Source organism: Lampetra fluviatilis, chromosome 14 (genome assembly GCF_964198595.1).
Source record: "Lampetra fluviatilis chromosome 14, kcLamFluv1.1, whole genome shotgun sequence".
In the NCBI taxonomy this organism is placed as follows: domain Eukaryota; kingdom Metazoa; phylum Chordata; class Hyperoartia; order Petromyzontiformes; family Petromyzontidae; genus Lampetra; species Lampetra fluviatilis.
In genome coordinates, this window is record NC_136288.1 from 8,575,294 (window position 1) to 8,719,472 (window position 144,179).

At 43.0% G+C, this 144,179-nt stretch overlaps 1 protein-coding gene across 7 annotated transcripts; it reads right to left on the minus strand.

Moving 5' to 3' along the window:
• Nucleotides 1-43,359: 43,359 nt before the first annotated feature.
• LOC144935851 (KH domain-containing, RNA-binding, signal transduction-associated protein 2-like) lies at nucleotides 43,360-98,758 on the minus strand. 7 transcript variants are annotated; one of them, XM_078862665.1, is made up of 12 exons: nucleotides 98,217-98,756; nucleotides 79,808-79,935; nucleotides 79,497-79,613; nucleotides 75,456-75,602; nucleotides 69,335-69,513; nucleotides 65,138-65,354; nucleotides 56,476-56,546; nucleotides 54,063-54,121; nucleotides 50,853-50,939; nucleotides 49,672-49,705; nucleotides 49,308-49,351; nucleotides 47,829-47,994 (listed from the first exon to the last, which is right to left on the minus strand). In XM_078862665.1, exons 1-10 carry the CDS (start codon nucleotides 98,317-98,319, stop codon nucleotides 49,674-49,676), a joined length of 1,140 nt encoding a protein of 379 aa, XP_078718791.1. In that variant the 5' UTR covers nucleotides 98,320-98,756; the 3' UTR covers nucleotides 47,829-47,994; nucleotides 49,308-49,351; nucleotides 49,672-49,673. The 7 variants fall into 7 exon arrangements, 5 of the variants coding, with proteins under 5 accessions (XP_078718790.1, XP_078718789.1, XP_078718791.1 ...); XM_078862664.1 differs by lacking the exons at nucleotides 47,829-47,994; nucleotides 49,308-49,351; nucleotides 49,672-49,705 and adding exons at nucleotides 43,360-43,403; nucleotides 44,560-44,619 and having other exon boundaries at nucleotides 65,138-65,351; nucleotides 98,217-98,758; XM_078862663.1 differs by lacking the exons at nucleotides 47,829-47,994; nucleotides 49,308-49,351; nucleotides 49,672-49,705 and adding exons at nucleotides 43,360-43,403; nucleotides 44,560-44,619 and having other exon boundaries at nucleotides 98,217-98,757.
• Between the last annotated feature and the right edge of the window lie 45,421 nt (nucleotides 98,759-144,179).

Below are 144,179 nucleotides of genomic sequence, written 5' to 3' on the forward strand. Positions count from 1 at the left end.
AATGCTATCAAGATGGCTAGATGATTGTTCAAACATCTAGTTTAAAGTAGGTAGTAATTATATTAACCGGTAGTTGTAGATGTTAAATTCACCACCTTTATGTCATGTATTGTTGCATGCATTGGACAACAAAAACAATTAACCTGATAACATTTAATATTGCTTTGGGCGATGGCAAATAAATGTAACAGCAAGGTTATATGTGCAAAAATTACCTCCTCTCAAGTTCATGTTAAGTTCAGCAATGCTGCCCTCAATAGACCCATGAAGGGGAAGGGGGGAATACATTAAAATAAATGGTCTTCTCCCTCACACAGGGGACAGAGAAAATCAGTGGCCGGTCGGGTGCCAAATTCAGAACACCAACTGCCACACAATCGTCCTGTACAAAAAATAATACTGATGCATAAATTCCATTTCATATAAACTATTGTAGGGGTGTTATGTAAGAAACACACATCTGTTACAGCCGTTAGGATGCCACGGGACAAACGCGTCGGTTAGAGCTAGCACCCTGGAGGGCTGTGGGTGTTGGATCCCTCGCGCCCCTCCCAACGGGTGGGGGCTGCAGGGTGAGTTTGGATCCCTCAGAACCCCCCCTCTCAGTGGCCAATTCGTATAAAAGGCGGAGAGCCAGAGAGCTCGACGCAGTGTTGGGGAGCCGAAGAGCCAGTGAAGACTGAAGACTGGCCAGATAGACCCTGGAACTCCTCTGACCCGCTGTCCTTCTCAGGGCCGGGCAGAGGAAGCCAGTGGTGCGGCCCCAGAGCCTCCGAGCCGATGGTCCTTCTAAGGGCTGGGTCTATTTGGCTGGGTGTCGTGACCTGTGCCTTGGCTGGGCCAGGTCAGGTAGCCTCCCCTAGCTCCTTTAGCGGAGGACCTGGGAGCATAATAGTTAGGCAGATAGCCTCGGGGTGTATCCCAGTCCAGTACGGGTGAAGGGGCCATTACCCCTTCTCAGTGTTGTATATATTCCGTTGAGTTATAATAAATAGTGCTTGCCTCGACTACGCCGTCTCTGTCGCTTGTGAAGCCACTATAACTGGGGTCAGAAGTGGTTCTAACTGCACGCTATGGACACGAGGAGGACAGTTCGTGCGCACGAACCTGGCCAACTTGACGACTCTGTGCGGACAGGTCCGCTGGACTCGGAGACGAAGTCTGAGGCGATGTTGGCGCCTCAACAACCACCGCAGTCGGCAGACGCACCTCGCTGAATTACTTCTTGCCGCCGCCTCCATCCTGGAGGAGATAACGCGGGCGGGAGGGGCGGTTGCTGGAGGGCGCAGAAAAAACCGGCAGCAAACAAATGTTCCGCCACCGGGACCGCGCCGCAATTTGAAGTTGCCGCCATTTCTGGAGCGAGCTCCGGGGATGGCGGGGGCCAAGCGCCCCACGTGGGGGGTGGGGTCCTACCACCGCCCGCCACGTCATCTCCGTCACTTGCGAAGCCACTACACTTATCATTAACAGTAATTACTGTATGGTAAAATTTGCAAAGCATGGCCATGGAAAAAAACTCAATCATATCCATGGATTCACTGAATAACCACTTTGCCAATGTACGGATACACAATAAAAGGGCTTTATATGTACTTGTAGTTGCGCTTAAGTAGCAAGGGGCAGATTAGCGTAGATTACATTGTTTCCAACCTATTTGCTTGCACACGTATTCATTTTCCAAAGCAGTTTAAAAAGGTAATTGTTAATAATAAAGTGATATACTGCATTGTGTTGTCAAGCATAACACATTACACAAATAACAATACAACACGTGGTAAATTAAGCTCAAATAAACAATTGTGTGCATTGTTTTTTTTTTATGTTTGTTATGAAACATCGATTAGCATGGTTGGCTGCGTACGGTGGAAAAGAAGCTCAACATACATACATGCCTGTAATACAATGGCTCAGAGGGCAAGGGTTATTGGATCATGGAGTGATGGAGCCATGGTGCATCTAATACGCCCAACTGTAAGGCGTAGTACAGAAAGTTAGTTCACGACTGACTTTCTGGACTTGAATGTTCTTCCGTGAAGTGTTCTTTTCTCGAGTATGCCCTCATGCAATGCACGCAACATAGCAGATTATTTTTAGAATTAATCAATCACAAGCAACGAAACTCCTCTAAGAGTCTTGATTAATAACTCAATTGGTTATTTTTTTGCAGCATTCCTTTTTTGTATATCATATAAATGAAAAGAAACCCAGGGGAGCACTTTTAATGTGCACATACCTAATTTCCAGATGCCAATTATGTCTCCTAAAATGCACCAAATTAATCTGTATTCTGAACAAATTATGAGTAAACAAGTAGACACCCAAGAGAGAAATATCGTAAAGGAGTGCAGCTTGTGGCTTGCGTTCGTCTGCCTATAGAGAGGAAGGCGGCACGTGGTAAGAACGTGTGCATCACAGCATGGCCTCATTTGAGTAACCCTGGCTGGACCGAGCGCTGTTGGAGAACAAAGAACATTGTTTGAAATCGAAAACAAGAGCAAAACTGCAGCGCCTCTAACAAATTCTAAAGCCCTAGGGCAGGGGTCGGCAACCTACGGCTCCGGAGCCGCATGCGGCTCTTTACGGGCTCCTTCTTGACAATATGTACGTATGTACAGTATGTACTCAGATGCATTGCGGCTCTTGAAATACTGAATTTTGTACCGAATTGGAAAGAAATGGCTCTTCTTGTTATTTTGGTTGCCGACCCCTGCCCTAGGGGAAAATTATGGCAGCTTTCCTTAGACCCTACAAATCATCCTGCTTACTTCCTTATCGGTGCCGACTGCAATACGTGCTGTGCCTTTTATGCGTTTTCTTTCATTGCATTTATTAATATGCCCCAAAAACATTGCTTGAATAAATGTAATTGACTAATATTTTGGGAATTTATATTTGCATGTGCGCATTGTGTGCTTTTGGTGTGTGTCGTGTTTAATAAGCAGTGGTGTAATTTGGCACTGCTATGATTATAGTGACCTACATTTAATAACTGACAGTGTAAATCATTGGCAATTGTATTCTGAAGCAGTCCTGGATCACCTTAATATTTATGCAACTTACAATGAGCACATGGTTTGATCCAATGATGTCAAGTGTCCCGTGAAGTTTATTTCCAGACTCACCTCTACGCACACTTTCTCTCACCCATCGAACCGTAAACATTTTTCATAATTTTGTATATATTTAAAAATTTCTATGACGTTATTTTCAGGCTCAAAAGAAAGCCGTCCCTTGGTGTGGACCAATCAGTTTTAAGGACAATGCATATATTATCATCTTGTGTTTTTTGTTTGCATTTGACTGCAGGTATCGTGGTTAATACAGATATGAATCCTCTTAAAAAGGTTTAAGTTTTGTTGCCAGAAAAAAGGGGGAAAACCCTAGTATTATATTTTGGTACCGGCAAAGGAGATTCAATGATGTAGATGCTCACCCCGAGCCCTCATTACTTTGATATTGCATGGTCTTTGAGCTGTACGCCTTTTGGCGTCCTCTGATCGAGCACCAATTGGGTCGAGGCTCAAAAGAAAGCCGTCCCTTGGTGTGGACCAATCAGTTTCAAGGACAATGCATATATTATCATCGTATGTTTTTTTTTGCATTTGACTGCAGGTATTGTGGTTAATGCAGTAACATGAATCCTTGTAAAAAAAAATTCAGTTTTGTTGCCAGAAAAAAAGGGGAAAACCCCTATTATTCTATTTTGGTAATGGCAAAGGAGGTCCAATGATGTAAACATCAGTGATGTCATTGTCTAATTGAGCTGCAAATGAATCGACCGTCGATACAGCATTTAGACACGCCAATGATGACCAGATCTTCTGACGGAAAGCATCGTGGTCCAGTTGCTTTCAGCCTCTACACGATATCGTTGTGATGGGTGGGCAAATAATTAATCAAGTAATTCGAGCTGCTGCTCCTGAAAATAACCAATGGTTATCCAAGAACTTACGATGACTGTCATCTATCGACTGCCATCTTCACCGCTGTCGGAATTTTTTCTTGAGCTATCTGGTCTGCTAGACGGTGAGTCACTTGGCTCTCACTCCATAATCTGTGGTGACCTGTCCCAGACCGACTCGTTTTTGTGGTGAAATCAACAGTAATCTCACCGAGATTATCGACAGTCATAATTTAACCCAGCATGTAAGCAGCGCAACATGTCTCAAGAATTATATAATGGATCTCATCTTCACATCTGGCAATGCTGAAGCTGCGACTGACGTTATCGAAGACACAGGTGTTTCAAGTCAATATATCATAACTTGCAAAGTGGAATTACTGATAATTGTTAATCGGTCACTCAGGACTCCATGGTGAAAATAATGTTTTTTTTATTATTTTTGTATTTTGAATAGTAATAAAGGTGGATATTTTTTAGTTTGCAGTAGAGTTGGAATGACTGTCCAAAACACATCCGTAATTTTTGTATTACATTGGAAAAGCCATTAAGAATGAATCTCTTCCATAAATCGAGGGATACAAGTAGAGTATCATGAGTTGAGCATGGGGCCAGAACATTTTAAGCTAGGGCACAGTCCTAGTTTTGACTAATGTTTCGAGAAACTAGGACAGGCTTTATGAAAGTGGGTCATTTCGAGCAAAACTAGAACATTCCATAGCTTTAGGTATGTAGAGTACCTTGTTTGATACATGTGTGACCCACGGTGCAGCAATACTCTTGGCAGTGTCAGAGACATATGTTTAAGGAATAGGAAAGGGTTGTAGTGAGTAAAATGAGGTGACACGATTGCTACATTTGTACAGTAAGGCGTTGTCTAAGGATGATTGTCCTCAGCTCACATGGTATATATTACAGCCAGCTCCCGTGTATATATGGGCAGACACAGGTGTTCAGTGCAATGAACCTTCTCTAAGATGAGGTTTTTGACTATGGTAATGATTGTGACATTCTCCTGTTGTTTCCAGTGCTGGCTTTATTATTTTTGTCTGGACCAAAGCTCAAAGAAGCTCAAGTGTACCATGCAGAGATCATGATACAATACCCTTGTTTTTTTGATTGGAAGCACGAAGATGCCTAATGCAATGGACCTCTCTTTAATTTAGAATAGCAGAATGTCCTATGTTAACTGCACATCTGTACAAGTACATGGCTCTTCTATTAATATGAAAATTTAAGTCTAGATGATGCCTTTTTCTATGTCCCTATTAATTGAATGTAAATATCTCTTATGAATACAATATATTGAATTGAAACTTGGTTCATCGGTAGCCAGATACTGTCCATACTCTTGCATGAATACCTATGCCTCGGATTGGCCGACTACATCTGGCTTCAAACAATGCAATATACATTGCATCTCTATGTAGAGAAACAATAATACATTTTAAATACATTTTGAGAATACAGAAGTAGCTTTTGCATTTCTGGATCACAGAATGTCACGAGATGGAAAATGTACTACAAGGCAGAATGAATTCATGAATATCACACAGTACACATAAAACAGCAAAGCACACACCTGATTGACAGCATGAGTATAATGGATGTTTTAATTGCGAAATTACCTCATTATATATTCCTGACTGCAGTAAATGTCGACTGCTGCAGACCAAGAATTGTCTTTTAATTGGAACCAAGGTCCACTTGCCATCTTCATTTTGTTTGGTGTCAGATTAAATGTTTTATCTTACCAAAATATGTTTTTGTTCTTAATGTGGTGATAGTGAAGCACTTTCCAGTCACTGAGGAGTGCGTATGAGGCTGCCTACAATGCCATTAAGGGGAAAGATGTGACCAAACTTGAAAACGTCATTCCGCGCGAGTTGGTGAAGACACCTGACATGGGGAGAGCCCCCATTCACGCTTAGGTGACCTCTGACCTCTTCCAACCGCTGGATGTGTAGCCAATGAAACGCTCATGCAAATGAAACGATGATGCCTGGCCAGGCTGTGTTTTCCCAAAGTCAGCCTGAACAAGATAACAGTATATATTTAATATGATTAAATATTATAATTCCATAATCATATTTTATTCTCTTACTGTTATGTTACTGTTTTACTACTAATAGAATCATATAATCGTATATTAGAAATCTTAATAATGTTATGCTATTTATTACGTGATTGTAAGATGTAATTCCACTCATACAATCACTGCTACTGATTAAGGAACAATTACCTATAATGTCCTAGATTACGTTAAATATATATGAAAAGTAATTTCCCGATTATAACCCAATCTTTACACATCACTCTGCTTTATTTTGCTTCTATATAAGTACATTCATTGTATTCTTTCCAAATTAACTTTTTTCTATTAGTTATAATATTGATCTATGTTAATTGAACATTGAGATTTTTTATAAAGCAGTGTGAGAGTGATCGTCTTAGCTAGATGCCGCCTGCATTCCATCACAATCATTAACCATATCCAAATGCCTCATCTTAACATCGCTGACTTATGGTGAACTAATTTATTACCGATAGTGATTTCTGCTCAAATGAACATTGAGGCATTGCTCATTTTTTGTTTACAGCCGTGAGCCAGTGGTGTACAATTCTACATTCCGATAACAGGTACAAGTCTATCTCTAGAAAACACACTCTCCATAGTTACAAAAGTCACTGAACAATTGAAGATACCTGTCAGGGGAATACAAGTGGAACGCAAGTCAGGGTATAATGGTGTAGCCGGCCCGCCCTGTCCCTCTCCTCTTGTGAATCATAACCAGGGGACAGGTCGGCTAAATAGACAACGGAAATAATAAAGTTCGGAGATGATGAGTACATACTATGTTTTGTGTTCTGTCCTCCTAAGAAGTGGGCGACTCCACAACAGATGAGCACCAGAGGTTTGTGAAATGGCAACGCTTTATTTCAAAGTTTAATTCTGAGGAGCATTTGCATACCTGCAATAATGACCAGACACACCCTCATGACCCTATACATCATACAATGCCTCAGCTCAGTCCTTCAGCAGGCCACCCCAAAACTTAATTATGATAACAGCGGCTTTTCATATTGAAAACATTTTACATACATATTATTTAACATTTAACAAGAACATTTTAATTTGAAACATCTGCAGTGCCTACTAAATTCCCTAGTTCCTCATAAAACTTCAACGAAACAATATGTACTTAATCAGCGAATTATTAAAAACGCAATTTTTTTACATCAAAATATATTTATAAAATGTAAATAAGGTAAATCATGTTTTATTGACTATAAACATATAAGACAATTATTCTTCCTTATATGCAATCTGTGCCAAGACACCTATTCTGCTCACCCAATTAGCTCAACGTTAGGGTCAAGCTACAATATACATACTATCTACAGAACAACAAGCAAGAAGAGGATAGGGAGAGATAAAACAAATGCAGTAACCCATTTCACACCCACACCATGTACCAATACCTACAAGCACAACTAGGGCTAGGTTCAGCCAATAGCCAATGCGGCCCGCCGAGTGCGACAACCAAATTACAGTGTGGGAGTGTTTGTGTATGGGGATTATGAAAACCGCAGAGTTTTTGATCGAGTCCTCATGGCCGGGCCCCCAGGGGAGGTGGGCTCACTCTCCCTGGAGGTCCCGGGGGGAATATGGAAGTGTCCTGACGAACCCGGCTTCTCTCAGGCAGACGGGTTCTCGTCATCTGGAGCCAGTGGAGACGGAGCAGATGGCGACTTGGAGAGCGTCAGTTGCGCGGCACCTGAAGATGGGATCACACGACTCCGCTGAGAATCAACCTCAGTGGGCACAGACCTCAGCTCATCCAACACAGGAAAGGGCGGTCCTGCACAGATGCCTTATTTCCTGTCTGTCTGCTACAGCAGAAGTGTAGGGAATTCCAGCAAGACTTACATCTCTGCATTATTGACCTGGTCAAGGCCTATGCTACCATCAGTAGGCCTGGGCTCTGGGTAATTCTTCGTGCTTTCGGAGTCCCTGACCCTCTGCTCACGATCATTAAGGACCTTCATGATGGTGAGCGGGCCCGGGTAAAACTACGTGGCCGGGAGTCAGAACCATTCCCTGTGCACCTTGGGGTGCGACAGGGATGTCCTCTGGCTCCCACATTATTTAACATCTATTTCGACTACGTAGTTCGTGAAGCCTTCAAGAGCTGTACCGGAGGAATTTCCATCTGGTACAGATGTAGGGCTTGAGAAACACGCATCACACGCTGGGTTGAGATCTGTGCACGTGGTGGACAGTGAGGGCAAACGGGGACAAAGGGCACTGAGCGACTTACTGTTGTTGTTGTACCAATTAAGGTGGCATGGTAGTTAAGGGGGGGCCGCAGGTGGCCGGGGGTAATTCAGGATGCAGGCCGGTGATTGGACGAGAGGTATGGGTGTCTGAAATTGGCGCCGCTGTGTCTACAACAACAACGCCACGTGGCACTGGGGGCTGGGGGCGAGTAGCGAAGCGGGGGATGATCCAATTAATTAAGGGGAATTGGTTCAGGGATAAAGGCGGAGAGTGTGGAGAGAAACGGTAGTTGGTGCCTGGGACGAGTGACGAACGGATGGAGAGACGGAGCAGTGGACAAAGAAAATATAGTATAAGGTAGCAGTGGACAAAGAGAATATAGTATAAGGTAGCAGTGGACAAGGAGAATATAGTATGAGGTAGCAGTGGACAAAGAGAATACAGTGTACGGTAGCAGTGGATAGAGAGAATACAGATAGAGTAGCAGTGGACGGAGCGAGTACAGCGTAGGATAGCAGCGGAGTAACGGACCTTGGTGGAGAGAGCTACAACGGAGTGGGACGGCAGAGAGAACAAAGAGCGACCGAGCTGGAGAGAGAGAGAGCAGAGAGGAGGGTCGCTGGAGGAGAGGAGCAGAAGGAGAGCGAGTGAAGCCAGCGGAGCGAGCGAGTGAAGGGACATTGAGTGATGTTGATGGGGAGTTGTGAGTGGAAGAGTACAGAGGGACATTGAGTGATGCCGACGGAGGAGATGTGAACAATATAAGTTAATAAAGAACCGAGAAAGACAAAGAAGCTGTCGCGTCAATACGAGTCGTACACAGATACAATGGGAGGCTGATCGATGCCCGGATGTGGTCAAGGGATTGCTCCCTATTGCTCAACTATGTTATGTATGCCGATGACCTGGTAGTGCTGCTCACTCAGAAAAGAAGTTGGAGGCGCTGCTGCTAAACCTGGAACTTGCCACTAAGAGGTAGGGCCTTACCATCAGCCCCACCAAAACTAAGCACCTGCCTGGGTATTTTGTACCATCGGACACTCCACCCCCACAGCTCCCAATTGGTGGAGAGAGTGGAGAGTTTCCCATACCTGGGCAGTGTGCTCATGACCGGCTCCGGTTTAACAGCAGAGGTCTCACTCTGAATCAGTCGAGCGGCATTATCTTTTCATTGGTAGCGTAAAGCTGTGTGGAAGCTACCTGGTCTGTCGCTCCGCACAAAGCTTCAGGTCTTCTCGGCCACAGTCATTCCCTCCCTTCTCTACGCTTGCGAAACGCGGACCCCCCTAATGGAACATCTTTGCCGGTTAGAAACATTTAAACTCGGTTGAAAAATTGCTGTGTGTGACACACGTGCTGTTGCATCTTACAGATTAACAACAATAAATGTGTTTGCCCTCGATTTGGAGCACTGGCCCACGTCCTTCATTTCGAGTGTGCAACAGAAAGAACGGCAATGCGCTCAACATGCACACAATTATTACCGATAACTTTGCAATTTTCTCAAAATAACATTTTGCATGCCGAGTTTGACAACTCATGTGCATGGAAAGCAGGTCACAAACAGGACCTGCATGGCAAAACGGCCATCAATAGCACGGTAGATGCCAATTTAAAAGGTGACTTTTCAAGAAAGGACTTAAATAACTCCAACGACTCTGATTGTCTTATTTCCAAAGGCAAAGCGTTCCATAGTCTGGGAGCTGCACTCGCAAAAATCCCGACCACCCCAGGAAATGAGTCTTGACCTCGGCCTGCTTTAGAAGAAGGCGATCCGAACAACTCAAGGGACCTCGTTGAAATTTTAACGTGGATCACTTCCTGCACGTATGTGTATAGGTATGTTGCATTTATTTCTTACCGCACGTAGCCATACGTAGCCAACCATACTAATCGAGGGATGTACATATTGTGGGGCGAACCCACAGAGGGCCTGGTAGGGCAGCAGATGATGCTCACTTGATTATGGAGACACTTTACCTTTACTCAGAGATAGTGAAACAGTTGATCTGTCGCACTTATATTCCACACAAAAAAATTAATGGCCAGAAGTAAAATATGTGTATGTTTAATATATATCATAATATCATGAGTGAACCATCTATTCGTCTATAATCGTGTGCGTAAAATGTAAAAATGTGTCAGCCTCACGAAGAAAATCCCCGAATTCAAATGCTTAAACGTCCCACACATTTTGCGAATATATAAAACGTATAAAGTAACTAGCGTTGTATAATTTTAGATTGGTATCGAAAAAAAGACATCAGAATTATAAACGAAAAATAATCGTTAAACTGCGTGATATATGATAGATTGTGGGTTAGGCCACGTAATGATTGTTCAACCTTTGTGTCATTAAGAAAATCCACCACCAAACACAGCTCAACAAATTAATTGCCATGCGTAAAAGGCTTTTACAACATGCTAATTATTTTTGTTTTAGCTCACCAGGTAAGTTGAAGAATACTCTTCAAAACTTGATTTAGCTATTAGACACGTTGAATAATTGCTAACTTTGGTGTTAAACACTTGTACACGTGACAAATAATACGTCTGGCTATGCCGGGTGGTGGAGGCTCTGAACGAGACACACATGGCCTCAAATTATTTCGTGACCGAATCCAAAAATGTATAGTTAATAACTATGATACGAAAACCTACGTGCCATATTACACTGAGATTTCCAGCATTATACTGCCAAGGGTGTGGGTGTAAGTTCGTATTCCTAATGTGTTACGTCGAAATGTTCATTTTGTGCTTCTGTGTGTAAATTTATTCGTCTAAAGTGGAGGCTCCCTTCATAGACTTGTTTGGCAGCTCGTTAAAAACACGCGTGTCATCGTGTGATGAACATAGTCACGCGTTGACGCAGGGTCGCTTCCACGAGGAGAGCTCGGATATCAGCTTCACCGCAGGGGAGGGAAGCGACTGCAATGTGAAATGTTATCAGAATAGTCGAATAAATGCACTGTATTAAAAAGACACAGGTAGAAAACCATCTTGACATATTAATTTTGTGGAATAAATTAAAATACACGGTTAATCATGATTGTGCGATGGATTCATTAATTCAACAATATCTACCTTGACGAGTGTAAATATCTTGGAATTTAATTGCCTCATAAATACCCCCTAATAGTGCAGTGGTGGGCCCACGTTGTCAGAATGAAGATGCTTGTTTGTGACTCTGGCTGTCACATGCAGCAGCTTGCTACAAAAAAGCTGGAATGCTCAACAGGGGAGCACCTATCCCTTTAACAGATAAAGCAGAGAGGATTACACTGCCCCAGGCTGCCTTGTTTTAATTAGTGTCATAATAAAATGCATTTGACGCTCCTGCTTCATCAGATAATTTATTCGTTATAAAAGAAGAATGGATCTCGCCTGCAGGCACATGCTCTGTAAGTGTCGTGTTTCTTAAGAATGGATCGTTTCATGTTGGACCCCAGAGTGGTGCTACTGTACATTTTTGCCAACAAGATGAAGCACCGCTTCTTGTTTTAGTCAAAGCAGAGTGTTATTTAATGCTCTGATACTGTTGTGAGAACATCTGAGATTACATAGAGAGGCTCAGTGAAAGAATTCTTATCAGTTGTTATTCTACAATGCTTTTTTTCCTCCCAATATTTTTTTATCAACTGTCAAAGAAAACCATATTCACTGTAAAAGCATATTATTATCTCTTGTCTCTTGAATGAAGGTAATAGGTTTGTAATTTATTTATTTATTCTCTTCCCCTTATCTCTAAACGCAAAAATGTAGAATTAATGTCTCATTTGGAAAAAAAATTCGAGATGAATTATTAATGCTTTTTATGACCTTTACATGGCACTATAATGAATATACACACACATACACTTTGTAAATTGCATCTCTACAATCACAACTTAAATTGTTATGGATTTCATATTTTCGTGGTGGATGCACACAGCATGGCTGGTGATGACGTATGTACAGGCGGATTTTCTTTTAACCAATTTGACACCCCTGCAGCTGCCAGTAACATCACTTGTGACACCTACATAGGATTATGGTGACACAGTCTGAAAGGCGGTGTGAAATGTGCAACCATTTGTCATTTCAATTACAGGGACAATTTTATGAGAAGCCTAAAGAGGGTATGTATTCACATAGGGCATGTATCCAACTACCCTTTAGAGCTGCCTTGCGAAACAAAGCAAAAATCATATGACCTCCAAAATAATAATTATCTGGTTATTTCTATATTACGTATTTGGGATGAGTTTCAGAGTTACAAATTTCAGATTTAGTATTTTAGGAACAAATTTTGTTCTGTTTTTTCAATTGTTTGGTCATTTAAATTAAGGAATAATATGACGCATCTTCATCCACCTCACGTAATTTTTTGGTGAGAAAAGCGCAGAGACGTTACTTCATAAAACGATCATCGATATTGACGATGTCAATCTTTCAGATTAACCCAAAACTTTTTTGGAATCATCCAACATTTCATGTCTGAGTCTGATTCTATGATTTTGTAGAGTCATCAAAATATCTTAAGTACAAGAATACAACCTTAGTGATCTAGGTATACCACACTTGTTACCAGGCAGCGGTGGCTATGCACATGGCCTGTGACCCAGAACTCTGGAGGCGGCGAGGGTTGGTGACTCGTACAAATTTTGTGAAACTTCCTTCCCGTGGGTGTCAAGGTGTCATACCCTGGCTCGTCAGAAGAAAGGCGTTAGACCACGTGGACTAATCACAATCTGTTTCCATCTGTACGGGGATATGGATGTTGCCCCATCGTGCCTGTAGGTTTTCTCCAGGTGCTCCGGTTTTCTATCACGTGTATAAACACTGAATAATTTGGCTGAAAACATCTTCAAAATAAAACCACCTGATGACGATTGCTTGTGCTGTGATCAAAACGTCGTGATATTGTTATTTTTTTTAATCTACGTGGCTTTACCGAAAGATCCAAAGAACATGAATTCCTGCAGTCACGAAAGCTTTAAGTCAAGATTTACCCTCAATGTCTTGTTCAAGTACCTGTTAAGATTATTAGTTAAGGCCAGGTACAACAGGCAAAAATTATGATTTTTGTTAAGTTTATAAATATTGTTATATATTTTGCTTCTATAAATTGTAAACTTTCATAACATGCACACAATTATTACCGATAACTTTGCGATTTTCTCAAAATAACATTTTGCATGCCGATGTTTGACAACTCATGTAACTTTTTTATTGGTAATTATTAATTATTAAAATCATAACAAACTAACTATTTATATTTTATAAATAGTTCGTGTTTGCGATTTTATACAAACTTCGGCAAGTAAACAAAGCCTTCAATTAGCGTTCTTTTGCATCTTTCATCGCAATTTGTCTCCGCATTTTAAGAAATAACCTAGTTGAATTGTATATCATTGAAAAGCGTAGTCTCTGCACCAGATGTCTAGATTAGTCATATATGGCTATTTACTTTGCTGGCATGGCAATAAGAGGGGGAACACATTAATAACTCTCAAATCTCAATGCGACTACCATCACAATGCCAGAACTGGCATTGCGATTTTCTCAAAATAACATTTTGCATGCCGAGTTTGACAACTCATGTTTCATAATAGGTAAAGCCACCTAATTCGAAATACTGCTTCCTACTTGGAATAGCTAGAAATGTTCAGAGAGATTTTGTATATCTTTTGTAATTTTCATTTTATGTGGTATTATATCTAAAAAATAGGGGGAAAAATCTTGTTTTTTAACATGTGTCAAGTGTCTTTTAACATAATTAACTGAAAGAATAACATTTTGACAATAGCCTCTGTAGATTACCAACAAATTAGTTATTGATCACATTATAATAAACCAAATAGTTCTGACTTCATCTCCTAAGTCAATATTGTTTTTTTACATAATATGCAAATTAGTGCATATTTAATGAGATAACTCATAATATGCATACATGAATGGGGGGGAAGTCACAATACAAAAAATCACATTTTTGCGTATATTCATCTAGTATTTTTTCATTCTGATGAAAGGACATGCTTTTTTTTGCCTATTCACCTCTAGTACCTCCCCTTAATTTAGTTAAGATTAGTTAAGATTAATTTTACCCTTCATCAATGTTAGTTTTGCTTTTGGGTTGTAACTCTCTGCTGCCGTCAGTATGTAACCAAAGTACTGACAGATTAATTCAGGTTCTGCATCAAAGTAATGATGATTTCTGATTGTACTGTATGGTGCAGGTTAAAACTGACAGAATATGGCCACCAGTGAACAAGCAGGTAACAACCCACTACCAAAGTGACCATGGTTGGAGTGCATTATCTACTGTTCTGATGATACAGATAAGTTGGTGTCACCACAAAGTGTTGACTCCTGGAGAACTCTGCTCAGGACAGCTCAGATACGAAATAATGCACCAGTTTTGGAACTGGCAAAAGACATTCATAAGGAACAGATTTCAGAAATCTAATACCACAGAAAGTGGCGCAGTATCTTCACTATGAAGAAAGTTCTTTATGGCATCCTTGAAAAAGAAAAGCAAAGTGTAAGTGGCTCTGCTGAATTGAAATAATCTAAGAGAACAGCTCGACATGCCCCAAGTACGTCTAGGACTTATGCCGCAGAGTGCATATTTTGTCAGAAAACCAACAAATATGCAAAGGGAAAGATTACGAGAGAAGTATTCGAACAGTGTCGAGAACTGCGAGCTGATGCAAAGATCAGGAGTGCAGCCACAAATAACACGGACAGCAGAATCCTTGCCATTATGAGTAGAAACCTTGTAGCAGCTGAAGGGCACTACCAGAGGTTTTCAAAGAAGAGGTTATCAGCAATGAAGATAATGATGCTGCAGCCCAGTACAAAGCTGCTCTGAATCAGGCATACAATGAGCTGTTCCTCTTCATCAGGATGGAGCTTTTTGGCAATCCTCAAGTGATGATAATCACTGATCTCACTTCTAGACTGGTTGCTTCAATGAACTCCCTAGGCATTGTCCAAGTTAAGGAATCAACGAAGAACCACATAAGTCTAAAGCTGGAGAGTGCGTTTGCTGGAGCCTTGCACATCTTCCCGGATGGAAAAGAAAAACGCCTCCTCTATCCAGATAACCTGTCCATGAGGGAACTTGCCAAAAAAAATCAGTCTCTCAAAAGGAAGCTGCACATCCTGAAAAATGTCGGTGCTCAAGATGTTATACCCAAAGAAGCCATCAAATTGAAGGAGGACATCAAGAGTCAAGATGTTCCTCAAGCCTGGCCGCCTGAAGTCAAACCAGAAGCAGAATGTCTTACCATTCCACAGTCGCTCATTGTCTTCCTGTACTATCTACTCAAGGCGCTAATGATCCTGATCATGCATCCCATAGAGTTCAGCGGCTTCTGCAATCATTTGGCCATGACATACTTTATGCGGTGACATGTGGAAAGACCAAGCGTTACAAGCATATTCTTCTACCATTCAGTGTCAAGTAATTGTCAGGGAATGTAGAGCTGATAAACATCCTCAACCGACTTGGTCGCAGTGTGTCCTATTCACAGATGGAAGAGATCGACACTGCCCTGTGTCTTCAGAAACTCTCCTCATCAGGGAGTGACATTGCCCTACCAGCTAACATCCATCCTGGTATATTCACAACTTTAGCCTGGGACACTATCAATCGTCTTGAAGAAGCCGTCAGTGGTGAGGGAACATCTCACAGAGTCAAAAAAATTGCCGTGCAAACAAAGCCAGTCAACCCAGTTTCTGTCCAAACCATGCCCACTGTTGCCAAAACAAAGCAGAGAAGCATAATGCACCCCCGCCAATGTTACCAACTTACAACGCTGGACAATGGGTGGGGCCATCACAAAGCAAAAGTGCAGATGCCGAACTGCAATCAATACTCAGCTTGCCAAAGAGAAGAACCTTGTTTGGGTCCTAGCACGCATGTCACAACAAGAAGACCAGTCAATCAGCAGCTGGACAGGCTTCAACATCCTGACTCGAGGTGAGATGATGGTCATCCCCGACAATGTAGGCTCTCTGCCTACCATCAATGCTCCAGCGACACAAATGTCTACTGTCAACGAGGTGCTTAACCAGTCACTGAGCGTCATACAGTACTTAAACCTGACAAAGATTGTCTGTGTCTTTGACAAAGCCCTGTATACAAAGGCTGTCGAGATCACGTGGAAACACTGTGACAAGTTCCATGATATCATTATCAGGCTTGGGGTATTCCACACCATCTGCACACTGCTGACAGTCATAGGAAAGCGTTTCCAAGATGCTGGAGATCTCTGCATTGAGTATGGCATTATTGCAGAAGGCCCCATTGCTGGTGTTATGGATGGCCGCAAGGACAACAGGGCAGTGCGACTACACAAACTCCTGAATGAGGCTCTCATGCAACTGACATGGAATGGTTTCCTGTCCTGGTTGGAAGCAACTCACATGAACGACATGGTTTACCTGGAGGAGACACTGAGGACCATTGGCAACCTTAGGAAATAGTCTCACAAGCCACTTTGAAGGAGTTCCTCGAGAACAGCTCATGTACACACATCATGGAACTGTTTGAAGTCTACCGCGAGTTCCTCAGAGGGGGAAATGGCAGCCTTTCGACCTTCTGGATGTCCTATTTGGACATGGTTGAAATCTTGTTGGGGCTCATCCGAGCATCCTAAGAGGGAGACTGGATGCTTCACTTGGCAAGCATTTGAGCAATGATCCATTGGTGCTTCGCTTATGATAGGATGGATTATGCACGCTACTTCCCCTACTGCTACACCCAGATGTCTCAGCTGCCCATCACATGCCCAGATATGTACACAGAATTCATGGAAGGAGGCTTTTCAGTTCCACTGGACTCCACCAATACCTTTGGCCGAATCCCTGTTGACCAAGCTATAGAAGAAACGGTGGACAAAGACAACCTGACAGCTGGAGGGACAAAGGGATTCAGCTTGATTCCAGGAACCTTGACCAAATATTACCTAACAGCTGAGTACAGAAGCATGTACCTCAGATAGCTGAGAGGCCTGATTGGTCAAGGCAGGTCGAAACTGTCCCATACAGATCTACAGGGTCCAAGGATCAAGAGAGATGAAGCAGATGTCCAGTCTCTCATTGACCTTATGGAGAATAACTGGATCAATCATATGTCCCCTGATGAGACAGATCTGGCTAGCCTCTCCAATGGCACCATTGCTACACCTGATGTGACCAGGGATCTCTTGAGAGCTCTTGAGATAGGAGAAGAGGCCTACCAGGTATTCAAGCAAAGTTAGCTGAGGGCCCACCATCTGTGAAATTCCACGACAAGATGACCAAGCAAAGTCTGAAGACATTCTCCAATATAAGCACAAAAACAGCACATTGAAAGAAAGCACAAAATGTGGTTATGAAGGCAGGTATAAACCTGTTCAGCCACATGATCCTGGTGCCTGAAAGCCTTGCCCACCCACTGGGTCCACTGCCGTGGGCTCTGGCAAATGATGTTGGGTCCCTACGAAAAACAAACAAGGCTGCACTTGCCAGAGAGCTTGAAAAGAATGTGTCTCCTGCAGAAGACATCCCAACCCCATCTACTTCCATCATTGATGGGATGAGCCTGGTCCAAAAATTTAATGGCAACAACAAAACCTTTTCACAGGTGGCAGAATCAGCCTTGACCCAGGTCCTCCACGAGGGGCATAGAGTGAGAGGATTTATGTTTTTTTATGTCTACCGACAGACTTCGATCAAAAATGCTGAACGACTAAACCGGGAAGCAGATGTAGTGGTGATACGCGCTGGCAGTAGGGATCGTGTGGCAGCGCGTGGTGATTGGCTGTGTATTGGTGACGCGCGCTGACAGTGAGGGATCGTGTGGCAGCGCGGGGTGATTGGTTATGTGGTGGTAACACGCGCTGGCAAAACGGATCGTGTGGCAGCGCGTGGTGATTGGTCAACTAGAGTTGGTGCTCACATCGCGGTTCCCTCGGGAGCGGAGGACTATAAAAGGCGATGCGCGCGGGCGCTCGGGGAGTGGGTAACCAGTGAAGACGGAAGACAGAGGAGGAAGAGATAGGGCCCTGAGACCCCTAGTCCCGCTGTCCTTGTAGGGGCCGGGACCCTGTGTGGCTCAGAGGCGGGACCTTGGGACCCGCGGCCGGACGTCCGTGTGAGGGCCGGGCTGCGGCACCCAGTGGTCGTGATCCATACCCAAGCTGGGGTGGGTCTGTAAGTTCCCCAGGAAGCTACGGGGCTGGAGAGCCCGTGTGTGTAGCCGGGTGGAACGTGTAGCGTGAGCTGTAGTGACCACACGTGTTATTGTGGCTAAGGAAAGTGTTAATAAAGTGTGCTACCCGTCAAGTGGTCTCCCGCCGTAATTTACAATATTACACAGACACCACTCTCCAGTACAAAAACCTTGCAGGGAGACACCACGTCCAGCAGTAAATAAAATTCCTGTGCAATGCAATCCCTCCAACAAGACCAGTCTCTCTTTGGATCTTTCGGTAAAGTCACGTAGAAATAAATAAAATAAAATTATAATAGAATACGACGTTTCGATTGCAACACAAGCAACCATCATCAGGTACAAATGAATGAGAAAACAAACATAGTAAACTTGGAAATATAATGCAATACAACACAGAGAGTCGACCAACAACATAGTCAACACCCCACCTGGTTGATTACGTTTTTCCAAAGATTGCTAAATTAGAAGTTAAGTGTGAAACAAACAAGCACGGCAAAGCTTTTGTGACTGCAGCTTCGAATTTAGTTTAAGACCAGTCTCATCAAGTTTCTGGTGGAAGAGTGAAAACTCCCACGATACACAGAGATGCTGCATGGCAAGGTGTTGTACATGACCTGTGAGGAAACCTTCTACAAGTTGACAGAACATGAGTGTGAGGAAGTAGCAGAGCTGCACTCCATGCATGAAGAAGCTGACACCCGTCTGCTCCTGCATGCATTGCATGCAGCAAATGTCGGCTCAAAGACAGTTATCATCACAGCTGAGGACACTGATGTCATGGTGCTTTGTCTTGGCTTCCAGAAGGACATCACCTGTCCTATCTACCAGAAGTGTGGGACACAGCACCGCACACGGTTTGTCGATATCAGCAAACTGGCAAGTTCACTTGGAGACAGCATCTGTGATAGCCTAATTGGCTTACACGCCTTCACAGGCTGCGACACTGTCAGTGCATTCGCCGGTCGAGGGAATTCTCTGAAGATGGTGAGAAAGGACACTACCTACCAATAGACTTTTAGTCGACTGCGTCAGTCATGGAATGTGAGTGATGAGCTGTTCCAGAAAATTGAGCAGTTCACCTGTCGCATGTATGTTGCTAATAACAGCACCGATGAGGTGAACGAACTGAGCTACCAGCTCTTCTGCACCAAGAAGATGGGCTATCGCCGAATTTTTGATGGCTATGTATTTTTTTCTTTCAATGCAGTATTCTTGATGAGTGTGTTGAGTTTTTTTTATGTTTTTCAATTTAATGATACAATCACAAATCTTAACATTTTTACGTAAAGGCACATTAAATATTTTCAGAGTGCACAATCTCAGGGGTATCACTGGTCTACAATTGTATAGACCAGTCTGATTCAGAGATAACATGTGCTGTTTATTATGGATTTCGATGTGCTGAATTGAAATAATGACAATTAAAATATCTGATTGGCTACTGTTCCCAAGATATGTAAAATTGTTACATTATACGTCTATGTATGTTGTGAAGATAGTAGAGTTTTATTCATAAATATAAACTTAGGTCTTTTCATGTGTTCATGGTTGCTTTACATGATAACATGTCACCTCTCCTATTCAAAGTAACACTTTAAAAAAATCTGCAAAAGGGTTATATATATAAAATGAATTTTGAAACAAAAGGCAAAAAACTATTATGTATATATAAGTACATAGTTTAGTCCGTATTCAGTGTATACTCGGTGCTTCTTGGCTTGTCTCTTGTATTCATTAAATGGAGCATCTCTTGTCACTGTGCAGCAAAAGTATGCAAGCATTGATGGGCTCAATTTACCCTGATAGCGTTTCTCCATTGTTGCAATGTCCTGGTGAAATGGCTCGCCATGCTCATCGCTCACTGCTCTGCAAGTTCGGTGGGAAAACATCTGGATGAGAGTGCAAAAAAAAATTCTTTAGTGACGTGTTGCAACCAAGGCTTTTGTATGCTTTTAGGAGGGTTTACACCAACTCCCTGTAGTTGTCTACCTTGTTGTTTCTGAGAAAATATGTTTCCACTAACTGGAAGGCTTTCCATGGCGTCTTTATTTTTGCTGTGCGGTGCACTGTCAAATGCATAATCTCGAAGAAATGACCAAGAAAGACACCTTCCTTTATCTTAGCTTCACTTAACCTTGGACATTTACCACGGAGGTACTTGAAAACTGCTTGTGTTTTATCCATGCCTTTGACAAAGTTCTTCATCAGACCCAGCTTAACGTGTAAGGGTGGTAACAAAATCTTCCTTGATTCAACAAGTGGTGGATGCTGAACACTTTTCCTTCCAGGCTCCAATGACTGTTGGTATGGCCAATCTATCTTGATGTAGTGGGAATCTCTCGCACGGCTATCCCATTCGCGGAGAAAACAGCAGTACTTTATGTATCCAGTCTGCAGACAAATCAAGATAGCAACAACCTTTAAATCGCCACAAAGCTGCCACTGATGTTGGTCATAGTTTATGTACCTTAAAAGTTGTTTCATGTTGTCATAGGTTTCCTTCATATGGACTGCATAACCAACTGGAATTGATGGCAAAACATTTCTATTATGCAGAAAATGTGCTTTAAGACTCATCTTCGATAAATCAATGAACAGGCTCCACTAATCTGGATCATGAACGATGTTGAGGGCTGCCATCACACCATCGATGTTGTTGCAGGCTACAAGAAGAAGAATTGGACAAGATCCTTTTGACAGTCACAGAACATGGAAACCCTATAATCGCCTGCCAGAAGATTCCACTGCTGCAGTCTGGAGCCCACCAGCTTTGCCTTACTCTTGGGTAGTTCCAAAACCTTGACAATGTCTTTCAGTTCACCTTGTGTTATGAGGTGTGGTTAAGAGGAGGAGGATGGGAGCAAATCTGGATCATGTGACCTTGATGGTCCAGGACCAGAAGTTTCGTCCTCTTCCTCGTCTGACTCAAGTGAGAATGGTTCTGGTGCATCAGGAACTGGCAGTCCTTCTCCGTGGGGTACTGGGCGTATAGCTGATGGAATGTTTGGATAATGCACAGTCCACTTTTTCTTTGTTGACACACTTTTCCAACTGGAGGCGCCATGTAGAAGTAAAAATTGCTGATATTATCTGTTGGTTCTCTCCAAATCAATGACACTGCAAGAGGCATATATTTCCTTTTCCTGTTCAACTACTGGCGAAGATCTGTTGCACAGGTGTTGCAGCATATGTGTGGGGCCCACATCTGATCCTGATCTTCAATTTGGCAGCCAAAATAAAGGTTATAGGCTTTCTTACCCATAGTGGTTATACTGTGCTTTTGTGATGCAAAAGTCACTTCACTACGAACATAGCAGAAGTTATATGCTTTGTTCACACAAGTACGAGGCATCTTTGCTCACTTTGGTTAAACAGAGATGTATCCCTTTGCAAAATCAAACACTGACAAATAAAAGAGCATGGCACTGTATGGTTTCTAGAGCTGATATAGGGAAATGTGTTTAGCAGAAGGATGTCAGCCTAGTAATGATTGCATCATCCATGACTTCTAGGAATACCATAATGTAAATCATATCATGAATGACGCAATACCAGGTTCAGATTGCATAATTCATTGTTTTGCTGAAAAAGCAAGTGTTGCACACTCAAAATGAAGGACGTGGGCAGGTGCTACAAATCGAGGGCAAACACATTTATTGTGGTTAATCTGTAAAATGCAACAGCACGTGTGTCACACACAGCAATCTTCAACCGAGTTGCCATTAACCATGCGACTGGTGTACAAGTGCGGTTAATCAATCACAGTTTCTCGAAAACCAAATTCTACTACTGATAAACCATCTTGTCTTTGACAGTAACCTTTGCACTTCACTATTCGCATATTACTTTAATCCTAAGCTGTATTTCTATCTATAAAATCGACTTATATCGGCATCTTACACCCATTATCTGTACTGTATGTGTACAATAAACGAACTGTACTTGTCACCATTGTACAACTTACTGATATAAATGTGTTCTATTCTCAATAGCATTGCAAGTAGTCACACTCTGGGTGCATGGGCATGGTTATAGAATAAAAAGTTTTAGGGTTAGAGAATTACAATTACAGTACGTAATTACAGTACGTCATCCTTTACAGTGCACAGTGCTAAAATCCCTCCTTTTGGATATATCACAAACTAACCATTCAAAGCCAAGCTTGAAGTCTAGAACAAGTCTAGAACATTTCTATAAAGATAAAAAACAACCTTTGGGACCTTTACCTGTAAAATGCAACAGCACGTGTGTCACACACAGCAATCTTCAACCGAGTCGCCATTAACCATGTGACTGGTGTACAAGTGCGGTTAATCAATAACCCTGCCAGCCCCCTACAGGCCCAACTCCGTTATCACATGCTGGTGTAGACACATGCATCAATGTACTTGCACAGCACATACGGACTTTCACAATACCACACTTTACTCCCTTGCTCCACGAGGAAATTATTAAAAGAGTGATACATTCCTAATGTGCCACACAAGTATTGTCCAAACCCAGTCATAAATGTATTCATAGATCCAGTCAAAGATGTATTTGAGTCATTTCTGGTTTAAATTGAGATGTATAACTCACTTATCCTCCGCCATTCCCAAGTCAAGGATCGTATATACTGACCCAGTATCATATCTTGAAAAATAGAGCCAATCAACAATTTTAAGCATCATTTTCATTTTCAATGACCATAATTATTAAAGTTTGACGACATTTATTTCGGAAGCATTTTGGCTGTAGACCAGTGTATGTTGCTGCCATTTTTATTATAATCTTGTGTCCATCTGTGTAATTGCTCTGATAAGACCTTGAATGCCACGTGTTAAATATTGCTTTAATCCTTGCATCTGTACATGTGATTTTGGCACAGTAGACACACGCCATTCATTATGCTCTGGTGGGCTGCCTTACATGCTTAATCGTTGACACATTAAGTATGAATGCATTTCCTGATCGTATCAGGTAATACAACTCAATTTCTCCAGCACCTGCCTCGACTTACATCTGTGACTGCCGCCAGTGTAAAACAACCGCCAACATTGTGAACATAACAGGACATAATAATTAGGGTCGTTGTGGAGAATATAACAAACTAAACAAGCAAGCAATATGTCTCCTTCATATATTTGTCTCTCCACAAAAATAAAAGTACATAAATGTTTTTTACGCAACGTCGTGAAAGATAAAATCATCGGTGATATATATGGCCTGAGCACACACCATTCACATATGCAGTTGAGTGCATACTGTTGTATATGTTTATACATGTCCGTGCATGTTTTTGTTACAGCCTACGCTGCTAAAATCAATTTCCATAGAGGCTTTATTGTATAAGCGATATACTGGCAAGCCTAGGAGTAATATGTCGCTGCCAGTTTTTGACACCGTGTGTCATACCAGGGCCTGTTGGCTTGTAAAATACCATGGGGTTGGGAACATTATCTGTTCCCCACACTCAGCACATTAATCATATGCCCACTGCCCGCCACCACTGCATGGCAGAAAGGAAATTAACTGTATCGTCTTTGCTGCCAAAGAAGTGATATCGCAGCAGTTACTGAACGGAGCCAATGCCTCTCACCAAAACCAACTTGCCTGTTACGAGCAGAAGCTGTACAGCCGGACAGTCTTTCAAAAGTAATGATTTCATATGTATTTTAAGTTGGGGAATTGTTTTGACGTTCGTATATTTACAGAACTACAGAGCACAACGGGAACCTGAAGAATTATTTGAATCAAATGTTCTAATCGTGACCTGCTAAAGAAGTGGCTTGGTTGCTTAGACACCAATGGTCTAATCAGAATCAAAAGCATAATATGTATTTGGATTATAGGATTCCGGTGAGCTCTGAAGCTCTTTGAACCCTGAGCCAGCACTGCTAATACTTGGGGATGGAACTAAGGCAGCTGCCAATGATCGAACCAGCTTTGAAAGTGTAGAGAGGGGATTGTCTTTGTCTCTTCACGATTGAATGTTACCTAAAAGTGTGTGTGTGTTTTATTCACATTTGCAAATATTCGAAATGAATGAGGTGAGGATCTTCCCACCCTGTGTAGGTTATGGCGTTTTTTCGACCATGCTTCACCAGGCTGCTCAGTGCAGGTTTGGGGAGGTGGAAAGCAGAGACGAAGGAGCACAGTAAAGTACAATCGTGTATCTTGCTCGACTTTTCCCTCTAAATTCCAGGCAAGACTACTGCAATGCTCCATTATTTGGCCTTCCTTCGTCTCTCATTCAACGTGTGCAGCATGTTCGCGATGCAGCTGCAAGAGTACTCACTCATACCTATTCCCATCTTAGGATCCCTCCAAATGCTACTTATTCAGTCCAGAATCACCTTCAAGATTGCACTGCTTTCAAACATCTTCACGGGCTAGTCCCTGCCTATTTCCCCCCACAGATTTTCAGTTTATTCCCTTCCCCGGTTTCTCCATTCATGTTCTCATGGTCTGCTCTTCACCACGAGCTTTCTCTTAATAATGTAGTGCTGAACTTTACGCAGACAACTTCTTCCTTTTCTGTCATCAATTAATTTTGTCCAACACAGCACATTTCGATAACCATCCTCTAGCGCGTTCTCTGCTCGCTCGCCGCGCTCCACCGGTCTCGCTCACTCTGTTCCTCCCTCTCTCTCTCTGTCTCTCCCGACTCCCCTCTATGCTTCTCCGTCCCACTCCAGCCGTCGCTCTCTCTCTTGGCTTCTCCGTCTCACCATGACTGTCGCTCTTGTTCGGCTTCTCCGTCTCACTCCGACTATCTCTCTCGTTCAGCTTCTCCGTCTCCACTGCTACCCTATACTTCTTCTTCCACTCCACTGCTACTCTACACTTCTGCTACTCCACTGCTGCTCTACGCTTATTCTTCTACTCCACTGCTGCTCTATGCATCTTCTTCTTCTGCTCTGATCGACTCTGTCCAACTCCCAGCACAACTCCTCCTCTCACTCTCACTCCCCCGTATTTATGCCCGTCCCTATTAATTTCCAATTAATTAGTTGGCGTCTCCCCTAACGCCCCCTGCCCCCGGCGCCACCTGTCCCCATTCCCAGACTTAGAGGCACCACCCTGTCCCTGACAACAACCGGCTAATCACTGCCCTGCATCCCTAACGGGTTCCCACAGCCGGTCCATCACCCCTGCCTGGATGGACAGGGGACAAGGGTGGGGAACGTTCCCTTGTTGGCAAGGGAACGTTAAACCACTACAATAGTAATGCAATTTGTAACGGACAGAATGGCTGCAACTCAGAGGCATGGAGCCAAGCTCAGAGTCACTCGAAAGTCAAGTTGTAGAGGTGAGTTTTTAAGTGTCTCTTGAAGGAAACAATGGACGTTATGCTGCGAATGTGCAGAGGGATGGCGTTCCAGACTGTGGGGGCAGCCAGCGAAAAGTGGCGCATAGCCGTGACTATCCTGAATCTTGGTATTGAGAGGAGATTGTGAGTTGCATTGCCGTGTGCTGTGCTGTAAGTAGTCAATAGTGAAGAGAGGTAAGGGGGGGGGGGTAGCCAGATATGAAGGCACGGTGGCAGAGGCAGGCGATGTTGGCAATGGGGAGCCAGTGGAGGGCGCAGAGAGAGGCACGAGGACGGAGTTGCAATAGTCGAGGCGAGACCGAATTATGCAACATGCCAATGTGTTGGCAGTTTCAGTGGAGATGAGAGGACGTAGGAGTCTGAGAGCCTTCAGGTGAAAGTTGCAGGAATTGATGATTTGATTGGTTTGGCAGTCGAAGGATAAAGTTTAATCAAAGATGACACCGAGGTAGCTCAAGTGATTGGTGAACCTGATGCTATAACTAGAGATGAATATATGGGCTGACTCTGAAGGATTGAGGGCAAGGTTGCGTGTGGAGAACCACTGTTGCACGGCAGTAGTGCACTCTGAGAGCCTCTCAAATCCAGACGCATTGGGAGAATTGATCAAGGTGAAAAGAATAGTGTCATCATGTATATGAGTGGTATGTGACACTGGCACTTGCGATGAGGTGGCCAATTGGGGAAGTGTAGGCCATGAACAGTAAGGGACCGAGGACGGAGCCCTGAGGGACACCACATAACGCTTTTGTTTCAGCAAATGTGGATTAGCCACCCTGACTGAGGATTTCCGATCCGAAAGATACGACAGTATCCACTTGAGTGCTGAGCCACATATACCAAAGTCGGATTTCAGGAGGGAAGTTAGAAACGAGTGGTTGACGGTGTCAAAGGCCGATGAAATGTCCAGACTTACAAGAGCAACGATTGAGCGAGAGTCAATAATAATTAAAATGTCATTGAGGACTCTGGTGAGTGCTGTTTCTGTGGAGTAGTTTTGACCATAAGCTGACTGGAAGGAGCAGTAGTTTGGGGAGAAGGTGATATGGAGTTTGAGCTGGACGAGGGTGAGTCGTTCGAGGAGTTTAGAGAGATTGGAGAGATTAGTTATGGGACGATAGCTAGAGGGTTCATCAGGGTCGAGACTTGGTTTCTTTAACAGGTGGGAAACCCCTCCGGATTTGAGGTTGGATGGAAAACACCCCGTACAGAATGAGGCATTGCGGTGTTCCTGATAGTGATGGCGAGTTCTGGAGCACATTGCTTGAACAGGGAGCCTCTGCTGTCTGGAGTACCTTCGCCACTCCACACCCAACAAATCAATTGTATCATATTATTGAAATCTGAACTAAAGGCCGTTTTATTCATCTCGGCATATGCAGAAAAATAGGTTATCTCCTTTTTGGAAATTTGACCGATTTATATAAATGAGTCGTAACGTTTTGCCGACTCTACCACCGCCATTCCTGTCAAGGTTTCCTAGCTTGGTTGAGAAGTTGGGATTATGGTCTGGGATGTGACCTCACTGACTAATTTTTTTGTTATGATGTTTTCTTGTTTGTGCTTTTTGTTTTGGTGCCATTTCTTAATTTCTTTATTACTTTTAAATTTTCCTTGGGTGTAGGATTTCCACTTGCTTGGTAGTGGCTGCATATGGGATTTGGTCCTATTATATATATAGTTAATGTACAGCGTTAGGTGATGACGTTATCATGAATGACAGGATATAAAATGAAAGTATTAACAACATAGCGCTGCTGCAGTAGCCTATAACACCAGGTTAATGCATGGTGGTCACCCATCCACGCACTTATGGAGGTTCATACGTGCTTAGCTTCTTATTTCTAATGAGTTAGGGAATGTTACAAAGGATTTCGTCATAGACAGGCATCATCATCATTGTCGTCTTGTAATATTGAGGCATATTTCCCATGACTCCGAAACTGCTGCCGTATCAAATTCCTGGGCACTTTTCTGACACCATATCGCTTTTTTACCATAGCAATTACAAAAAAGAGGTTATCCTTCATGACATCACACCAACAAATAAATTGGTGAATAATTGGCGGACGGCACACTCAAGTCAATGGTGACGAATGCCGCCGATGGACGTTGTACTAGAGGGAAAGAGTAGCAGCACGACGGGAGTTTGCTATGCCCATCGTTTATCTCTAAGTGTCAATAAAAAAAGTGAGTTCCACCGTGAGATACAACAGTGGTTGTCCAAGGACAGACTGCCTCCCCCTCCCACCACCACCTTAGATATTGGGAATTTATGGCAGTGGTTCAATGCTCTTAATGAAGGTGAAGATCGCTGAGTGGGCTTTATAACAAAAACAATCCTGCTGAAAATACCATTTTCTACTCCCTTGGTAACATGATAAATATAAGGGGGAACAGCCACATTGGTCACATTATTTGCATTTACAAAATGAGACACACATACACACGGGAATTACATGTGGAGGGAGCATCATAATAATTTATTTTCATCAGTCCCGTCGCTGTATGAATGATTGCCTGAATTAAGAGTCAGTCTTCATACAATCAATTTCCTTTAAGGTTCCTTTAAGATAGACACTTTGGCATCCGGTTGCATTCACATCAGCATTTTTTATTTTGTAAATAAGTTTTCCCGACTCCCACACTGCAGTGGCAACAATTGCCTGCAAAATTTTAATGAAACAGTTTATGGGCATGAGCTGTTAACTTTCCCTATCTTCATGGCAATGATGTGAATTCAGTAGTCATATACAGCATTGGAATTTGGTTTAAAAACGAAATATTGAATACACAAACTGTATGCTTTAAAGTACATTAAGCTCTCATATCCAATCAATTAAAAACAAAATTAATCACGATTGTAGATATGTATTTAAAACAATCTCAACACTTGCTACAGAAAACGAAGGACCATCATCTCACTTACAATCAGCTTCCCTATAACTTCATTGTGGGTTCCATCAAGCACGATTCACAGGTGAACTGTCAGCTTGGGTAACTCAGCGTTGCTTTGAAGCCTTGAAATTTTAGAAGATTTTATGATCATGGCCCTTGAATTGCTAAAAAATATGATCTTGTCTGACATTACGCCACTAATTGCTGTACTATCATTTCTCATCCACTGCAAGGTTAGCTCTCTAGCTTTATTACATCATGAGCATTAACTCTCGTGTTCGGAAAGGATCTGTTTATCTCCAACATAAATTTTTTGTCAATGAATGAATTATGCATACATTCCACTGTTCCTCTCACAATATGTAACAATGAGGTTCATATCCATTGTAAAAAAAAAAATCTATTTGGCACAACAATCTCATTTGACCTATTCTTTGGTTCTTTCGGTAAAGTCACGTATAAAGATAAAATAATAAATTAAATAATAGCATACTACGACGTTTCGATTGCAACACAAGCAATCATCATCAGGTATTAAAAAATAGCAACAAAAATCTAACCAGAAAACTATAGACAGACATATAAGCAGACAGACATCATAAAGATACACAGAGAGAGAACACGTATCGGCACAAAGAGAGAGGTCGTCTCTGTGACGGGGCCTTAAATATAGAGAGGGGGCGGGGGTGGAGAGAGGGAGGGGGCAGAGAAAAAATGTGCATGTCAATGAGTGGACAACGACGTGGTACGGTACGCAAGTTTGAAAATTAGGAGAAAGACACACTAAAATTAAATAACCTAGTAAAATATCGAAATGTAATGTAATGCAACACAGAGAGTCGGTCAACACACAATTAATGCATAGCCCGGTTGATTACGTATTTCAAAGATTGCTAAGTTAGAATTTAAGTGTGAAAATTTTTGTGTCTCTTTCTCCTGATTTTCAAGCTTGCGTACCGTACCACGTCGTTGTCCACTCATTGACATGCTAATTTTTTCTCTGCCCCCTCCCTCTCTCCGCCCCCGCCCTCTCTCTATATTTAAGGCCCCGTCACAGAGACGACCTCTCTCTTTATGCCGATACGTGTTCTCTCTCTGTGTATCTTTATGATGTCTATCTGCTTATATGTCTGTCTATAGTTTTCTGGTTAGATTTTTGATGCTATTTCTTTTATACCTGATGATGATTGCTTGTGTTGCAATCGAAACGTCGTAGTATGCTATTATTTAATTTATTATTTTATCTTTATACGTGACTTTACCGAAAGAACCAAAGAATAATTCCTGCAGTCACGAAAGCTCCAAAATTAAGATCTCATCTGACCTGTCATGGAAAGTCTCTCTTACTAATCAGGCTAAAGCAGGCATTATAATAACTTGTTTTTATTTTTCGTGATAAAGCCTTCCTTCACCCTGAACAATTGTAATGACGACTTGATACACTTCTATTGAGATGGCACTTTATGGAAGACATGTTCACTTGACATCGGCGGAGATCCCACTGCAACAGCCCCGAGTCTCCCGCGCATCTCCCTTATATACCAACCGAGGCCACGCCCCCTTCCCGAACCGTCTCGCTGAATCTCGACGCTCGTTCCACCAGCAGACTCTACCCTCCTCTTCCGTCACCTGACCACGCTCCCTTCTCGATCATTCCCGTAGCCACCAGTCCATTCGTGCTCACAACTGATGCCCCTGTAATTACCTCCCATGGCCACCAGTGCATTCGCACTGTAGGCTGACTCCCCTGTCATTACCTCCCGTGGCCACTCGTACACTCACACCGCATGTAGGCTCTACTATTTTTACACAATTATGAACACGATAAAAGCACAAATTCGGCGCAGGATAGAATCCTGTTATCATATCTCGGGTGGAGCACTGAGTTCCTACCTCGCTGCACGGGCAGGATTCATTCAGAATTGCTCACTGAAGATCCAGCACTTACTGATTCACTCGAGTCACTTGCTCACCAGCGGTCAGTCACCTCCTTCTTGCTCTTCCATCGCTATTATCATAATTATCGTTCCTCTAACTTAATTTATTCATTTATCCACCCATTTTGAGTACTCGGTCTATCAGAAATTGTTTCATTTCATCCACATGGTGTTGAACCACCACACTGCAGGTCATAACAACACCACGCTCACACACTGACTTACACACTCCCCTATAAACATACCCACCCACTCATCCACTCACCCACTCACCCACTCACGTACAAACACACTCATTCACTTACTCACCAGCTCACTCATACTTACCTATTCACTCACTCACCAACTCATTCACATACTCATTCATTCATTCACTAACCACACTACAAGTCACAACACTTCTCTTGCTGCTTCTTTCCTCCCACTGCTCCACTTTGGAATTCCCTCCTATGGTCTCTTCTCCAATTAAGGACACTTGTTAATTCGTATATATTCCCACAATGATAGTGCTGTTTGTTTGCTGGCCGCTTGACGTTTTGTGATTTTGTGCCTCTTCAGCCACTGTGTAAAATAAAATCTGTTCTGTGCTTCCATATTCCAGGGAAGATTGCTAACGTGATGCAACGCTCTGCTGACAGTGAGTTCCAATATTATGTTTGTTTGGTGATGAGAGTGGTGCAATTATGTGTGTTCGTGCACGTACACAATTGTCAATATAGTCCCTAAATTTTATTTTGAATAGCAGTCAATTAGGGTTACATTAAAATTCTGAGTAGGTTAGCGGTATCGGAGCGTGTCGTAACAGGTAGCAGATGGTGGTGTGATGTGGAAGCATATTGCACTGTTTGTGTTTCATAATCTAAGCACTACCCGAGCCTGTGAGTTGCTGCTTTGTTTTATATCTTTCGTCAACAATAAATCACAATTGTACGTGTTTCCGAGTTAGGGAATAATTTGATGCATCATTGTCTGCCTGCAATGTAGATCAACCCGAAGTAAGTTAATAGTCGTGCAATGTTTACATTTCGTTTGTTACGACAGTTTTTAGATAGTGTGTTAGATCAAAGGCTAAAAAAACAAAACAATGGAGAAAATAGCTTGCCAATTATTTAAAGTGCCAGGTGAATGCAACGTTGGGCTTTTAATTCCGCGACTGTCCAGGTGGCACGTTAATTGTGACCTTAAATAATGTGGCATAGAATTTCCAGCGTGCACCACAGTGCTAAGTGGGATTTAGATGAGGATGATTAGATGATTCTGATTATCATTAAGTGCTGCCATTAGCATATGGGTCAAATGAATGTTAATCAACAGTAATTGCTTTGCCCTGCTGATCCCCACAATTTGTTAGATATACGTATTACAGTCACAGATTATATTTAGCATTCTTGTTGAGAAAAGCACGTAATGCCGTTTTCTGTTGTGACACGTGACTTTTATTTTTCATCGTTGATAAAATGTTTAACAATTACAGAATCGTGTTGCAGTATATTCTTGCGGCACGTAGCACGTCAATTACATTTAAAAATAAGCCATGCATCGCTTAATTAATCATACGTGATGCGATCAAAACTCTGCAGCGCAACAGTTCCTATGAGACCACTAGCTTCACTTTCCTTTAGGCTCACAATTTCTATTCCACGATATTTAATCTTCATTGATTGTCGCGGCGAATAAACGTAACAAAAAATAGTAAATAGTAAGACCTAAAAACAAGTAGCATCAGAGTTCAAGTCTAGAGTCAATGTGCATTCGAGCAGATACATGAATCAACTACATCTGGTGCAGTATATGCCTTTTACAGGTCTTCTTAATCAACACTCGTGATGAAATCAGAACATAATGGCTGACCCAGATGTTTTTAAATATTTTCAAACTGCATCAGTTGGTTATCTAAACCTTTATTACAATCCACGTAGATTTATATTTTTATGTTACCAAACTACATTAAGATAATATGGATTGGTAGTAACAACCATGGGAAGAGAGAATACAAGGTAATTATTTACCAAACAACTTTGGTAAGTTACTGTTAGGGGTATGAAAAGAAAGCTCAAAAGTGTGGAATTTACGGGTCCCAGTTTGTAACCCATTTTATTTGTTTAGCGAATGCAAAGTCCCTAAGCCAAGCGGTTGCTTCTGGTCCTGCTGTGTTGAGGGTGAGTAGTTTTCCGCTGAGTTTGTAGATTGGGCAGACTTCTAGAATGTTGGTAGATGGTTTGCTCCATTCCACAGGAACATGAGGGGATTGATATTATGCCCCATCGGTGGAGGTTGGCGAGGCATGGGTCGTGACCAGTCCTGAACCTGTTGAGTCTTTGTTTACAAAAGTTCATGTGCCTGACACCGTTGCAATCATTGAAGATTTGGTCCAACAAGGACTGAGTGCTGATGTACCAGCCCAGGTGAGACACTGCCTCACCAATACTTACTTAACCTGGAATGGGACATTCTACAAACAAGTTGAATGTATCCCAATGGGTTTTCCCTTAACTCCAGTTGTAGCCAAAGTTTTCATGGAAAAATTTGAGACAGATGCCATCCAGGCATCCACTCTACGCCCGTCCATGTGGAAGAGGTACGCAGATGACACGTTCGTGATCTGGCCACATGCCCGACCAGCTCTGAACCAATTCCTCAACCACATAAATTCCATACACCCAGCCATCAAATTCGCCATGGAGGTGGAGAAGGATGGCAAGCTACCATTCTTGGATGTTTTAATCGAAAAGAGACCAGATGGCTCAATGGGACACTCTGTCTACAGGAAAGCCACCCATATGGATGCCTATCTAAAACCTGACTCCCACCACCATCCATCCCAGAAGAATTCCCTCATCAAAACTCTACACCATAGAGCTTGATGTATTTCCGACCATCATCACCTAGCTAGTAAACTGGAACACGTACAAAAAGCTCTCAAATGAATGGATATTCAGACTATAAAATCCGTAAAGCTATCACCCCAACAGTTGGAAAAGAACCATCTGAGGACCAAATCAAAACCATTACCTTGCCATGCATAGCAGGAGTCACCAAAAATATTTCCAAAATCATATGCAAACACAAAATCCAGGTTAGATTTAACACAGGAAATAAAATTTGTGATCTGATCCCATCTGTGAAGGATGTAATCCCTGACATGCAATACCCCGGCATCTACAAACTAAGCTGTGTCTGCGGCAGTAGTTACATTGGGGAAACTAAGCGACATGTCTCGGACCGTGTTCGTGAACATAAGGCAGAACTGTAACATGGTAGAACCAATACCTCAGCCGTGGCTGATCATTGTTTTAATGCGGTGGGCTCACGCGAAATATATTTCTCTAAGACGAATGTACTTTGCAAACCCACTGGCTATCAACAAAGATTCGTTCATTAAGCCATCCATATATACAGACACAGACACAATTTCAACCGAGAAGATGGGTACAAATTGAGCAATCATTGGAAGGACGTTATCAACCAGTTTTAGTCATAACTGGCTGTGATGTTCCCATCCTTCCACCTTCAGATGTTAGTTGTTATTTTCGGCACTCCGATTGTACATTAACAGGTTAAATTTCTCATACTTGCACAGCCACCTTCTGCGATTTTCCATTAACATGCTAATCTCTCACATTAACATAGCCAGCTCAGCGTGCTCGCTGTGGAGGCCGCTCACTGATCTTACATTAACATGCAAATTTTTACCTGGCAGCCCTTTAATTAGTGGAAAACCCACCACCGTCGCGGTCGCCACCCACCACTTACATTAACATTAGCTGCCCGACCCATGCTGCTGACAATTGGACTACGCCCATTTCAAACCTTTATAAACAGTTTGCCTTTAGAATCTGACCCCCTTTTCCTGATGACGACTGCTTGTGTTGCGATCGAAACATTATAGTTTTTTGTTATTTTCCTTGAACCTATCTCTGTGACTTTACCGAAAGACCAAAAGATTATCTGGACCACTCCTTCCTGGGGAGGTTGAAACCAGGAGGCTTTTGTGTGGGGGTCGTAATGAGGTACTTATTTGCCAAGTCCAGTGACTCCTATTCATGTGTTCAGGTGAAATTTGTGTTGAAGTCGTGAGTGGGTGGCTGGGTCTTTCCAAATCGGCTTTCTTGAGGGGAGGTGTAATCTTTTGTGGGTTGAAGAGGTCCTCTTGGAGCAACAGGCGTGGGATGTTGCGGAATTTTTCAATCATTTTGTGGGTTATTGCGAGTCTCCAGATCTGTGTGGGGGGAGGGGGTGATGTTTGCCAGGACATGGAGCCAGGGAAGCGGCGTGGGTCGAAGTGTACTAGTGGTGATTCACAATAGTGGTGTTTAACTGTTGACTCTATGTGTGTGACGACCATGATAAGACAGGTGTACAGTTTTATGCTGCTGAGAATGAGAGTGCTATTGCCGAGGTGGTGGTAGTGGCACCGCATGTTGAGCCAGCTAGTTTGGAGATGAGGTTGTTCCTGGTTTGACCTTGGCTGCTGTTATCCTCAGATGCTCCTCGAAGGTGAGTGACCTGTCCAGGGTCACCCTGAGGTATCTGGGGTTTGTGTGGTGCTGTAGCTTGTAGTTGTTCATCTGGATATTGAGCTATTTATTGGCCTTTGCGTTTTAGAGGTGTAATACACTGGACACAGTTTTTGCAGGGCTTGGTTTGAGTTGCCTTCTTCGAGTTTTGCTATTTCCTCGTTGAGGGTCTGATCCAGGGTGTCGAAATTGGGAGCTTGCGTTGCCAGGCAGATGTCGTAAACGTGTATGCATTTTCAGGAAGTGGTTCCTGGGAGGTCATTTGTGTAGAGGTTGAACAGTGGGGGCCAGCACTGAGCCTTGAGGGTGACCTTTGGTCTGTTTCTTCAATGTGCCTCTCCCAGGTGAACTCTAAAATGTCTATTGCTCAGTAGTGTGGTGATGATTTTGTTGCCCGTTGGGGGAGGGATTGTGGCAACTTCATGAGGAGGCTACAACCTTCTCTGCTGTGATGTGGCCCTTGTGGAAACCAGCCTGTTCCATGCTGAGGACTTCTTCAGTGGCAGGGGATATGTGATGGAGAATGCAATGTTCTAGGATTGTATATCAGACTGATAGGAGAGAGATTGGGTGGTAGATGAATGGATGTGTGGGGTCTTTTCCTGGTTTGGGTATGGCGATGACTTTTACTGTCTGCTATTTCTTTGATATGGAGTTGGAATTTACAACCATGTTGTAAAACCGCGTCAACCATGTGAGAGTTCGGGCCAAAGGTGTTTAATTAATTCTGGTAGGATGTTGTCGTATCCTGCTGCCTTGATATTCTTTAGACCCTGTATCAACTCCTGGAGTTCTGTAACCTCAAAGGGGTCTGGGCTGCTTCGTCCTCTGTGCATCTGGAGTTGTTTTCTAAGGTCCCTCTGCACCTCTATTTTGGTGGTTTTATCCAGGGGTGCCTTGGCTATGGCAAACAGGTGGCTGGAGATCTGGTTTGGGGTGATGGGGGGGCATTTTTGGGTAGGGGGCTTTTGAGCAGCTCCCATGCAGCGTATTAAGCTGCCAGCACTTCCTGCTGGAGAGTTTGTAATCGAGCTCTGCTATGGTCTCATCCCATTTAGAATGGCGTGCAGCATTTAGGGACTCGATGATATGGTATGCTATTTCAGGGTCCCCTGATGCTTCATATTCTTTTAGAAGGGTAGCATTTTCTTTGTACAAGCATGGTATGTAGGTGGGTTGGTAGCTGTGGGAGACTGCCAAGCAGGCAGCTTTGTTGATGGCTCTGCAGGGGCGGTTGTATGCTTTGTCTACTGTGATATTTTGTAGTGAGATTGTTGGGATGCTGCACTCCAGGGTATGACTGTATTTTGTCCAATTGGCTTTCTGGAAGTCCAATCTCAGATTTTTAAGCTGTTGACTGTTGGGACAAATAGGCATGCATGAATGAGTAGGGGCGGTGGTGACTGTGCAGGAAATCATCAAGGAAGGGGGTTCCTTTGAGAGAACTGACCCAGCACAGGCCAAGTGAGTAGTCCCTGTGCCATCTTGCAGAATGTAATATCTATCGTTGGTTTGGGTCGTGTATGGGAGCCAGGTCATTTCTTGATGCCCAGTTTGTAAGTGCTTCCCCATCACTGTCTGGCACTGGGTAGCCCCAGGTTGGATGGTGGCTGTTAAAGTCCCCTACATATATGGCTGGGTGGAGGAGGGTGGCCAGAACTTGCTGTTCCCAGCTCGCGCTGGGGGCTGGTATACTTTGGCTATGTGGAACCCGCCAAGAAGGTGGGTGTTGCCAGGTGATTTTCTTGGGCGGTATCGGTTTAGACATAGGTGCCGTGGCTATGCTTGGCGTGTAGGTGGTAGCACAGGGAGGTCGTAGCCTTTGATGGAGTAGTAGCCAGCCTCTTCTGTTCCAATGTGGGTTTCTTGTAAGGCAGATGATATCTGCCTGCCAGTGTTGGACAGCAGGCACTTCAACGAGGCTGCGCTTGGTTGCCGACAGGCCTTCGACATTGAGTTGGAGTATTCGAAGGGCTGGTCTGACTGCAATGTGATCTTGAAGCGGTGTCTTCTTGGCTTTGTGACTTTAAGGCTAGTCTCATGAAGCTTCTCTTAGAATTTAGTCTGCTTATAGGATCATTCGTTTCCCCAGGCGGACCTGGGTACTGGTGGGGGGCGCGACATGAATGTTGATAAATTACCCCTCCTGGGACCCATAACTCAGCCCCACACCCATAGTAATCTCTCATTAGATCACAAATTACAATTGGTTTCCTATCACGTTATCATAAACATCATTATGTGGAAATGATATCGTTGCAATTACAAATCATTAAGGTAAAGATATCCTCCATCCGATGATTCCAAAAGTCTGGCCCATAAGAAATATCACTCGACAATGATTCCTTCCAAATATCTGGAAAGAAAATGACAGGCTGTGATATACGCGAGGTAGAATGTCAAAGTAAGGAGCTGAGAATGTTGAAGACTGAGGAAGCGCTCCTTCTTTACTGAGGATAAACTCATGATTTCCACACACATTTTCCACGCGAAAGGGTTATTTCCATCCCATGTTCTTCATGAACGAAAACAAATACTGCACTGCACTAGTCACTGTGTGCAGAGTACATCCAGCTGCGTGGCTCTGTGGGAAAGCACCTGACTTACAATGGTTGACTCAACACATCATCCCTACAGAGGTGCTAAGCAAAGTCCCACTTTGGTGGCAGCAAAGAGCGGTCGAAGATAATCATCCTCACCACATGTGTGAGGAATATTTCACCACTTACTCAGCCCTGCCAGTGGAGATGAGCACCACCCAGTGCTTGTGTAGTGTGGTGTTTATTCACGTGGACAACTTCATCTTTTCTCCTGTGTCACTTTATTCACAGCATCCCACACGGATGCTCCTCTTGTTCAACACCACGTACTCCTGTCGCGAACTCTTCCTCTGCTAGCCTGCTAGTTCAAGCTTACTCCATCTCGCTCCTCTAGCCTGTTACTCCACGCTCTCCTAGCCTATCATGGACTCTCTCTCTGTATACTCTGCTAGCTTCTCAGCCTGCTAGCTGATCACACTCAGACTAAAGATTCCGCTAGCCTCTCCACTGCTAGCCTATCGACACCCACACCTCCAACTTCGCCCGTTCCCCCAGTGGGGGTTCATCCAACACTGCTGGGGAGGATAAGGTGTGGAGAGCGAGGTCCCGGACTTCTCTTGAATCTCTTCACTGCTTCATCTCCAACCAACTCAACTCAACTGCCTCACATGTTTCCCTTATGTCCCCCTCCTCATTAAGTGCTCTCAGATGGCCCTCATCAAGCTGATGTCCTTCCGCCGTCCCTTGCACGTGTTCTCTCCCCTATCGCCTCTATCTCTCGCCTCCTTGGCGCCTACCCCACGTTTCCATTTGCAGCCAGCAAATCACTGCCTCTTTCCCTCAATTCTGGCATCTCTCCGTCTGCTGTCACCCAGGCCACCCGCCTGCACCTGCTTATCCTAAGCTGACCTCACTGTTTGCAACCCCGTGCTTGAATGCCACTGCTGTTTAAAAACCCTGCGCGCATTACACCACTACACTTGTTTAGCCATGTGGCATCTAACTTTGTCTTTCATGTTTTTTTTACGAAGAAGCTTTCCCAGGTTGAAAGTGGTTATACATGAGCTCTGTCCACCCATTATCCACCCATTTCCCTATAACAGGGGGGGGGGGGAGCGGGGGCACATGCACACCCTTGTTTTGTTAATCCCTAATTGAGGCGCATTCGTCTAGGCAGAGCTGATTACCTGACCCGCATTGTCTCATCAAGCCCTACAGACCCACTACTTCCTGTGCACCTGGTGCAAGCGCGACCGTTATGATCACTAACATATCCTTGGTAATCACCCAGAAGACACATTCATTGTAAAGTCTTACATATTCCATGCCTATGCATCATTTTTCTAACTTGTTATTTTGGGTGCTAGAACTGGGCTGTAAGGGTGGGTTGGAAGGAGTTATTTTATCATGGTGAACTGTACTTTTTGAGCTGTGTAAATCGAGTTTGATACACATGTGCTCAGTGGTACAAAACCTCTTCTGAAACCAAACCGTTGTTTGGCCTCTAACTTGACCATTCAGTTCGCTATAAACTTCACGAAGTGTTTACATCACAGCCATGATCTATCTCCTTTTGGATGAAGGCCTCTCTCTCCAAGCTTTTGCTATCCCTTATGATCGTACAATCCATCTAGTTCCTACGCACGAGCTGATCTCATCACTCCATCTGGTCGACGAGGTACTTCCTGGCCTGTCGCCTTCTTTGGCTGCCACTTCTTCATCGGTCTCGACCACCACTGGACATCGTTCCTTCTCGCGACGCGACCTGCCCAAGCCCACTCATTTTCCCAACAGTCAATACAGTGGGTGTCTCTTGCATATGCTCTCCGATCCCCGTAACAAAAGCACTTTTTTACAAAAGCGAAAAAGTCGGCAATCACGAAGCATGGTGAATTATTTTCTGCTATTACACCGAGCCCAAAAGGAGAACAGGTTGTATATGTGTCTTGCCTCACGGCAGATGTGGAGCGCACGTTCACAGGAAGTTCCTGTTTTTTTATGCTAATTTTGGTCACGTGACCAGGAAGTCACGGTGTTAGATTTTTAGTGAACCACGCGGGCTTCGGCCATCTTACTCATAATTCAAGATGGCGGCACGCATCGCATCTCAGTGAAACCACAGCCGCACTTGTCCATTGTGGGAGCTTAAGAAGCATTGTCTGTAAGTTGTTTATATTCCTATAATATTGGCAATGGTGTTGTAATGTTGGAATGACCGTTATAGTGATGTAAATGCCTTTATGGTGCCGTTAAGTTGTTGTAGTAAATACGAGGCCTAGTTAGTAACGAAGCCTGCGACTTTCCTTATTGTGGATGTTACTTGTGATTTAGTAGGTCGAGTCAGACTTGTGCCTATGTTGCGATCCTGAGAGTAAAGATGACGAAGTATCTCATCCACAGTTTAGTGTTATGTGTAATGCTGTACTTTTGGGGTGCAGTGGGATGAATACACGATGTGGCTGTATGCAACGCACCGGCTTGTGCTTTTGTCTAGTTGTTCAGTGGTAATGTAGGGGCCTGGTCCGTCCAGGATCTATTGTTATCTAAGACAATGTTCTGATGCTGTGGTGTTCATTGTGTTGGTGTTTCCGGATTATAACAGATGCTGTATCTGTGTTTTCTCACCAGTTTTACCTTGTTACAATCAAGAAATGACGATTGGAGTTGGACGTTCATCCTGGCTCCGAGGGTTTATTGAACGCAAGGTTATCTACTCGACTAGCGGTGTAACGCAGCGCACAGTGAGGCCGAGATAATATGGATGCATTATATATGTACAGTATCGTGAATATATGGCAACATGACCGACGTACACAAACATTAGATGCAACCTTTAATACTGACACTTTGTTAGGTCTTGGACACTGGCTCAGGACTTGCAAAGCAGGAGTTGAGCACCTTCCCCATGCTCATTTGAGCATTAAAACACACACACTTTTACATAAAGTATCTTGTGCCGTCTGTGCAAGTGTATGCCTTGTCTTTGTATTCCAGTAATATCACATCTAATGTGTAAGCGCGTGCATACGCACACATTCAAATTCAGTTTCATACGATTGGACAAAGGCACTCCGTTGAAGAGAGATCCAACTTTGTGTAATTTGAGCATGTGGAGGGTTCGCGTGCCACAGTCAGGATACCAAGTACTGCTGGATTCTTCCTGTTGTGTAAAAGTATCTCATTGGGCTTCATGATTTATTTTTAATACATGACATGAGCTGCAGTGTTATCAGTGTTATTGCAATCATGATGCCCAGACCACCACGCAGTAGGACCTGCATTCACCCAGACACGTATCTTTTTAGTGGGCACCGTGGGATTTATTGATTTTTTTTTCTCACTTGGACTATGCCTGCTGGGCATGCGAATTGCTACTGGTGCAATTGTTTAAGCACATAAAGCAGCCTCCATGCTATGGGAAGAGTGTTGCCGTGCGCAGGCCAACATCCTCCTAGAGGAGACACTGCAATTTATGAATCATCCTCATTGAACATTAAAAATTCCTCTAACCTTAAAGACACATAAAATACACTGCTTTAAATAACGATGCCTTAAAATAGCATTTAAAATAGAATAATGAGCAAGATGTGATGAGTAAGTGCTATGTCATGGGAAGATAACAGTGGTTGATCTATAGACTGGATCCTTGCCTACGAATGTGAAATTTCGCCCTCTGCACCTCGTGAATTCCACTGGAGATGGGCACCGCCCAGTCACGTTGTAAGAGCGCCTGGACATTTTGATTTCGACATTGACTATTATTCCTGAAAATATCTGACCAAATTGATAAGTCAATTACTTTTATAATGCAAATTTTGACCTGTAAGACTGGGCCAATACTTTGATGGGCATATGAGATGCCTCTGTCACCACGGTGCTGCTTGAGAGATGATCTTGACTTTCCATCTCGAGGCCAGGGGTCGGAAACCTGCGGCTCCGGAGCCGCGTTAATCTCTTTAAGGACTGCTTTGTGAAGTAAATTAAGAAGGACCACCGTCTGGTAAACACCACACAGTGCATTGTGGCTCTTGAAATATTGAGGAGCCTTTTTACCGAAATTTAAAAAAATATCTATTCCTGTTATTTTGCTTGCTGACCCCTGCTCTAGGAAATGATAATCATGACATATTTTAAGAACCGATTCGAACATATGTTATAATTTTATTTTGCATGGATATAGACACCACAGGTTACATGTTTACATGTTCTGCATACTGTATACATATCTAACCAGGTGGCACCGTGGTGAACGTACTGTAACCCCGTGACCTCGGTCCTTTCCCACATCGCTCTCTCCCCCATCGCTCTCTCACCCTCTGCAACCACAGGGAAATTAACCTAATTGTTTTATAAACAAGGTTTAAAATATGCTTGAATTAGATTAGGCTATATACAGAGCTAACCCAAATACCGTTTGATATTTTCTATTTACTTGTGTCCATTTGTCCCAGTGTCTCTCTCTCTCCCTGCGTTGCTCTCTGTGTCTGTCCCCCATCTGTCCTCATGGTTCCCATTGTATATCTTCCTTTAACTCTCTCCGCGTGTCTCTATTGTCTCTCACCCCATGTATCTCTCTTCTTGTCTCTCTCCTTGTCCCTGTCTTCCTATTCCTGGCTTCGCTGTGCGTGTGCCGTATGAATATATGTTGCGCATTTGGGGAGCGGTGGCGCAGCGGTTAGTGCGCTGTGCTACGAACCAGGCGACATGAGTTCAATTCTCGCTCACAGCCACCACCTGAACCGGTGTTGGACCTCACCTAGGTCGACTTAGTCTCAATTGAGTACCTGGTGCGGTGTGTAAACATCGCGATTGGGGCGTTAAAGGTGGTCAGGCGTGGTGCTGGCCACCCACCTCCTCGTGTGCCGTACCGCGGCCTTCATAGGCGCTCGTCAAAAGCACTTGTCTCAACATGATCGTGCTTAGCATGTGTATGTGTATCTGATATACGCCATGTGTGTGCATTTAAAAATATATACGAATGTGGCTGTATACATGCTTTCGTTCCAAACAGGAGTCGCCAACCTGAAATGCTTGCTGAATTCTTTCAACTTATCGAGTAAAGCCACACACGGGTGTGTTTGACGAGCAAAGCTCAATATATGGAGCAAATGTGAGGACACGCAAGATATGTATAATGTGTATGTTGTAGCAATGTAAGTTTACGCTCCATAGAAGCCACTGAATGACGTGACCTCATTGGGTTTGTAGACCCTTTTAGAAATTAAAATCCATGGAATTAACGAACTTCAAAAATTAGAACAGATCTATCTGGGTTTTATCATATCTGGCTTTTCATCTGGATACATAACTTTACTTTAGAGTGACACACTGAGCCATGCGCTGCTAAGGGAGCTCCTGTCCTATTTGCTGCTCTACACGCTGCTGTCCCTGTCGGATTTATGGGTCAGCACTTCAGTCATTTGCCACCTCTTGCGTGGGTTGATGCGATTCAAACTATCGTGGCTAGCACTGGCGGAGCCAGTGGAGAGGGGGTAGGGTGGCACGTGCCCCCCCAATAATCCGATCGAAATCCTTAATTTCGATCGGGTCATTGGGGTTTATTAGTAATAAATCATAATTTTGCGCCCCACACTGCCATATTATTATGTGCCAGGGACTCTATGAGATGATAGGACAATAGTCTGCGTCCATAATTGGCAATAAGTAACGGCAAAGCAGTTATAAGTGACTCCGAATTGTGCGCAGTTGCGTATACAGTACACGACTTCCCTGAAGGCATACCTTCAGCGAGCGCGATGCCGATCACACACGGTTCGAATTCAATCCTCGATCGATGGCTGCGCCATCGCTGCACACACATCGAATAAAAAGCAAAGGACAATTCCTTACTAACAACTCCAATCATTTTTATTTGCTGGAGGGGTTGCCCCCCCCTACCTGAAAATCCTGGCTCCGCCATTGGTGGCAAGCATTGTCCAATTGAACCCAACTTGAGTGTTAATATTTATATTCACTCGCATTTCTCCGTAATGTGTCACCTCTATTTCCCCGGTTTTCCATTGATACATTTTTTTTTATAATTGCCTGGACCGAATAAATTATGCAAAATACGTGGTTGTGCCCCAGCAAGCGCAGTAGGAAAGTGTCCCTAATTACATACAATTAGCTCTCAAATCACCGGGGCAGCATACATAGAGCATGCGGCTAATAATACCCACGTGCAAGTGTTTGACAGCATACAGACATAGCAAAACAATGAATGGTAACTGCTGTTCACTTTACGATGGGATTGCAGACAAGTTAGGATTAATAGTTAATGTTAGATTACAGGAGTAGGGTAGAAGTGCTTTTTAGGACTCTTTTTGTCCGATGAAAAGTATAGCCTTCAACGTCACATTAAGGTGTGAAACTGCCATTATTCATATATGGCGTTCCATCTCGCTCAGAAAAATACATTCGAGCATTTCTGGTGAATTTTAATTTGGTTGAGTTGTAGGTATTTATGGAAATAAAGAGAAAAAAAAGTTTTTCTTTAAAAACTAGAATACTGTATCTTATCTTACACATAAGTAAGTCAACCTAAGTAAAATACAGTATAAATAGGGGGCACGTCTTGAATGCAAATTGACGGCAGTTAAACAGTAATAATATTGGGAAAGACTTATCTACATAATGAAGCGTTTTTTTCTGTCTGAGCATATTAACCCTTTGGATTATAGTACGCTTAACCTTGGAATCTGTTCGGAATATACATGGAGTATAATATGAATTCATAATCCATATTTTAATGTATTGGTTGTTCAATCATCCATCCATCTGCTCCGTGAAAGGCTTAAATGAGGTTATATAGACCTCACCATCTTCAGTACATTTGCAATGGAAAGCGTTGTCATAGACAATGACGAAGTACAAAAACAACAATGACAAGTGGGTTTTTGATCAACACTACCCGCTTAAATTTTTTACAATTGTACTATTGCTTCCTTCACCTGCATCAATGTTACCTGTGTGCCATTGCTTCAAAAGAGCCAGTCTGAGCTGGACAGACATACAGCAGATCTCCTCTTATCCATAATGATGTGAAAGAACATTGTTGATGAATGTCATTGAATGCCTTATCTGCAAAAAAAAAGAAAAAACTAATTGTGAATAGGATTCTGATGTAATTTTACAAATCGCATACCCTTGGACAACCCGTGAATTACAAAGAATTTGCCACGCGGCTCAAAATTATCCGCAACAAAAGATGCGGTTAAGAGGAAGAGTGTTTAAGAAGCGACTGAAGCATGCGGTGTACAATGCACAGCATGTGCATTGCTCTGTGCAATGAATGCCATCCGTTCGCTGCGTGTGCATGGGCACATACAATAGCTGTGTGCGTGCGCTGGGTGTTTAAATGTCATATTCGAGTGCTAAGGAATAGACAAATGCCCTTCAGGGAGCAGCAGCCGCAAAGCCACAATGCAGGGGTAGGAAAACCCGAGCGTAATCAAAACGAATAGGAAGAACAGGTATGAAAAAGAATAGGGTTTACCCTTTCTGGCAATAAAACAGGTGTTAAGATGTTCAAACACCAAATAAAAACGTTTTGCAAGGAATAATGTCTGCATTAACCACACGTACTTGTGGTGAACATGCAAATAAAACATGCTCTGATAAGTTTAACACGTAGGCTTTCACGACTAATATCCAGAATACAGGTTTTTTGGGTTAGATCGTGTGAATATAGAAATGTGTCGTTCAACCTGCCACCACCCGACACAGCCAATTAGTAAGGTTCGTCACGTAAAATAACATGCAACATCGTTACTAGTACAGCACACCAGATTTAGCTGTCGTTAGATTTGGCTGTCGCCTGATGAAGCTAGTTGTAATTACTGGCGAAACGTTGTATTCAGATTGTAAATGTTGTGGCTTTGCTCTCCAACACACCGGTGTGCTGTACTAGTAACGCATCGGCATGTTCTGTTTTACGTGACAAACCTTACTAATTAGCTGTGTCGGGTGGTGGCGGGTTTAACAACACATAATTACACGATATAACCCAAAAAGAAAACTGTATTATGGATGCTCTGGTAATATAAACATGCTCTGATAATAAAAGAACAGGGCTGCACGTGTTTTTTGCAGACACTGCTATACAGATGCTGTGGCTAAAGTAGTTGCTGATAATCGGGGCACATATAAGAGGTATATTCGTTTAAGGTGCAGTTAATCAACCATACGGAAGGACCAAACAAGATCTTGAGCCGTGAGTGGGGAGCTAAACTGTGACATTTCACGGGCAAGTTTAGCTATTGATTCAACAATGAATCATAATAATGTTACTTCTCACAACTTTGTAGTGTGCTTGGATAATGTTATATTTTTTTCCAAGTGGAAACACATTCAGATAATATATTTTTGGCAAATGAGATCTGAGGAACAGAGGGATTTGAACTCCCTGCACTCTTAGCGTGGCACCATCCTCCAAATCTGCCTTCCATGAACGCAGGTTGATTAGTGTGAAGCACATTAGCACCTCTCCAGTTATTCGCATTTCCCAGCCGTCTAATGAAATGTGACCAACTGCATTATCTCCGGCTCTCGTAACACCGCAGGCATTAGAGCAGAAGGTTTCATAATAATAATGCCTCCGACAGCTGTTTGTCATCTTTTGTTCATTGTTATGCAGTGGTCAGGTTATGAAATGTAAATAGCTTAATGCAGAGTTTGTACTCTTTACTTAGGACACTGCTGGTGATGTGATGCTGAACGTTCTCTCATAAAACGCAGATCCTCGTGGGAATTGTATGACGTAATATGGAATTATTAACTCAATGAATATATTTACTATCGGTTTATCTTCCAATTGTCTGTATAAGAATGCGTTTGATAGTATAAGCAACGGTGAGCATATGTAATATTAAAAACTGAACACATTGGTCAATAACAGACTTGAAATATATACTTTTTTTGCAACGTGTCAGGCAATTGCAATGATCCTTCTTCAAAGAACGATACATTGAAATTTAGCACATAAATCAATTAACATGTTCAGAAGATGGGTCATTGCCCAAAACGTCAGCTATTGTTTTATTTTAAGGCAGTCTTATTGACCACTGTGTTGTAGTTTTTGTTGTTGTTTTTGCCTATGTACCACTGTCAATGCATCAGCATCACCAACGTAATTTGTTTAGGTAACGTTGCCCTCAAGGGGAGAGCTGTAATGCAGTGCAAACACCACAACTGCATGTTTAATTCCCGGCCAAATCTAACATTAACAAAAAATGTTATCCGAACCTGTGCTGACGCCACCCTCCCTTCCACTCCCTTCACTAGCCGGCACTGACCAGTATCGTGAAGTACGGACTAACGACTCCCAACGTTCGGTATGGCATGAATTGACAAAACACTAAACATTTAACCCATATAGTATTGCTTTTTGAATGTAACACATTGTATGCGGCTTTGTTATCCATCCCACTCTTTAGTTGGCACACATGTTTAATCATTACACATTGAATCAATAACTGCTACATTAAATAACAATGCTCTTTAAAGCATTCACTATTGCTTCTGTGAAATAGCTAGAGGCACTCACTGACATAATTTGCAGCTGAAGGAAAGGTGCAATTGTATTTAAAGTATCCAGAGAGTTCATAACAATTAGGTAACTACTACTGACAGATGTGTGAATTGTAATACTTTGCTACAGGTTTTCATTTTCGCAGTGAGGGGAGTTTCCTTGATTTCATAACATTAATGTGATATCGCGACTGAAGTATCATAATCTGGGTAGCACACAAACACACAGGTCAAGACGTGCTGTGCTATATAATATGGATATATATATGGAACATAGTAATGGTCATTCAGGGAAAAAAATTAAACAGAAATGTTAATTCCATCGCCTGGTATACATGGGGGCATGGGTATGATCCCTACCCCGACACCTGTATATTTGGTGTTTGTATGATCTCCCTGTGGTTGCATGGATTTTTCTCCGGGTCCTCCGGTTTTTACCCTCCACTTGGCTTCCATAACTCTCCACATGATAAGCCACTTTGTTGCGCTTTCATTTGTGGCCAGGTCACTTCTGGAAAAGAGATCTATAGTTCAATGGGCCTCACATGGTAAAATAAAAACGTTTAGTTTAAATCTCTGATTTTTTTAATTAAAGATCAAGGTAACAAAATGTTTCAATAATTTTTATAGTTGTAAAAAAAAACCAAGCTTATTAAAAGACACGCATAGGAAAAGGCACGAAAAAACTCGCACACACATCGGTCGATTCTTGCCAATATTGTTTATTATATAAATAATTGATTTTATAAATTGTTAAGAGACCAAGAGGATGTGAAGTAAAGTTGTATAGCTAAAAGGTAAAAACAAATTAACATTTAAACCAAATCCAACGTGAATAGTTGGGTGGCCGGTGCTCTATTCGCAATGTTCACCTGAAAGACAGCAAACAATCTGTATAAGTTCACATTTTTACTTACAAACATAACATAATGATCACACACACGTACAAACGTACATTAAACACTTCAAAAAATAATTCTAAATATTTAAACATATTAGCAATTAATTTCAAAGCCTGCCAGTGACTCGTAACAAGTGTTTTGTATCCCAAAATATATAAATAATTCCTCAGATTTCCAGAATGTACTAAATGATTATGTATATTTTAATAAATGTAGGAATGAACAGAGAACAAAGGTCAATGACATTTATATATTTTGAAGCAGTCTACGAGAATGGTATATTCAGGTTTTCCATGTGAACAGTGTTCGGGCTCCCTTTTGAAACAATGGAAAAAAATCACATCAAGAGAATGATGTCATAAATTCAGCTCTACATTTGTCCACCTTACTGGAATATTATTTACGTCAAATATCGTGTCCAGGGACACAAATGAAATGCAGCATATAATTTATTGTGCGGTCACAGTAGAAGCATGGGGTCACATGCCATTACAGGACAAGATAGGCAGTAAATATTTAAAAGGCATTACATGCATGTGACAGCATAGTAAATAACATAAGTTTGGATAAATTACTTATAACAGTGTCAGTACATCCATCACGCTCCTTGGACAATCCTATAAACATTGTGGGTGATTTGGTGGATAAGGGGTCTTCTCAGCCAACATTATAAGGTACTTTCTAAGGTCTCAATAACCCAATCAACAATTAATTGCATCGTGAATCAAGCAGAACTAGTGTTGGTAGTAATGGGACATGCCAAACACATCTCGACAACTTTAAAGCAACGTGGTAATAGACTTGTGCGTTTACTAATAATCGACACGCAGCGATGAAACTTCAGTTGAGATACTGGTTGATTAGCTTTAAGCATTTATGTCTATTCAACTATGGAATGTGACAGGTGTTTAATGGTAATGACTGAAGTTACACTGTGCACACATAGCATACATTTGGCATGCCCACTCTCACCCTTGCTGTTTATGGAGGTTGCATCTCTTACGATGAAAATTATTTTCAACAAAGTAACTTAATGTGGGCTTATCAGTCTATAAATGTTTCACTTTAACCAAGTCTAACACAATGTCCCTTCACACACAGTTGGCAATGCTAAATGACCCGTACAGACGGAAAACATTCCATCCATGCCCTGTTTCTGTGACTGAATGAGGTGTGATCATGTTCATAAATGCGTAGACGCATTCAGTTTTCTTAAATGTAAAGCATATCTATTTAGTCACGACTTCAGAGGGATGCAAAAATGAGCTTTAGAAGAGACTTACCTACCAAGTAGTTTGCACCTGGGTACAACAGTACTATCGTTCTCCTAAAGCAAGAAAAAGTGCAAAATTTAAACTCGGCACAACATTCAATTATTTCGCAAACATTTAAGCACATTATTGCCACTATTCTAAAGAACAATGACAAGCACATATTATCTATGTAAACCCATCAGTCGTATCATGTAATCATTATTTTAGACGTAAGATCACAACAAATTGTAAACAATCTGCAGCAGTGCATTGGTATGTATTGCATTCATTAGATTTGTATTAATACATTATAAACAAGTGTATTATATTTCATGCTCGCTGGAATATTAACATTTAACATGGCATGTATTAAGTTGCTTTTAGTTTGTATTACCTTTAAATTAGTACCACTGGTATTAAGACTCTTCCTGTTGAAATATCAAGTTACATTTTCTTAGTGCATCTCGTTATTAATGTTTTTTTTTACAAATCAATTAACAAAAATTATAAAGTTTTATGCGATTAAGACAAAGTATTAGGGTTACCTTCTATTGCTGAGGTGCTTATTGCTTTAGAGATCCTTTGAAATCCCCTAAATTCTCATTCGAATCAGCATGGATTAATCAAACGCGCCTGCCTATAGATATGTACGAGGGGGGTTAACTAGCGTTGAGACAACACAAAGGTAACTTCGTTTTAGCACAGCGTTAAAGTTGGATTACTTGCAGGTGACGTTTACATTTTGAATAAACCGTCGAGTGCAACGGCAGTTAGGCTGCGATATAATTTTCCGTGAATTTCGTATACTGTACAATAATACAACCGTTAGTCAATAGACCAGTGTGATTCTCTGAACGCAATTATTTTGCAATGTTTCAAAGCAAAGTGTTTACGTCACTTATAAGATTAAAGTATTAACCGATATATTTAAAACAGCACACATAATTACGTAATAAGATTACTTTTATTCATACAATAACATTTTATGCGATCGATTTAAGCAAATATGATTAATTCAGCATTATAGATTACGATTCAAATGTAAATTATCTACAAAAATTATCTTACTTTAATTCGCATTTAATCATTATTGATAGCAGGGTACTTACTTTATATTGAACAGTAATTGTACCATAAATAATATTTGCCTTTGCTTTTAAATTGCATCTATTTAAGTATGAAAACAAAACTGGTATTTACTTAGTGTAATTGTTTAAAAATTATTAGATCTTCATGCTTGCCATAATTAGAATACACCTTAAAACAAATAAGGTTTACAGACAGCTTGCGTTTTAAAAAGTTGTTAAATTGCTCATGATCGTACTTATTCATCCGACAAACTACATACCATAGACGTATAGGTTTCATTATTTCACTACAGACAAGCGATAGCTGTAACAAAATTTGGCGCACGCAAAATGCAAAATGTACACCAATTCGTAGCAAAGTACGCGAAATGTGTGCGTCAGCATTACAGCCACAAAGTCTAACACTACATTTTGAAAAGGACACGCGATGAAGTCTAGAACAGCAGACAAATATTCAGTGCACAACAAACAAGATGTCAATAGATACCATAGGGGTGTTCCCTGTTGGCGCCCTTCATGCTCCACACTGGCGCTGCTTTGAGGAGGCCATTGGTATTGGACCACCCATTTTGACCTACAGCAACAACGACGACCGACTCAACGTTAGGGCTATGTGATCACTTGGTCCTGTACACGTTACAATACAGAATGAACGTGGAAGCGTGGCGAGTAAATTATGCGTTATTCAATGAAAGGTTTATAGAAGTGATTTTTTGTTAGAAAAATGACGTGCGCTTCATTCTCCCAGAACAATTTGTTGATGTGCTGACAATGTTTTATCAGCCTTCTTTCCGATTCTAATTATTTATAGGTGTCTGTTTCTGAAGCAGAATGGTCTACTTTCTCATAGAAGCTTTGACCAATACATATTTATGTTGGTGACCTTGAATCAATCATGGAAATGGCAAGGGCCAGTCTATTTATACAATGCTAATTTTAGTTTTCACAAGTTAGTAATCATTTAATCAACCCCGGAGGCTTATATGAGCAGAAATAATGTCTGACCGGGTTTTAAATTTGCATGCTATGTGCACAGGAGCCTGAACTTCAGTCACTAGCTTTTACCAGACTGAAGGCACATCCGCTTTACGGCAGCAAAGCCTTTATGTGCTGGTTTCACTTGTTAATACGCTTCATCAGCACAAGTAAAGCGCTGCTTCTGACGCATGTTGTGCTTTGAGCTGTTATAGGGAACACATCCCCCCTTTCACTAATGGGCCAACAATGAAGGTGTAGATTTGTACTAAAATATCAAATAACATGGTCCAAGATGTCACAACAGTTTAAACTCTGCAAAGCAATGTGGGAAAAGGTCACGGTATTCTATTTCATGAGTTGCAATGTGCATGCATAGCAGAGTGAACATATAAACAATTAAATGCTGTAAGCATGGGCTTCTAAATGTATAATTAAAATGTTCATATAAGCATTACATTTGGAGCATAACACTGGTCAACACACTTTTTCTGGCATAAGGTATTCCAACGGTTTAAAGGTAATTTTGGGGTGCTGATTCCAAATCTTGCATCAGTTTTTGTCTATCACATCAGGTTTTTTAGATATCAAATATTGCATTTTCAATAAAAACTGCAGAAGAAAAATATTAAATAAATGTGGATATCTACATAATATGATATTATAAACACACTATCCTAGTAATACAGCACCATATTTTAACACTAAAGCAGTCACTGACTCGCAACAACTTGCAATCATAAGTGACAGAGTTAATTTCGGGTAAAATCAATGAAAATGGGGTATGCCGATAGCATAACAAGTAAACCCGTAAAAACAAAGTTATTCACTATAAATACTTTATATGCGTGGCATCGGGGCGGCTAGAGTCATCTCGTCCTCTGGCTTGAGATGGCTGCCACCTATGGGTCAGATGATTGTCTGGCAGCATTAAACAATTGGTAATTAAATATTTCAAACATTTCCCCTAAACAGTGTAAAATTTTGGAATTTTTTTTCACGAAAATGCATTGTCACGCACAACGAATCTGTGTGCAAAATGGCAGCTCGATTGGATCACGGGAAGTGGGTTAAAAAACGACCGAAAGATTTGCACGGTCCTAAGCAAGCAAGCGAACTTAATATAAAGGATTTAAAAATTAGATATGATAGAACAAATCTGAGATCAGATTTGGAATCAGCACCCTGAAATTAGTCTAAAACAGCTGCAAAAGTCAAGGCCAGAAAAAAATGTTTTTTTTGTTGACCAGTGTGAGTACGACTGTTACGATTGAAAACAATGTATCATCTCAAATGCATACCAGTTCCATATGAACAAATCAACAATGTCACGTAATTCACTGAATATGTCATCTCAAAAATATCAGATTATTGCACACTGAACGTGCCACCTAAATGGAATATGCAGTGTTGGATTTATAATCGTAACATATTAAATTCAATCCACGGCATAACTGCATGCGATTTTCAGTAAATGTATTCGGGCCGAACCCCTTGTCGATCCACTTCTGGAAGGCCCCTCCCACACGAGTTCAGCTATGGGGGAATTGTTATGACACTTCACCTTGCTGGTCAGTGTTAATTGGTTGAGGGGACAGGAGGGGGCCAGGTCTTGTTCAGATAATGCTCTCCACTGATGTTAGCCATGGCCAGCAATGAAACTTAGGTCACCGTGGGGTTCAGAACGCAGTGTAATAACCAGAGTACCACCGCTCTCCCTCTCCCCACTGTGAATGTATTTATTGACTACTATATTTACCCCCTCATTAATAATCATGAACAGGTTATATCCTCATGGGACCTCCTTTGCCAGTACCAAAATATGAGAATAGGTTTTCCCCTTTTTTTCTGGAAACAAAACAGGTGTTAAGATGTTAAAACACCAAACTGAACCATTTTACAAAAAATCATGTCTGCATTAACCACAATACTTGTGGTCAGAATGCAAACAGAAAACATACTCTGATAATATATGCATTGTCTTTGAAACTGATTGGTCCACACCAGAGACAGCTTTCAAACGAGTAACTGGTGTGGTGTGTGAATATCGCCACTGGGGGGACAAAGGCGGCCGGGCGTGGTGCTGGCCACCCAAACCCCTCGTGTGCCGTGCCGGCCTTCATAGGTGCTCGCTAACAGCACTTGCCCCCTACAATCTCACAGGCTAAACGGGGGGTCTTTGTCTGTATCCTGTGTGTGGGGGGGGGGGGGGGCAGCGACTGCGTAGTGATTCGCGCGCTGCACTACGAACCCGGCAACCCGAGTTCGATTCCCGCTCACGGCCACCACCGGTGGCGATTATTTGAACCGGTCCTGGGCCTCCCCTAGGTCTACTCAGCCTCAAACGAGTAACTGGTGTGGTGTGTGAACATCGCCACGGTGGAGACAAAGGCATGGTGAATCCAAGTCCCGGGCGAAGTCGGGTAGAAAAGCTAGTCATCAATAAAACTGAACATTTTGGGCCAGTCTATATCCTTCTTTGCGAGGCCTGGTGACCACGCTATGATCACATCTTCGCCCCACCTGTTCACTCAGTTTCATCTCGTTCTGCTGGACAGATTCATATTCGGGAGTCATCGCAGTGCCTGCTAAGTGTTCCACTAGCCCTTTAATCCACCGAACCAAAATTGGTGCTGTACATGTGGGTGTTTAAGCTCGGATAAAATCTTTCAATTCATTGTCTTTTTAATGTCCGTGTCAAAGTGCCAATGCAGATTCTCACCAAAGTCATCGTATTCTCCCAAAGTAAGGGTGTAGCTGTAGTCACAGTATTCTTCAGCACTGTATAATAAGAACATACCAGACAACCATTCATATGAAAAAAAAATGTCAAAACATTCAAAGTACAGGTGGTCCTCGGACATATGTCAGGTTATGTTCCTAGAAAAGGTGCCACAAGTTGAAACGATGTATGTCAAGAACTGTTTTCCCAGAGAAACAATTATATTGTTTATATTTGAAGAAAGTTAGATTTTTTTTTATACGAATACATATCGCATGTTGAATCGACTACCAATCATATATAGAATACAATATTATTACGAAAAGTTATTACCTTGATTCCTCGTAATCCTGGCTTATTTGGACTGAATACAGTCATGGCCTTTCTGCCATGCTCTTTTCAACACCACGAATTCACTGACCTTTCATTTCATCAGCCATTTTTAAGAATTAAATGAATAAAAAATGCGTTTCCATCAGCTAATAATGCAGAAGGTTTAGCACCGGAAGGCGAAGTCGGGAGGTAGATCGACTGGGTGACATCCTTCCCCCACACCTCCGATTAGCACGGTTGGCTATGTATGGTGCGAAAGATGTTTAATATACATATGCAATGAGCGACTTCCGACACACGTCGAGTAGAAGGCTTTTTATTTATTAAGAGCACACAGGGCGATACACTTCGTAACGCGGCTACACCTAGGCTGTCCAAACACGCAGCCCATCTCTGTCCTGCGCTACACTGGCTGGTTGACGAGTGTAGCGGCGGCGACAAAGCTGGTCTCGCGGAAGAACAGCCACGTGGTCGAAGACGAAGAGATGATGACGGCAGCGACGCAACCAGGACCCAGACCCCACACTAACAGCCTCAAAACTCTGGTTCTGTGCTCCTTATACGTATCTGCCTGGCATGGCCAAGCTCGACCTCTGGCCACGCCCCTTTCTAGAACCTACGAGACCCTTCGGGATGGTTCCCGGAGCTTCTCGACTGACACTGCCCTTAACCTTTACCCTAGATATGCCCTTTCATAATAAAGCATTATGTAATGCAGCTATAACTGTAATTACCCTTACAGACTGGCAGGTGTCACCCTGTCATTACACATACATGCGTACGTATGTTTGTTTGTCTGCAGAACCGGCGCCTGAGTCGGCGTCATTGCTGTAAGTGCGAGTCCAACCGCTGTGATTAACAACGCGGCTGTGGCGAATGACCACCTGCCGAGAGTGTGGATCGACGTAAGTCGAACCGACTTAAGTCGAGGAACTGCCTGTATTGCTTAAGCATCAATCTTCAGTCGTGTGGCAGAAATACAATCCGCTATACAATAATCCACAAGTTTGCTGTAAATTTGGGGATTATTGGCGGTTCGCGACTGCTTCTGTAATACATAGCACACCTTGACGGATTGAAAGAGTATCGCGGACCGCAAAACGGCAATCCGTGGCAGTGGCAGAGGGGCTAACGCAAAGCTGCAATTTTTATATCTTAGCTTTGCATCTGCACAGACTAGGTGTGCTATTCTGGCAAATCGCCTGATGATGCTGGATGTAATTACCAGCGAAACGTCGTACTCAAATTGTAAATGTTGTGGGTTTACTCTGCAACACACCGGTGAGCTGAAGTAGTAACGAATTGGCGTTTTGTTTAATTGACAAATCCCTTACTAATTTGGTGTGTCGGGTGCTGGAGGGTTACGACACATTTATACTAATGCGATCTAACCCAAAAACCATTATTATGCATAATGTTGGTTTCGAAAGTCTACGTGTTAAACTAGGAGTGCTAATGTGACATGTTTTGTAGGTTTTGAGACTTGGATATCAAGTGTAAAAATGTTTTACAAATATTTTCACTTTATGAAAAAATTGCCTAATTGGGTCTTAGAAACACCCATAACCTTATAATCCACCAATTTACTGCAGATTAATTTAACCTCAAGTCACGTAGTTGCACTTCTCCTTAGTCCGCACATTATTTGTTGATTAATGGAGTCGCGCACAGCTTTTCCTTCCGTAATCCATGCCACACTGCATTCATGCAACATTTTTTGCAGATGATAGACCCTCCCCCAAATAATCCCATATCAACACGAATGTACTGTATATGATTATACAATGTACTGTATAATCATATAAAGTACATTGTGTATATGTTTTTACTTTTCTAAAACATAATTCTGCAGATATTTTAGGACTGGTTCATCATTTTATTCACAGCACAGGTTTCACTTTAATATACATGTATTCTAGTTGTATGATCATGTTATACCAATAATAATCATATATTTTTGATATCACACCTTTTCAACCCAGAGCCCTTCATTATAAAATGCGGTAAACAGTGGTATGACACTTCCAGTAAACTGCATTTTCACCTTACACACAAGAGTAAAGTACATTTATTCCCATACCTGTTAGTCTGGGAGGTACTGCCGGCACCATAGTCCTCTTCGTATCCATTCTCATACACATCTTCATAAGCCTAAGTAGATTAAGTCACATGTAAGTAAGTAGAAGATTATATTTTTATGCTGTATATGAAAAAAAAAAGTTAAAGTTAATTTGCAGTGAAATGAAATTAGTGAGGCGTGAGAAGTGGTTAATGAGGAGTGTGGGCGACACGCTCGGTGGGGGTGATGCACGAAGGTCGCAATGAACCCTGCCGCGAGGTGCCACACGCACGCCCACATGGCATCTCATCTGCCAATGAGATGGTGACTCGAGTCGATTTCATTCGCAATTTTAGCAAGGGAGATGTGCAGCCCTGTAATTGCCTACTCACACCGCTGCTTGCGGAAGGAAATCCAGCGAAGGGAGCTCTGGAGAACCTATTCCACGCTGCTCATACGTCTTGGAAGAGCTTAGTGTACCCACACCTTACCCCACCATACATGATCTACCGATCGACTCATTTCCATTTTAATATATACATTATAATAATACCTCCCAGTATAAACCTTGGCTTGGACACACAATGGTCTATTTTTTTTACATTATGTTGCATCCATGGAGTAACACTAAAACGAAAACCAGAGGGAAGAGCCGGCTTCCAACCATTTTATTTTTCGGGATACAATCTGAGCCAATGATTTTTTTTGGCTCGAAATGAAAACTCCTCAAACAAGGGATGTGGTTACAGGTTTCAGAGCAGTCTTGCAAAAAAATATATATCTAAATAAATACTGCACTTTGCAGTTCAAATTGTAAACTAAGGTGTAAAAAAATTGCTACGACTTCTATAAGCCAATAACATGGGGCTGCAGTCGCTTGGTGAAATGTCTCATATATTGCACGGTCTGTTCTGGATGACCACAGTCGCACACTACTGGGTAGTTTTTAAGTTTTAATTTGTATATAATGTATCCGCATCTGCCATGATTTGTGTGTATGTGCTTTAGGGTGGACCATGAGCCCTCGTAGAAGATCAAACCCAGGGATCTTCTGTGTTGGGTCTTTCACAAGGTGTTTGTTTGTGAACTCCATTCAGCTCTTCAAGCTTCATCGGGGTTGAACTTGCATTGCTGAAGCTTAAGCGTATGGGTCCAAAAGGGCTTGCATGACTTCAAGCGATGAAGAGGGATATTGTTAAGGTCCTGATTAATGGAAAGACGACTGTTTCCCTCGATTTGCAAGATCGAGGGAAATAGCAGCTGCATCCAGGCCAGGATCCCACTTGTTCTTCAGGGATCACTGACTTGACGAGGGGGCCGATTCTCCAGAGCATGATAATGATTATGCCCTCCAGGAGTTTATAGGTCGTGCACAGGAGTGATATTGGCCTATAGCTTTTCGGGTCTCTCAGTTGGCTTACCCGGTTTAGGTACGGCAATGACCATCATCTTCCACCATGCTTTTTGGATGCATCCAGTTTTCATGTTTTTGGTGTACAGTTTTTCCAGTCATTGCAGTGCCCTAGGGTCTAAAATGATAGAATAATTCTGCAGAGGTATCATCTCTGCCGGCAACCTTGCATTTCTTCATTGCAGCCAAACCCTCTCTCAATTCCTCTGTGCTGATGGCGGTGGGGTTTGTGAGGAAATTGAGGCCAATGTCTGGGGTAATTGGCGATGGATCTCTCGCTTGATGTTTTTGTCGAGCGGTATTCTCCACTAGTTTGGAGGCTATAGAGTTGGGCAGGACTCTTGCGGCCCAGTATTCTGTTGGATTAGCAGCACCCAAATGTCGTAGTAGGGCCCTGGCACAAGGGCTGGAGTGTGTGAAGTCCAGCCTTCAACACACTCAATCCACCGCTGATGTCTGGCTAAAGACTCTCGCAGGACCTTTCTGTTGTCACCTTCTCACCAAGCTGCTTGGCGATGGTCTTGTAGCCCATTCCAGCCTTGTGTAGGTCTACAATCTTGTCCCTGACATCCTTGGAGAGCTCTTTGGTCTTGGCCATGGTGGAGAGTTTGGAATCTGATTGATTGATTACTTCTGTGAACATGTACCTTTTATACAGGTAACAAGCTGAGATTAGGAGCACTCCCTTTAAGAATGTGCTACTAATCTCAGCTCGTTACCTGTATAAAAGACACCTGGGAGCCAGAAATCTTTCTAATTGACAGGGGGTCAAATACTTATTTCCCTCATTAAAATGCAAATCAATTTATAACATTTTTGACACGCGTTTTTCTGGATTGTGTTGTTATTCTGCCTCTCATTGTTCAAATAAACCTACCATTAAAATGATAGACTGATCATTTCTTTGTCAGTGGGCAAACGTACAAAATCAGCAGGGAATCAAATACTTTTTCCCTCACTGTATATAGCAAACTGTGCTAATCGGAGGTCCGGGGGAACGACAACAAACTAATCGGAGGTGCGGGGGTAGGACAACAAACTAAACACAAAAAGCAGTTTTAAAGAAATGGCTCTTCAATCCAGATTACATCATATGCGAGAATACAGCAGTGAAAAATAAAAAGATTACGTATTATACTTCAGAATGGACTATAGTGACATGGAATGAACTGGGGAATATGCTTAATTTTGAGCCAATGCCTTGTGCACGATGAAGCAGTGCCTTCGTATGTTCACAGATTATTGTCAGTGAATAGAAGGCTATCTTAATAATTGTATCATTTTGTACATATTATTTCATGACTTATAGTAATAGATCAGTGAAAATCGTGTCCTACAATTAAAGCCACTTTGTTGCAAGCACATATAGTACTTGCCATGTTGTTAGAATTACAGGAAAAACTACTGAAAAATACACGCCAAATTACTATGCGTATAATACCCTCCTTTCGGTAAGCGACATGGCAAGCATATATAACTATATGTGTAATTCCTTCACAATATTAATAATGTTATGTATAAAGCGCCTTTCATTGAGGGCCTCAGATTGCTGTACAATACGCAGCAGACACAACATGGCAAATAACTCACGATAAAATAAACGGTAAAATAATTAAATAAATGTTCCTAAGCCATTCGCTCAATTATCTAAAAGTTTAATAAACGGAAGTGGACAGATGACATTTAAGACGAGCTTTCAAAATGTCTATAGACCCAAGATATCCTGATGATATCCTGATGTCTTGTGGGAGGGTATTCTAGAGTCTCGGGGCTGCTGCATGGCACACAGCTCGGTCACCCATAGACCAAAGCCTCAACCTAGCAACACACATGGGTGCAGTTTGTCTCTAAGGTAGGCTGGGGCAAGGTGGTTATATACTTTATATATTTTATATATTTAGTTTGAGTGATTTGGTTACATTTCCTATACTTTGCATGCATATTGTGTTTTCGTATTGCTTGTTGTGGTAACTTCCTGATCTGCCCCTACTGGACATTCATGAAAAAGAGCTTCAGAGCTCATTGGATTCCTCCAGGATAAATACAGATTCTGGTTCTGGTTCAGAGCTGTGTAGGTTAGCAAAATTATTCTAAACTGAATCCGACGTGAAACTGGAAACCAGGGCAGGCAGGCCAACATGGGCATGATATGATCTGAATAAGGTTTTTCTAGATCCTGCACAAAGTTAATAACATTCTCACTACACATTTTCAAGAGCACTGATATGAATATGGAATTGGGTATTATAAAAAGGTACTCAAGAGCTCCAACAATTCTAAAATGCGCTATCAAACCACTGTGCATCTTAACACTACTGTGTATTTCAAAGTTATTCATAATTTCTTAAGTGCAACTGACATCCTGGAGGTATGTTCACATACACAAGTGTTGGTCTGCTGTTGCACGTGTGGTTCTTTCCGAGCTCTACAGCATTGATACTGAATGAAATTATTTTTACAGGGTACGATTTCAAACAACTGGTTATCTAATCACCAGTACTACCGAGACGGACTGTGAAGCTGACTCACACACAGCATTCAGACGGGGCTTCCGGGTAGCTGCACGGTATATGATCCCACATTGGGCCACTATATAGTGCAATTAATTTTATGATAGATTTTTTTGTAGAAATACAAAACATTACTGAAGCTTTGCAAGCTTATTGGAATAATTTGGCCTGAGGCATTTCATTTTCGTTATATATGCATGAGGTCTTAAAGAAAATCACTTAATCCACCAGAGCACATTTTTAAAATCCAGCAGAGCATTCTCATAGAAAAGGGATTATATTACAGTCTTTTGAAAATTGTATTTATGGAGTTATTCATATTTTAGAATTATATACGTATCAGGCCATTCCTTGATTTTACCGACATCTCTTGCAAATTAACAGTAGCTCATTTTCATTTACATCTGCAAAGTAACCGTAACAACTTTCATTCGAAAAAATAGTTAACATTTCAACATAATTACATCTGAAAGTGGTGACAGAATCCATATATATAAAAACAAACAGCCGGGGTGGTATAAACTAATTAAAATGTGTTGCAGCCATATAGACTTTCATTGAAGTGAGAGTCTGCATAGACTATAAACAAAAAGTTTCGTCTTCAAACGTGTCAAGACATGTAGATGGCTCGTATTTCCCCAGTGTTATGAGCTTATCTTGCAATTAGAAATACATTTTCGTGGTACTTATTTGCAGAGGTGGGACAAAGTCATTGTTATGCAAGTCCAAGTCGAGTCGCAAGTCATCAAATTCATGACTCGAGTCTGACTCGAGTCCAAGTCACATGACTCGAGTCCACATCTCATAGGTGGGACAAAGTCATTGTTATGCAAGTCCAAGTCGAGTCGCAAGTCATCAAATTCATGACTCGAGTCTGACTCGAGTCCAAGTCACATGACTCGAGTCCACACCTCATAGGTGGGACAAAGTCATTGTTATGCAAGTCCAAGTCGAGTCGCAAGTCATCAAATTCATGACTCGAGTCTGACTCGAGTCCAAGTCACATGACTCGAGTCCACACCTCTGCTTATTTGTATCCAGTACACAACAAAGACACTGACCACCATGTAGTGATATTGAATGACAAATACCACCGTTCGTGAGTACCTACTGAGACTGACATGGTACAAGGACATGGGGGGGTGGTGTGCCCAACACTGCACTTTCGCTTCCGTGGTCTCCCCAGTGCTGATGTTCATGCACAACGGCGAGTACTTGTTAAAAATCTGACAGCGGGTTGAGACATTGTCGCTCGTCAAGGATGCGCGAGGCAGGGAATCAAACCGAGGTTGCCGGGATCGTACCCACCGATGTCCCCTCTGACATGTGCACGCTCCGATGCAATCTCATGTTCCCAAAATAAAATATCTCATGTCAACAAAATTAGGAGTCAAACTGGGAGCGGTATTTAAAATAAGTCACACTTCGCCTCCAAACATGTTTTTTGGTCCCAAAATTGTTGACACCAAAACACAACCTGACTACCCTCTTATCACCTTTGCAGCTGTGAACAGAAGCAATGTAAGAAATGCGTTTCACGTTTCTTCACTTGCCGCAGTGAATGATATCATACACAGCACATATGTAGTGCCGTATGGTTTTACTTTTATTTAAAACTTAAAAATACATTCCTTTCAGATTGTATTGCCAATTTATTTTCTGAGTTGTAATATCAGAGTTGTGTCCCGAGACGTGGAAACGTCATTCTGGACTTTCCCCGGTCAATGGAACATCACGTCGTGTCAGGGAATGTGGCCCTGCAAGATGACACCAGAGAAGTAATTCTGCGGTCATTGCAATAGGTGTCCCTGACTACGACACTGGATAGAGGGTGCTCTTTCACCGTCTTCAAAGCTGACTCCCCACACGTGTCCTAATTCAATTCAATTCATAACCACAAGCTGCGATCGACCAAATCAAGTGAATATAATTAACTGACTTTTTTGTGTGCAGTTATTGGTGACTGAGTTGAGACCATCGGCTTGATTCTTTAGAAAAATACCTTCCAAATCATAATAGTGGTTCGTTTTTTGTGCCTACGTACAACATGAAAGTGGTAATGAGCAGCCGAAGGATATTTACCAACTCACACTCCCACTCACACGCATTCATGTGTGTTTGTGTGCCGTCAAAAGTTGGCAGTGTCTTCTTAGTTCAACGAGCATTAGAGGCGTACATTCTAAATTGCTAAAGCAGATAGTTGTTCCACAGGACACCAACTACAGTATTGATTTGGCCTAAAATTGGTGTATATTTTATTGACTCAGCAGGGATGCTGAGCTGAGTCAACCCAACAGGGATTTGAACTGTTAGCATTGTGAACGTGATAAGGGTGCCCTGCCACACTTCCACTCGGTGTTATACATGTTCAGTGGATACCCTAGCGAGCACCTTGTTTAAGCTGGAATATCAATAAGCACATTTTTAACGTATTGTACTTGTGTAGGGGCATAGTGTAGTAGCATAGCGCTGGCTGCTGGCAGGAAAGCGGATCTGCGGCGTACGGCAGCCCTGACGTCAGCAGGCCAGGATATACACCAGAGGGGGATCTAGGGGAAAGGCACAGAAGGGGCACTCCAAGAACCGCGTGTAGGTTCCAGAAAGGGGGCTTGGCTGGGGGCGGAGCGAAGCCATGCTGATAGTATAAGATGGGCCCCTGTAAGGGGCCCTCGAGGCTGTTGTTGGAATGGGATCCCCGTCATGCTGCTGAAGTCTTCGTCACCGATCTATTCGTCGTCCTCACCATTCTTCTCATCGTCTTCACCATTCTTCTTGTCATCGTCTCCATCTTTACCCTCTAGGGGTGCCACCAGTCAGGCAGCCTACCAACTGAGTAGCGTCGCCGACAATAGATGGACTAATTATTAAGAGTGTTAACCCCGATTGCTAATAAAGAAGTGCCTCCAAGACTTATCGTCTCCGAGTTAGTCACTACACTTGTGCCAATATTACAGCACAGAGGCTATGATGAAGGTGCTATTGTGCACAGATAGGTATAGCCTGTCAGTAGGCGGTCGATGTTATTACGTGGTTTTATCCACTTAAGTAATTCACGAGTTATTATTTTTTATTTGGCAAAGTTGGACCGTGACGCTGGCACACATAACCTACACTATTTTTTTCAAATAACATCATGTGATCTTGAACATCCACTGTGAAGCAGACTACACAGATTTTTGTTTAACACATCCATAGAATAACCAGGGCAGCTGCAGGGCTCGTACCTCTGCAAAAACGTGACTTGCCACACAACACCGCCTTTTCTCACTTTCCTTCCAGTACTAACTCTGACTCCCTGCTGCACTAGGTATTCATTTAGACTGCAATAATGTAGGAAAGGCCTAGACCAGGCACCAATTGCCGGTGGTGATTTGAACACCAAAATATCTAAAACTGGGTGACCAGGATCATAGAGTGAAAGGTCTTAATCACTGTGCCTTCTACTTTGCAGTGCATGTGAATTCAGGAGGTAGCAAATCCACTCTCTGCCACATTAAATTTTTCGTAGTATACACTCTGGCAAATAAACACGACAGAAAACATCAAAACCTCCGGCATACTTGCCCAGTCGATGTGTAACTTATAATGGCCGGCACAAGCTGTGCATTACTCTGTGCATTTACCAGAAGGCTCATGTCTTTCCACGCTCCATGACTAACTTCACCTCAACCACCCGATGTGATGGCAAGGCTTTGCCTCATGTGCCACCCTGAGGATTATGGTGCACGTATGTAATGCACAAACTTGGAGACATGGCCATAATCAGACTCTTGAGAGTGTGTGGCCAGTAAACTCCATCTAGATGGCACAAGCTTCATCAGGCGACAGTAATTACAACTAGCTTAATCAGGTGACAGCTGTCGCCTGATGAAGCTAGGTGTAATTGCTGGCAAAACGCCGTACTCAGTTTGCAAATGTTGTGGCTTGGCTCACCAACACACCGGTGTGCTGTACTAGTGACGAATTGGTATGTTCTGTTTACGTGACAACCCTTACGAGTTGGCTGTGTCGGGTGGTGGTGGGTTTTAACGCCACATTAATATATTTACACGATCTAACCCAAAATCTCTATTATGGATGATTGAGGCATCGTTCAATGATTGGGGTATTTCATTTCTAGGTAAACATTTCGTAAATAGGTACACTAATTGTGTTGCATCTTCCGGATGCTGCTGCTTTGATTATTTACGGTTATGTCACCTGGTCCAGGAGCTTTCCCTTTTTGTCACACAGTTTAAGCAGTGTTTATTGTTTCACATGAAACCTCTGGCACTTTCTCATCATCATCTAAAAAAATGGGTTGATTCTTGGTAGTGGGAGAAATAAATCCTGTCTGTCACCTACAACGCGGTAGTTGCGTTCCTGTAAAATACCGCGTTATGGAAACATCGCGCTATGATATATAATAATGGGTAAAGCACAGTCCGCGATAACACGTGAGATGTGTATGCAGGCTGAACAAAGACTGAGGCATGTGGGTAGTATCTATAAGCATCCAACAGCATCCCGCCTCATGTGGCGCTACACTGAGGCAGCTGTACAACTGCTTATTCCTACCCGCACGATGTAGTTCCATTCACTCAATCGCGTTATGTATAAAATATGCGTTCCCCAATACATTCATGGCGTTCTATCCAATTCGCGTTATGCAAACAACAACACACAGCGTTACAGGAGAACAAACAGACTGTGTAAGGTTTCCTAGCGGGAGCCATGAACGAGCAATGGCATCAAAAGGAGTCCAAGGATCGTAAGCACTCACGTAGTCCTCCTCGTAGGCCTCCTCAGCCAGCGGGGGCGGCAGCGGAGGAGGTGGCGGCGGAGGCGGCGGTGCCGCTCGATACGCGGCCACTGGCCGCATTCTTTGAGGTGCCGGGACTCCCATGCCGGCAGGGAGAGGGGGTGCCAGTGCCCGGGCCAGGGCGAGGCCCCGCGGGGCGGCCATTCTCCGGGGAACCGCTGAATGTAGCCCGCGGCTGCTTTGAAAAGAAACGATCGGAGAAATGAGACGCGGAGAACAAAAAAACACTTGCGCAGCGATGAGTGTTCCCTTGCGCACTATGGTGGAGCCCATCAAACCACTGAAAATGGACAACAGGAAAATGCTATTAATAACAGTTCGACATCCATCAATGTGCAAATTGTATTAGTCTGAGTTATTTAATGTTTATTTTCTAGTTTTTTTTTTTACAGCCGTCTGTCAGTCCAAGCTGAATGACGGCCTCCAAACACCCACAGACCGATTTGGTCAGGGGGATTGTGTAACCGCATTTTTCCCACATGAGTCTGTGTTGTGGGCTGGTAAATATGGAGGCACAAGAGTGTTTCAGTCATCACTCGCCATTGCTGTTAACCACAGCTGGACTTGGTGACATTTTTCATACTCGTCAAATTCTCAAATGAAGCCCTCCATGAAGGCTCTTTACAGTACAGTGCACGTGCCACCATGCCACAGCTGCAACCCTTTTCATTTGCTTACTCTATAAGACTTTAATAAGCTGCTTGCATTTATTATGTTTCCTCAGCAAAACATTACTATCCCTAGACTCCTGGATGATAATATATTTTTAAAAATGTCAATGAAAAAAAGTTAATGTAGTGGGATTACTCTCCAACAGACCGGTGTGCTGATAAATCCCTACTAATTGGCTGTATCGGGTGGTGGTAGGTTTAGCGACACATTTATATTTACACGATCTATCACCAAAAACCTCTATTACGGAAGAAAAATATAACTTGTCATACAGCAGATCACTGTTGTAGAAGCCAGTGTGGAAAGACTTGGTATTATTACCTGGCTAGGGCAGAACTTAACCGACTATGAATGTTACGTCTGTGTCCCTGCAGTATGTAATCTTGCCGATAAAATCCTGAAGACCCTGCTCTATATCCCAGCCCCCTGCCCTTCACCGCGAGACGCTTCAACACGCTTCTGAACACATTCGTCCTTGCTGTAAGTGTCAGAGTTGCAGTTGGCTTTAAAAGCTTTCCACAAAAGCCCAATTGCATTCTAATTGTAACACTACCTCTGTAAATTCAGCAAGTCAAATAGGCGCCAGTGAAATACACAGACCACTTTCTTCTTCCGGGGGTAACGTGTGAGTTTATCCCCATGTATGTTCACCTAATTACTGGCCTGAAAGAGCAGGATTAAGTATTTGAAGAAATGAAAAGTTGGCGGCGTGGATATTCATAAGGAAACATTTGTGTAAATACAATTACGTAACATGGCACAAAGAGGCAGGCTTCCTGCTTTAGGTATTCTAAAATAATATTCAACCAGAAACAGATCTGAAATCATATGAATCGGCCACTTTGTCAAATACATAAATGAAAATCTACTGTACATTGGGGTTAGTGACTGCATTACCCACATTTATGTATGTTCACATTTAAATATCGCGATACTGATTCTGAGTAGAATAAACTATAGAGTATTTCCCCTGCATGGATATTATACATAATCCGAAATAATTTTCATTTTTATGAAAAAAAAAATTTTGACTGTTGATGTGAAAGTTTGACGTCCACTTCCCTTGCCGTTTTTTACATTTCAAATTAGTTGAATGTTGTAGTTAAAACTCCTTAATCTTACACCGCACTCTTACCTGGGAACACTGAGTTAGCAAAATTCAAATGGATCATGGGCTTTAGAATTATTTCATTTTAAACTTGCAAGTTGAACTCTTCCCATGATATATTGACTCAATGTTATTTTTTTATATGTAAATATGTATATATATATCCACATATATGAACAATTAATCGATGGAGAGAGAACGAAATGCATATTGCCAATTATGTAGCGCATTGACAATTCGATTTGGAGCACGTGTAATAATACAAGCACAGACCACGAATAAGCAAAACTAGACTGGCGTTGGTGTACGGTGAAAATATTTGCTTCTCATGATCCCCCCTGTGCATTTGTGGAAGGTGACCTTTCACAACGTGGATGCGCTGTAGCACTGCCCACCGTGTGAGCATCAGCCAAAGTGCAAAAATTGGAAATGGGAGCCCGATGTGCAGCCTAAGCCCACCGTGCAGTACGATACAAGATCAAGCCCAGAAAACAGGACTTCCTCACCTTCAGCGTCTGCAAGGTTGAGGACTCGTCTCAAAAAGGGCAGCCTTCCTGGCAACTACCATTAAGACTGGGCTACATGCAACGTGAAATGAAACGCAGCATTGCCGCATCGACCTGCAGCGTCGCTTCCGCAGTGGCTAAGCAGACTCGGGCCTGGTTAACACTTGGACGGGTAGTTACCAGGTAAAAGGCAGTGATATTGGACACAGACCGTTCAGTAGGGTATGTAGTCCCTTTTAGCTAGCGATCAACTCACGTTCCAGTATGGTGCCCGGGTGGTATCGTGCTCTATTGAGGTGCCAATTTTCAGAATGTTAAATTTAAGTCCGGTCAAATTACTTGTGCCATAAGATCTCTGACTTGGTAACATTTTTCATTCTTCACCAATTCTCAAATAAAGCCCTTCATCGAGTCTGGCTGTTTACATCCAAGTGTCCTGTCTGAAAACCTAAAAATACCATAATGTAAGTAACAATTTGAAATTTCCAATTTGAAGAGCCTCGCTGAATCTCCTAACATGTATTACGAGCCTCTTGCTTGGCCTGGAAGTCCAATTCCTTTAAAAAAATCTGTGCGTGTGTAAGAGAAACCACAAATTCCTAGACGAAGTCCACACCTACAAGAGAAAAAACAATGAAGCTGCACAGAAACATACTCACTGTCCTTCCCTGGTAGGTTTGTTATTGCCCAGCATGTGAATGCGTTGCACACATAATCGCACCACTTCATCTTGGCATGAGACCATGGATTCAATCGTTACGTGATCCACTAACAACTACCTCCAGGACGCCGGATTGAGAGCGTGCCTCAACCGCACCCCATTTTGATTTATGTAAAATATTAATGGCAGTGACGGCAGTGATTTTAGATCTGGTGGGTGGCGCAGTCAACGTACTCAATTTAACAATGTCGACGTGTAGCAATTGTTATTTTGTCACAATGCTGCATGGCATACACGTGCAGTAACAAGGTGACACAGATGCATTGGGTGAAATCAAAAAGTAGGCAAACCGAAATTAATCAATTAACTAATGAACTATATCCTAGCATTACTGGCATAGCTAATTGCACAGTAAATGTGTTTGGTAGGCATTGCCTTCCTATGCATTTACATTCACAGTGAGCACATGTGTGCAATTGTGGTTATCACTTTCATGCATCAGTGTGCAATTTGCTAAGGGCCTATCTACTGTGCTCCTATATCTCAGCATTCTATGCAATGGCATGTAAAACGGACAGCCAATCTCGCTAGGTCGCAGGTCACCGTCTTTCCACGGGGTTGAGACGAATGTCATCAATTACAAAAGAACCCCGTCCCACAGACACTGCTAAGAATGACCTCGCCTAAGCTAAAAGGTCCCACCTGTTTCCAGGTCTTCATTTGCCAAAGAGACAATGGCTTCTCCCCTCCGGTTGTCTGAATGCACAGCTGCATTAATTGAATGCATAGCGGCATAGTCTGCTTAGGTTAATGCAGTTTTACTACTGTATTTCCAATTTAACACCATCAAGAGTGTTAATTGTATTGTATATCATTGACTAATAACGTACCTGCAAATGAAACATACATATGCACATATACATTTATATATGCAATGTAACGGCAGTATGAAGAGTATTAATAAGTGCATGCTTTGTTTGACGACACCGCCTGAGGATTCAATGTGTCCCAGTTGTCTCCATTCACACACCATTGATACGAGAGAAAAAAAAATGGGCATGACACACACTTGCTGCTGGAGAGAAACGGAAGAAGGTAAGTGGGAAAAGCCAGTGGAGAGGAGGTAAGTGAAGCCTGGGATTTCGGGCAGCACTGCCCTAGCATCTGTGATGTCAACCGTGGAAGCTCAATTGTCCGTGCACGGTCGGTACCTGGCAAGGGCATGCTGCAGCGATGGGAGCGGACGGATGGGGGGCAGAGGCACTGGAGCAGGATGGCCCCTGGCGTGGCCGCCTCTCCCGTGGACCCCAAGCCCGACCTCAGCATCGTCCTCTCCTTTGAGGAAGCTGAGTTCACGGAGCTGTTGCTGTCTGATCTCGTCATTGTAGTCCTGTGGAGGCCACGAAGACAGCATTGTAAATTTTGTACCGTATTTATATAGATCATTGAAATATATATTTAAATATTTAATACATCGGCCAATAGTCATATGTGTATTACCATTATACATGTATTATTGATATATATATTATTATGTATTGATATATATATAATTATCACAGCGGCCAGTAAAAAACACTATTGAAGCTGTAATGGGTCAAGCATAAATGCATTGAATTGAGCAAGGCGAAACGAGCTTGGGAAAAAAGATGAGGGAAATAAATTCCAAAATCGAGCAGACTATTGTTTATAAAAAATTGTACGATTGTATAACGATTTAATATACAGGTAATGTTGGCATCCATTTAATCAAGTAACTAAATTAGAATGTGGCCACTTTATATTTACACAAAATAATTTCGTAGTTCAGTGCTCTAATATACACACAACACTTTGTTTTTGCAGTGTCAGCCATTTCCTCAGAGTGGGAAAAATACATTATCAGGGAATTTAATTTATGCTTAAAAAGAGAAATGCTGCCTGGTTAGCTATACTGTACAGCCATTAGTTTTTTTTTCAAAACTGCATATACACAATTATATCAAGTTTTGTTCCTTTATGTTTTCATAATTTCACGTAGTTTATTAAGTTATTATTCATTTCAAAATAATGTTCGATAGTGGAATGTGGTCCATTGTTGCTTTTAACTTAAAAAAATGCAGTGTAGCAGCATTGATGAGCGATTAAAGACTGCGCAAAGCCGAGCGGGCTAAATCTCAAGACAGCCTTCAGGCATGTCAGTCTTTAACATGATGTGCAGCATCAGTCATCAGCCTGACTTGTTAACCTCACTCTTGTTTTGCGGTCTGCACGCACTTAAAAAATATATAATTATTTATTAATGTGGAAATATATCACCGAGTAGCACAGCTGATCTTTTTGTGATGTTTAGGCAACACCTTGGTCGTTAATCATTTTGTTCTTTTGGGAATTTGGAGCACCCAAAATAAATCCTACGCATAAGGTGGACAACACTGAAACCTTCGCAAGTTTGTCAGAAAACACACGGTCTTTGCTATGAGTGTGTCACTGTATGTGGGTGATGCAGGGATCATCTCTATGCGATGTACCAACCCTGCCTCATTTACCAGATACATCACAACGTAATCAAGGCTGATGGCAGTGATGCCATCACCCTTCAGCACAGCCACCTTCCATCTGTTAAATTTCACAGCTGTCACACAGTTGACACCTGGCCTGAAATTTTCGTGCACTTCACACCACTTTTCTACTTGTCAGTGACGGGTTTGCGGCTTATTACGGCCTGGTCCCACTGCAAGGGGATTAATGCCACCCCGCCTTGAGTGGCGGGTGAGCGGGCAGTGTGAGCACGGCCAAGGCACAGGTGGGGGGCGGAGGAGTGGGTGCTGTGAGTGCCTGCAGTGGTATGCGTGTGTATTGACTTGACAAGCTTCTTTTGAGATGGCACTTTATTGAAGACACATTCACTTGACATCAGTTGGAGATACCACTGCAATAGCCCCGAGTGTCCCGCGCATCTCCCTTATATTCCAACCGAGTCCACGCCCCCCTTCTCGAATATTCTCGCTGACTCTGGACGCTCGCTCTACCGGCAGACTCTACCGTCCTCTTCCGTCACTTGACCACACTCCCTTATCTTACATTCCCGTAGCCACCAGTCCCTTCGCATTCACAACTGATACCCCTGTCATTACCTCCCATGGCCACTAGTGCATTCGTACTGTAGGCTGACTTCCCTATCATTACCTCCCATGGCCACTAGTCCCCTCACACAGCATGCAAGTTCTATTGTCATTACATCACCCCCCCCCCCCCCCCCTTCTTAAAAATATAGCCATCCCAGCTAATATCAAGACTTAAAAAAAAGACAAAAAATGCAACAATTAGGGCAGAATGGCAACCCACAGCTGCATGGAAATAACCTGTCACTCGACCACAGAAACCAACAACAACACAACATGACGACTGAGTGGTGCAAGTCGCCCCACGCGAACAACAGCAACCGCACCAGGGTACACACACAAAAAACAGTTGGCCTTGGGAGTTGCCAGTCCACCTCGTGGCTTGGAGAGACGCAATCGCAGCTGCTAAGCTCTTGACCGGGCCCCTGACGCCAGTCCATCGCACGTGGCGGAGTCCTGTGGACCTCTGAGAATCAGAGGGTCGCATTTTGTGGGCGGCACAACACATCTCCCGGGTTGCACAACCATCCCGGACGACTACCCTGGCATGTCGGACACACCAGACATTGGCCGCTCTGGACATGGATATGAGATGTCTGGGCGGGGATGGACGTATGGTTTGAGATGCGATGGTGGACAAACCAATGTTGACGCCCCACCTATACTTGCATGCACCAAAACCGATTCACTTCCACAATCTCGACCGGTCCCCACTATAGTTGTGCTACTTAGGTGATATCTGCAGCGGCACATACGAGAAACGCAGCTATGCTTTGTCACCGACACTCGCCCGGACGCAATCTGCCACGGCACGGTTATGTCCCGCATTTATTTTTTCGAAGCCGCACCCAGTTAAACGGTATGGGGGGGCCCGTGCTCCCGCTCGCACATCAGAGACGGAAACAAATATAAACTAGCACTCAACAACGCGCCCAACAAATCGTCCACACGCTTACTAGGCATGCACCAGCCACCACCTGTTCACATGTTCCTTCTCCACCAGACTCATCCGATATTAGTTCTGGCAAACAGGGCTGTGTCTCCCGTATCAATATGGTGCAGCAATAGAGAAGTACGACCGATGTCGCACTTGCTCTTACTGAAAACATCTGAAATTACAGCAACAATGACTTCAATTCGCCGCGTTGTGCTTTAGGCAAATCATGATTGTCGCTACAAGTGCTTCCGCCCACGTTTCATCTGACCCAACTCTCTCCCCCATCGTTTCCGCGATATCTGTCGCCACTGCCCCGCAACACGCGGACTCTCACCTCCATCGCTTCCATGATATCTATCGCCACCGCCTCGCAACATGCGTGCTCACGTAGGCCAATACGGTAAGCCGCTGGGACCACAGCTGTCCTTCCACCCACATTCAACACTTGCAGGAATGGCTCTTGGCCCGCTCTTAGGATCGTCTGTGCACCCGCCAGTGTAAGCTCACGGGCCACACTGTTGGACGGCGTCAGGAGAACTGCCATATCTGGGTCGGCCGAATGCAACAGCCTGCGGTACCGCTAGGGAACCAACATCTGTTTGTCCGGAGGGATCTCTACCGACCCCATCAACAAGGCCTGAATCGCGACGTAGCACCCGCCTCCCTTCCAATAGGATCCCAAAAAAATAACTGCTGCCCCGACAACATCTCTTTACACATCTGATCCGTCAATTTCCGAGGGCATTCAATTCAAAAAGTCGGTGTCCCACAAGCATGGGATACCCCACATTTATGAAATCACAACAGGACCTGTCACCGCAATTTCCCCAATTCTTCGAAACCCGTCACTCACCCGCGACCGACACAACCGACATAACCGACACAACTGAAACAACCGATGAAGGATGCAAGGTGATAATGGGGCCTGGGAGACACACCTGCCTAGATGTGTGAGGTGACGTTTCGGGCCAGGTGTCTGTGGTGTCGCGACTTGTCTGCCGCCGTTATGGAGTGGCCGCCGGTGGGAAGACAGATGCCGATGACGCCGCTGTCCAGGCGTCGCTCTGACATCCCGGCGTGATGTGCCCCGGCCGACCGCACCTGAAGCAGGCCATGGCAGGCCCTCGCTGTGGAGCAGTCACCTCCCCCCTTGGTCCCCAACCTTGAGGCCATAGCAAAGTCTCCCCCTGGCGTCGAGCCCACCCGTGTACCTCCGCCGTCACCTCCTCCCCCAACTCCAGACCCTCCTCCATTGGCGTCCCTGCACTCCTTGTTGACCTGACTGTCGAGGCCTTACCCGACATCAGATCACCCGACCATGCCACCACACAAGGCCACCGGTTCATCCCCTCATGCCTCTCACCGCTTTTGCTGCACTAACTCCGTGTATTCGATGGGGGATCGAACATGGCCGCCATTTCACCGTACACCTTTTGTAGCATAGCCCTTCGGTCCTCCGGCACAGCTCGGAACACTGCAAGGATGTCGTTGTCAAGGGCGGTAGGTAGGGCTCTCAGTGCTTCCTCTTCCGACCATCCGTTGGCTTGATACGCTGCCTCAAACCTTCTGGTGAAGGTGGCCCAGTCGCCTTCCGCTGCTACGAATTATTTTACAGGCGTCATCCGCCGCAGCTGGTCAGTCGCTCTTTCCCGTGCCGCCAGAGCTGCAGTCACCTCGGCCGCCATTTTGCCAAAGCACGAAATGGCGGCCATCGGTTGAGTGGTTTCCACCGTGGGGACTCCAAACGTGCTCTCCGCCACTCCTATTATCGCAGTCGCGATAAGCTGCATGGTAAGCTGTCGGCCAGCCCCCTCTCTCCTCATTACCGCCGCCCGTCCCTCTTCACCGGAAGGGTTGTTCACCGGGTCCCCGCCACCCGGTGCTTGTTGCAGGGGGTCTCCTCTCCGTCCGAAGTCGTCGTCAGTGAGTTCTCCTTGCAACCATGCCGCGGCATGATGACACCCCACTTCTGACACCAGTTGTAAAGACGACTTGACACATTTCTCTTGAGATGGCACTTTATTGAAGACATGTTCACTTAGCATCAGGTGGAGATCCCACTGCAACAGCCCGAGTCTCCCACACATCTCCCTGCACCTCGTGCGCCTTTTGGCGTCATCTGGTCCAACACCATGTGAGACTAGGCTCTAAGGAAAGCTGTCTGGGGTGTGGACCAATCAACTTCAAGGACAGTGCATACATTATCAGAGTTGTTTTTTGTTTGCATTATGACTGCAGGTAAAGTGGTCTATGCAAACATGACTCCTTGTAAAAAAAAAGTGTCAGTTTTGTTTGCCAGATAAAAGGGTAAAAAAAACAATTATCAATTCCTTATTTTGCATATAAAAATTTAATATTCCCTTTGATCTATAATTTCAATGAAATTATACACAGCAAACCAGCGTGTTTGAGGAGTGCGATATTAATGGCCGTATCTTGCACACAAAATATAATTTAATCACGTTTTTTTCCATGCAATTATATTCCAATTGTGTTATCAGAGTCACGAGACAAAAAATTATCATATTCAAAACCAGAGCACCACTCCATGTTACAGAGGATCAAAAACATATTCATCAACAACAACATATAATAGGCAACATTATGGGCAATGGCCCATCTGCATAGCAGACAGATTTATCTTTATTTAGGTCATTTATATTTACAAATATGTTGAGATTTGTATTAATGAATTATGCTTATGCAAAAAAAAACGTGTTAACTATGTTAGGAAATGGCTTTTATAAGGAAAAGCTACAAAACTGCTGCTGACATCGTATTGGATCGCCAATTATCTACACGAGGGACATTGTTACTGTTTTGTTCATAACAATCAAACCGAAAATAGTTTTAGTCATCAGAGCTGGAAAAAAAACAAATTTAATTGAAACTCACTTTAATTTGATGGCTTCTTTGTGCATTTATATGCGACACATTGTGTACTTGAAAACCTGGATTAATCATAGGTGGCTGCCCACACTCGAACCACATATCTCAGCTGTGCCGGCTCAGTACTAACACAAAGTATCAGCCCTCATCGGACAACCCAGCCATCTCAATTTCACACACGTTATTTTATTTCTTGAAAAAGAATAATATCCATTTTAAAAACAAACATTTTAGGGTTATTCTACGCTTCTAAATTGAAATCCAGAATTCCTGAATAAATAACTTTGTGTCAAATTTATTTTGGCACTCTTTTTGTAAATTGCATTATCTCATGTTTTCACAAGACGTTAAAATATTCTCACTTAAAAATTAAGCCAACGCTGTGTTGTGTGTGACACTTACCGGAACAAGATATTTTTTAACTTCATCGAGAGCGTGACCCATTCGTCTGTAGGCTTGTGACGGTGGTGCAAACACCTCAATTAGTACGTGCAGATCCTCATTCAAATGCACATACTTGGCTTCGCCGCTTTTTCGCAGATCTTCCTCCTACAGGGTGCAATATTTAAATTCATTATCAAAAGAAACAAAACCACGTTCCGTGTTAGCTTTTTCACTGCATAAAGCACAAAGCAAAAATTAGGTTGGTGTTGCAAACAATAATTTTAATTGAAAACATTTTTGCACACAGTTTAGTGAGTGCGTAAAAAATGGGAGAAAAATGGGAGAAGAAATGTAAATCGCTATTGAAAATAAACCCTTAATGAGGTGGCTGGGTTTCCTAGGGTACTATTGTAACCATGCTGTGATACTCTGTATGAGCCTCAGTGTAAGCCTCAGGGCAAACTAAGTAACATGGCAGCCATGTAAAACCGCTTTAAGCGTTTCTCCTCATATTCTTAAGAATTATTGACGATTTTCCTCAGTGATATAATTTGATTATTGGTGTTTTCACAAAATCATTTAATATTCCATGGTTTATTTTGGGGCAACTCGTGTTGGCTGGCCCATGACTTCCGAGTATACTAACTGAGAATACATGTGTAGTGACATCATGGATGTCACTGTGTAATGCCGGCCATAGAGAGGCACGGCGTGGGATGTATTGACATCGCGGGCACCACGTATATGTGGGTGTAGTACTGGCCCTAGAGGGGCTCAGTGAGCGCTGCCTGGCAGTGCTGGATGGCACCACGCTCTGCGTGCAGTGCCGACCCCTACAGGATAGGGTGTGAGAGTGCCGGCCATGGGAATGGGGTTACTAGGGGCCATGGCACTCTGGTTGACCCCTAAGGACACGTGACTGGTAAAGTGTACACAGGGCCCCAGGTGGGGGCTAGGGGTGGTCCACGTGTCAGGCACGAGATCTTGCTCGAGGATTCAATAAGGTGGTCGTGGCTAAGGGCGGAGCCAGCCACGCCACAGAGGATATAAGCCAGGTCCCCGAGAGGGACCGGCTGCTGTTATTCATCCTGAAGAATCTACGTTCTACGTTCAACGTCCGACAGAGTCTCAAAAACGTGGACCTGGACCCAAGCTGTGGTCCAGTCCATTGTAGCTAGTTATGGTGTAATTAATGTAGTTAGCCTGGCGGTCCACCACCATAGCTTGTTATCTGGTTAAGGGGCAGATACCCCTTTGTGTTGGTATTAATAAATGTGTTACCTCCAAAGAGTAAGTCTGCGACTCAGTTGAACTCACTACACATGTATTCTTATTAAAATTGTTTAATAATGAAGGTTAAATAGCTCGAACTACATTTTAACACCGCTTTTTTTTACATTATATTCAGTATCCCCATGTGGAGATGTGTTTTCATGAACATCTTTCCTTCGGCATTTTATTAAGACTTTTAATACAGTGGCACTCACATAAGTTGCAGCTTCATACTCTCCCGATATTTTCAACTCCAAACACAATTTGAATCAAAGTAAACTGAGGAACACTTGTGAAGTAAAGCTTTCCGTGGTTTCTTGGAAGCGAAGTTTGCCTGTGTTCGTGTCCAGAGGGGGTTCCACATGTGCTCGGTTTTGATACAGCACCCAGCCAGGGTCACCACTGGTTGCTCAAAAATCTATGCTTTCATTTTATTCAATCTCACAGCAGTGAAAATCCTGGGGTGATGGTGTCATAGTGGCTGTTCATTCATCAGTCCAGCAGAGTGCCCTCTCCTATCCCAGAAATAGAGGTACATATATGGGTCACTAGGGTCAGAATTGATGATGTTGCCAGTGCCCTATCCACCAGTAGCGGAAATATTGTCCTTTAATAAGGGCATAAGAAGTGTGTGCATATGATACCTCCCGAGAGTTGGTCATACATGAAGCATGAAATGTGGAAACATATATTTTACTTTTACGTATTTGTAATGCAGTGACGGATTACTTTATTAATTATTACATCGTATATATTTTTAATCATCAATAAAGTCAAGTTGAAAGTGTATCCATGCTGATACAAGTGTCGTGCAGTGCTCACGTCTGTTGACAATCCAGTATCAATGGTGTGAATTCTGCTGTCCCGTAATAATCTCCATTCTCTCCATAGCAATCACTTTCTGAAATCCTATCAAATGGTCGTTGTATTATGTAAGAAATATAAGAATGAAGGAGTAAGTCATCTACCCAAAATAATTATGTCGACCAAAACATCGCAGCTATTCTATTGTCTAAAAACATTGCTCTACATCAACATCAGCCATACAACGATTTGAATGTATGCATGTATGTTGAACTTCTTTTGCACTGTACGTAGCCAACCGTTCTAATTGGAGTCGCCAACCGTGCTAATCGGAGATTTCCACATCGCTCAGCTCTGTTGTTGGACTTAAGTCTGTGAAAGAAATTCCACATTCCTATACCAAAACTAATACTTCCCTCTGAACAACCACTCATGAATGCCCACCGAGTGGTGAAGACTGATTCGGTGATACCTTTTTTACAAACCCTGAAGAGATTATGTGTTAATTTATACAAACTATAGAGTCATATAAACTAATTGAAAGCTTGACGTTATCTTATTTATAAGGTATGCAATGCCTTTTAATAGACCTGCATCTGTTGTGGCCAAAGATGTATTAAGTGTGTGGAGTACAAGATCCGACCAAGTCCGCCGAGTGCTCGCCGAGCTGCATTGCCTTCCAGTTCTCGAACTAATACATTATAAGGTTACACTCATTACACAAAGTTCTTGCCACAAATGAACCATACTATCTTGCTTATCTCTCCGGTCATTCTCGCAGAAGCTTTAGGATAGCCATCGAACAAATATGGTCACTGCTTTCAGATGCTCTTCTGCAGCTGTCCTTCCGATGTTAGGAAGCCATTGGAGCTATGCACTTTTAAATCTAAATTGAAAACTCATTTTTTTAACTGCTTTTTATGTTTGGTTTGTTGTCCTTCCCCCGTACCTCCGATTAGCATGGTTGGTAACGTAGGGTGCAAACGAAGTCCAACATTCATATAATAACAATATACATGACTAAACTCTATTTACACTTTATTCAAGTAATATAGAAATTTATCCAGGAATTCCATGTTTGTTTGGTAAGTATTTATTTGCAACTTGATCTTATCTATTGTATATTTAACATGATTTTGGAATATATTGTAGTTAACTCGAATATAAGTGCACTTTAATTTTGTAATTGTTAAGTAAGGAATATAGTTCAAAATTTGACTGACATTAGAATGTCAATACTTTTTGCATTTACATTTACGATTGAGACTGTTTTCTTGTATTAAAACTCATTTATCCAGGAAAGTCTTACTGACAATCAAGATTCAACTGCAGTAATTGTGAATCATTTTCCTTTTGATGTTGTGTTATGGGGATGATTACCTATTTGAATAGCTTCACGTTTCTGTTGTTCAAGACGTCTTAGAATTTCCAGAAATTGGGATACTTTGCTATTTAATTGGTAGGGCTTTATGTATACAGGAGGAAACCAGAGTATCCAGAGAAAACCCATGCATATGCTCGAATGACAGTGACAAGTCCACACATATGGGTTAATTAACCCACCTGCTCTACTGTTCTGCCATCTCCTACCCACCCAAAGTCCTGTGCATTCAGTCTTGAGACTATTTTCAGAGACTTTGGCTAAAAGATGTGTGGTGATTTCATTATCGAGTGTTTTCACTTTTTCACAACCCTAGTGCCCAGCAAGAATTCCACCCACGAGATGATGACCCTCAAAGATGTAGTGATGAGCAAGCTATGTTCTGCAATATAATTTACTGGCCACCTCATGGCTCTATTGGTGAGTGTCTCATGCAAATTATTACGTTTTCATGATCAACCAACGACCCCCATCTCAAAAACGCTTGAATGCAGACACACACATACACCACAAGTTTAGGTGTGCTTGAAATGTAAACATTATTGGTACATTTATAGTGAAGTGTGTCAGGTTACTTACAACCAAAAAGCCATGTTACCCACCTTGTCTCTGTCTCGCATGGAGCCTTTACCAAGGATTGAGAGTTTTGTCCCAGTTTCTTCCTTTAGCCTCTTTAGAGAATTCCCTCTTGGGCCCAACAGCTTGCCAATAAAATTAAACTGCAAGGGGAAAAGGAGAAGAATGCATTATTTCAAAATAAATGTTTGAATAATGCAGCGTGCTTTTTTATGATTACAATTTATCATTTGCAGTCGTTATGATAAAAGAAAAATAAATACACCATTTGACTTTGTGATAAAATAGTATGGCAATCAATGGCACAGCTAAAATGCAGTGATTGTGAACAATTTACCTTTGGATGTTGTCTTACGGGGATGATTACCCGTTCGATTAGCTTCACGTTTCTGTTGCTCACGACGTCTATAAATTTCCATCCATTCTCTCCAGGAGAGTTTCTTCCCTTTTGGCTTTTTTCCACCTCTGCAATAAAAACAACATTGACAATTATAATAAATTATTCTCCAACAAAAATATGTAACGATGTACTTGCATTATTTATCATCGTCTTGCAAAACCACACTGAACTTGCAAGTACCCGTGTGTATACTTATACCAAACAAAAAAATCGGCAAGTATGCTATGTTTCTTCTTCTTGGTTATTTCTGTAAAGTCACGTAGAATGGAAATAATAAAATAATAAAAATAAAACATAATAAAATAATTCTCACGACGTTTCGGCCACAACGCCATCCTCAGGTGGAGAACAGGTCTGTCGAGGAGACAGAGTCTGAATCACAAGCCCCAGGCTTGGAGCGACTATTTAAGCTGGGATGGAGGGGCGAAGAGCGCCTTGACAAAAGAATTTGCATATCAAGAGGAATTTAGCATATTTATGGGAAATGCAGATATGTGATTAGTACTACTTGTGAAATGCGTAGGAGGATTGGCGAGGGGTTTAAAGTCATTATGCCCGTGCATTATGCAGGATTAGCAGCATCAAAGGGAGGGGATAGGGGTAGCATTATTAATGCTACCCCTATCCCCTCCCTCTGTCTCCTCGACAGACCTGTTCTCCACCTGACGGCTACTTGCGTTGTGGCCGAAACGTCGTGAGAATTATTTTTATTGGTTTATTTTTATTATTTTATTATTTCCATTCTACGTGACTTTACCGAAAGAACCAAGAAGATGATTCCCTGTAGTCACGAAAGCTTTAAATCGAAATTTATGCTATGTTTATTCAAGGAAGGATAACATTTATTTTTCTATGAGAGCAACGTGGTGCTTTTGTTGTTGCACATTTATCGAAATATCTAAAAATTCAACTGACACAGACGCTATCATCTTGTATGTGTGCTCCATAAAATATTCACCGCAGGAGGAATATTCAAGCTGGCAGCACGCAAAATGCATCTGTGTTAGTTCAATGCCTTTATCACTTTGCTCATTAATAACAATGACATTTGATCACTGCATCGATTAACACTGAGGCAATGTGTGCACAGCGCACAACACAATACAATTTAAATCATATGGACAAAGACCTAACTCGACACGGTATTTCTAAACAAATACATGAAGGATAAATAAATATGCACGTAACACATTCCAGGCTGCTAGAGTGGTAGTTGTGTGATGCGGGATTTGTGCACCTAATGGTATTTAGTTGCACATTATGGCAGCAAAACCATCAGCGGTGCAAGATGGTGTTAATTTCAAGTGCTCCCCAATGTAGGCGCTACGAATAATTAGTTGTTGTTGAAGGCAGCAGTTCAGTGAGGGTATCAATTGGCTTACAGACACATGCTGCTTTGAGACGAAGTAAGCTTTCGCGACCAATATTATTCATAATAAGGGTTTTTTAGTTAGATTGTGTAAGTATAAATATGTCGTTAACACGCCACCACCCGACACAGCCAATTAGTAAGGTTTGTCACGTAAACAAAACGTGGCAGTTAGTTACTACTTCAGCCCACCGGTGTGTTGGAGACTAAATCTCCAACATTTACAATTTGAGTACGAGATTTTACTGGTAATTAAATCCAGCATCATCGGGCGATTTTGCCAAAATTGGAAAAAACCAGCAGTGCGCTAACTAATTGGCACGTTTGGTTACGTAACAAACCTTAATAATTAGCTGCGTCGGGAAGTGGCAGGTTAATGACGCATTTATACTTACGCGATCTAACCCAGAAAAAAAAAACTTTCTTATGAACGTGCTGCTTTATTTAAAAGACAATCACGGAATAATAATGTCCGCAAGGAAGCAGGCAAAGAAGTTTGAAAGGCTGCTCATGCTTGGTGTGTTTGGCTGCATGGCGTCTTCTGAACTCCACCGCTGAGTTAAGCATCCTGCGGGCATAGTTCATCTTGCAGTCAATACAATTACTCGACGGGTAGTAAAGTTTACGTGAACTTTATAAACTCCAGCTGTGATGTCATGGGGGTGAACATTATGAAAATGCACATTTGGAGATAGTCACTGCATTAACATAGCAAAGTTTGCATAACAAAGTCTGCATTTTACAGCATGTGTGTGCAATTATTGGGAAGATTCCAGTAACATGAGTTTTATTCTTAGCCATGCATACCCAATGGAAATTAGTACCTGAATATTTCCTGGACCTCTCCGATGTCAATTTAACATCGAAAGAAGGGGGTGCTTCGTGCAGCACACATTATTTCTGGGGAGACAAAGGTAGCTCGGGGTGGTGCTGGCCACATTACTTCCTCGTGTGCAATTCCGGCTTTAATAGGATATTGTTAACATCACTTACTCAACAGTCGATTAAAGTATATGGGAGAAATTGGGTTTGTTTGTTGTCATTGCGTGTAGATATAGCCACAGTGGTGTAGTGGTAGCACTCTTGAACTATGAACGTGATGACCCAGCTTTTATATCTGGATAAATCTAACCGGTGGCAAGTGGTGGGTGAACCAGGCTTTCTTTCCTCATTGGTTAACTCAGCCTAAACTAATAATAAAAATACATACGTGAAAATGTCCAGGTGAATAATGAGTGGGACTTACTATTGTTATATGTCCTTAAAATAATACTTATACTGAGAATGACCACTTATAATACCTGCCGGTCATTCACGATGACTGCATGAGAGAAAATGTCACAAAACCAAGATCGTGTCTCGAATGATGGATACGGGGTTTTTGACTGTAAGGGTAAAACATAAGGAAACATTTAATGAGTTAAACATTTATGCTGCTACTCTTCCTCAGGAGATGACTTTGTACTCCAAAATCATTGCCGAAATATTCACACTCGAGTCCTCAGTGGACACACAGGGATGGATTCTGGCAAACAAACCTCTGGCTTTCTTATCGCATTCACACTGGAGTGCTGCCATATGTGCCAAACTATTCTTCAGCAGGAGATGGAGGAATATTGAATATTTTAACATGCATAATATATTAAATAATGTATTAAACAAAGTCTAAACATAGTCTTTGGGTCTTTCAATAGTCACGTAGATGGTTCAAAGAAAATAACAAAAAACTACGACGTTTCGATCACAACACAAGCGATCGTCATCAGGAGGAAAGACCTCTTTCCTCTTTCCTACGTGACTTTACCGAAAGACCAAAAGAATATTAATTACTGCAGTCACCAAAGCTTTAAGTGAAAGATGTAAACATTTGGGGAATTGGATATTTTAAGCATTCACACCTAATACTAATATGATTTTCAATACGAAAACCTCTAATGTCAACGCAATTATAAATTATATGTTATGATAATTGCACCTCCGATTAGCTTATTTGGCTACATTCGGTGAGAAAGAAGTTCAACGTACATATATACAGAGATAGATTTCACAATGAAGCCTAGTCAATTTGAAAATATTATGAGTTAAATAATTAAGCATAAGAAAATATATTTTTTTCAGTAACTTTAGTTAAAACTTTTTGATTCCTGCTTTTCCATGTAATTATTAAATAGTGAATTCGTGTAAATTCACACGAGTTATAATACTTGAAAAAACCCCATATGGCAATTGGGTATATCTAAAATATATACACATTTCTCCCTGTAAAAGTGGTGCCTGTATAAATTTAACAAGGTAATATTTGGTATTTATAACGCCATTGTAACATTTCCTAGAGGTTTAATCTGTCCTGAATTTGTTCATATGTGTTTGTCTGCTTATTAAAAGCTGGTATTTATGCACACTGTGCACTAAAAGTTATTTCCTAGCCAAATGAAAACACAGTAACATGCCCTTTTCAGGTTTGTAATAGCAAACCTTTTATTAAATACACATGAGATTTTGGGTTTTGAGTCAAGTTTTGAAGTTGAAAAAAAAAATCACCCAGGATTATATATAAAAGTACATGGACAGGAAAGCATCTATAATCAGGTGAGTCAATTGAAACTACAAGCCTATGATTAAAATTAGGCCTGGGTTGGACAAAACAAACCACAACTAGAAAACGGACAAACAAAAACCAGAGTGGATCGGTGCACATTTAGACCATTTAACAACAGTTCACACAAGATTAATAGCGAGCATGTATGTATGTTGAACTTATTTCGCACCATACGTAGCCAACCATGCTAATCGGAGGTGTGGGGAAGGACAACAAACTAAACAGAAAAAGCAATTCTAAAGAAATGAATTTTCAATCTAGAATTAAAAGTAGATAGCTCCAGTAGCTGCATAATATTGGAAGGAAGAGCATTCCAGATGGCCACAGAAGCGCATCTGAAAGTGTGCGATGCAGTGACCATCTTTGTTCGATAATTCACCAAAAGCCGCTGCGAGGATAACCGGAGTTTTCGTGATGGCTTATGCTCCTTGATGAGATCAGCAAGGTATTGTGTTTTTTTTGTGGCAAGCACTACGTGTGTAATGAGTGTGACCTTATAAATGTATTCGTTCGGCAACCGGACACCGATGCAACTCATCTTTTTTTTTCAATTTAAAGCTTTCGTGACTGAAACTCAGCGAGCACTGAATAGACATGGTCGGATCTTGCAGTACCCATCACACGTGCCAAAAAAAATTGTACACGCTGCAGCTTGGTAATGTTTTGCCAGACATCCTGTAGAGTAGTGAGTTAGAATATTCGAGCTTTGTCGATAGTATGCTACACTCCGCTGTGTTGGCTATGCCACGACTTGGTAATCGTGGAAAATAACCTACAGATAAATTCAAGTACTCTAGAAAATATATATTTTTTAAAGAACTGCATTAATACTGAGTAACGAACCCAAAAGTGTATTGATGAGTGAATATGTGATGAATGCAGCCCTGGTGCATTGTTATTTTCCTTGTAAGGAGCATCAAAACTTAAAGTGGATTCACCAAATGTAGTATGGCAATGACGTTTGGGATATGGCATTATAATAAAAACACATCTTAAGTTTTGAGGGTTTGCTATTGGAATTAACAAGCTAATAAATGGCATGGTAAAATATTAGTGAATGCATAAAATACAAATTTCGACCAATGCATGTCTCGTCTAACTAAATCCACCATGACTGTGATACACTTTCTAGCCTTGCGGCGTTCACATAATTCAGTCCAGCTTTGGTATTGGTGTAAACACACACACAGCAGTACATTTGTAGCAGAAGACATGTTATACCTAGTATTGTTATGCCATGTTCCCACAACTACTGAGCAAACTGGCTCATTAGCCTAGGAATGGTCCTGAGCCATTCCAGCACAGCTTAGATTCTGTCCCAACGTTCAATGAGCCACATATCTCCATTGATGTCCCCCCACCTCTCGCTGTCCCCTCCACACACGTCCCTGCCTTGCTGCCAGAGGAAAACGACATTTATTTGATACAATGTAATTTATTTTTTATATATACAGTAAAAGCTATCCCAAACAACAATACTGGATAGTATTATTATTTACTTTTAAAATGCATTTTCAGTATTTTGGACCAAAAACACAGCCTTTCCGCATTAACCCAGTATCCAAATGTAAAAGGTGTGGGTGCATGCAGCCCCAAAATTGCTCGCTCTTGCCAATGCTGGAGGATCTCCAATAGAGTGGGCTCTAGAGGGCCCATCTAGAGGGCAATCGGCTTACTCTGCCACGTTGGTCAGATGTCTGAAACAGCGTGGCACAGGATAGGCCAGGTTAGCCTGGGCAAAACGTGTTTCTGCCAGTGGGCCATACAGGCCAGTTAACAAACGACTTTGGTGCTGCGGGAAGACTGCTTCCTGTACGTGGACTCAGTAAGGGTGCCGATGCATTGGGGGCCAAAAAAAACATGCTAGATCGCGTCCTAGTATGAGTTTATAGTCCCTTGCTCCCAAGAGCATACATTTCCCAGTTTTTAACCTGAATTGTAAATGAGCCACAACTGCCCCATGGGATGGATAATAAGAGATGCTGGCACTTCTCATGGATAGTCTACAGTGCTCCAGGATAAGATATCAGCCTATCAATCCAGCGCCAGCTCCAGATCTTCTTCCATAAACAGCGTCCATCCCTGTTTCAAGAGTGTAAATCAGATTTCCAAGAAATAGCACTAGCTGTTTTTACACCACTGACCATTTAACACCACCCTTTCCATATCACGCGAGTGCATTCATACAGTACGTTCACATATAATTTATGGAAACAAGTGGCATTGAAGGGATAAAGAAATGCACTCTGTCCATATATTTGGGTACACGCATGTGTTAACATCATTAAAATGAAAATAAAATGTGTCTCCACGCTCAAACAGGTGTGGGGCAGTGCTTTGTCTCCAATGAAGAGCGGTGGCGCAGCGATTATGAACCTGGCTCGCGGCCAATATCGGTGAAGAATGTATGAACTGGTTTCTGGGCCTCCCCTAGGTCGAATCGGTCTTAAACGAGTACCTGTTGAGGTGTGTAAACTCCAGCGTTGGGGAGAAAAAGCGGCCAGGCACGATGCTGGCCGGCCACCCCCTCGTTTGCCGTACCGACCTTAATAGGTGCATGCTCAAAATTGGTAATGGCTATATGGGGATCTTTGTTTCGTCTTATTCTCCAATGGTGGCACTAGTAAAATGTCCTGCATTCTTCCCATGTCCCTCCACAGAATGACCACTGGTCACTTTCCACAAAGTTGCTACTCTTCTCATCAAACCCTGGGGGGGTTATGAGTTTGTCCTGCGACCAGGACCTAAACATGTGGCCTACTATGGTACCTCCTCACTGGGCCTATTCTAATCTTGCAGATGGCAACGTGTTCAAGGAAATCAATGCCAATGTTGAGGTCTGCTAGCCACGAGAGGGTTGGTATTAGTGCTATTCCCCATTGAATGAGCACAGATGACAGCGTTTTACTACTCTTTGGTTCTTTCGGTAAAGTCACGTAGAAATACATTATTATTTAATTTCTTTCTACGTGACTTTATCGAAAGAACCACAGTAATTCCTGCAGTCACGAAAGCTTCAAATCTAGCGTTTTACTACTACATGGTGTATGAAAGGCGATGAAGACTACCAATTTAGAAAGCTGATCAAGTAATGTACAGGCAGTCCCGAGACCTGTTCGTTTCATCGATTGTTAGTATATCGGAATATTTACGGTCAGTGTTATAAATGTTCTGCTTAAACAAAAAAGGAAAGCATTGTTAAGCGCATGAGAAGAAATAGTGTACATTCGTATGTAATACTGTAATACATACTGTATAGTAAATAAAACATAAAATAAAGTAGCATGAATAAAAATAAGTTATATTTTCACTTAACTTGAGCCCTGATGCTGGCTTGCTCGTCGGAATGGGGGGGGGGCAATGAGTCACCACAATTGCACACACACTGGGCAAGCACACAACAACAACAACAACCGCCATTCGCCACTAAGTGGCGGTGACGTCACCACGACGCTTGTGCCAGGCCATGTGCACCCTGAGGCCACGTGAAGTGTCGAACGCCCGCTGGCAGGAGGTCACGGGGCAGACCCAGGTGCCACGGGTCGACTGACCGAGATGACCGAGACGAGTGGCTGATGCACCACCTGTGCCCCCTACTGTGCCAACTTGCTGTGCTTTAGCCACCCAGCGCTCCGCTCGTTGTTGTGAGCGTCGCTCCTCCGCCCTCCGTTGTTGTTGGAGGGCGACTGCCTCCAACTGCCCAGTAGCGTCCTTCACGAGCCTCCTCCACTGAGGCCGATCTTGACACCGCTGGTACCAGTCATCGGCAAGTCCACTCAGCTCCACGTCCTCCTGTACCACATCACTCCATCTCTTCTCTAGCCCGTGCCGCGCCCGTTTAGCCCCCTCGATCCGGCCGAACAAAAGCTGTTTAGGCATGCGGTGGCTGGGCATGCGGGCTACATGACCCAGCCAACGCAGCCTTGCCTGCCGGAGGAGCTCACTGATAGGACTTTGCCCAGATCTTTCAAGGACTTGTGAGCTCCTCACACAATCCAGCCTGGTTAAACCCAGGATGGATCGTAGGCAGGCCAGCCTAAATGTTTCCAACCGGCGAAGATGCTCCACTAGGGGGGTCCACGTTTCGCAAGCGTAGAGAAGGGAGGGAATGACCGTGGCCGAGAAGACCTGAAGCTTCGTGCGGAGCGACAGACCAGGTAGCTTCCACACAGCGTTACGCAACCGATGAAAAGATATTGCCGCTCGACTGATTCGGAGTGAGACCTCTGCTGATAAACTGGAGCCGGTCATAAGCACACTGCCCAGGTATGGGAAACTCTCCACTCTCTCCACAACTGCCCCATCACCGATTGGGAGTTGTGGGGGTGGAGTGCCAGATGGTACAAAATACCCAGGCAGGTGCTTAGTTTTGGTGGGGCTGATGGTAAGGCCCCACCTCTTAGTGGCACGCTCCAGTCTCAGCAGCAGCGTCTCCAACTCCTCTTCTGAATGAGCAGCTATTACCAAATCATCGGCATACATAACGTGGTTGACCAATAGGGAGCCATCCCTTGATCGCACCCGGGCGTCGATCAGCCTCCCATTATATCTGTACCAAATGGTAATTCCCCCGGTACAGCTATTGAAGGCTTCACGAACTACGCAGTCGAAATAGATGTTAAATAATGTGGGAGCCAGAGGACATCCCTGTCGCACCCCAAGGTGTACAGGGAAAGGCTCCGACTCCCGGCCACGTAGTTTTACCCGGGCCCGCTCACCATCATGAAGGTCCTTAATGATCGTGAGCAGAGGGTCAGGGACTCCGAAAGCACGAAGAACAACCCAGAGCCCAGTCCGACTGATGGTATCATAGGCCTTGACCAGGTCAATAAAGCAGAGATGTAGGTCTTTTTGGAATTCCCTACACCTCTGCTGTAGCAGACGGACAGAAAATATGGCATCTGTGCAGGACCGCCCTTTCCTGAAACCGCATTGGGGCTCCGCAAGCCTCTCCTCAGCGTGCCTAGCAAGGCGATGTTGAATAATCCTTGCCAGGACCTTACCCGGCACACTGAGGAGTGAGATGCCCCTGTAGTTGTTACAGTCGGTACGGTCCCCCTTCTTAAAGAGGGGGACCACCAGGGCATCCTTCCAGTCCTGCGGAACCCGTCCAGTGGTCCAGACTGTTGTTATGATGTCATATAGGGCAGTCTGTGCACAAACGCCACCCTCCCTCAGCATTTCGCTTGGGAGATCATCTCTGCCCGGTGCCTTCCCTGGTCTCAGACTCCGGATCGCCCTCAGTACTTCCTCAACAGCTGGTACCTCAGCCAGCCACTCACAGGGGGTGACCTCTTCCAATATTTGAGGCACCGCAGCCTCAGCAGGGTTATCCCCACTTTGTGCCATGATGTTTTCCTGGCTGAGAGATTTTCCCTCCCCCAGGACCTCACAGAAATGCTCAGCAAATCTGCAAACCAGTTCCTGGGGGTCGGAGATTGGATCACCGTTTTTTCCTCTAATGATGGTAATAGGTGTGGCGCTGCAGGTTACTTTTTTGATGGAGTTAAATAGTGATTTGTGATCGCGGGCCACTGAGGCAGACTCCATCTCCTCAGCAACCCGCGACCACCACCCATCCTTACAGCGCCTTACGGCTCTCCGAACCTCCGAGCGAAGGCTGCGGTAAACCTCCTCATTCTCTGACGTGGGATGCTGTAGGCGATGAGAGTGGGCCTGTCGCTTTTTCTCAATTAACCTGAACACGGGCAAGCACACACACACCGACACACACACACTGGGCAAGCACACACACACCAACGCACACACAGGGCAAGCACAACAACCGCCATTCGCCACTAAGTGGCGGTGACGTCACCACGACGCTTGTGCCAGGCCATGTGCACCTTGAGGCCACGTGAAGTGTCGAACGCCCGCTGGCAGGTCATGGGGCAGACCCAGGTGCCACGGGTCGACTGACCGAGATGACCAAGATGACTGGCTGATGCACCACCTGTGCCCCCTACTGTGCCAACTTGCTGTGCTTTAGCCACCCGGCGCTCCGCTCGTTGTTGTGAGCGTCGCTCCTCCGCCCTCTGTTGTTGCTGGAGGGCGACTGCCTCCAACTGCCCAGCAGCGTCCTTCACGAGCCTCCTCCACAGAGGCCGAGCTTCACACCGCTGGTACCAGTCATCGGCAAGTCCACTCAGCTCCACGTACTCCTGAACCACATCACTCCATCTCTTCTCTAGCCCATGCCGCGCCCGTTTAGCCCCCTCGACGGCCGAACAAAAGCTGTTTAGGCATGCGGTGGCTGGGCATGCAGGCTATATGACCCAGCCAACGCAGCCTTGCCTGCCGGAGGAGCTCACCGATGGGACTTTGCCCAGATTTTTCAAGGATTTGTGAGCTCACACAATCCAGCATGGTTAAACCCAGGATGGACCGTAGGCAGGCCAGCCTAAATGTTTCCAACCATCGGACACTCCACCCCCACAACTCCCAATCGGCAAGCACACACACACGGGGCATGCATGCACACATCGACGACAACGGCACCCCCCCCCCCCCCGTGTGGCATTAACACTGTTGGGATGAGTGTTGTTAGCGAGCACCTATGAAGAAGGCCAGCACGGCATACGAGGGGTTTGAGTGGCCAGCACCACGCCCGACCGCCTTTGTCTCCCGAGTAGCGATGTGTAACACACCGCACTAGGCACTCATTTGAGGCTGAGTCGACCTAGGGGTGGCCCAGGACCGGTTCAGATAATCGTCACTGGTGTTGGCCGTGAGCGGGAATCGAACCCTGGCCACCGTGTTCAAAGCGCAGCGTAGCGCTAACGCTACGCTTCCGCTCCCCATACACTCGCTTTCATACACACTTTTAACCACACACGCACGTACACGCACTCCCCACGCGAGGCTGACTCATTACATCTCGCGAAAGCTCGACCCGCTGAACAAAATAGTTCCGCGGTTCAAGTTTGCAAGTGCGAGTTGGCGTTTGAAATCACTGTTGGAAATTTTTTTTTAAGCTGGTTCGTAAGTGAGGGTGTTCGCAAGACGGGTGTTTGTAAGTCGAGGACTGCCCGTATAGTAAATAAAACAGAACATAAAGTAACATGAACAGAAAATAAACTTTGATTTAAAGCTTTCGTGACTGCAGGGATTCATATTATTGGTTCTTTCGGTAAAGTCACGTAGAAGGGAAATAATAAAATAATACAAACATAAACAATACAAAATTCTCACGACGTTTCGACTGCAACACAAGCAATCATCATCAGGTGTGAAATCCACAGCAAGATAATTAGATTTTTTTTTATTGTTTTATATTTGTATTATTTAATTATTTCCCTTCTACGTGACTTTACCGAAAGAACCAAGAATATAAAATAAACTGTTTTATTTTCACTGACCTTGAGTGCTGATGTTGGCTTGCTTGTCAGAAGGGGCATTTCTAGGAGACTCATTACATATCGCGAAGGATCACTCTGCAGTTCGGTTCGTAAGCATGACCGAACGTTCGCAAGTTGGATGGTTAAAAATAACATCTTATGGTGGTTCGTTCGTAAGTAGGGATGTTCGTAAGTCGGACGTTCGTATCTGGGTAGGACTGCCTGTATTAATTGCACTAAAACTTACTGCCACCGTGGTGCTGCCTGAAGAGCGCCTGTTGACACAGCAGGGGCACAGATTTCACACCAGGAGTGACATGTGACAAGCTTGCTGCGGACCACATTCTCTCTTGGGATATTGTAAAAGCTCTGAAGCAATTGTCACCCTCTGCTTTTTCAAACAGGAACGAGTTCCTTCGACACTCATCTCGCACTTTGTTGAAGTGGAGCTGGGATACAATTATTATTTACACAACACTCCAACATGAAACTGCTATATTTTGTTTTGCTGCGATGGCTGCTTTACGTCAATTACTGCGCACGTTTGATTTTTGTGGAGGTTACAACCGGATTCTGATGAGTAAAGGAAAGGAATAATCTATAATAACCACAGGCTTCCTGAACTGTGCTTACAAAATATAATGCAGGTCAGGCAGTTGTAGTAAAACTACACCACGAACTCTAAAAGTCAAGTGCACAGGCTCACAAAACTGCTAGCAGAAGGGGCTCCACCAGAGGGAGCTCTATAGAGCCCATCGAGAGAGTATTTGGCCTACTCTTCGACACCACTGGGCATTTGTGCAAAAGAGCTTCATAGCTCATCGGATTCCTCCAGTATAAATATTCTGAGATGTCTTGGAATGAGGTGGGAGTATCCACACTTTACCCTACCTACCGATCGACCGACCTTGCTGTGCTCATTTATGCTGCTGGGTTGAATGTGGCACGGTTGGGAGGAGGTCAATTTAAGAAGCTTCCATTGTTTCCTTTGCAGCACAGGGAGATTGACCCAGTGATGAGTGGATTGTAAGTACAGTGTGTTAACAATTACCACGGCAACATCCCTTCACTCACCTAACTATATTTAACTTTTTTTTCTACTACATGAAGGACATATACGATTTGCTTATTTATTTTGTAACCTATGTTCTCCACAGCGACACTAATTATTATATTCAGTTATGTATTACGTAATTTTGCGTCCAACTAGGACCCATATGTTCAAGAGAGGGTACTTGACTAGGACATCTGTAAGTTCATCAGCATCGGTTCAAGTAAGCCTGACTCTGCTGATGAGACACTGTAGGTCAAAACCGGTCCAGATGAGCATTTGATTGAAACAATGCTGCTGCCAATTTGCATTCCCAGAATGCATTGTGGTTGACGGGAAGTCAAAAAAAGTATTTAGTTCTTTATGTGGAGGGACAGATATATGAAAGCGATACATTGTCTGCTTACTTATTTTTTTTAATGTAATCAGCGTTGTTAATATTTTGTGTTGAATATATAACAGTATATTTTAAGCAGCCATTTTGTGTTGCTTTCACACAAAGATGATCAGTTTTGTAAAAAGGTAACATTTTCTGTCCCACTCTTAACATTACTTGTACACTTGTGTTACCAAACTGCCCTTGCAGTTCACAACAAACTGGCATGAGCTGTAACAGTTCAACCTCTGCGCTCAAATTCCTACATCAACATGACTTTCTCCGGTAGATAACTTTCAAATGTAGCATGAGCAGTGTTACTGAGAAACAAATATCAATAACTCTCATCATTGTTGCTGTCAAATCGCAAATTATACAACGATCTATGCATCCATTTGTCCATTCAGAAATGAAATTAGCCAGGACCCTCCCGACAAACATAATCTTGATTCTCAGTAAGGCTTTCCGGAATAAAAGTATGCCCTTATTCTAGATTAGAAGTTTTGGTGACTGCAGGGATACATACTCTTTATTTCTTTCGATAAAGTCACGTAGGTATAAATTGCAATTGTTTCTTGCTGTGGTTGGCCCACCTGATGACAGACGCTTGTGTTGCGCCCGAAACATCGTGATTTAATTTATTTTATACCTACATGACTTTACCGAAATAACCAAAGAGTATGGCATTATTATTATCTTCCTGGATAAACATATAGCATTATTATATAAATTACATTAAGATAACATAAGATTATTATCATCATCATTTGCCCATGGGCGCACATTTCAGGGGGCATTTTCTTTTATCAAAGCGCCATTATAATTGTGAACAATGTCCTGTCACATGGTGTGCATTTCCCATACGAGGTACATGTCGGAGCTGTATAAGAGAAGCATGGACTATGGTTTTCGAGAAGGGATTATGATTGCACGCATGTTGAATGTGAAATTTTAAAAAGTCGAGTTTATCTTAATTGTTTTGAGAATAATGCTTTCTTGAATATCGACTGGCAGTGCAGCACATTGCAGAAGCCATCATCCACACGTGTATGAACAATTCGTTGATTGATGAAGCCAGTTTATATATTTTTAAGAACAATTGTGTGACGCTAAGGTGTAAAATCGTCGTTGGATCAGCTGTAACTGCAAATGCAGACAACCGGGGATCCTTGACCCATGCCACATTGAAAGGGGTAAAACTGATTTTATGACATAAGAACTCTATATAATTACATCTCACTGGCTTGTGGGACATAAGATACTGTGCTCAAGATTTAATTTGGAAACTTAAAAGTTTGCCTGATCGGGGTTATTGGTTGGTTGAATTTGAACAGAACTTTGACATTTGACTCACGCGATGTGTGAACATCTCAAATTGACTGTGTAAATATACATTTTTCTTTTCCTCCCTTGTGAAAATGTGGCAGCAGGTTCCAGGATATAAAAAAGTGATTTACGGTATTTATAACATTCAATGTATAGATGGGACTGAGAAAGAAAACAACATTTAGGCCACCCCTCTTATATGTGTGGTTATCTGTGTGTGCATTAAATAGCAGATTTAACGAAAATAATAATGATATGGTATTTACTGTCACTGAGGGAAGGCAATGTTTCTGCCAACTGGCCTTCTCCAAGAAATACTCATTTAGATAACTATGTGTGTGTTTTATATTTGAATTCCCTTTCATACTGTGACAATATTCCAGTCATTGTAAAATGTGTTTCCACGTGTGTGAGAATACAAATTCGTTGTGTTCATACAGAGCGTGCAATGTTGACACGATTTTAATGTTGGTGAATACAGTGCAGTACAATGTCGCATATTCACCTCAATGGGGACATAGGTTTAGCCGGGTTTGCGCAAGTGTTAGATATGTGAATCTAAATTTACAATTACATCATGCGCAAATACGTAACTGGGCAAAAGCAAAGCACAATGTGCTTTAAACACAGGGAAATGTTGCACGGTGCTTTAGAAGTAAGAGAATGTGCTTGAGATTCAGAACACATTACTCGATGTTAAAAGGTCAGATTTGTGAAAATGTGTACAAAATGACATTTATACCCTCATGCGCAAATACTACACTGAGTGTGGGGAGTTACCTGGTCAGGTGGGATATGTGACCTTGTACTGTATATACTAATTACTGCTGGCCGCTCTCCGGATGACGTGATTGCTAAGCTCCAGAGTGATTTCAACAAACTACAACATCAGCTAGTTGCTCTTAAACTAGTCCTAAATCCTGCCAAAACCAAGGTGCTATGCTTCTCACCAGGACTAAAGCGGGAAGTTATTTTCCCCAAATTACATTCCTTAAATAATGATCAAATAGAGCAAGTTAAGATCTATAAGTATCTTGGGATCATCCTGGATTCAAAACTGAATTTTGAAGATCACATTGATTATATTGGGAAAAAGACAAAAATTAAAATTGGTTTTCTATATCGACACAAGCACTGCTTCCCCCCTATGTTCCGTTTGAAATTGATTAAAGCTACCATACTGCCTCTACTTGATTACTGTGACATTGTTTATAAATCAGCCCCAAGTACTGTACTGAAGAAGCTTGACTCAATGTATCACTCGGCCTTAAGATTTGCATTGAACTGCCCATATAGGACTCACCACTGTGACCTCTACATTGGGTCAAACTTAACATCTCTGAATGTTCGACGGCTTGTGCACCAGATCTTATTTATTCATGATGTACTTGCAAAAGAATCTGCAGATTACCTGCTGGATCTCATCTCTGTTTCAAAGAACAAATTTGACCTAAGGTCTACACTCATTTACCAGCTTAATATTCCCTATTGCCGTACATATACTGGAGGAAGGGCCTTTGCTATTGATGCCCCCAGGGTCTGGAATGCTGTTGCCAATAAATTGAAACTTGAGTCACTACCTATGAGATCTTCACTCAAAACTGCTCTAGAGGAGTTGTACACCCCTAGCTGCCAGTGCTATTCAGTGACCTAAAATAAAATGTTTCGCTCCGGATGATCGCTACAAAGTATGACCTGTGTTTTGATTTAGTGTGCTGATCTTAAAGGTGGAGTGACTCATGCAGCCAGCTATGGCTGCAGGGTTTTGGTAGTACATGTTGTTTATGCCATTTATTGTGAAAATTCTGTCACAGTTCCTATGATTGCTTTTTCATTGCTTTCATGGCTTTATTTTGGTGATTTCGAAAAGTTTATTGATTTAGCCATGTTTGTTTGTTGTAGTACAGAGTTAGACTGATGACCTTAATTTAAGCTGTCTTGTGGTTGTTGTTGTTGTTGTTTGACTTGCATCCCACTGGGATTTTTGCACACAGCGTTGGTGTACGGTGTTTTTTCTGCAATATTTTGCTGTCTTTTCTTGGATTTTCTGTTTGCACTTAGTCACATATTCACTTTAAGATGTTTTTTTGTTCATGTTTTTGTTTTTTGTTTGTTGCGGTTGCACCCGATTCAAGAGCTGAATGGCTCACAGGGCTATACCTAATAAATGAACTTGAACTTGAACTTGAACATACTTTTCACCAAACAGTATACTCTCATTTCTTAATAGGTTTCGGTCGTATATATTATAAAGGAATTAATCACTATTCACACATCAATTTTTTTCCCCACACGCACTATCTATGCTTTATGAGGGAAACTATGTAATCACGAGTTAAGTATTACATTCACGCATGCCTTGCAATATTTAAACATTGGAGATTTGACGTTATCACAATGGTTCACAGTGGTCATACAACAATAGGATTAACAATAGCCAAATAAGCATGCCAACGTGGGGCTAACGTTGCCATGTTTGGTTGGCCCACCGTTGTTGGGACCAACGTTGCATGTTTCCTGGGGGTGTCTTGTCCCCCCCCCTCCCATCTTGTTATTTATGCCTGGGAGAAAAAATAACATCACTATTCAGCATCAATTATCACCGACTTGCTTCGCGGCAGCAATTTGAGTCGAGAGCTGTTGTCAACAATCCAAAAACGAATGCACACGTTCATATTAAGTTATTTGTGTAGCTTATGAGGCAAAAAGTGAGAGTTGAACGTTTTTATCCGTGAAGTGCGAGTCTTCGAATGAAACGGTAGGTTCAATGAGTGCTTCTTCATGAAGGAACGCAGTCACTAGTGCCCTGAAGTGGAATTAAATGCACGGATATAATTGCCTCAGTGTTTGCTCCGGGGCCAAAGATGAAAGTATTTCACATCCCTCCAAAGGTGGTGCGTGTACACACACGCACATAACTGTTATTTTCATAGCCACAAAATACCAACTACAACGGTAACAGATACCAGATATCACAAATATGAAAACAGTGTAGACCTACAATTGTAGCCTATCATTTAAAACTGTTACCTCGTGTATTGATGTACTATGAAGATGGGCCATTGTCTGAAACGTCACCGTATATATGTTACTTTTAAGGCAGTGTGATTGACGAACGTGTTGAGTTTGAAGGAAGTTTAAATATTTAATTAAATATACATTGTCTCAGAAAATAAACGTTAATGTACAATCGATGCGCGTGCATTAATGGACAATCCGTAAATGCCCCCCCACTGAGGACATATGGCTGACAAGGCAGCCCAGGTATTTAAGCACCAGGTGATGGTAGCGGGGTGGTTCACCGCTGTCTCTTTACTCTCAGAGTTGCTTGCTGCCGATACACACGTGAGGCCGACTTGCTCGCCACCGATGAACCCTACTCATTTGTTCCTATGCACTTTGCCACTACAACGGGTGTTACGGCGCACGCAGCGCCACGGCGCATATGCATATTTCATACAGGCTACAAGCAAGCGTGCACGTGTAAGCATACATAATGTAATGCAATCAGTGCTAAGTGCTGCGCACATTGCTTCCGTGACCCCATCGCGGTGACCTTTGCAAGCAACGGAGACGTGCCTTTTTTTAACAAGCACACCTGGCTTAGTATCCTTTCACTGAAAGGTCCCACAGTTCAGGATATTCATTTGCTTCGAGACGTGCATACACATGGCACCGCAGCACAGTGCCATTAACTAATGTGTTTTTGGCTGATTTACGGGATCCATTCTAATGCCTGGTGGTAATGGGCTCAGGCTGTGTGGTTGTTTGAGTCATGCTGCTGCTGCTGCTCGTAATGCGCTTCTTGCGCAGTGCTTGCGTTTTTCGTTGTGTGCGTAAATCGTCGCTTTCCACGTGCTTTCTTGCGGCCCTTTGTGTATAGTTTTCCCCATTCGTTATTTTGAACTGCGGTTCCACCACGGCACATCATTAAAACGTAGCCCTTGGAACGAAAGCGTCTCCCTTTGCTGGCGTCGGCTGCGTATCATTGTTGTGTACAAATATGCCCATTGTTTACTTAAGCCGCGTCTTGTCGAGTTCGCATATCTCAAACACGCAAACATTATTCACTTGCTGGGTGCTGGGTTTTGGTAACGTGCGCGTGTGTGCGCGTGTGCGTTCAGGCTGTATTCGCGGAGGGGAATCTTTGTCTTTTCGTGTGCATCGTTTGTACGTGTGGTTTGTGCTGAGAACTGTGAGTGAAGCGTATAAAAGCCACTCTGCCTGCCCGCTCATACACTCACCCACCCATTCACTCACCCATCCACTCTCTCACCCACCCACTCACCTGCTGACATTTGCCTGTCCGCGTGCCCCAGCGATGCGCTCTCCGGGCTGCCTTTCTCGGCCGGTGGCGGTGAGGGCAGCAAGTTGCCACCCTCGAGCTCCATGGTCCAATCGCCTTCACTGCAGGCGCCTTTCTGCCGCCTTCCCTTTCTTCCCCACAGCTCTGTTGTCTCCTCTCTCGGAAAACAGCCTCCCTATACCCCCTCCTCTCCTCCTCGCTTTCCACGGCTCCCACGCGGGACCAGAGCCCGCACCCAAGCGGGACACGCCGGGGGCCAAGGTCCCTCTTACTTCACCGCTACCTTGCTCCCGGTCGCTCTTCTCTCGGAAGACACTCTGCGTGCGCTAAAGCTTCGACCTTAGCGCCTGTTTAGCTTGAGCCTAGCTTCGGCAGCTCGCGTATGATGAATGCTGGCCGGGGCTGCGACTATTCGCTCGTCGCCAGCTGTTGTTGTGCGTGCTTGTGTGTGCTGTGCGCTCCCTATACCCGCCCCATGCACGAATGTAGCAGCAGCCCCTGATAACGCCTTCCCAGCGGATGCTGGATATTCATTACCAAGTCCGTCCGCTGCGAGGAGTAAATACGCCTCCACGCTCATCAATGTCGTCTCCTTTTATTCATTTATTCCGTCCGTCCTTTATTTAAACATAATATCCCCAAAAAAAGAATGAATGCATTTGCCCGTAACTGCAATTGATGTCTTATTTTTATTAATTTGAATTGTTTAAATTGGGAGTGCCTATATGTGAATGTGCATTGCGGGCATGCACTGGTTTCTGCTGTGGTAATAATAATTATTAAAATAATGTATTTATTTGATCCATGTGAGAGCTTACTTAGTATTGCAAGGGGATATGATACAAAAACTCTTGCAAAAAAATGTATTTGCTCTGAGTAATTTTACATGCATGTATGCGTGCTTTGGCTTGATACTTGTTATATCCAGCAAGTATATGGGGGAAATATATAATTAATTACGTGTACATACATATACACTTTAATGTATACACCTCTATGAGCAAATGTATGTACAAATATTCCAAATACATTTACTTGTAGACACTCATGGAGAGAGTATCAGGATATCTCTAACAGTATATCTACATCAGTAAACTGTATATCTATACCAATACTCTATGTGTGTATAACACATAAACTCCACACATTTGTCCATACCATTGCCCTAAAATGGCCTACCTCAAGTTTCCGTACTAGCACCATCACTATTTAACATAAGTGACCTGCAATGTACACCATCTCGCAAATTAATATGTGCATGTGACATAGCCCCTTTGCTGCACAGGGCACAAACCTCAAGAACATTGCCAGTACTCTCACAGCTGATCTTAACATCATTGGAGGCATATTTCTGTCGCTGGAGACTCCGACCAAATCTTTCCAAACCACCGCAAGCACTTTCCACTTGAATAATCATGCAACGGATACCAACCTTTATGTGTCCTTCTGTGGTAGCCCAGTGCGCTATGACTGCCCTGCAAGATATCGAGGGGTTTATAATGAACAGAAGCCTGACGTTCAAGCCCCACATAAAAAAAAGTCTGGGAAAAGACCAAACCAAGAATTTCCCTGCTACGGAAACGTGCAGTTACGACCTGCGGCACCTCAGCCAATCTCCTGTGAACTGCCATCCTCTCACTGATCAACTCAGTATTCCTGCACTCCAGCCTGGTCCTACAGCTCTACACAAAACTGCTGTACGCACAATTAAATAACACATGCGCATTTACTGAAACTGACACCAACCCCTTGGGCTCCCTGTTCTAGCAAAAAATGTTGCCACCAAATATCCACAGAGACATGCAAAATGCAAGGCAGTTTTCTTGCCAATGACAACCTATCCATTAACCAAGGCCTCAACAATGTACATTGCCACCGACTCGAGTCCCAATCCTCCTTCTGGGATGGCGCTGCTTTTACTCTTCTACAATCTCATCAAAATCCATAAGAATGTTGGCAAACAGATTGGTACAACGCAGGCTTCCAGAATTAAACACCTTATTCGAGACACAAACATCACACCTCGTGGCTTTCTCAACAGCATCAGAACATCAACAGGCCGATGCACACAGCTTCATGAATAGAACATTTAAGATAAGCCACAGTGAGACCGTGGCCATGCAACCAAAACTCCCGCACTGCCGATTAGCACGGTTGGCTACATGCGGTGCAAAATAAGCTCAACATACATACATAAAAACTATGGACCAAATCGTGAACCACTGTAGTCTGTGCTCCATCAATGGAGGAAAAGCAAAACGATGACAACTCTTTGCTGAAGCCATCTCGTAGCTAGCAAAACTCGACATTGGTATTTAGCTCCTGACTATTGCCATACAGAATATAATATCATTTCCCTAAATTGGGAAAGGAATGCAATAGGTGACGTTTTGGGCAATCAACATTCTTCATAGCACACAGTATAAAACATGTTATTAATGTGTGTGTGTGTGTTCCACGGTATGAGTGTATGTGCGGCGACGTCTTTATTTTAGCGAGACGCATGCAAGTGGCCGGGCACAGAGAGGGCCCAGCCGACTGTGGAGTGCGGCACGTATGCAAGCTCCCACTGATCGTCGGCGAGGCGAAGGAGGTTAATTATTTTATATGAAAATACGTTTGCCCACTTCTGCCAATTGCTTTGATAATTAGTGCATAAATATCATTTAATTCACGGAGAGAAAACAAATGCACACGGGAATGCCATACTGTACATACACACCCTGTATTGGATTTATGAAGGAATGCACAAGTGCATATGATTTGATGTTCATACAACCGTGCAATGGTCTGCATATATGGTAGACACAAACAGTGGTGCTGTTAAGCTGATGCTGGACAATTTTACTCAGCATCTTTGTCTTCTCTACATGCGTATAATGGGATATATGCATTGAAGTGTGTACGTGTCATGAATGCCTCCTGTTAGATTGTATATAATTCCCATCACATGTTTCGGCTTATTAAAAAATAAAGGTTCACACTGGCATGCATTTTTATGTTAAACGTTTATTTCGGCTGTAAAAGTATAAGGAAGGTATTTATCGCAACTTGCGGCGAAACCGAGTCACTACTAAACGCGTTTTTACATTTACAGCGGTCATCACGCGTGTATACTTTAGACGGCGGCGTGAAGCGCTGCGTGATGACATTAATTTCACCTTCAAGCTCTCAGGCGCATAGTTCCAATGATGTTCACTGAAGGGTCGTTTATCTTTGATGGAAAATGAACATCTAACTGAAAGGAAACCGCCCCCTTTCCCAAAACAACGTGCGTGTACTGGCAGTGTCAAACACGGGGTTGGCACATATATGCTCATGTGTTATTTTAATGTTTCATAAAAAGTATATTTTTTCGTGGATAAAGCCATCCGCTATGCGTTTTAATAAAATAACCATGATTACAGTGAAAGTGGAACACTGTGTTCACTATTAAAAAAAGGATATAGTAAGTTCTCTCCTCTGGTCTGGTAATGCTGCATACAATACATTGCAACACACCTTTCCCCCTGGTGTAGTGGTGCATTTCCGCAATTCGTCGGCTCGGTGATGGGGTTAGTTGAGCACCCAGAGATTGATTTTGTCCATGAATCATCTACACGCATTGTAGCAAGATGTCTGGAATGAGGCAGTACAGCAAGTAGGCTGTACACACATGCTGAATTCAAATACCCACTATTTGTCCCTACGTTTTCTTCAGGCATTCAGGTTTCCTCCCACATTAAAGGAATTGGATAACATCACACACCAGGGCCAAATGAAAATAATTGGAATATTTGTGAAACTATCCTCTGTAAAACATGAGCCTATTAATGTGTCTCTGAAACAATTATTGAGATCAAACCTCCACTTAAATGTCAACGGTAAATCTGACTGCCAATATATGGTAAAAAGGTGCAGCTCTGCAATTGCTCATACCACTGCTGTCAGAAAGGCCTCTACCAGATGTATTTAGCCTCATTACCCATACTGGCCAGCCATCTTGGAAGAGGTGGGAGTATCCACATTTTATCCCACCACACATGACCTGCCGATCGGCTAACTGTGGTGTACCCATCTATACTGCTGAGTAGATATACAGTGAGGGAAAAACGTATTGGATCCCCTGCTGATTTTGTACGTTTGCCCACTGACAAAGAAATGATCAGTCTGTAATTTTAATGGTAGGCTTATTTGAACAGTGAGAGACAGAATAACAACAAAAAAATCCAGAAAAACGGATGTAAAAAATGTTATAAATTGATTGGCATTTTAATGAGGGAAATAAGTATTTGACCCCTTCTCAATCAGAAAGATTTCTGGCTCCCGGGTGTCTTTTATACAGGTAATGAGCTGAGATTAGGATCACACTTTTAAAGGGAGTGCTCCTAATCTCAGCTTGTTACCTGTATACAAGACATTTGTTCACAGAAGCAATCAATCAATCAGATTCCAAACTCTCCACCATGACCAAGACCAAAGAGCTCTCCAAGGATGTCAGGGACAAGATTGTAGATCTACACAAGGCTGGAATGGGCTACAAGACCATCGCCAAGCAGCTTGGTCAGAAGGTGACAACAGTTGGTGTGATTATTCGCAAATGGAAGAAACACAAAATAACTGTCAATCTCCCTCGGCCTGGGGCTCCATGCAAGATCTCACCTCGTGGAGATGCAATGATCATGAGAACGGTGAGGAATCAGCCCAGAACTACACGGGAGGATCTTGTCAATGATCTCAAGGCAGCTGGGACCATAGTCACCAAGAAAACAGTGAAGGACTGAAATCCTGCAGCGCCCGCAATGTCCCCCTGCTCAAGAAAGCACATATACATGCCCGTCTGAAGTTTGCCAATGAACATCTGAATGATTCAGAGGACAACTGGGTGAAAGTGTTGTGGTCAGATGAGACCAAAATGGAGTTTTTTGGCATCAACTCAACTCGCCGTGTTTGGAGGAGGATGAATGCTGTCTATGATCCCAAGAACACCATCTCCACCGTCAAACATGGAGGTGGAAACATTATGCTTTGGTAGTGTTTTTCTGCTAAGGGGACAGGACAACTTCACCGCATCAAAGGGACGATGTACGGGGCCATGTACCGTCAAATTTGGGTGAGAACCTCCTTCCCTCAGCCAGGGCATTGAAAATGTTTCGTGGATGGGTATTCCAGCATGACAACGACCCAAAACACACGGCCAAGGCAACAAAGGAGTGGCTCAAGAAGAAGCACATTAAGGTCCTGGAGTGGCCTAGCCAGTCTCCAGACCTTAATCCCATAGAAAATCTGTGGAGGGAGCTGAAGGTTCTTGTTGCCAAACGTCAGCCTCGAAACCTTAATGACTTGGAGAAGATCTGCAAAGAGGAGTGGGACAACATCGCTCCTGAGATGTGTGCAAACCTGGTGGCCAACTACAAGAAACGTCTGACCTCTGTGATTTCCAACAAGGGTTTTGCCACCAAGTACTAAGTCATGTTTTGCAGAGGGGTTAAATATTTATTTCCCTCATTAAAATGCAAATCAATTTATAACATTTTTGACATGCGTTTTTCTGGATTTTGTTGTTGTTATTCTGTCTCTCACTGTTCAAATAAACCTACCATTAAAATTATAGACTGATCATTTATTTGTCAGTGGGTAAACGTACAAAATCAGCAGGGGATCAAATACTTTTTTCCCTCACTGTAGGTGGTGGGGGGGGCGAGATTTAGGAATCGTGTCCTATTGTTTCAACTGCAAATATATAAGGCAAACAGCAATGACCCTCGATTGAAGACTCCACACCAAATCGACCCGATATTAATCACCATTGGATTGATTATAAACATAGGCATAAACGTGCAGAAATTTGACGTAGTTCCCAACGTCTTGTCCTGCTGTAAACTCTGCGCAGGGTGGGGAGGGGGGACTGTGTGCGTTAGATTGTGCAAAGGCAATGGCGCAGCTCCATTTTATTAGGGCGCACGCCCATTGCTGCAGAATGTGTTGGCACCTATAGTTTTGGTGAAGGCTCAGCGAGCTCAAACAATTTGCATACGATTTCGCAACAAGAAACTTGCCACTGGCAATGGCTGGCTATTTCTGCATCCGCGTGGGTGTCTCATGGGGTCAACCAGGCATGTTATTGAAATTGCTTTTCCAGCCTAAATGGCACAACTCTCCTGCTCTTAAAAGAATGTCCGTATTGGCTGCTTCCCACTCTCATGACACCCCAGTTCATTAGGTTTGGCACTGCAAGACAGCAAAAGATAATTTTTACACATGGAGTAACCACAATTAGATATCACTATGGACATGACTGTCCCATCCATTAATTTTGCTTCATTACTCCTAAATACATTCCCACTCTTGTCACAACTTAGCATCCAATGCAGCGTGTGTTATCTGTGTGAATTTTCCCTGTTTTTTAGTAGCGATCAATGCATTATTAATTAAAAATAGTGTTTTTGCAATATCAATCCTACTGTACTGGTAAGATTGTTACTACAATTCCTGTGTAGTAATTTAAAGTATACCTGGATGATTCCTTCAGTGACAATTAAATAACATAAATTTCCCATTTTATCTCTCAATGGCTTACATATTTTTGGTACCATATAACTAAAGTATCTGTATTGTTAAAATCAATTACATCGATCGTGATGGATAGGATATGAGCAATTCTCATTCCATAAGCTCGCTGATGTTGTTAGAAAGCATTGACAGAGGGTTAGTTTAGCCACTAACAAATTATATGGGGGTAAATGTTTGAAGGACAGCCAAACGCCTTCTGCCACTGAATTTATTATTGGATAAAATGCTGCATTCAAAACAATCTCTCACGGAAACTGTAGCTAATTTAAACATTTACCTTTGGCACAACGTGGTATACATTTGGGGCATTGTGACAGTGGAACGTGTCGAGAAAAGAAACACATCCATCTATGCTTAAGTATTGTTAATACTTACGGGATCCGGGGGTAGAAATACCCAAAGGATCCCAGGTTATTGTTAAAGATGACGTCACGGACGAAAGGAAAAAGAAGGCGGGGCGTGAGAGAGGGAACGCACAGGAGGAGAGTGGTGACGTTACCGGATGGGGTGATCCCTGGTGGGATTTGGAGTGGTCGCACGCGGAGTGAGCTCATGTGGGAAATAAAGATGAGCTGTGTCATCTCAACCTTTGTCTGGTGGACTCATTACACTTATATTGCAACGTATTTAAATATATATTTCCTAAATACAGGCTTTGCTTCACACCGACACTCTTTCATGTCCAGGTATCATGGACAAATGTGCGCTCCTACAAATGAACTGCACCATCGCTGTGTGATCAAACAACAAGCTCTCTGAAAGGGTCATAGAAGCTCAACATAAATCTTCTCAGGTATTGCTTGGTTGAGTTATACTAAATACAGTGCACACTTAGAAAACGAACGAGCTCTAGGAGCGTTTTTACACTTACCAGCTAACAAGTTTTAATTAATAGATATGTGCATATATTCTTCTAAGGCTGTGGGTGGTTGAGATTCCATCCTGCATCAAAGTAAGTTGCAACTTAATAAATGGTTACGTTTCCTACATTTACTTTCACGTATTCCTCGATTTATGAACTTTAGTGTTTCCAATATTTTGCATTCATGCAATTGACAATTTGATTAACAAAATTGAATTTGCACGTAAACTAAATTTCACGATGGCAAGCGCCCATGAGATAAACCACGAAGCACCCAGGGTGCTGCATCATCCATCCGCGACAGAATCATAATCAGAATCTTTTACTGAGACTGCGGGAGGAATCCGATGAGCTTTGAAAATTATTTTTTCACAGATGTCCAGTATGGGTACAGGGTCAAAACGTTACGACAACAAACAATATAAAAATACCATAGGAGCTCAAAATATAGAAAAGGCGAAGCAGGTCACTAGATACAAATACATAACAAATGAAAAGTCCGATTTATCAAGCTTTGGCAAGGCAGCAAAAACAACAAAAGTCCCAGAACACACCAAGATAACACACAACCCCCCAATAAAGTGGCACATGAACATTGAACTATCGATACAGAGGTATAGATCAAAGTCTCAAATCAAATTGGCAAATGTGGATATATACAGCACTAATCTTTTGCTTCAGGATATTTTTTGAAGGAAGATTTACGATGTTAATGGGAGGAAACAATATTATCCCAAAACGACGATGCTGCAACAGCAAAGGCTCTATCACCTAATCCAATTCTTGTCCTAGGGGTAGTTAAAAGGCAATTAGATGGACGACTTATTTTTCTTGGGTTTGACAACAGGAATAACGAATAAGCTAAGTATATCACTGATTTGCCAATAATGATTTTATGGATTAACAGGGCCCAATGTAGATATCTTCTTGCATCAAGTGATGAGATATTGTATTTTAAGCAGAGATCACAATGGTGAGTCCTGTGTGGTACATCCAGTGCAAATCTAAGAGCATAAGGATGAAGTGGGTTTCGTCTGTATCAATATAGTGCAAAAGTAACGCCTTCAGATCACCTTTCCAGTTATTCCAACATGTAGATGTTGTGCTAAGTTCCTGAAAAGGTTAATTATTTTAGTTTCAAATTGACGGTTATTTAATTGTTTTCATATTTACGTGCTTTATTATTATTATTGTATTGTGAAAAGTGATATCGGTATATATATATTTTAGCAGTCAAGTTGGAATGACCGTCCTAAACACATCCCTCTTTTTAAATCCTTTATATTAAGTTCGCTTGCTTGCTTGCGTGCTTGCGTGCTTGCGTGCTTGCTTGCTTGCTTGCGTGCTTGCTTGCTTGCTTAGGACCGTGCAAATCTTTCGCTCGTTTTTTAACCCACTTCCCGTGATCCAATCGAGCTGACATTTTTCACACAGACTCGTTGTGACAGACAATTAATGTTCGTGAAAAAAAATTCCCAAAATTTTACACTTTTTAGGCAAAACAAAAATATTTGACATATATTCAAATAGAACTCATTCATCGCTTTGGCTGAACGTCACAGTATAAGAGCCCAGAGCGTAACCCCTCCACAGGCCGTGGCGGAGTTGCGCAGTTGGTAGCGCCCTCGTTTCCCATGCCAAAGGTCGCGGGATCAATCCCCGCGTCCTCCACAGGCGAATATATTTTTAAATCCTTTATATTAAGTTCGCTGCCACGCATATAAAGGATTTATAGTGGAAAACTTTGTTTTTACGGGTTATACTTATTAAATCCTTTATATTAAGTTCGTGTGCTTGCTTGCTTGCTTGCGTGCTTGCTTGCTTAGGACCGTGCAAATCTTTCGGTCGTTTTTTAACCCACTTCCCGTGATCCAATCGAGCTGACATTTTCCACACAGACTCGTTGTGCCAGACAATTATTGTTCGTGAAAAAAAATTCCCAAAATGTTACACTTTTTAGGCAAAACATTTTTACTTTACATATATTCAAATAGAACGCATTCATGGCTTTGGCTGAACGTCAGAGTGTAAGAGCCCAGAGCGTAACCCCTCCACAGGCCGTGGCGGAGTAGCGCAGTTGGTAGCGCCCTTGCTTCCCATGCCAAAGGTCGCGGGATCGATCCCCGCGTCCTCCGCAGGCGAATATATTTTTTAAATCCTTTATATTAAGTTCGCTTGCTTGCTTGCGTGCTTGCTTGCGTGCTTGCTTGCTTACGACCGTGCAAATCTTTCGGTCGTTTTTTAACCCACTTCCCGTGATCCAATCGAGCTGGCATTTTCCACACAGACTCGTTGTGCGAGACAATTAATGTTCGTGAAAAAAAATTCCCAAAATTTTACACTTTTTAGGCAAAAAAAATTTATTTTACATATATTCAAATAGAACTCATTCACAGTATAAGAGCCCAGAGCGTAACCTCTCCACAGGCCGTGGCGAGTAGGGCAGTTGGTAGCGCCCTCGCTTCCCATGCCAAAGGTCGCGGGATCGATCCCCACGTCCTCCACAGGCGAATATATTTTTAAATCCGTTATATTAAGTTCGCTGCCACGCATATAAAGGATTTATAGTGAAAAACTTTGTTTTTACGGGTTATACTTATTTGTATTATAACAATGTGAAAAGCCATTCTGATTTACGAAATTACATTTAACACGTTTCTTCAAAGAATGTATTTCTTTCCTAAATCGAGAGATACCTGTACTTTATTATTTTTTTTCGTGTACAGTGAGGGAAAAAGTATTTGATCCCCTGCTGATTTTGTACGTTTGCCCACTGATAAATAAATGATCAGCCTATAATTTTAATGGTAGGTTTATTTGACCAGTGAAAGACAGAATAACAACAAAAAAAATCCAGAAAAACGCATGTCAAAAATGTTATAAATTGATTTGCATTTTAATGAGGGAAATAATTATTTGACCCCTCTGCAAAACATGACTTAGTACTTAGTGGCAAAACCCTTGTTGGCAATCACAGAGGTCAGACGTTTTTTGTAGTTGGCCACCAGGTTTGCACACATCTCAGGAGGGATTTTGTCCCACTCCTCTTTGCAGATCTTCTCCAAGTCATTAAGGTTTCGAGGCTGGCGTTTGGCAACTCGATCCTTCAGCTCCCTCCACAGATTTTTTTATGGGATTAAGGTCTGGAGACTGGCTAGGCCACTCCAGGACCTTAATGTGCTTCTTCTTGAGCCACTCCTTTGTTGCCTTGGCCGTGTGTTTTGGGTCATTGTCATGCTGGAATACCCATCCACGACCCATTTTCAATGCCCTGGCTGAGGGAAAGAGGATCTCACCCAAGATGTGATGCATGGCCACGTCCATCGTCTCTTTGATGCGGTGAAGTTGTCCTGTCCCCTTAGCAGAAAAACACTACCATTGCGGGCGCTGCAGGATTTCAGTCCTTCACTGTTTTCTTGGTGACTATGGTCCCAGCTGCCTTGAGATCATTGACAAGATCCTCCCGTGTAGTTCTGGGCTGATTCCTCACCGTTCTCATGATCATTGCATCTCCACGAGGTGAGATCTTGCATGGAGCCCCAGGCCGAGGGAGATTGACAGTTATTTTGTGTTTCTTCCATTTGCGAATAATCACACCAACTGTTGTCACCTTCTGACCAAGCTGCTTGGCGATGGTCTTGTAGCCCATTCCAGCCTTGTGTAGATCTACAATCTTGTCCCTGACATCCTTGGAGAGCTATTTGGTCTTGGTCATGGTGGAGAGTTTGGAATCTGATTGATTGATTGCTTCTGTGAACAGGTGTCTTTTATACAGGTAACAAGCTGAGATTAGGAGCACTCACTTTAAGAGTGTGCTCCTAATTTCAGCTCGTTACCTGTGTAGTGTTGTAAGTACGGACTTCTGGACTTCTTTATGGCACACACTGTTTATTATCTTAATACACAGTCCCTATCACACTAAGGGGTATATGGTCCCCTCACCCGTTACCCTCAGAAGGTACAAGCCTCCGGACCCTGCAGGCTATCTAATCTCCCTGCTCTCCCAGCGTCCTCTGGCTGGACCTAGGGGATCTCTCCCCGACCACTGGTTACTCTGAGCCCGAGCCCTGATAAGGGCTGGAGGGCTTGGTCCAGGGTCCAAGACGTCTTCGGTCGACTTGGGTCTTCGTGTAGCAGAACTCCACCAGAGCTCTCAGCGCTCTGGCTTTTATACTTGTTCGTGACCAGGTTGTCCAATCCCTGGCCATCTTGTGGGACCCTCTGATTGGTCCTTCCCAATCTGGGTTTGGATCCTACCTCACCCCATTTGACCCTGACCGTTTGATTGAGCGGGAAAACCTTGTTTACGATCTGCTCTCACAGTTTGTGAACAGCGAGTGGTTAACACCACTACACCTGTATAAAAGACACCTGGGGGCCAGAACTCTTTCTGATTGAGAGGGGGTCAAATACTTATTTCCCTCATTAAAATGAAAATCAATTTAAAACATTTTTGACATGCGTTTTTCTGGATGTTGTTGTTGTTATTCTGTCTCTCACTGTTCAAATAAACCTAGCAATAAAATTATAGACTGATCATTTCTTTGTCAGTGGGCAAACGTACAAAATCAGCAGGGGATCAAATACTTTTTTCCCTCACTGTATATATGTGGCCCATGGAGCCTCAGGATATGAACCGAGTACCTGGAGCTGTTGCTGGGCAATTACTGGGCCACTCTTGGACTCGGCATACATACATTCATCTGTACCATTGTCAACTTTAAATGCGAGAATTGTGCAGTCTGTTGTCTGAGAATTGTCTCAATGGTTCTGAAATGGAGGGAGTTTAATTCAGTGTGGGATTGTAAAAACACAACTGAGACAGTAATATAATACTGGTATGTAGCAGCCCAAAGTCAAATGAAAAGTCCAGAAAGTGCGAGCTTTTGAATGTCATCATGATTCGTGATCATGTACCAATTTAGTGACGGGAAAAAAAATAATGGCTTGGCGCATTAAACAGCCTTCTGTGCAGGACAAGAGAGAAAAATTTCGTTTATATTGTCCTCAATGCATTATCAGGTTAATCGAAAACAAAGAAAGATTCAAAATCGTTTCTAATTCATATTAAATGTCAAGTACAGTCCATATTGTAATGTGGTTACAGACAGAAAATATTTAGCTTATTGAATAGTACTTTGCATTGTATCAATAATTGTGGAGAATACAATCATCAAACAAAATGTTTGTGCATTATTTTTTCTATGCCTTGTGTTGACAATTTACTAAAGAGCATAGGTTATGTTATTGTATTTTTAATTAACAAGAACTTCTATTATTGTAGTTGCAGTTTCATTATATGAGATTCAACGAAATTAAAAGCAATGCACCTCACTTTAAGTTCATTGTGAAGGGCCAGGTGTAGGCCATTTAATTAGTGCAAATCCACGTGAACTCGGTAATGGAACAGCATGCCATTTCTAATTTGTACCACTGCTGGAAATGACATTGGCAGTACAGCCGTTAAGAATTGTCTTAAATTTCACGTGGTGATTGCTTTTTTTTTCATTCTGTAAATGTAATGCATTTTGAAGAATGTAATGTGGGGCCATGTTGCTTGCTTGACTTCCCTTTCTAAAACGTAATGTCATGTAGTTGTCATAATTGAGTTATTATAATGCTACTGGACGTCATTTAAAGAGGGAGCCCCTTTGCATTGCTGTCAAAGATAAGCCTAACATGGAACACAGCATGTGTGCAGCATTTAACAGTTTTTTACTCCAAATAGGAAATTGAACTTGCTTTAGTATACCTATCGTGTTTTCCTGCAATCATTGATTTGTAGGTTTCAAGTGGAGTCCCATGGACGGGTATTATTACGTTTTACGGAATGATTTTATAAAGTATAAAGAATATTAAATGTATTACATTTAAGCAACCTCAACTTTTTAGTTATTATTCACACTATACATACCACGTACACACATTTTTCCATAACAAGCAGTGGCATATTATAAAATTTTGTAAAAATTACTCACCGACGGTTTTTGGTCTAAACTTAGCCAGCTTTCTATCCCGTTATGATTGATGGCACACGGTGTGCCCATCTAGACACCACTGGGCTGGTTATTCTGTCTAAAACTGCCTCTGCAATCAGCTTCTCGCTGGGAGGGAGCCCTGTTAGGTGGTACATCATGTCATTCCTACAGTGACCCCTTTAGGCACAATAAAGTAGTTGCATTACTGTATTTTCGGGTGAAGTAGACCAAGAAAACTGTAGTCAAGAATTTCATTTAATTAATAGAATTGTAGTGGTATTTATTCACGCGAACAACTTATTTTTCTCCTGTGTCACTTTATTCGAAGCATCCCACATGGATGCTCCTCACGTTCCACCACACGTACTCTTCTCGCGAACTCTCCCTCTCTTTCGATTTAAAGCTTTCGTGACTGCAGGGATTCATCTTCTTGGTTCTTTCGGTAAAGTCACGTAGAAGGAAAGTAATAAAATAATAAAAATAAAACATAATAAAATATTTCTCACGACGTTTCGGCTACAACGCAAGCAGCCGTCATCAGGTGAAGAATGAAACGCCACCAAGCTTGGAGCATATATTTAAGCTGGGTTGGAGGGGGAAGAAGAGCGCCTTGACAAAAGAATTTGTATATCAAAAGGGATTTAGCATATTAATGTAAGATGTGTAGGAGGTGGGCGGGGGGTTTTCAAAGTCATATTATGCCCATGCATTATGCAGGATTAGCAGCATCAAAGGGAGGGGGTAGGGGGTAGCATTAACAAAGGGAGGGAATGTTAATAGTATGTAGAGGCAACAAAACATATCAATGGGAGAGCGGTGAGAGGAGACCCGCAGCGGAGCAAATCATCCATTTCCTGTGGAGAACACAAGATACACAGTCAATGCCAGTGAGTGGACTGCGGTCTGAAAGTCACCATAAACGTGAACACAATCAGTTAAGATCCGAAATGATTTATTACGTCCTTCCAATGATTGCTGAGCCAGAATCCATCTTCTCGGTTGAAATTCTCTGTGTTTGTATATGTGGATCGCCTCATGAACGAATCTCTCATGGTAGCCAGATGGCTTGCAGAGAACCTCTGTCTTGGAGAAGTCAATGTCATGTGAGCCCACTGAATTGTAACAGTGATCTGCCACGGCAGAGGTGTTTGTCCTACCGTGTTTCAAGTCTGCTTTATGTTCACGGATGCGGTCCAAGACATGTCGTTTGGTTTCTCCAATGTAACTGCTACCACAGAGGTAACTTAGTTTGTAGACGCCAGGGTACTGTATGTCTGGAACCACATCTTTTACAGGCGGGACCAGATCATGGATTTTATGTACTGTGTTGAATCGGACCTGGATCTTGTGTTTAATCAGGATTTTGGAGATCTTTTGTGTGACCCCAGCAATGTAGGGTAAGGTGATGGTTTTGAAAGGCTCCTCAACAGGATCCTTCTTGATGGTTGGAGTGATGGCTTTGCGGATTGTGTAGTCGGAGTAACCATTAGCCTTAAGAGCTTGGCGTACGTGTTTGAGTTCACTGGCAATGTGTTCCTGGTCAGAGATGCATTGGGCTCTATGGTATAGAGTCTTGATGAGGGAGTTCTTCTGGGATGGATGGTGGTGGGAATCCGGTTTTAGGTAAGCATCCGTATGGGTGGCTTTCCTGTAGACAGAATGGCTCATTAAACCATCAGGTCTCCTTTTAATTAGGACATCCAAAAGGGTAGCTTGCCATCTTTTTCGACTTCCATGGTGAATCTGATGGCTGGGTGTATGGAATTGATGTGGTCGAGGAATTGGTCTAGAGCAGGCCGGCCATGTGGCCAGATAGCAAAAGTGTCATCTACGTACCTTTTCCAAAAGAGGTTACTCCGACTACACAATTCGCAAAGCCATCACTCCAACCATCAAGAAGGATCCTGTTGAGGAGCCTTTCAAAACCATCACCTTACCCTACATTGCTGGGGTCACAAAACATATCTCCAAAATCCTGATTAAACACAAGATCCAGGTCCGATTCAACACAGTACATAAAATCCGTGATCTGGTCCCGTCTGTAAAAGATGTGGTTCCAGACATACAGTACCCTGGCGTCTACAAACTAAGTTGCCTCTGTGGTAGCAGTTACATTGGCGAAACCAAACGACATATATCGGACCGCATCCGTGAACATAAAGCAGACTTGAAACACGGTAGGACAAACACCTCAGCCGTGGAAGATCACTGTTACAATTCAGTGGGCTCACATGACATTGACTTCTCAAATACAGAGGTTATCTGCAAGCCATCTGGCTACCATGAGAGATTCGTTCATGAGGCGATCCACATATACAAACACAGAGACAATTTCAACCGAGAAGATGGATTATGGCTCAGCAATCATTGGAAGGACGTAATAAATCATTTCGGATCTTAACTGATTGTGTTCACGTTTACGGTGACTTTCAGACCGCAGTCCACTCACTGGCATTGACTGTGTATCTTGTGTTCTCCACAGGGAATGGATTATTTGCTCCTCTGCGGGTCTCCCCTCACCGCTCTCCCATTGATATGTTTCGTTGCTTCTACATACTATTAACATTCCCTCCCTTTGTTAATGCTACCCCCTACCCCCTCCCTTTGATGCTGTTAAACCTGCATAATGCATGGGCATAATATGACTTTGAAAACCCCCCGCCCACCTCCTACGCATTTCCCATAAATATGCTAAATCCCTCTTGATATACAAATTATTTTGTCAAGGCGCTCTTCTTCCCCCTCCAACCCAGCTTAAATATACGCTCCAAGCTTGGTGGCGTTTCATTCTTCACCTGAGGACGGCTGCTTGCGTTGTAGCCGAAACGTCGTGAGAATAATTTTATTATGTTTTATTTTTATTATTTTATTATTTTCCTTATTCGTGACCTTACCGAAAAAACCAAGAAGATCTCCCTCTCTTGCTCCACTAGCCTGCTACTCCGCACTCTGCTAGCCTGTCATGGACGCTCTCTCTCTGGCTCCGCTAGCCTGTCCTCCACTAGCTTTTCACCCCACTAATCTCTCACTGAATCTCCTGCTAGCATATTCTCCGCTAGCCTAACACACTCACACTAAGGATTCCGCTAGCCTCTCCCCCACTAGCCTGTTACTCCACCCACACCTCCAACCTCGCCCGTGCCCGTAACGGGGGTTCAGCCAACACCGCTGGAGAGGATGAGGTGTGGAGGGCGAGGTCCCGGACTTCTCTTGTATTGACTCTTCACTTCATCTACAACCAACTCAACCCTATTGCTTCACATTTCCCCCTTATATCCCCCTCCTCATTAAATGTCCTCAGGTGGCGCTCATTAAACCAGTATCCTTCCAACGTCTCTTGCACGTGCTCCCCCCTTATCGCCTCCTTGGTGCCTCCCCCTTGTTTACATTTGCAGCCAGCCAACCACTGCCTCTTTCCCTAATTGCTGGCGTCTCTTTGTCTGTAGTCTCCCAGGCCACACGCTTGCACCTGCTCGTCCTGAACTGACCTCACTGTTTACAACCGCGTACATGAATGCAACTGCTGTTTGTAAACCCTGCGCGTGTTATGCCACTACATAATTACTATTTAGAGGTGGCTGGGTGGTTGAGCAAGAGGAGCTATTGCCCCGTGCCAAATGTTGAGCGGACCTTCTAGAATGTTATAGCCAAGCCCCGCAGTTTTCGAGCAGAGGAGCAAGAAATATGAACATCTCCTTGAGCGTTTGAATGGATTGTCATTTGCAGTGAGTGATCATAACCCTGACATACATACGACCGTACAAGGATTTGGGGGGAAAGGAACAAACGCTGACATATCGTTGCGCTTGATGCAGTTAACACGCAGCTGTGATACTTTAGAGCGGTGAGACAGCAAAACATTTCTCAACTTGTTATAGGTGAATGGCAATATGTTCTCTTATATTGCAACATACAGCTTAAATTATAATTCTATTAACACAAAGTGGCATTTAATATTTGTTTTAACACATTTTAGGTTATCTTACATTATTTGCTGGAAAGCAGCACATTCGAGTGACCGTTTTAATCCGGGTTTTAAACATTTCTTCCAGCGAAGGGCTTTATCCAATTTAAAGGTGAAGTGACAAGGCGTTAAAAAACCCATTTAGCATTGTACAAAAACATTCCAACGCTCTTCTGGCTTTTTTGTTTTTGTTGTGTACCTTGAGACTGAGATCATGGCGTATGATTTTTCTCTCAACGGCATGCATATTCTGCACAAATCCAATAATGTTGTCACAATTGTAGATGGGAGTGACACGCACAATCAATGAAACCCAACACTTTAACCGTTCATTTTTTGTCTCCATATGATGCTCCTTGTAAGGAGCAATAGTATTGTTAAACAGGAAGGCACGTTTGCATTTGTGTCTCATAATCGAGATTCAAGAAGTGGAATACAGTTGTCATTTTATACCTCGGGTATCGTAACCTTTAAAAAAATCACACGAAGCCCTTGGCTTTGAATTTATCGCGTGGTATTGCCCAAATTCATTATATTACAAGTGGCAGTAAAGATAATAAACTATCGCCATAGGTAATATTGGACTTTAAAAAGAGCCGGCTGGCTCAGGGGGCTAATGCCCTGGATGTAAGATTTCTGATCCAGCTGTGATACTGTCATCCGGGGCTCAAGCTCTTGAGTGGAAAGCTTAACGAGTAAAAGTAATTTCTGTTCATATAGATGATTCCTTACATACACTAGATATGGATTTTTTTCACGCAACCGATGACAATAGAAAATTGAACACAAGATGAAAACCATGCATTGCATTATCGGCCACCTTCTATCCACTGCTCGATGGAAACATCAGCATGCCATCGTTATCCTCATTTTACGAGGCCAAATCAATTTTGCCCCTGTGCATGAGCTGATCTCATCACTCCAATTGGCAGACTTTGTGTTCTCTCTGATACGTCTCCGCCTTTTCGCTGCCATTCCATCACCAGTGTCATCCACCTGTTATCATCTCTTTTAGCAATTTATCTTGCCCAAGAACACTTACATTTCTTAAGCCGCTAATATGAACATGCGTTCCTCAATACCTTTCAGTGTAATTCCCAAATCGTATTTCTCCACGCTTCTTTTCAATGTTTTCTTTTTATTCCACGATCATTGTCAGGGTCCACATTTTTAAACATGTATCGTGCACTAATATGCTATATTTTAGTTTATTTCTATAATCAAGTTTATTTTTTGCCAAAGGCACTCAAACCTTGACTTAAAGCTTTTGTGACTGCAGGAATTAATACTCTTTGGTTCTTTCGGTAAAGTCACGTAGATATAAAAATAGCTAATAGATCACGACGTTTCGATAGCAACACTATTGGTTTGGATGGGACATTTCTCTCGACACCATGATGGCCGATAGACAAGACTGGTTGCAAAATGGCAACCAAAGGAAGGAACGTGCTCACGAGCACGACCACCGTGGAGATGAAGTGATGAGATCTACTCTTGTGCAGGAGCGAGATGGTTGAATCATTACAAGACCACGAAGGATGGTGAGAGTACGGGAAGACATCCATTAAGCAGTGGATAGACTTTTGGCCGATAATGATGGTGCTCACGCTGACGAGGTTTGTACATTCTTTGCCCAGCCACTGAAGATAGCACTGAAAATAAGATTTAAAAAAATTACTTTACACAAGCAAAATTGACATTCGGAGTAAATTTTGTTATTCTATTTGTGCATATTATGACAATACGTTCGGGGGCTAAATGCCAATATCGAGGTCTGCCAACCACGAGATGGTCTCCAGAGAGAGTGTGCACAATTTTGATATACTGCCATTGAAGGAGTGCAGAGTACAGTAGTTTAACATATGGTCCATTGTAAATATAGTTATACACTCAGCGAAGAGAATACGATTTGTGATGGGGAAACATAAGTTATTTCTAGCTGATTGGCCTTCGAGGGTGCACACTGGAGAGCCACGAAGAACACTGCTTATATTGATTTGGACAGCTGGAGAAGTCCTGTTGTGCTTTGATGTGGAGCCTTGCCAGATTGAAATGTTCTTGAAGCTGTGACTGGGAGGCTCTGGAAGCCAAAAGTCATCCAGAATTTCCATGTCGCCAATTGCTTCACATCACACATTCACAGCAATACAATTAATACATGAAAGGTTAAGAATGGAGGAAACATCAAACAAGTACTGGCATTTAAATGTATTCAAAAACTCTCATGTTCCTTTGTAAGTAAAGGGGAGCAATTGTGACGAAATATTAGCCATTTTTAAGTGTATTGAAAGTGTTCCGGATATAAATAGTTAAAGTGGGCAAAACTATTTGAAATACCTGCTAGCTGGATAATGTTCAGTCCTTAACTATTTTTTTGTCTTGAGTGTTCAACAAATTATGACGTTGGGTCACCACAAAGGACCTTAAGTAAAAAAACGACATTGATTATTTTGCATTTGCAGAAGACATCCATTGTGCACACGTGCATCAGGAGCCTGCATTGACTCCCACACAGTGCACAGGAATCAATAGCTTTTTTATTATATGCTCGCATTAGGAGCCACCCCTGTGGCACGCTGACCGTTTGCGGGATGGTTAATTTTGATATGATAAAAGTAACAGTCAACGCTAACCAAAATCATTTTGGCTCAAAATAATAGCCACATTAGAGTCCCAGTGTTTATTGATTGGCCTTTAAGGATTCTGGATTTACCATCAAAATTGTTTCGTACAATATGAACACTTACATGTAATTTAAACGCATTTATTGGCAGGTGTGTGGCCCGTGTCTCAGAGACAGTGCTTAGATCGTGTTTCACAACTCTCAATTATTTCAGCTGTGTGAAATTTCACAATGAGTTTCATTATAAGGTTAACACATTTGATATGTCACATATAAAATGTTGGAGTCATAAGCAACACAATCTATACTAATAATCAAGAGGTCAAGGGCAGTATCTGACGTTACGGCTGGGTACAGCTAAATAAACATCGTCATTTTACTGTAATAAAGTGAAACAATAAAAGGATGAAGACATTTCAATCAAAATCCAGATTTTTTTTTGTTACCAATTGGGGTAAAATAAAAATCTGAAAATTTGCAAAGCACTCCTTTACCCGCACAAACAAGAAACACCTTTTTGTACAGCAAATAACGGATTTTTATTGATTGACACACTGAGAGGAGTCTGATAGTGTCCTATTCCAGGGCTGTTTTCTGCCAGGAAGTGTTGCTGTTGGTAAAGGTCTGTAATGGATTACAGCCTAGCCATTAAGTGGCTGCAGTAGTGTAATTTGTGAAAACATATATAAGCTAAAATAAAATGAAAAGAAGATCACAATTGAACATCGCTCTTGTGAATTTTATTTTGCCAATGTGGCTTGTCTGCCCCACTGGGACTTTTGATCCACTGCTATCAGATTCTAGAAATTTCCACCGATGTACGAACAAATGCACTATATGCATGCATTAAACGAACCGCGTATTGGAGGAGCAACTTCCATTAGTGTTAAAGATATAGCTGATTATCTGCTCTCCGCAGCGACCGAGGAACAACAATGCATGCCAAGGAGCAGCCTTCCTGTAGTCTGGCCTTGGGCCCCATGTTGAGATCACAGGTCCATGCACATCAAAGACTAATCGGAAGTGCGCTGTCAATACAGCACATAAAAGGAAAGCATATCTCCTGCCGCTAAAAGCGATGACAACAACCTTGAGGGTCACAGGAAGTGAAACATCACTGGAAGGTTACAATGAGCACATTTTGTGCCAGCAGATGTATTGTGCTCCAAGTCGTGACATCTGGGGCATTACCTTTGAAAATTTAAGCGTAAGGAGAAATGGCCACAAATTCGGGGATGTTGTATTAGTGACAATATTTCACATTTTAAATGCTTTGCTTGATGAATGTGCATTTCTACCTATCACAGAGTTACACATAAACTCATGCAGGCAAACCTCCCGTTGACTGCAGTTCATGTTTAATATGTTTTTACGTTTTAAATGTAAATATGAATTCAGCAACTCTTTAAATGTTTAAAAGCATGTATGTAAGCCATATCAATGTTTATATCTCCTAGGGTACATAGTGTTATTGTATCCAAGTACAATGTCGTACATACGACTCACACTGAAAAAATAGATATAGGCGAATATGTAAAAAGATCAGATTCATGAATATCTGTAGAAAATGACAGTTACACCATGTACAAATATTGCACTGGGTGTGGGAATTTAATTGATCAGGGTGGACACGTGACGGTCGGTTATATGGCATCATACTATAGTATTGTGGTCTATTCCATTTTATCGTGAAATATTCTGATATCACAATTCCATATAATTATCAGTCTACCTTCCTTATAAATATATTTGTATTTATCATCAGACTCTTCTGATAGTCCCCCATTGGGTGGTCCATTGGGTAATTTAGAAGCACCTCTCTCACGAGCCCGTCGCAAGCCCCCTTTCTTTGTCGGCCTTGCTCAACGCCCTCCCAAGGGAAGGACCTCAGATCAACCGACAGCCACAGCCCGGCTCGCTTCTGCGACCACCCGCCAGACAGCGTCAGAATAAATAGGAGAACGGGAAGGGGTGGGTTATCTGAATCGAACAGTTTTTGAATGGGCCCTCGTTGCGGGGCCACCAGGCGGGACAAGAATAGGTTTCCCAGGGACCCCGGTGACGATTTGTAAATGGCCTGACGGCCGCGGCCCCTCCCAGGAAGAAGATAAAGGGGAAGAAGAGGAAATGGGTGGCGGTCATTCCGTCCTCCCTGGCCTTCCTGTGGATGGTGCCGCTGGTTGTTCCGTGGTTGTCAGACACTGGAATCCTGTGGGTGGAAAAATATAATCCCGCTGAGGCGCGACCTTCGTGACCGAACGCCCGGGCTTGTCAGACTACATCAGACACCCGACCTTCAGGTAATGGGGATGAAACGACCTCGCAATATGTAAAATAGGATTTCAGTCATGACGGGTGCACATACCAGCGTCTGCGACCGACCTGGATCCGTACACACTGCGGCCTCCTGACCTCAATCACCTCCACCGGGCTATGGTTATGTAATTTAGGGGACGTGCCCAGGGGCACCTGCGGGCAATGCAGCCATTCCTTGTTCCCAGGTTTCAAGGGGTTTCCAGATCCCTAAAGTCCCACCAACTTTTCATTTGCGGCCTGCTGTTTCTCCGAATTACCCCGAGATGCTTCCCAAGCTTTCTTCAATCTTATCAGGTTAAGGTGCATGGGCATAGGCACAGTAACTTTCTTCCTGCTCAGCTTTATGTCAAACTGAGCCTCCACGGGGGGTTGTATTCCCTCCCCTACATGAGGAAAAAGGGGAAAAACCCAGTGGAGGCATGAGGGGGCATTCTGTATGCAGCAAGAACACCTGGAATGTGCGAGTCCCAATCGGACTGCGCCTCGTTGACCTGTTGGCACATCATGGCTGTGATAGTCCTGTGCAAGCGCTCTACCATCCTGTCAGTCTGGGGGTAGTAGGGTGATGTCCGAATCTTTTTAGTCCTAAGGGAGTCGCACACCTTTTAATAGATTAGAAGAGAAATTCCGACCTTGGTCCATAAGGAGACGTTCAGGGGCCCCTTTGTCCAAAACATACCCGTGTAAGAACGCGTCCATTATGGATGCGGCCAACTGATCTGGCAAGGGCCAAGCCACTGGCCATCATGCCAGATACTCCACCCCGACGAGCAAAAATTTGTTTCCCCTCGGAGTGGTGGGAAATGGCCCGAGGCTATTGAGGGCAACGAGCTCATTAACTTGTGACATCTCGATGGACTGTAACTGCGGCCGGTTCTGCCTCAGCGGGGGCTTGCGGCAAGCACACTCAGCACACCCCTTCAGCATATTATGGACATCCTCTGACATCCCGGGCCAAAATATGTGGCGTTTTAGGGTCAACAGAGTTTTATGTACCCTGAGGTGCATCAATCGCACATGGACAGCCCGTGTAATCCTACCCCGCAGAGCAGTCGGTACGAAGATGCAGTAATGCTGCATCTCCCCATCTCACCTCATCAGCAGCCTCTCATGGAGGACCATAAGGGGCATACTCGCTGGCCCTATTCTACCACCCATTGTTCTGATACGCTGCTGAATTTTCAAGAGGGATGTATTCTCGCAAGCAACTGTTGCTGTGGTTGGTGGCTCATTAACCAATGCTGCGATGGTGCACGACAATCCCACAACCACAGGTTTACAGCGGCCAGCACCCATCAGGCATGCACACTGGTTATTCGGCGGCAATCGCGACAACGCGTCAGCATTACAGTGGCGTATACCCTTCCTGTAGATGACTATAAACAGATCGTCTTGTAAGATTTCCAGCCATCGGAAGAACTGGCTGGATGGCTGGTCAACTCGCAGTGCATATTTAAGGGCTGCGTGGTCTGTACCTACAACAAACTGTCTACCATAAAGGTATAGACGGTATAGACAAGGCCGTCATGCAACGTAACGAAAGCGGCCTCTTCCTCCTCCCCCCACCGAAATCTTTGACCTTTCACGGTGAGAGCGTGGAGTGGTTTCACAATCATAGAAAATTTGGGCACAAAGTGCCGGTAATACGACGCGAACCCGACAAAGCTGTGAACTCCACCCATCGACGTGGGGATCGGCCAAGTGCGCATGCACGCAAGTTTTGTCAGGGTCCGTGGCTATCCCGGACTCGCTAATGATGTGACCCAAGTATAGAAACGATTTTTGCAGGAGGTGACACTTTTGGGGTTTAAACTTGAGGTTGGCTGCCCACACTTTGACAAACAGCAACCGCAGCCTTTGCAGGTGCTCCTGTAACGTGCGTCCAAAAACGATCACATTGTACAAATAAATAAGGCACGAGGCCCATTGGAGGCCTGCTAAAACCAGATCCATGAGTCTCTGGAACGTGGCCGGGCTGAGTGAAGTCCCATGGGAAGGCAATTGAATTGAAACAGACCCTGTGGTGTTCAGAACGCGGTTTTTGGTTTGGAACTCTCATCCAAGGGCAACTGCCACAATCCTGACAACAAGTCAAGGGTGGAGAAAAACCGCGCACCGGACAGGACATCCAACGAATCGTCCATCCGTGGGAGTGGGTATGCATCTGCCATGGAGACTTTGTTCAATTTTCGAAAATCAACACAAAATCACAAACTCCCATCAAGCACAATGAGGGCTCCCCACGGACTTGCAGAAGGGGAGATGCCTGCCGCGAACGTCTCGTCAACTGGTGAACATGGTCTTTTTTCTTGGGATCGAGTCTATATGAGTTTTGGCATATGGGAGCAGCGTTACCTGTGTCAATGTGGTACTGCATAAGGGATGTGCGGCCAATGTCATATTTGCCTTGACTTAAAATATCCCAAAAATCCCATAGCAATGCACGCAACTTTCTTCACTGCTCGCCGGATAAATCAGGATTTTCTGAATATAGCGCGTCCATCCATGACTCATCCGGCTCGCCACACTGTTCCACTTTGGCCATGACCTTCATGGTTACATCGCTGGATTCCTCGTAACACGCAGACGTCGCGTGGGTGAGAACCATACCTGCCTGGATAACCGTGGCGCCCAGGCCAACATTTAATACTTGTAGAAATAGTTACTGGTCCCCCTTCACTATAGTTTGGGCCCCCACCAACGTGAAACAATGACCTGCTCTATTTGAAGGGGTTAAAATAACTCCTCCCGTGGTGTCTGACCGATCAAGCTGCTTCCGCAGCTGCAAGGGCACCAACATTTGGGTCCCGGGGGGAACCGTGACAGTTTCTTTCACGAGAGCCTGAACCGTGGTGTTGGCCATACATAACCGAGTTGGAGATGATAAAAACGCCTATCAATGCCCCGATGGCAGCTCGATGCACCCCTGAATTTTAAGGGTCATTCTTCCCAGAAAATCAGTTCTCAATAGACAGGGTACAGCCAACGACTTTGAAACCAACATGGGGCCCTCCAGTTCAATGTCCCCGATACGTATTTTTGCCGATATCTGACCCACAATTCCCAGACTTCTGCCATTAGTGGCAACACATGGTCTACCCACCGGACGAAGACAACACAATTTTTGCGGCAAGGTACTGTATACCAATTTATAAATAGTGGTAGCAGATGCTCCCGTATCGATGAGTACAGCCTCTTGAGCACCAGAGTCCAGTCCCGCCTGCTCCATCTTCGGAAATGCAGTTTGCGCAAGTGACAGCAGCTGTGGAAGTCAACGGGCGTCTCGGTCTCCCCCCATCTTGGCATCAGGAACATTTGGCACAAGTTGGACGGCGGTTCGAAAATCGCCGCCATTTGGGCATATGCCTGTGACAGCGTCGCCCTGTCCGCTGGTGGAACAGCGTAAAATGCCGCCAAACCGTCGTCATGCAGGGTGGTGGGAAGAGCCAGCAGCGCCTCTGCATCAGTCTACTCAGCGAGTGCTCAAGTAGTGGTGAAGCGGCACTGGAAGGCTGCCCAGTTGCCCCCCTCGGCTACAAACTCCTGAACGAAGGGCAGCTGCTTCTTAAGAGACGGCGCCTCTGGGAGTGAAATTAGCAGCACGCTAACTTTGGCGTGAAGTGATTGCCATGCGACCGACAAAATGGCGGTCATTTGCGCAGGCTGGAGCTCCGCTGCCTCCCGCGCTTGGCTGGTGGCGGTGGTGGAGCTGCCCGCTTGTGGCACTTGAACCGCCGTTTCTTCCTCCGGCTTCTCCACGTCCAACTGCGCGATCAGCACAGCCACCGCAGTCAGTAAGTTGGTGAGGCACGTTTTGCATGCGCTCCATCTTCCACGGGTCAGCAGCGGCGCAGAGTTAGCATCCCCTGCGCTCTGCTCAGGCGGGATCGCCTCTTCCGGACCGGTCTCCGGGGTCCCTGATTCCATGGCTGTCTGTGGAATCACATCACCATCATCCTCTTTATCCCAGGACACAACGGTAGGAGCCTTCTTTCTTGAAGACTTTGACATCGTGATTCAACAGCTGTACCCTACTCTACAAAAGTAGTGATGCACTTTAGAGGCACTAGTATTTAGGAGGCACTCTGTTTCTTATAGCCTGCACAGGCACAGGAAACTATATTAGGGTTAGGACAGCAACAAGCTGCCTGACCAACAACAATGAAGATGATGTCGAAGGTGATGATGAAGACTTGCGCAGCTCCACGGATTCCACTCCAAAGAACAACAAGTCCTCTCCAGGATCTCCCTTTTATCCCCCCAGCATATCCTCGCTTCCCCCTAGGCCATGCCCCCTTCTAGAAACTACTTTAAGGTTCCCTGCTTACTTCACCTGCCCCCTCTGTCATCCTTCCCTCACATTCCTTTCTCCAGTCTATCCCTTGACCCACTGACCGACAGGGCTGCTTCAACAACAGGTCCCCTTTTTGCCAGAAACCAGCACTACACGCCATAATGACCTATTCCACGACACTACATATTCATTAAATGGAGCATCTCTTGTCACTGTCCAGCAATAGTCTGCAAGCATTGATGTGCTCCATTTGCCTTGATAGCGTTTCTCTATTGTTGCAATGTCCTGGTGAAATCGCTCGCCATTCTCGTCGCTCACTGCTGCACAGTTCGGTAGGAAAAATTCTAGATGAGAGTGCAAAAAAAATATCTTTAGTGACATGTTTAAATCAAGGCTTTTGTTTGCCTTGAGGAGGTTTTTCACCAACTCCCCGTAGTTGTCTGCCTTGTTGTTTCTGATCAAATTTGTTGATACTAACTGGAAGGCTTTCCATGCTGTTTTTTCCTTGCCGCACAGTGAGTGCACTGTCAAATGCATCATCTCGAAGAAGTTGACGAATCTGAGGACCAACAAAGACACCTTCCTTTTACTTAACTTCACTTAACCTTGGACATTTTGCAAGGAGGTACTTGAAAGTTGCTTGTGTTTTGTCCATGGCTTTGATAAAGTTCTTCATCAGACCCAGCTTGATGTGTAAGGGTGGTAACAAAATCTTCCTTGATTCAACAAGTGGTGGATGCTGATCACTTTACCTCTCAGGCTCCAATGACTGTCGGAGTGACCAATCTATATTGATGTAGTGGGAATCTCTCGCACGACTGTCCCATTCGCAGAGAAAACAGCAGTAATTTGTGTATCCAGTCGGCAGACTAAGCAGGAGTGCAACAGCCTTCAAATCGCCACAAAGCTGCCACTGATGATGGTCATAGTTCATGCACCTGAAAAGTTGTTTGATGTTGTCATAGGTTTCCTTCATATGGACTGCATGACCAACTGGAATTGATGGCAACAATTGCCATTTTGCAGCAAACCAGCTTTAAGACTCATCTTCGATGAATCGATGAACAGTCTCCACTCATCTAGATCAGGAACGATGTTGGGGGCTGTAATCACACCATCAATGATGTTGCAGGCTACAAGATCACCTTCAATGAAGAAGAATGGGACAAGATCCTTTTGACGGTCACGGAACATGGAAATCCTAACATGACCTACCAGGAGATTCCACTGCTGCAGTCTGGAGCCCAACAGCTCTGCCTTACTCTTGGGTAGTTCTAAATCCCTGACAAGGTGTTCAGTTCACCTTGTGTTATGAGGTGTGGTTCAGAGGAGGAAGATGGGAGAAAATCTGGGTCATGTGTCTTTGATGGTTCAGTACCAGATGTTTCATCCTCTTCCTCATCTGACTCAAGTGAGAATGATTCTGGTGCTTCAGGAACCGGTAGTCCTTTTCCGTGGGGTACTGGGCGTATAGCTGATGGAATCCACTATGAGATCTCCTTTACCAGTGGCAAAATATAGTAATAGGTTTTTACCCTTTTAACTGGTACAAAATCTGACACCTTTATACTATATTTTGCCACTGGTAAAGGAGATCTGTTGTGTCTATACCATTTTTTTTATTAAGAACAATTCAAAAAATTTGTTTTATCTATATATATACCTTTTTTAAATTAATTAATGAAAACAACTCACGTCTCCTCACAAGAACACCAGGAGTCCATGAAACATGGAGGGCGGTTAAAATGTTGAGAATTCGGTCACAAAAAGGTCATGGACATCCAGATGGACAAAAGATGTATGGACTAGCCTCCCAAGACATCTGGAGATGTACAGATAAGGTGCAGAATAAATAACGGTTGAAACTTCGCGTTTTCTTAACGTTTTCCTTACCGAAAAGTAGAAACTTAACAAAGATAATTAACCAACAAACAATAATATTTTTTTCTATTATTATATGTTTCCTACCTACACGACCTTCCAAAAAAAAAATAAAAACTAAAGAGTACGAATTCCAGAAAGCTTAAGTGGAAACATAATTATGCTTAACCTCAGGACATTAAAATATAACTCAGAATAAACACCAATCTCTGGAGAACTAAACTTGGCGAAGCCAAAATAATAATGTGACGAGAATCATTACGAATATTCATTAAACATAGACGAATGATTACCACGATACTAAGACCGAAGGAACTCATAAAATATAATTCAAAAATAAATGTAACACACAGCACCACATAAATGTATTGCAAACATCTCCTCGGCCACCTTTGTCTTCCAGCAGGGCCTGACAAGCAAAGAGGGAGTAAAAAGGTCACAAGGGGCGGGGGGGGGGTTTGTGCTGACATGGTTTGTTTTCTCTCGCAAGGGTCGCGGGGGTGTCTGCTTTTTCTCGCTCTGTTTGTGTTAAGTTGCCCGCTCGCAAGGAATGCACAGAAGGGAGTCACGTTTGGAGTTAGGCACGGGCGCACACAGCGAACAGGCAGTCTGGGTTGAGTCGTGCTCAGTCTCGCAACTCGGCTTGCGACGCAGCGTTGCGACAGGGCTCGCAAGAGAGCGGGGGCAGATCGTGCCTCGAGAAGTGATGGAACGAGGAGGAGTCGTTCGAGTCGCAGAAGTCTGAGTTCAAACTGGGTCGGGGCTGGGTTTCAGCCGTGCTCCGGCTGGCGGAGCGTCGTGAGGAAACGAAACACCGATGCCGATAGCAGGTGTCGCTTCTCGCAGAACGAAGTTAAGTGCGAGTGAAGCTGGCAGCTGCATGAACAAGGGAAGCACGGAGCAGAGAGAGGGACGAGCGACGACAAGCAATCAACCTGTTAAAGGGCGGAGATCGCCAAGCGTCGACCAAGCGAGCAAAGCAGAGAGCGCGAAGCAGTGGAGAAAGCCTGGTCAAACGGCTGTGAGGAAGAGGACAGCGCCATCGAATGCGCCGTGTGTTTGAGGGCACACCTACCAACGACCAGTGTAAACAGACAAGACGTCCAGAGCGACGGCGAGCGTCGTGCCAACTCGTCATCCAGCAGTGGAGAGAGAGAGAGCGCAAGAGCAGCACGACTCGGACGTCACCGGGCGTCACCGAGCGTCGTGCCAACTCGTCATCCAGCAGTGGAGAGAGAGAGAGCGCAAGAGCAGCACGACTCGGACGTCACCGGGCGTCACCGAGCGTCGTGCCAACTCGTCATCCAGCAGTAGAGAGAGAGAGAGCGCAAGATCAGCACGACTCGGACGTCACCGGGCGTCACCGAGCGTCGTGCCAACTCGTCATCCAGCAGTGGAGAGAGAGAGAGCGCAAGAGCAGCACGACTCGGACGTCACCGGGCGTCACCGAGCGTCGTGCCAACTCGTCATCTAGCAGTAGAGGGAGAGAGAGCGCAAGAGCAGCACGACTCGGACGTCACCGGGCGTCACCGAGCATCGTGCCAACTCGTCATCCAGCAGTGGAGGGAGAGAGAGCGCACAAGCAGAGACACGCAGGGGCTCACGGCGGCCACGCCCAACCCAGAGAAAACTTCTGGCCGCTGTTTGTATCCTCCTACACCACACAAGCTAACGACACAATTAAAATTACAAGGGGACAACGCACACACAGCACGCACACGAATAAGACTTAAAAAAAATTGTATTATCTTTGCGTTTCAGAAAGGGTTGCCATTTCGAGGTGGTGCATTCAATATCAACTGATCGTGCAAAGCAGTTGCTGCCGTCGAGTTACATGAATAAGAAATGTTTTAGTCATTCATTTTCGTTAACTGCATAATTTCGCCAATGAAGGAGTATTTTTAGTCATTCAATTTCGTTAATTGCATAAGATTGCCCATGAATTTATTGACGTATACTCGCTTTCGCATACTAGAGTGTCATGTGCTTGTTTAGAATTAAAATTGCTTAACACCAACTGTTCGAGTGCTTCTTTCCAAGTCCATGCAAAACTATCTTATTCTTGATAACTGTATCCTGTGATGAGATCTGAAACTGGAGACCTAAAATAATATAAACACACTAAGATAATCAGTAAATGTTTAATCGACGATAATCGTATTATCCTGATTGATATAACTCTGGATAAACGAAGCTGAGCCTAATTATCATAACTGCTCACAGTAACATAATCGCAAGCATCCGCATAAATTACTACGATTATCTCAGCAATTATCATAATTTATGCATATAATTACACGCATTATCATAATTTATGCATGTTAATACACACATTAACATAATTAATGCGATTTGCGCATTTTTCGGAAAATTATTAATTTTTATTATTTTCATCAAAATTTCATAACCCGACACATACAACAGATCTCATAGTGTAAATGCTTACCCCGAGCTCTCAATACTCTGATAGTGCACTGTCTTTGAGTTGTACGCCTTTTGGCGTCATCTGGTCTAACACCAATGGAGACTAGGCTCTAAAGAAAGCTGTCTCGGGTGTGGACCAATCAACTTCAAGGACACTGCATATCATTATCATCATCAGAGTTGTTTCTTTTTGTTTGCATTTTGACTTCTTGTGTTGAGGTTATTGCAAACATGATGCCTTGTATAAAGGTGTCAGATTTTGTACCAGTTAAAAGGGTAAAAACCTATACTATAGCTGATGGAATGTTTGGATAATGCACAGTCTACTTTTTATTATTTGACACACCTTTCCAACTGGAGGCGCCATGCAGAAGTAAAAATTGCTGATATGATCTTTTGGCTTTCTCCACATTATTGGCACTGCAAAAGGCATAGATTTCCTTGTCCTGTTCAATCACTGGCGAAGATTTGTTGCACAAGTATTGCTGCATATGTGTGGAGCCCACATCTTGTCCTGATCTCCAATTTTGCAGCCATAATAAAGGTGATAGGCTTTCTTAACCATAGTCGTTATACTGCACTTTTGTGATGCAAAAGTCACTTCACCACAAACTGTAGAAGTTATCTGCTTTGTTCACACAAGTACCCGGCATCTCTGCTCACTTTGGCTAAACATAAATGTGTCGCTTTGCAAAATCAAACACTGACAAATAAGAGAGCACGACACTATATGATTTCGAGAACTGATATAGGGCAATTTGTTCAGCAGAGGGATTTAAGCCTAGTTATAATTGCATCATCCATGACTTAACATTAGCAATGCATATCATATATGATGCAATACCAGGTTCAGATTGCATCCTTCATTGTTTTGCTCAAAAAGCAAGTACTGTCCAAACCCAGTAAAAAAATATTTTATAGATCCATTTTAAGATGTATTTTAGTCATTTCTGGTTTAAATTGAGATTCCTTCCTTTTATAACTCACTTATCCTCCGCCATTCCCAAGTCAATGGTCGTACTGACCCAGTAGCATATTTTGAAAACTAGAGCAAATCAACAATTTTAAGCATCATTTTTGTTTTCAGTGACCCAGAATTGTTAAATCTAGAATACATTTATCTCGGAAGCATTTTGGCTGTAGACCAGTGTTATCAGAGCATTTTTTTTGCATGTTCACCACAAGTATGTGTGGTTAATGCAGACTTAATTCCTTGCAAAAGGTTTCTATTTGGTGTTTGAACATCTTGAAACCTGTTTTGTTGCCAGAAAGGGAAAAACCTTTTCTTATTTTTCAGACTTATAGCATGTGTTCCCCTAATGTGTACCATGAAGGGGCATAGGGAAAAAGTCCCTCCCTTGAGTCACCGCTTTTATAATGAGATCATCCCACATGAGAGCTCTGTAGAGAGAACATGTATCTTACAAGGGATGCTGGCAACGCATTGTAAGAGCATGGGTATGAGCACTATAAACTATATATGTATATAAACAAAATACAAAAAACATTCCAGAAATACAACTGATCTCATTCTTGAATGGACAGGATCATGGGTAATATACTTTTCAGATTAGAGTGGTCCTTCTCGAATCATGTGAAATTACCTACACAGTGTGTTCTGTTACCTCAATCTTTAGTCTGTGAAATTGCGTGAATTAATTTGTTGTACTATTATTAGCATTATTACCACCATGTGAGGCGATCCACACATGCATTATCTGTATTGTGACGCGTACTAATGATGCACATGAATTGGCATTGATGAAAAAGGTGAACACACGTTTTGCTTCAGCGGCCCGTGATGATGACACAGTTCCTGAAATTATGGTCTCACGAGTGTCACGGCTCCTCAGGGCCCTGTGGTCTCTTGAGAAATCACCACCTTGTGACACCGGAATGATGGCGCAGTCACTCACACTTCCCCGTCAGGACCACACACTCTGGGTGACGTAAAAATTTTACTTGACCACATTTTGTTTTCTCTTCGAAGACAAATACCAATGCAGTGAGGAATTGGAACTTCCCTGGGTTGCCATTGCTTTACCAGGTATGGGCGGAACCTTTGGCTTTATTTAGCCATGATTATCACATGGCAGGTGTGATAGCTAAGTAACTGAGTGGACCGAGGTGTATACATGCTATGGAGCAGAGAAAAATGAGCATGGTTTTAAACAACTACAGTAAAATGGAGGTGGCTTGGTAGCTCAAAAATCAGAGCGCTGAGCCGACACTGTTGCTGAAATTTCGGATCTCAAAACGAGGCAGCTGCCTGTCATTAAATCGAGCCCTCAAGTGACGTGAGTTGTTGGTCTAAGCTCAGTCATTTATGGCTGCACAGAAAAACCAAAACATTAAATATATCTTCGCTTAATTTGGCAAAATTCCAGCTCTGAGATTTGAACGTCTTTCTGTCACGTGACGGCCAACACTTTCATACAAAAAAGCGGGGTGGGAAAATACTGCACTCTAATTTGTGGCCCAGAGGTAATGTGAAGGGATATCAGAGGTGGCTCTGTCATATCTGCTTCCGTGAGAATTTTTTATCTAGCACTAGATGATGCACTGCTCTGCTTGAAATTTGAATTAATTCTTGATCTCATGACACAACGCCGGTAGCACAATTTGGAAAACAATACCAGAAACGTGTCACCTGCTTATCCTTTTTTTATGTGGTGGTCATGTGCACTTTGCTGCAGACCCTCGAGCTCATTTAAACAATATGGAGTGGTGCTGCATTTTCCACACTTCATTGATAGTGATGACTAAAGTTGATCCTATTACCTGAGTTATCTCAAAATCACTCTCCATCTGTGGATAATGGGAATAGGCACAGATTGTCTTGACCCTGTGGATAATTGGTTATGATCAAATATGGATCAATAGATCGAAATCTTGCACTCGGCATGTATGAAGTGAGAGTCATTTACAGTCAAATAAAGTAAGAGAAATACATTGATACATTATAAACTCGGGTTTCGAGTGAAAGTCCAGTGCCTTCAAAATACAAATACAACGTTTTAAGATTGTCAAATTTGGGTCGGTGTAATGTGTGTGCTTCTGTTATTAAACATGCAATTAAAATATGAATGTGGTCATTGACTTCCACGTGTGATTAGTTTTTTTTTACAATTCCACGCTTTTGTCAATCGGATATTTAGTCAGAGCACACATTTCTTTTTTGACTGAATTAATGTGGATGATTCACACAACCACTAAGCTGTTTTCTTCATACTTATTTCGAATGCCAAAGACCGTGGTCATCATCGTCAGCCATGACATGCCTCCTGCTGCTTGAAGGCCTCTCCATGTCTTCGCCATCACCCACAGTCTTGCAACAAAACATCCAGGTCCTGCACACGAACTGAAAAAAATCTAACCACAAAACAATATAAAACCAACAATTTCTCGAACATAATATTTTTAATAGGGTGTTATTACCCAGACATTATAAAAAACGAATAACTTACAGTATAAAAAATATTTACAAAACATGGTTGTGTTTGATCTTTTAATCGTGTGGTCTTCTGCCAAAAATATGTGTAATTTTTTAAGGCGAAGGAACCCACTCCCATATACATTGAAATAATATGGACGATTTTGTAACAAAAAATCTAATTTGAAGAGAATAATATGAGATGATTAATAATTTTAAAAAAATTATTACCACAATATACATTACAAAATTCTGGAGGATGATAAACTTTGTGCCAAAGAGAAGTCTTTTAAAAATTGCCTACATTTTGGGATCTCACAGATTTGATTTTTAAGTGTATGTTTGTACGCAGTATTGGCTAAGAAAGTTTTTTTTCACCCCGTATCTGCAAGGAGAGCAGTGGCCAAGATGAAATGACATAAATCATTCATCCTATTATCCAATGAAAAAGTTAAAGGGCAGTTAAGAAGGGTACCCTATAAATTGGTGGCAAATGCATCCTAATATATGCTTATTTTTCAAAATGTCAAGCACATAAGAATAAAAAATGCACAAATAATCATAGATAATAGGATCCAACAGTAGGGTTATTTTATTGTGAGTTTAGATCAAATGAGTTCTACAAAGCGTCTAAATGTCATATCTGAAGATTATGTACAAGAGGGGGAATGTTATTCGCAAAGGGGATATGCAGTGATCAGGAGGGAGGGAAGTCTGGAGTTTATATAGCAGGACACTCTTAAAGAATATCATTTGGGGTGAAGGGGGCATAGTAAACACAAAGCTGTGTTCAGGAAAAGAGAGAATAGTCAGTGATATGTGGGGTAGAAGAGGAATGTTCTAGACAGAAATGGCAGCAGAAGTGCAGGGCAAGAGACTTCTCGTTGAAAGGTTGGCTAGGTGCAGATAGATGACCTTACTTGAGTTATTGGGTACAAGAAGGAAGGGTACAGTTAAGTGAAATGGGAGACATTTCTAGAGAATTGTTAATGGGGGGCATTTTGAAACACAATGGTATTATCCATGATTATATTGGGGATCAGTCAAACAATCTAAAGAGTTGAGCGATGCGATCTTATTCATGGGTAGGGATAATAAATCTGACAGTTGCATTCTGCATCATCTGGACTTCAGGGGTAAAGGGTTTAGGGAGGCCATGGAAGATAATTGCATTCGTCCAGGTGAGAGGAGAGGAAGACTCAACGAGAACCGTGAAAGCACAGTGGGTTAGAGGAGAAGAAGGTTTCCATTGCTGCTGTTGTCTGACTTAAAATTATCCAAATTAACAACAAAACCGTTCATACTGCAATGGGTTTTTTGTGTCATCATTGGAAAATAGATTTAGACCATCAACTTGCCACATAGAATCGTATATAGCTCACCTGTCATTCAACCCGGGGTCTATACAGTCTTAGCTCAGTGCTCTTGCATAGCCAATAGGTTATTGAGCTACCAACAACATCAATGTGATGTTAGGTTTCATCATATATCTCTTTTTTTACGTGTTTTTTTTCATTTAAATATAAATGTAGTTCTGGCCAATTGCAATGAATTGAATTGATTTTTTCCCACAAGATCATTCCTCAGTTGTTGTTTCTCAGCTTCTAATGACTTTATTGCCATGGAGCTTTCAACATTTCCAAAAAGAGCCACGGCAGCCTATTGCTATACCAATATTATATTGCACGAGGGTAATATTTTTGGGTGGATATATGAAATATGATAACAAAACAGGGCAATATAACGGCACTTCTGAATATACAACCATTGTAGACGACAAATGCTTGAAAGGGAGATATCTGAAGACTGTTACTATTTTTCAAATATGAATAATGGATATGTACAATGAAATTGCTAACATTTTTCTGACGGTGAAAAAAATGCTACAACCTTCCTGACACTTGATCCTGATGCCAAATTTGAAAGAAAAAAACATTTGCTTGACTTTCATCGTTGTTGTGTGGGTGGAAGGAGATAAAGGGCTTTCAATCAGAGAACACACATGACCTCTGTATGTGCCTCTCCATTCAAAAACTGAACACATGGCTACCTAGACCCACACAAAGATACCATTCAAATCATCTGGAAATCCAAGGGTGGGGTATATAGTGAACACAGAACATCGTGACAGCTCGTATTAACATGCACAACTCTAATCTTATTTCAATATCAGCCATGTCCAACAATGATTGGACATTCTTTGCTGCAGTACTGCATTTATTACAAAGTTAACCCAGCGATGAAGATCAAATGATTATCACTCGCTACAATCCATCCCAACTGGGATAAAATGATATGGCTTGTTTGGTAATTGTTCAGTAGTGTGTTTTAACAATTGGGGAATCTGTTCAGTCAGTGAGCAGAGATCCTAGATCCGAAAGCACAAAGCAGCCTACAACAGAGAGAATGAGAGTAATGATGGTAGGTGAGATTTGATAAGCTTCTTGAATTGAGTGGGGTTACACGAGGTTAGACAGACAGATTAGAACATCTTTAAGGCAGGTTGTTTGAGGAAAGAGGAAAATTGTTCAATTCCGCAGCACGGCAGCTGCACACATTATAGATGGCAGAATCAGCCAAGCATACAGACCACATGCTATAAATCAGCAATAGAATCATAAGAAGCAGTTTTTGAGACCAATGATCATAGTAGCAATAGAAGAGAGACAAGGAGGCAATAGATTGAGGGATAGAGTGACTGCAGCAAATCTGAGCTAAATATTAATATATAATTAATAAGCTTGAGAGCTTCCAGCATACCAAATCCGATACAATAATTGTAATTTACAGCCATGTTTCAGTCAAATGCTCGGTGGAGACTTCCTAATGTTATGTCGTTCATGGGGGCGGTTTGCTCATACTTCACCGTGCTTGGTCAGCGTGGGTTGGTAAGAGGCCAGACCGGTTTGAAATATTGCTCGTCACTCATGCCAGCTGTGTCCAGGAATCGAGCTGCAGTGTCCAGGCTTATTGCACAGTGTGTTAATCGCTGCACCACTGCTCCAACCTAATTCTACAGAACGTAACTCAGAATAATCATATAAAAGATGAATATACTTACCAGGAGCTACATGCCTAATATATATTTAAATGTTTGGCCAACTTGTGGATTAGCTAGCAGTGGAAGCTATTATGGAGTGGAAATTAAAATTAAAATACAAGTTTTTTTTGCCATTTCAGCATAATTAATGAGGTAACCACCTTATGCTGAGTCTTATATGACTGTGATACCAAATAGATGAATGGATTTACATTGTATAAGATCACTGTTGTGGATAGTGATAATTAGGGAATTGAAGTAAATGTAGTTTCTTTGTCAATCTTAATTATCGACCAAGTTTCGTTTTTGTTTGTAAAAAAAGTAACAGAATTTCCACTCCAGATTTTCTTATGTAAATCAGTGGTTATCGATGGAGATGTCTCAGCATACTGAACAACCAATGACCTATCACTTTCACCTTGCGATTTAAAAGCATGCAATTAATGGCAAGTACTGACATCTGCTACCGAATGCGCGAGAAGTCTGGGGGGATGTAACAGATCAATCGACTTTCTCAACGCAGGCCTCCCCACACTGTGTCAGTCGTAGGGCTTGTTTAACCATACTTCGCCATGCTTTTCAGGATAGACTGGTGGAGGCGGGGGGGGGGTGTTCAGGACTGCTTCAAATTACTGTATGCAATAAGAACTTGGAAGTCAAGATGTGATTTATCCGGGCACGTTTTCTGATGGACTACAGTCAACCACTTTTGGGAAAGTGGAGAGATTACATTTAGTGTATGGATGATATTAGACACATGAACAGAGCTCAAACACGTACCCAAACCCAAGTGCACTTTCAACATAAGTTGGAAAGCATAAAAAAAATGCAATACTTATTTATATTATGAAGGTAAATAACGCAATTAAGTTACTGTAATCATAATTTATTTTTGCATTCTGCTAAATGCTCTTTTTTATCCCAGGGTGAAGCAGACACCCTCCTTGCTTCGATCTCCGACTCGGCTCCATGGGTCAGACCTGAGATTGCCAGGCCTGACCTAACCTGTATTCACCATGAAAGATGTGTGCTGTCATTATGTTTAATGGCTCGATTAATGTAATATGTTGCCTCTAATTGCAAAATTTAGCAATTAGAGGCAATCAAGTAGCGTTGTGTTATGTTTGACGTCCAACCTTTGTAGAATGCAACGAAGTTAACGTGAAAAGGTTAACTTCTTAACTCGAACTTAATACTCCATTCCCGATGCAGGGAAGGAGTAAACCGCAGCTTTGGCTACCATAGGAACATAGTCCCTTTTCTCTTCTATTCACCCAGGCAATTGCACTCACTAAACCCAGGGCAAAATATTTATCTGGTAAACTCTGGATAATATGGAGTACAGATTAATGTGAAACTAATTAACATGTTAGGTAACTTGTGAACATGTACTGTATTACATTGACAACACTACTTCACACCTGTGTCAGGTAAAGGTAAAGCACTGATGTTTTTTCAACATTTCACATGACATTACTGTCAAATGCGTGTGACCTTAATCTAACCAATCACAATGATGTTGATGTTGCATCATTTTTCATTTAAACAAATACATTTACAAAAACCTCCCATGTGAACTAATGCTGATCTCGTATAGGAACGTAAACCATCATGCCAACTTTGCTCATCCTCGCAGCTCGGCATCGAATAAAGATGGTCACTGCAGCGCAAACGTTCAGATGCGCTTCTGCGACCGTCTGAAACGCTCTTCCTTCCCATGTTAGGAAGTCACTGGAGCTATGCACTTTTAAATATCGATTGAAAACGAATTTCTTTAGAAGTGCTTTTCGTGTTTAGTTTGTTGGTCTTCCCCCTCACCTCCAATTAGCATAGTTGGCTACGTACGGTGCGAAAGAAGCTCAACATACGTACCCCAGCTTTCCCACAGTGAATCCTAGGTCTACCTAAAGTACACACCTTACACGAATAGTTTTCATGTGGAGGGATGAATGTATGTATGCGGGTGATGTGTTGTACCTTTACCTATTGTTATGTTACGTTGATATTTATGTTACTTTTGCATCACTATAGAAAAGCCCGAGACCACCATGAAGTTTAAGAATGCCTGACTCTGCTGGTGAGTCATTGAATGTTAAAACCGGTCGAAAGTTTCCCTTTATTAAACCAATGTTGCTGAAAGCATGCACTCCCAGAGAAGGTCATGTGGCTGATGGAATGTGTACAAATATAAACCTTTTTCATGTGGAGAGGGGGGAAATGATCAACTTAAATATCTCGATCAGAAACTCAGCACGTGAAAATGCATTGCAATAAAAACAATGTTATCTATAAAATGACAAAAATATGTTTTCTGTATTACATTTGAGAATGGTCAGCCAGTTTTTATTATTATTATTATTAAACTCTTAAGGGGTCAGGCCAGAATAAAAATCCACCATATTCAAGCAAGACACATCATTCTTGATAAAGTCAAACCCACGTGACCCCATGCCAACTGATGTAGCCGTTAAACTCCGTGTAACCTCCATGCAGCTTATCAGATAGTGGATTCAGAAGGATGGACAGATATGTGATTTAAAAGTCATACCAATGCAATAATTTCAGTCTGGTTGTCCAGAAGCGCTCAAGCAAGGTCATATGGCTAAGCACATACTTCATGTGAAATATTTAGAAAAATGTGTTTTAAATTTGAAAACTGCCATATTGTGACATGCAAGTCTGTTGATGACATAAATGTGGATGTTTGTTGAGATAAAAGCTCAGAGCTGACATTAATTGGATTTGAAGAGGTTAAGGCCTAGGTTCTAGTTTTCTACGCAGGATTTCCCGACCAAAATGATTCATAATTGGTTTCTTTTTGGTTAGATCTTATAACTATAACCATCCATCATCTGCCAGAGCCAACCAAATCACGTTGTCACGATGGAAAACATAGCAAATGATTTTGGTTTTGCAGCAAACTGGAATATTGAGAAGCAAAGCAAAACGTAGACAATTTTATACAAGCGACATTTCGCAGATGATTACACATAGCACCATCAGGTGTAAACAAAAATCTCTCAAAAAATAGTTTCCTGAACTGGGTCCTTAAGTACAGCATACTAAAATGATTATTTGAAGTTCATAACAAGCACATCAAATAGGTACCTGATATGGTGTATAGTTAATTTATGATGATATCTGATTATGTTGGGTCCAGTTGACCTGACATTCAGTTCAGATTTGATCCACATTATTCTGGCTAAGAAAAGTATAGGTACAAGAAGCTGGAGAAAACAGAGAATTAAGTACATAAGCAATTTGAACAATGGGATGCAACTGGGAGCATCCAATGCAACGTTTTGAGTAAATATATACATATATATCATGGACAGTACCAAATGGAAGGAAGGTCAGGATCGCCAATGTGTTTGATGAAGGACATCATGGCACAAAGACAGATTTTGTTCCAATCGGCTGGCAGCAACATTCAATTGGAAATAAATTAATCTATATATATAAAATCGCAAATCTGTCTGTCTGTCTGTGTGTGTGTCTGTCTGTCTGTGTGTCGCCGGACCATACGCAGTTTCATTGGACGAAATGTGAGGGATTTGCGAGACACGATTGGTCCATTTGGTTTTCCACGGCGGTTGCCCCTGGCAACGGGTAGCGACGCATTCGCTGCGGGGTGGACGCTATTTTTAATTCCCGTTAAAAATATGCGCACGCATTAACACGCGACTCTGAGGTAAATTCATCAAAGTTTCACGTCCTCTTCACTCCCCCCCCACCCCAATGTGTGCAATTACTATTATAGGGTCGGTAGATAATAAAATTATAGCGATTAGACAGTATTATTGTAGCGCGGGGGGGGGGGGGGGTAACGGCCCCAGTACCCAGCCTCAGCCGGGTGGGAAATTTAGGCGAGGCCGGAGGCTCTGCACGGTACTAGGCCTCGACACCCCACCACACTATAGGCCGTACATATTACTGCACAGCGGCCGAGGAGATCGTGGCTGGGGGGGGGGCAGGGGTAGCAGCCCATCTGTGTATATATGTAAGGTTATTAAGAAATATATTTTTCACCCGGGCAACGCCGGGTACTTCTGCTAGTGTATTTGTAAATTAAGTAGTGTACTAAAAACTGAAACAAAAAAAATCATCAAACTAATAAATTACGTTTATTCCGAAACCAAATTTAGTTTATCCATGCAAATCAAACAAAATTAGCCCCAAGTGGTGGATGTCTGGTCCACTGCAGTCTTTTGCCATAGATCACAAGTAACAGACCTAAGTGCCAACACAATTATATGGGCATTCAACGGTCAACATGAATCATTGTAGGAGATAATATGTGGGTGTATGTGTGTGGTGGAATCTGCAGTTAATGTAATAACGTTCAAAAGCCATGAGCACCCAATCAATGTTACATTTGAGAGTGCAGATTCTGATGTATGCTGAACTTCTTTCGTAGCCAACCATACTGATCGGAGGTGTGGGGCAAAGACAACTAACTAAATAATGCTGAAATACCAGAGCTACCAGCCCAGGAGGAGGGTTATGGTCTTCCAATCCATTTAAGGGCAGATCAATCATGAACCACGGTAGTGGTAATGACCAAAGCAGGCCTCAGCCAAGGCAGCTTTAGCAAGCTTATGATGCTTTACAAAGGCTCCTGCAGCAGACCATGTGGCTGCTCTAACGATGATGTAGCCAGAGATCAGGTGGGTGGAGTTGCTCTCCTGTTATGAGCCTGGAAATAATTGGGAGATGTGTTCCTGCTCCCATACCAAAATCCCACATCCAGGATGTGATATGGGTTTTTGTAGCAGTCTGCTCTAGACACATTCAGCTGTCCATCATTTAAAAAAAATATTCAGGAAAGCCGCACTGGGTCTCAATATTATTTTGAGGAGGGTCTTGCCTCATTTTCACAATAGGGGCGACGCTAGCTATGCATTTGTTAAGTAAGTAATTGTCTTATATTCTTGTGTCTTTCGGTAAAGTCACGTAGATAGGTTCAAAGAAAATAATAAAAAAATAACAGAAAACTACGAAAACCAACAATATTATCACTGATTCGACGTCTTTGAACGAACCAGCCAAGCGGTTTTCCTTTAAACTCCCTGCCGCTCGACCACCCAGATTGTATGGCTTACCAAAAATTCCTAAAGAAGGGACACCCCTTCGTCCTATCGTCTCCACCATTGAATCACCCACCTATAAACTGGCCCGATTTCTGTCTGAGACCTTACAACCATTCACTGGAAAGACCACCTCAACTGTACTCAACTCAGCTCACTTGGTATCGTTAATTAAGGATATCTCACTATCTCCAGGTGATTTGCTCGTTAGTTTTGACGTGGTATCTTTGTTTACCAAAGTTCCTGTGCTTGACAGCATTGTAATCATTGAAGATTTGGTCCAACAAGGACTGAATGCTGATATACCGGCCCTGGTGAGACACTGCCTCACCAACACTTACTTCACCTGGAATGGAACATTCTACAAACAAGTTGAAGGTACCCCAATGGGTTCTCCCTTATCTCCAGTGGTAGCCAATGCTTTCATGGAAACATTTCAGACAGATGCCATCCAGGCGTCCACTCTATGTCTGTCCTTGTGGAAGAGTTATGTAGATGACATGTTCGTCATCTGGCCACATGGCCGACCAGCTCTGAACCAATTCCTCAACCACATAATTTCCATACACCCACCCATCAAATTCACCATGGAGGTGGAAGAGGATGGCAAGTTACCATTATTGGATGTTTTAATGGAAAGAGACCAGATGGCTCAATGGGACACTGTCTACAGGAAAGCCACCCATACGGATGCCTACCTAAAACTTGACTCCCACCACCATCCATCCCAGAAGAATCCCTCATCAAAACTCGACACCATAGAGCTTGATGTATTTCCGACCGTCATCACCTAGCCAGTGAACTGGAACACCTACAATAAGCTCTCAAGATGAATGGATATTCAGACTACACAATCTGTAAAGCTATCACCCCAACCATTGGGAAATAACCATCTGAGGACCCAATAAAAACCATCACCTATCCATACATAGCAGGGGTCACTAAAAATATTTCCTAAATCAAGAGCAAACACAAGATCCAAGTTCGATTTAACACAGTGCATAAAATTCGTGATCTGATCCCATCTGTGAAGGATGTGATCCCTGACATGCAATACCCCGGCATCTACAAACTAAGCTGTGTCTGCAGCAGTATTTACATTGGGGAAACTAAGCGACATGTCTTAATTTTGGAGCTTTCGTGACTGCAGGAATTCTTCTTTGGTTCTTTCGGTAAAGTCACGTATAAAGATAAATAATAGCTATTATTTAATTTATTATTTTATCTTTATACGTGACTTTACCGAAAGAACCAAAGAATAAGCGACATGTCTCGAACCGTGTTCATGAACATAAGGCAGATCTGAAACACAGTAGGACCAATACCTTGGCTGTGGCTGATCATTGTTTTAATGCAGTGGGCTCACACGAAATTGATTTCTCTAAGACAAAGGTAATTTGCAAGCCCACTGGCTATCAGCAAAGATTCGTTCATGAAGCCATCCATATATATAGAGACAGACACAATTTAAACTGAGAAGATCGGTACAAACTGCGCAATCATTTAAAGGACGTTTTCAACCAGTTTAAGTCATAATTGGCTATGATGTTCCCATCCTACCACCTTCCAATGCTAGTTGTGCTTTACGCCCATTTCAAACTTGCGCTTTCACAGTCACTTCGCGCACTGACCCCTTGGTTGCGGCTCTGCGATCTTCCATTAACAGCTAATCTCTTTTTAACATGCTAATTTTCACCTGGCAGTCCTTTGATTGGTGGAAAACGAACCACTGTCGAGCTCGCTGCCGAATTATTTAATTATCATGGGCTGCTGACATTTGGGCTACACTAATTTCAAACCCTTATAAAAAGTTTCCCTTGGAAGCTAACCCCCCTTTTCCTGAAGACGACCACTTGCATTGTGGTCGAAACGTCATAGTTTTCTGTTATTTTTGATTATTTTCTTTGAACCTATCTACGTGACTATTCCGAAAGACTCAAGAATATGAATTCCTGCAGTCACGAAAGTTTTAAGTCAAGATTTAATTTTCTTATTTTTTATTCGACAAATTGGACCATAACGCCGGCACACAATGGTATATCCTCTACTGGTCTTTCAATAATGTCACAAGATCTTTGACATCCACTTTTTAAGTGAACGACGTCCTTATATATTGGTTAATTCATCTGGCACATGAATTAGGGTGGCCTGTTTGATTCGAGCCACGAACCCTTGTAGCGAGCCGTGGGCCACGTCACCACTGGGCCATGTCACCACCCCAATGAAGGACGACACTTGTTTAGTGTTCTTGTGTAGTGACTCACTTCAGAGACAGGGTTAATTAAGGCATCTTCTTTATTCTCACACATCAGGGAACTACAAACACCCTATGTGCTTACACACTATTCACACATCCGTCTAATTTTACGGCACTATCTAGCTAGTACAGTTGGCAGGCTGTCTAGCTAGTGGCGTCTAAGGATGGTCAAGACGGCAGTGGAGAAGGTGACGAACAGTGACACAGCAAGGGGATCCACTTCCAGAAACAACCCTGAGCACTCGCCCCGGGCCCCCCTTTATCCTCCCGGCGTGGCCTTGCTCCGCCATCGACACGCCCCTTCTCTGGAACCTACTAGTAGGTTCCCGGAGCTTCCAGATGGACCTCTTGCTGAGCTTCTCTCTAGTTCCCTTCACCCCATATATACTATCTCTGCTGGCGTGTGTGATGCCGCCGCCACGAAGCCGCTCGGCGGGCGCCCCATCCCTGACCTCGCCACCACCAAGTGACGAGCCGACCCCTGCGTCCCCCCACCTCACCTTACGTAAACACACCCGCACGCATTCCCCCCCCCCCCCCCCATAGAGCTCCGAGGGGAAGTCACCTGGCCAACCGGTTTTAATCCGAGAAGCCCTTATCGCGACCAGGGAATTGGACGACCTCCCCCGATGCTACTTCACGGCGCTGTGACCGGCATTAAGATTGCATGGTCGCGGCGAGGGGCATTCGGCCACCGCGGTTGAAACACATCCCCCACACACACACCCACGTATCGACGAGACAGGCAGAGGAGGGACGGGACGGCATAATTTAGCATGACAAAATGGGCTTCAGCGCGCAGGCGCCATTATTAGGGACATTAGGGAAGTAAAAGGATAAAGCTGAAATTACGGATAATCAGAGGTGTGCGGAGGTCCATGCATAAATTCCCACGGCAAGCTTTTGTGATGGGTGCCGCTGCATAATTAGCATGATAATCAGAGGTACGCGGAGGTCCGTGCATAAATTCCCACGGCAAGCTTTTGTGATGGGTGCCGCTGCATAATTGACATAACAAAGGCCTGCATGAGAATGGGATGAATTAGAATATGCGCCGCGCATGAACGCGGGAGGGAGCGAAGAGTGCTCGGGGAGGCGGAGCCCTGGGACGGGGAGATAGGATAAAAGCGATCGTAGCAAGGTAGAGGGGATCTCACTCCCAGCTCTGCCCTCCGGACGTCCGTGCGACGTGTCCAGACGAGCATTGAGGAAAAGCCACAGGACGCCGAATACT

Excerpts from the sequence above, each read along its gene's own strand:
- LOC144935851 (XM_078862663.1), bottom strand. The coding sequence starts at position 98,319 with ATGGAGCTCGAGGGTGGCAACTTGCTGCCCTCACCGCCACCGGCCGAG. Across the intron at positions 56,547-65,137 it reads AGGCCTACGAGGAGGACTAC|GCTTATGAAGATGTGTATGA; the intron begins GTGAGTGCTTAC and ends TAATCTACTTAG. Across the intron at positions 43,404-44,559 it reads TTTGAAGCAATGGCACACAG|CGATGGCGCAGCCATCGATC; the intron begins GTAACATTGATG and ends ATGTGTGTGCAG.